At 40.9% G+C, this 144,179-nt stretch overlaps 1 protein-coding gene across 5 annotated transcripts; it reads right to left on the bottom strand.

The window, feature by feature from the left end:
* Window positions 1-68,163: 68,163 nt before the first annotated feature.
* SNAP25 (synaptosome associated protein 25) lies at window positions 68,164-143,490 on the bottom strand. 5 transcript variants are annotated; one of them, XM_069496057.1, is made up of 10 exons: window positions 143,343-143,490; window positions 135,058-135,163; window positions 134,418-134,569; window positions 96,091-96,225; window positions 94,094-94,135; window positions 87,139-87,187; window positions 82,118-82,235; window positions 78,345-78,470; window positions 76,028-76,172; window positions 68,164-69,447 (listed from the first exon to the last, which is right to left on the bottom strand). In XM_069496057.1, the coding sequence occupies exons 4-10, from the start codon at window positions 96,160-96,162 to the stop codon at window positions 69,379-69,381; spliced, it is 621 nt and encodes a 206-aa protein (XP_069352158.1). In that variant the 5' UTR covers window positions 96,163-96,225; window positions 134,418-134,569; window positions 135,058-135,163; window positions 143,343-143,490; the 3' UTR covers window positions 68,164-69,378. The 5 variants fall into 5 exon arrangements, with proteins under 5 accessions (XP_069352158.1, XP_069352159.1, XP_069352160.1 ...); XM_069496058.1 differs by lacking the exon at window positions 135,058-135,163; XM_069496059.1 differs by lacking the exon at window positions 135,058-135,163 and having other exon boundaries at window positions 134,418-134,514.
* Window positions 143,491-144,179: the final 689 nt, after the last annotated feature.

Raw genomic sequence — 144,179 nt, 5'->3', positions numbered from 1 at the left:
CTACTTTTACTTGATGATAAAGTATAATGGAAAATTTTATCTTAATATTCACAGCATATGAAACCAAGGTCTTTAAAACACAGATGAATTCAAGTTCTTGTTTAAATACTCTTTTTTGCTCTTAATTGAGCTTTATAAGAAATATCTTTGTCATTTTCTACTATAATTAATTCCTGATTGCCCTCATAGATGAATCTCCTCATACTTGAATCGTTTCTGGTTTCATTTTCATTGTAATGAATTCATTGATGTCAATATTAGGTCTCTGCTTTGGAAACAGTTTCAAAATATGAAATTAAATATAGGGAACTTGCAGTTCGTTTTTGGACCTGTGATTCTTACTTTCTTAGAACCAAATTAAGTTTCTCCTCATTCATTCAGTGAAGACCTATTGATTGCCTACGCTATGAAGTCATTGTGCATTTATTTTTCCTGTTCAGCTTCATTCTTCCATTCGTTTATTCAACATCTAGCCTGGCATCTTCCCCAAAACTTGCCTCTTTTTCTCTCACCGTGTGATCTCTCCACACTCCAGCTCTCCTTCCCCTTCCACTATGCGTGGAAACAGCCTGAGCCCCTCACCAGAACAAGATGCTGGTTCCATGCAGATCCATGAGCCAAATAAACCTCTTTTCTTGATAAATTACCCATCTTCAGGTATTCCTTTATAGCAACACAAATAGACTAAAACAGTGGTCTTGAATCAGTTCATTCACTGATTCATTAAATCAACATATGTTTATCACACTCCTACTATGTACTGGGCACTGATCTAGGTTCTGGAGATTCAGATAAATTTTAGAATCAGCTTGACAAAGTCCATGAAAATTCTTTAAGATTTTTAATTGGAATTGCATTATTTGTATAACTGACACTTGTATAATATTTAGGCTTTTCATCCTAAAAAAAATGGTATATAGCTCCACTTACTTGAGTTTTAGTTACTTCTTTAATACTTTTATAGTTTTTTGTTTATTTCATTATGTACCTTGCATGTTTCTTTTGTTGAATTTATTCCTAGATATTTTATAAGTTTCTTGTTATTATGAATGGAATCATTTTCTGATTGGATATAACTGACCTACAGAAAGGGTATTGATTTTTGCATGTTAAACTTTTATTCAAATTCCTTACTGAACTCTGTTACTAATTCAATAACTTAATTCAATCTCTTGGCCTTTGGAGATAAAAAACAGTCATATCATTGGCAAATAATGATACTTGTGTCCCTTCCTTTCTTTTTACACCTCATTGCAGTGGCTAAGACTGCCAATACAATTTGAATAGTAACAGGCCTGGATGGAACTTCTTTTATTTTGTGTGTAATTTTCTAAGTCTTACAAATTTATACTCCACTCTACTGGCTAAGAAACATATCTTTTGGGTTATAGCCAGTAATGTCCTCAATTGCTTGAATTTACAAGAAAGTGGGTAATATATTAAAAAAATTTAATTTGTAGGCTTTATTTCACTTTTATAAAATTTTAAAACATTAAATTTTATTGTTCAATTAGATTCTCTGAAAAAACTATTGATATAGCATGGACTTGCCAATTCCAAACAAGAAATATTTTTTTGGATTTTCCTGTTTGAGATTTACATCCTAAAATACATCAAGCAAATTTCAAAAATATCGGGAATAACCAAGCCAAATTGGGGTGTGTCTGAAAAGCTACAAAAATGCTAGTCTTGCATAGTTAATAATGACCCTGTAGCGTGTGCTACAAATAGCATTTTGCTTCTTGTTAATAACAGCTTGCCATCTAAATAGAATAATGTAAAGTTTAATGAGTACTACTCTTAAGATAAATATTACTTTTATTTTCAGTGAAGTGGAAACCACTGCCATTGTCTTGCTTTTATATCTCCAATCACTATGAAAATAAACCTGCCTAAAGGTACATCAAACAGCCATCGTGCAGTTCTAAATTCAAAGTACAGTTAACCAGACTGATCTCTGAAGAGCATATTATTAATCTTTAAAACATTTGGTTGGCTTCATATTATCAGACCTGCCCACAAAACTGCATAATTTTTATGAAATTTAATGTCAAAATGATAAAACTATAATGACTTTGGCATGCCCACTCTGTAGATAAGAACAAGTGATTTGCTTCTAAAATATATATATACTTTATAAAGAGGAAAAGTTTCATTTTGTTCAGTTATACTCTCCTGTTACCAAGACTTTTAGAACTCCTATGTAACTCTGAACAACCCTATATCACTTCACACATTTTAAACATATATAAATGATTGAAATATTTAGATGTGTATTTCAAATTATATTATTAATTTTCAGTTTTATTCCTAACTACAAAGAAAAAAATTACATAAAAATATTAATCATTATTTTCTCTGAGTAATGAAACTATGGGTGACTTTCAACATTTCTGTATTTTAAAATTATTTACAGTGAGCATGTATTACCTACATAATGAAAAAAAAACCTTGTATTTTTCAGAAGTTGGTTAAAGCCAATAGGAAGCATGTTTATTAGATTAAATCTTCCCAACGGTAGAAATTTTGCAGATTTTACTGAACTTGAAAAAAATCTTGTGCTCTTTCTCAGATCTGTGCCCTCCACCTGTCTTCCCTCCCTTTGGGGTGAAACTTGACCACCAGGACTCAAGAGAGAGGAGGGAACCAGCAGAATAATTCCCCGGGTACAATCTTTACCAGGAATTGCCAAAGTAGTTGTGCCACTTTATGCCTTGATGAGCAGTAAATTCGCATGCCTGTCTCCCAGGTCTTCACCCACAGTTGGTCTGGTTTGCTGCAATTATCAAACCTGCTGCCTCAGAGATAGGGACCTGAGTTTGTTCACCTCTCTCTGCACCCCCACCCCACCCAAATGCCTATGCACACTCCTTGCCCCTGTACTGTGGAGATTAGGCCAATTATGTGAATGTTGAAGCAAAGATTAGTTGCATTCATTCAAAAACCATTTAGTACCTACTGTGCGCTAGATATTGGGGGACAGATGATAAAGGGAAAACAAGACAGTGACAGCCCTCAAAAAGCTTCCATGCTGGTGTCTAAATAGACCGCAATTTATTCATCTCTCCATTTTCCTGTTGATGGACATTTGGGTTGTTTTCAGTTTGGGGCTATTGTGAATAGTGGTTCTAACTACATTTTCATACATATCCTTTGGTTGACATATATACATGTTTCTATTGGGTATGTAACTAGAAGTGGAATTGCTAGAACATGACTATATGCTTACAGTCACCCGAAGCAGATGTGGCCAAAGAGAAACTCAAACTACCAGTGTGTGAGAGTTCCAGTTGCTTTGAATCCTACCCAACCTTTGAAGTTTTCTGTCTTTTTTAACTTTAGCCATTCTGGTGGATTTTAATTTGTGTATGGTTTAAATTTGCATTCCACTCATGACATTGAGCACATTTTCAAGTGTTTATTGGCCATTTAGATATGCCTTTGAATTTATCTTTTGCAAGATATGGTTTGTTCAAATCTTTTGCCAATTTCTATTAGACTGCCCTGTCTTATTTTCTTGTTGATTTGTAGAAATTCTTTATACATTCTGTTTAAAAGTCTTTTGTTGGATATATGTATTGCAAATATTCGTTCTTTCTGTGGACTGTGTTTTAACTCCCTTTATGGTGTCTTTTGATGAATGGAAATTTGTAATTGTAATACAGTCCAATTTAATCAATTCTTTTCATTATGGCAAGCGCTTTTGTATTATTTCTAAAAACATTTTGCCTATCCAAGGTCATGACAACATTCTGTTCTATTTTTTTTTTTTTTACAAAAGCTCTATTATTTTACCTTTCATACTTAGATTCATTTCATACTTAGATTCATTTGGAATCGATTTTTGTGTAAGATGTGAAGGGGAGATATATGGCATATTGATAGCCATTTGGCCAAGAACCACTTATTGAAAACACTATTCTTTCTCCACTGTCCTGCAAAGCCACCTTTGCCTAGATCAGTTAACCATATGTATGTGCAATTAGAATTAATGTGGGATATATTTGATGGTGGAGGGGAAGAAGGGAAGGTGTTTATGCTCACATACTTCAAAGTGTTTTTAAAATATATACTTCCCAACTTCATCCCCTTACTCATATCCACAATCAGTACTCATAAACAAGATGATAGATGGATCCAAGAATTTTTATCCAGCTCCCAGTGTAAACTCCTCCTTTTCCTGCACTGGATGGAAAAACTGTTGAAACCATCCTACCATAGAAATACCATGTAAACAAACTTGAGTTAAAAACACCTGGCAACAACAAGCAAAGTTAAGCAAAAGCAAAAAAATACTTCTCATTTATGAGAGAAACGAAAGGAAACAAGTCCATATTATTTAACGATCAGCATAAATCACTTTGTGGACAATAAAACAAAAATTCTCTTGCCTCCTCCACCTGTCTTCATCATTTCTTCATTTCTCTTACTTTAAAATCTACCCAAAGGAATAGGAAGGACAAGAATCAGCCACCATCAGCACAAGTGAAAAGGATGCCGGGGAGCACTGGAGGGGCATAAGGAGCCCAAAGCACAGGAATTTATTTAGCTTCTTAACTTTGAAAGCCTTGGCTTAGAAATCAAAGGGTTTGGTTTAAATCATCCTCAGCCTCAGAAAGATAGAAGGAAAATCATCTGTGACAGGTAATTGTCCAAAGCAGAACATTTAAGAAAAGACCGACAACATTTTTTGCATGAAAAGTGCTTCCTGATCAGGTTTGAATATTTCAAACCCATTTGTTCCAATCTTAGCCTGTAGTAGAATTGCTGACAATTTTATTCTTTCTCCCTCAAAATGGATAATGAAGATTTATCACCCTGTGAGCTGAGCCTTTTCTTTTTTTCCTTTAACTGCAGTATGATATGTCAAATGAACCAATTTTTCATTGCTATCTGTTGTAAAAGTATAAACCATGGAAGTTTAACACCTAAGAAAGGAAAAACCAAGAAACTTGACTGGATAGGAACTTCCTTTAACAGATCAGCCTCATCCATTGACAAATGGGAAACCAGAGGCCAAAAAGATGGCAGGGCTTGTTCAAGGTCCTGCAGGGACAATGAGGAAGCTGGGGATGAAGGTCAGGCTTGCAATTCTCCAGCACATTCATTTTGTCGGGTGCATTCATCCAGCTTTTATTCCCAAGGCTGGCATCAGGTAGCAAAATTTCAGTCATGGGAGATCCCTGTGTATCTATTACCTGTTGCTGCAAAACCAACTGCCTTATACTTGGTGGCATAAATCAGCAACAACCGTTTGTACTGTTGTGTCTCTCGTGGTTTTGGAGGTTCACCGTGTTCGGGCGGGTAGTTCTCAGTCAGGAGTCCCTCATACAGTTGCAGTCAGATGGCGGCTGGGGCCAGAGTCCTCTTGATGTCTTCCTCACTCACATGTCTAATAATCGATGCTGCTGTCCTCTGCAACCTCAGCAGGCCCAGTCAGCCAGAATACCTACTAAATACGTATGGCTTTTCCACCTGGCCCGGGTTCATCAGGGTACGGGGTCTGGGTTTCAAGAGCAAGTGTTGGCTAGGTGCGGTGGCTCACGCCTGTAATCCTAGCACTCTGGGAAGCTGAGGCAGGAGGATGGCTCGAGGTCAGGAGTTCGAGACCAGCCTGAGCAAGAGCGAGACCCCATCTCTACTAAAAATAGAAAGAAATTAGCTGGACAGCTAAAACTATATAGAAAAAATTAGCTGAGCATGGTGGCGCATGCCTATAGTCCCAGCTACTCAGAAGGCTGAGGAAGGAGTGTAAGGCTGGTGGGGGGCACCCCTCCCCTCCCTAATGGAAAAAGAAGAAGCCCACGAGACCTGCCGAGAACAATGCCTGCAAGGCCCACCTAAGTTAAAAGATGACCACACCTGGATGGCTACCCTGATAAAAGTCATGGTTCCTGGAGTCCACACATACCACCAGCCCCTCCTATTTCTCAATACCCACCCTAAAACTGCAACAAAGAAATTCCCTACTCTTCGAGCCGAAGAAACCCCATCCCCCAACTCTAAAAACATATAAGCCCACTCAAAACTTCTGGGCAATGCGACTTCTCCGTCTGGTCTCTCTCTCTCCACACCCACCCCCCAGAACGTCACCCAGGCCCCTCTCTTGAGACCCATTACCCTCACCCAGGAGCGCTCCAATAAAGCCTCTTTACTTACCCCTTTCAACTCAGCTCACCTTTCTTTCTCTGGTGCCGGCCAATCCAAAAAACCTTACATTTGGTGCCAAAACCCGGGAGGGGTGTTTGGCTGCAGCTGCCCGTTCTGAGAACTCTCACATTCTGGACCAGGACCTCCGCTGACTGCCTTCCAGTCCCTGATTGACAACCTCGGCCTGGGTGAGTCACCCTGTGTTGTCCCAGCCGGGATCCCCCACCGGGAGCCTCTGTTCTCCGGGAAGCTGTTCCCTGTCCGTTAAACCATGGCCCACATCGGAGGCTTCCACATTCCAGGGGCTGAGGCTATTCCAGGATGCCTGAATTCATCTCACCCCTTTCCATACCAGCAAACTAGTCTTGGGTGGAGATGTCCCCCCAGATTTTTGCTGCCTCCCTAGTCAGGATACTGTTCTTGTCTGTTTACCCATCTGGGTTGAGACGACATGAGTAGCCAATCTTCTAAAATTCCCCACGAGATGCCCCTGGGGTGTCTGCTGGCCAATCTGAAGGCCCTGGATTTAGACATCCAGCCCAAGCGCCTCATTCTTTACTGCAATACTGCCTGGCCAATGTATAAATTGGACAATGGCTCCCAATGGCCTGAAAATGGGACTTTCGATTTCAATATTCTACAAGACCTTCATGATTTTTGTCACAGGAACGGCAAATGGTCGGAGATCCCATATGTCCAAGCCTTTTTCTGTTTGCGCTCCCGTCCTTATCTCTGTTTGACCTGCCACCCTGCACAGGTCCTCCTTGTGTGGGGGTCCCCCACCACCCTCCGCCTCTTCTCCCTCCAACTCTCCACCAGGCATCTCCTCAGACGCCCCTTCTGCTTCCTCCAATCCGCATGACTCAGCTCTCCCCCAACTCGACCTCCACCATACCCAGATGCGCCCCCTCACCCTCCCACACCACCCAGCCACTTGCCCCCAACGTCTCCCATCAGCCAGCACACTCGCTTCCACGCAAACCCCTCAGACCAGTCTCTCCTCTGTCTGTTACGGGAGGTGGCGGGCGCCGAGGGGTCATCTGGGTACATGTTCCTTTCTCCCTTTCTGACCTTTCCCAGATTGAAAAGTGCCTAGGTTCATTTTCTAATGACCCTGTAGCCTATGCCAAAGAGTTCCGCTACTTGACACAGGCATAGGACCTTACCTGGCATGATATTTTTGTTATACTATCCTCTACCCTTACTACTATTTTCACACCCTTCCCTATATTCTCTCATCAAAACTGTTTGCTTCGACTGTGACATTTGTGCCTCTGTTAACCCTAAAGGGGGTCTCAAACCCCCTGTGTCCACCCACCAGATGCTTGGTCACCTCCCCGGACAAGACTGGCAGGTCTATTTCACTCATATGCCACCACACAGGAGTTTCAAATATCTTTTAACACTGGTAGATACCTTCACGGGCTGGGTTGAAGCCTTCCCCACCGCCAGTGAAACTGCTGCTATTGTTGCCTCCACTCTCGCTACTGAAATTATCCCACACTTCGGCCTTCCTTCCTCCATTCAGTCTGGCAATGGCCTTGCTTTCATTTCTAAGGTTGTTCATCATGTCTGTGAAGGCTCTCGATAGCAAGTGGAAACTTCATGTTCCCTACAGGCCCCAGTCCTCAGGAAAGGTTGAAAGGGCTAACAGATTAATCAAAGACCACCTCACCAAACTCATTATTAGGACCTGCCAATCGTGGCTTGACCTTTTGCCCTTAGCTCTCGCCTGGATCAGGGCAGCCCCTCGGTGCCTACCCACCTTAGCCCTTTCCAACTCGTGTATGGCCGGCCTTTTCTCATTGACCATCATCTTCCAGCCCAGCCCACACCTTTGGCCTCCTATTTCCCACATCTTTCTCTCCTCAGGCAACTTCTCCATGCCCACATGGACTGATATCTGCCTCAGCTGCAGCTGCCAGAAACCGACTCTTATAACGACTCGGAGCAATGCTGTTACTACGTCAACAAATCTGGCCTGTTTCTCCAATGCCGCCTGCAGGAATTATCCAGAATGACAGTAAATCAGATGCTTCTTTGCCCCTACTCTCCCCTTCCAGTGACCCCTCCACCAGCCGACTCCGGCCCATAGCCCCCACTACGCCCCTCAAAAGCAGGAAGTAGCCAGAAAGACCGGGCGCCCTATTAACACTAAAAGGCATGAATGTAAGGTTGGTGGCGGGCACCCCTCCCCTCCCTAATGGTAAAAGAAGAAGCCCACGAGACCTGCCGAGAACAATGCCTGCAAGGCCCAGCTAAGTTAAAGAATGACCACACCTGGATGGTTACCCTGATAAGAGTCAGGGTTCCTGGAGTCCATACATACCTCCAGCCCCTCCTATTTCTCAATACCTGCCCTAAAAGTGCAACAAAGAAAGTCCACACTCTTCACACAGAAGAAACCCCATCCCTCAACTCTAAAAACATATAAGCCCACTCAAAACTTCTGGGCGATGTGACTTCTCCGTCCGGTCTCTCTCTCTCCACCCCCCGCCCACCCAGAACCTTGCCCAGACCCCTCTGTTGAGACCCGTTACCCTCACCCAGGAGCACTCCAATAAAGCCTCTTTACTTACCCCTTTCGACTCTGCTCATCTTTCTTTCTCTGGCACCGGCCAATCCAAAAAACCTTACAAGGAGGATTGCTTCACCCCAGGTGTTTGAGGTTGCTGTGATATAGGCTGACGCCACGGCACTCACTCTAGCCCAGGCAACGGAGCAAGACTCTGTCTCAAAAAAAAAAAAAAAAAAAAAAGAGCAAGTGTCCTAAGAGAAACCGGGCAGAATTTGCATCACCCTTTATGATCCAACTTCAGGAGTCACTTAGCATCACTGTCAGTATAGTCAAAGCACACCCAGATTTAAGCAGAAGGAACATAGACCTTATGTTTTACCAAAAACTCGGCACTTGTCCTCGAGGCCGCATCAGAAGAATGAAAACAAGTGTTTGGAGGGGACGAAAGAAAATTTTCCATTACTTTGCCAGCAAAGGAGGAAAAATGGCAGACTGTCTCATCTCAAAATCCAAATTTCCTGAACATAGGCAGAAATACAGAGCTTTTAAAGGGAGGGCCCCTCAGTTCTAGGCTATTGTGGTTAACTGTTCTAATCATCCCATCTTCTCCAAAAACAAAGCCTGTGAACTCTGCCAGCTGCCCACCGAAGGGAGCTGGTGCTGCCTGGGATAAGAAGGAAAGGGCTTCTCCCTGCTCCTCCCTACCACTGGCCTGAGGCAGGGATGAAGGTTTCAGTCCTCAAAAAGGCGGGGGAAGTTTCAAAGAGACAGAAAATGCTTTTGCAGGATTTTTTTGTTTGTTTGTTTGGTTTTTTCAAGCCATTCCCTGTTACAATGTCACCATGGGAAGAGTATAAGAAGAGCATGTGGGATGCAAGATAGTATTGTGGTCTTTGTGGAAAAGGCAATCTGCCAACACTATGGTATCATGAAGAATATATCTGGGCTTTGTCCCCAGTTTCTCACACAGGAGCCTTACAAACCCTTGGAATTTCCTGTGATAGGAGTGTCTTTGTTATGCTAACAAGGTGACTCACGGTAGGATCTTAGTGTCAGGGTGGGAGCTGGCTGCCAGAAAGACCAACCATGTGATTACAAGTTTGGAACTTTGGGCAGCTTTACCTCTGGGAAAAGGTGAGGGGCTGAAGATTGAGTTCAATCACATGCCAATGATTCAATCGATCATGACCAAGTAATGAAGTCCCAATAAGAACTATGGACACTGGGACCCAGGGGCGCTTTCCAGTTGTACACATCAATGCTCTGGGAGGGTGATGCATCCGGATTCCACAAGGCAAGAGCTTAGAAGCTCTGTGTCTCCTCCTCCTCCAGACCCTGCCCTGTGCATTGCTTCATTTGGCTACTTCTGATCATATCCCTTATAATACAACTGTAATCGTAAGTACAGCACTTTCCTCAGTTCTGGAAATCATTCTAGCAAATTATCAAACATGAGGGGGATCATGGGAACCCCTGAATTTATAACCAGCTATTCAGACGTTCAAGTATCCTGGGTCCCCTACTTGTAGCTATTGTATGAAGTGGGAGCAATTTTGTGGAGAAATAGCCCCTAACCTATGGGGTCTGCATTAACTCTGGTTAATTAGTGTTAGAATTGAATTGCAGGACACCCAGTTGGTGCCACAGGATTGGTGTCAGAACACTCAGGCTCTGGAACATTGGTTCTTCTTCAGTTACGAAGTTTTCTTTTTATATTCTTATTATTCTCACTTGTCTTAAAGGAGAATTTTAGCAGGGCGCAGTGGCTCACGCCTGTAATCATAGCACTCTGGGAGGCCGAGGCAGGTGGATCGCTCGAGGTCAGGAGTTCGAGATCAGCCTGAGCAAGAGCGAGACCCCCATCTCTACTAAAAATAGAAAGAAATTATCTGGCCAACTAAAATATATATAGAAAAAATTAGCCGGGCATGGTGGTGCATGCCTGTAGTCCCAGCTACTCGGGAGGCTGAGGCAGTAGGATCGCTTAAGCCCAGGGGTCTGAGGTTGCTGTGAGCTAGGCTGACACCACGGCACTCACTCTAGCCAGGGCAACAAAGCTACACTCTGTCTCAAAAAAAAAAAAAAAAGAATAAAGAGAATTTTATGCATGTGGTGCCCACTCCAGAAGCTGGAGACAGCTTACAGGTATTACAAAAAGCTCAGAGAGCATTCTATTTTTGTCTCCAAAGCTCTTTCTTTTCCATTTTCTCCCTATGCCAAAGATACCCAGTGAACATTTGTCATTTCCACTCCAGAGGATTTCCTATCCTGTCTTAAGCTTTAAGGATCATGAAGGCTCGGGCAGCACTTATTTCTGACAGGTCAGAGTGTTCTGTTCTGATAGAGATAATTACAGCAACATCTCCAGGACTCAGTCCTTCCATCTTTTCTCTTTTCTACCTCCCTTTTCTCCTTAGTTGGTTTCATCCTGTATCATGGATTTAAGTGCCAGCTGTCTACTCCCAGCTGGATGTCTCCTCTGAACTCCAGATTTTTATATTCAATTCACTTGCCCAGTCACATCTCCTCCTACATGTTTACTACTCATCTCAAACTTAACACGTACAAAACTAAGCTCATGGCCGGGCGCGGTGGCTCACGCCTGTAATCCTAGCACTCTGGGAGGCTGAGGTGGGCGGATCGTTTGAGCTCAGGAGTTCGAGACCAGCCTGAGCAAGAGCGAGACCCCACCTCTACTAAAAATAGAAAGAAATTATATGGACAGCTAAAAATATATATAGAAAAAATTAGCCGGGCATGGTGGCGCATGCCTGTAGTCCCAGCTACTCGGGAGGCTGAGACAGGAGGATCGCTTGAGCTCAGGAGTTTGAGGTTGCTGTGAGCTAGGCTGAAGCCACGGCACTCACTCTAGCCTGGGCAACAGAGTGAGACTCTGTCTCAAAAAAAAAAAAAACTAAGCTCATGTAGGTTTCCCCAAATCCTGTACCTCCCACAGTTTTCCCAGCCTCAGTCAGTGGTACCTTTATCCTTCTAGTTGCCCAGGTGTCATTCTTAATTCTCCTTCTTTCACATCCCAGGCATTATCCATCAGCAAATTTTAAAATATTCCGAATTCCAACTATTTCTCCTGACCCTCACTGCCACCACTGGGTCCAAGCCACCATTATTTGTTGACTAAACTATTGCAAAGTCCTCCTAATTGGTCTTCTTGCATCCACCCCTATCTCATCCCACAGTCTGTTCTCAACACAGAGGGCAAAGAGATTCTATTAAAAATAGTTAACAAAAAATAAATACGTTAGATCATGTCACTTCTCAGTGTAAACCCTCCGGTGGTACCCCATCCCCTTCAGAGTAGAAGACAAAGTTCTTAATAAAACCTACACAGCTGTGAGACCCAGCTCCATCACCACTCTAATTCCATTTTCCGAGTCACCCTGTTATTCACTACATTGCGATCACAGTCGTTGCCTTCCTGTTCCTCCAACAAACCTCACACACTCCCACCTCAAGGCTATTGTACTTGCTGTTCTCTTTGCTTAGAATTTCACGCCTCTTGGTAACCACACGACTCACCCCTTGCGTAATTCAGATCACTACTCAATATTCTGCTTTTCAGTAAGACTGTCACTGGTCACCTTATTTAAAACTTCAAACTCCTTCCTCTCAAGATGTTTATTTTTCTCTTTCCTGCTGAGTTTTTCTCCTTAGCTTGTATAACTCTCTAACGTACTATATATTTTACTCATTCAATACCCAATTAGGAACCAAATCAAATAACTTAAGCAATTTGGATGTTTGGGAAAGAGGGAGATTTATGGTAGCCAGGAAAGAGTGAAAACGGGTCATGGCTGACACTCCTGTAACAAAAGGACAGCAAGAGAAAAGCATAACAAATTTATTCAAAGTTTTACTTGACATGGAGCCTTCAGATATGAAGAAGCAAAGACCAAGGGAAAACTGTGTACTTTTATGCTAAGCGTAATGAAAGAGGTGGATTGCCAGGCACAGGGGTGCACATTGGTAATCCTAGCACTTTGGGAGGACGAGGTGGGAGAATCACTTGAGGTCAGGAGTTCAAGATCAGCCTGAACAACATAGCAAGACCCCATCTCTACCAAAAAATTTAAAAATTAGTTGGGCATGGTATCGCACACCTGTAGTCCCAGGCACTCAGGAGGTGGAAGCAGGAGAATCTCTTAAGCCCAGGAGTTCGACGCTGCAGGGGGCTATTATGACACCACTGCACTCTAGCCCTGGCGACAGAGGGAGACCCTGTGTCAAAAAAAAAGGATAGTTATGGGAAAACATGATTGCACAAAAAGAGTGTTGTCCAATGATAACCTGAAGTGGAGTCCAGCAAAATCTGTTTGTTCAGATTCTTCTTGTCTCTCTATGTAGCATTTCTTTCTCCAGTATAGTGCAGGACACCTGTCACATGAGGTTCTTATGACCCACTTCCAGGAAAGGTAGGTCAGAGAGTCGCTTTTTAGGTCTTATGGCTTGCTTTGGGGAATAAAAAAGGGCCAGAAACAGGATGACAAGGAGAAGGTCAGAGAAACCATCTTGCTTCTGAGGACTTCCTATCTCCTTCAGCTCAAAAATACTCCTCATGCCAGAGGATCACAGTGCTTTGGGGTATTGTGTTCTAAGCTCTGATAGGAGAAAGGAGAGTATTCTAGAAGAAAGAAGATGTATGCTATTTTCTAGACGTTTGTGGATGCAAAAAGTCTGATCTCAGGAAGTAGGGTATTGCAGTATTTTTTTATTTTATGGCACCTCCTTGAATGCAAGGAATTTTTTACTGTGTTCTCAAAGTTTATCTATCTGGCATAGAATAGAAATTCAATAAATGTTGGGCGGATTATAGAATGAATAAATGGACAGATGGAGGAATGGATGTATGGATGGTTGGATGGATGGATCAATGGATTAATGAATCAAAGGATGGATAAGCAGGCAGATGATACAAACTCATGGGTCCAGATGCTTCTTTTTAAATGACACTGGACTCTGATGTATAATAACCATAAAGATGATTCTTTACCCAGTGGATTGAAAGACTGAGATAATTTTGTCCTACACATGAAAGAACCTCTTTAAAAAGACTGTAAGAAATTTTCTTCCTTTACGCTACCATGACAGGAGCAGTCATTGGAAAACTTTCTACCATGGAAGCTAAAGCTCCCTATTGTGCAGTTCAAAACTAGATTCAGAAACACGAGCTGAGTATTAATTTCTTGATCTGATCTTTATGTGTATTCATTAGGGAAAATGATAATTATCTTCATTATATAAATGAGACAAGTCAAAATACCATATTTTATCAATTCTGAGACACCCATTTTCCCCTCACATTTTAATATCTCTGAAATGAAGATGTGACTTCACACATCACTGGTGTTTTAGTATTGTGTCATAGTTTAACTGACAATATTTTTTTCTCCTGGTGGCATTTTTTTTAATGGTGTATTTTATAAGTATCAGTATCCTAGAGCTATGAAATAAGATAAATGATTGTCTCAAAATCCCAAACCAGGTCCCTGGTTGAACTGGGACTGGGACAAAGGTTTCCTCAGTTTTAAACTAGTGTTTTAATGAGTAAGTGACATTTTCACTAACAATGGAGCCCTTCCAAAATTGCTTTTATACCATACCTTGTATATTTAAAGGAACTATCATTCTCCTCTATGTGTCTCCCATTTGAGGTTAGAACAGAAGAAATGTTGAGTTTCAGAGGCACTATCTTTTATATATATGCATATCAAATACATACATAATAGATATGTAAAATATACTATATATACATACATATACATATATATATATATATATATTTTTTTTTTAAGAAGGGTTAGTGCTCTGTTGCCCAGGCTGGAGTGCAGTGGCATGATCACAGCTCACTGTAGCTTTGAACTCCTGGCTTCAAAGGGCCCTCCCCTCCTCAGCCTCCTACGTAGCTGAGACTACAAGTCAGAGACAGTATCTTCTGACAAGTGTCTTGCACCTGGGACCTCATCTAATGTTGCCAGATATAGCAAATAATAATATAGGAATATTCCACATATCCCATGTGTTGGGGCTCAGAAGATGATACCCCAAAATTTGGCTCTTTCACATGCTGAGCTACAAGAAGCAGCCTCAAGTTCTCTCTGACCTCATCCCCCTCCTTTCTCTCAACTCTTTGTCTCTTAAAAAACACAAGATGAGGCTGTTCCCTGAAGTTCCCTTATCTACCTAAAACCTGGACCTACCAAAGAATAATACATTGCCTTTGATCCCTTCCCTGACATTTCATTAACCAGACAAGATTAAAACTCATATCACAGAGCAAGAGATTGAACATTAAACATCATGCCTAGAGCCCAAACTTTGTTCCAACCATTGTTTGTTCTCTGGTTCCATTGAATTTCCAAAGAGAATTATTCACACAATAATGTGTGCCATCCCATTCATCCCCCCCTAAAAATTATTTACTCCTATAGCTCATGACCTCTTCCCCTGTGAGGAAGGGCATATAAGCACCTGGACGTCATTGGGTTATTAGGGCAATCATCCTCCTGCAATTCTCCTGTGCTTGTGCTTGCTAAATAAATCGGTATGGGCTGGACACAGTGGCTCACACCTGTAATCCTAGCACTCTGGGAGGCTGAGGTGGGAGGATAGCTTGAGGCCAGGAGTTTGAGACCAGTTTGAACAAGAGCTGAGATCCCCGTCTCTACTAAAAATAGAAAAATTAGCCAGGCATCGTGGCACATGCCTGTAGTCCCAGCTACTTGGGAGGCTGAGGCAGGAGGATCTCTTGAGCCTAGGAGTTTGAGGTTGCAGTGAGCTATGATGATGCCATTGCACTCTACCCAGGGTGACAGAGTGAGACTCTGTCTCAAAAAAACAAAAAAAAAAAATCTGTATGCCTTTTTCTCCTATTTATCTGCCTATTGTCAGTCCATTTTCAGCCAGTCTTTAGCAGGTAGAGGGAAGCTTTCCCCTGATCCCTACATGTGGAACATATGCTAAAAAATAATTTATTGTTTATCTGAAATTCAAATTTAACCGGCCACCCTGTATTTAATCTGGAATGCTAACCTCACCAAATCCTCAGAAGAAAGAAAATCAACAGATTGGTTTTGACTTTGCACAAGATTCTCAGAGACCGGAGTGTCAGGCTAGGGAAGCTGGGCAGGGAAGTGTGAGCTGCTCCAGTTAACCAGTAGCGGAAAAGCATCGTATGGCCAGGACCTTGGGAGCCCCCTGATTCACTTGTTAAAGTTCATGTTGGGAGTGTACCAAGTACTCGTTTTGGCTGAATGCCAACTGGCCTAGTGTTACAATAAATACCAGACTGAAGCCAAATATCACCAACTTAGAATAAACTTCTGGGGTAGGTGGTTCTCTTTAAAAACTCATAGCCTAAATGGAATTTAATCACAAAATAAAAATAAATACAGTTTTTAAAGATTATTTTGTTTAATATCATAAATGATAATAACCTAATGATTCTGCAGACATTAAAAATATGTTGTACGTATAATCTCTTTTACTCTGCCTTCCATGCTTATGTAAAATTGTATAAACATTTGTTGGCTCAAAAAGGATAGAGTGTTCTTAAAGTTATCTAGCAGTGGCATTCTTAATATATTTCTCTTAGCTGCTGATCTTGCTTGACTTAACTATTTGAAAGTTTTTAATCTTTTATTTTGTACCTAAAATTCAGTTTTTGCAATCATTAGTCATAGTAGAACTTTAAACTCTTGAAGTAATAAATATATATCTATACTTCAACTTACTGATAGAAATTTTTTTTTTTTGAGACAGCCTGTTCCCCAGACTAGAGTTTTGCAGAGGTGTTATCACAGCACACTGCAACCTCAAACTCTTAGGCTCAAGCTATCCTCCTGCCTCAGCCTCCCAAGTAGCTGGGACTATAGGTGCAGACCACCAAGCCCAGCTAATTTTTTCTATTTTTAGAAAATAGTAGAGACGGTGTCTCGCTTTTGCTCAGGCTGGTTTCGAACTCCTGACCTAGAGCGATCCTCCAGCCTTGGTCTCCCAGAGTGCTAGAATTACAGGTGTGAGCCTCCATTGCGCCCGGCCTGATAGAATTTTGATATATATCTCACAAGGAGATTTTTCATTCCAGATGATATTGAAATGATCTAAATGCTTAACTCTATTTGAAAATGAATATTCAGATAACAATAAATCTGAAATATGTACAACTAGTAAATATCAATACAAAATAAAAAGAAAAAATGCATTTGAAAGAATGACATGCTTGTTTCATTTAATTCTTTTTTAGCACTCAAATTGTGCACCTACACCAGCAGGAGGAAGATGGGAGGAATATGCAGGCTCTCAGGCCCACTCCAGACCTACAGAATCACACCTGAGTGTGGGGCTGTTTTCACAAGCCCTGCAGGAGATCAGTGTATGCACCCTGAAGTTTGAAAATCTCTGGCTTTGCAAAAGAAACACTGAGCAGCCGGTTAGAAATGCAGGATCTGAGACCCCACCCAGCCTAGGGTATCAGAATCTGAATTGTAACAAGATGCCCAGGTGATTTGTTTGCACCTGGAAGTCTGAGATGCACTGTTCTAGAAAATACTAAACTGAATGTTGTGTTTTATCGTAACCGTCTCTAAATGGCTGATGCTGATGAACAACCAGGGACTTTAAGTGAGCCTTGCACCCAGACTGGGCCTAATTTAAGACTCTTTCCCGATCAATGACATATGGGGATTATTTCAACCAACCGTGGACGCGAGCACACACAAATCTGCTTCCATTCTCCCACTCTGTTCCCAGTGCTTTCTTTCAATCCTTAATTCGCATAACTACCACAAAAACCCTCCTGCCTCCTGTCTATCCCTTGCTGCTGCCTTTTCCTCCAGGAGAGCTACTCATTGAATTTCTTCACAGCTGTGTGTTCCCAAGCCCAGCAGGTTAATAACTTCACCATCACTTTTTAAAAAATTTTCTTTTTCTTTTTCATTCTAAAGCTCTGGTGATCTTTGTTTTATTCTTCAACAAAGGTCTAGTGGAGGCTTTTGTGAGACAGGAAAATTCAAGAACCGCGCCGTCCCCTGTCCTTTAGGACTTTGCAGGCTGCAGGCCAAGGACAGCAGATGTTGGGGTTGGGGTTGGGGCGGGAGAGCGCCTGAGGTGGTTCTGGTATCTCATTCCCCTCAAAAGATGGTGCTTAGAGTTTTCCTTCATTATGATCCTTTGCTTGGGGGAAAATGTGATGATGACACTGTCTCAGGACAGTTTATAAAGCTGTGGATCTCACAAGTTATGTAACTCATTTTATGTGTTGCCTTGTTCTTCGTTTATCAGGTTTCAGGACAGTTACAAAATTGTATTGTGTCTGGATGAGCAGATATTAGGTGAGGGCAAGTGATAATGTCAAAAAGTGTCTGCTGGGGGGGCGGTGAGGGGGAGCATGTCCACTGGGCCCCCCACCGATGATCAGGAACGACCAGCTTTCTTTACCTCAGGTGACCCCTGTGTCTGTTTTTTCTGATTTTTGTCTTAAAAAAAAAGAAGAATTTAGCATACTCATAGTTTCCCAGTGGGATCTAAAATAGTTCAATCTAATGGGGAACAATTTGCTAATAAATATCAAAATTCTTAGAAACTTACAGACAGTTTGACCCTGCGATTCCATTGCCAAGAAGCTATCCTAAGATAGTAATTGTCTAAAGGCCTTCAGATATAGGTACGTGGATGTTTTATCACAATGTCTGTGATATCTAAAAGTTGGAAATAACACTTCAGTCCAAGAAGGAAGAAATTATTTAAATAATTCTGCTATATCAATACAATGGAGCTTCCATTTAAGAATGATATAAAAACATCTTACACGGGCCAGGTGTGGTGGTGCCTGCCTGTAATCCCAGCTACACAGGAGGATAGCCTGAGCTCAGGAGTTTGAGGAGAGCCTGGGCAACACAGTGAGACTCCATCTCTAAAAAATAAAATAAAAAAATAATAAACTACACTTTTTCTGTCTGAGAATGAAGGCACACACAAAAAAGAAAAAGACCCATCTTACATGGAAAAATTCACATTCTGTTTTGAACTAAATAATAATGGTATGCATTAACATTTATTAAGCATTTACCATGTGATAAGCACTATGTTAAATTTTTCATGTGCATCAATTCATTTATTTCACAAAATACTATATGAATTAGGCCTAATTATTATTATTATTTTATAAATAAGGAAACAGACTCAGTGAAGATAAGTAACTTATCTAAGTTCAGAGGACTAATAACTGGTAGAGTCAGGATTTGTACCAGAATGTGTACTTTTGGGGTGTAATATTTTTTTTGGTAAAAAAATAACAAAATGAATATTCAAAAAAATCTGGAAAGATATGAACTATGTTAATCTTTGGCTGGGTAAAAACACATGTGATTTTACCTTTCTTTTTTGTGCTTATCATACTTTCTGATTTTTCTGAAATGAACAACTATTTTTTATGTAATATATTTTTTAAAAGTTCAGGGTTAACAGAAGCCAAAGGGGACATTTGCTGTGTAAGGCCCTTGCAATAAGCCAATAAGGGAAGCCACAACTCATTTGTTATAAGGGTATCATTAGCAAATTATAGATGCTTGAAAGGGACTTTGTGATATCATGTAGTCTCATTGTATCTTGGCAGATTATTACAAAAATGGCCCCAATACTCCTCCTCACCCTCATCCAAGCCCTTTTCAATGTGACATTTGTGAAAATAAATAAAGTTTAAAAGTTATTGGAACTCCCAAAACATTTTAAGCCTTGAGAGAGATGTAACTGCAATCTGAGTCACATAGCATATACTTGTAACTTCTGTTGTTTCTGAGATTATAGGTTAACTCTCTTCCTCATTGTTCTTGTTCTGTAAATAACTAGGAGAGACCAGAAACCATACCTCCCCCTTCCAATCACTGATCTTTGTTATAGATTAACTTCCTCATTTATTGTCCTGTACCTAACTCAGGCCATATGGTGCAGAAGACCCATGACTGTTACAATGTCAGTGTGGATTGTTAAATATAACTTTCCTGGAAGAAAAAGACCACCTCAACTAATCAGATCATTGTAACTATGCATTAAGTCTTACAGGGAAAGATGTTGAAATTCCGTTAAGCTTCCCTAAACTTTGTTCATATAAACAATCCCAAACTTCTATCCTTTGGAACAACTGACTCCCATCCTTTGGAATCTGTGTTTCCAGGCAGACACCCTCAAACTTTGCACTTGAATACATTCTTTAAACTGAATTCTGATCCTTTTGATTATTTTAGGCTAACACATTACAGCTGTTCCCATCAAAGAGTGAAGTCTATTTTCCTACACCTTGACTAGCTAGTCTTCAGCTGATTCGCCAGTTGACAGCAGCCAAAATCAGCTGATCCAGGCCAGATCTATGGAGTCAACCTTCTGACCTACAGAAACAAAAAATATATGGTGTTACTTTAAGTCACTGAGTTTTGAGTGTTTTGTTAAATAGCAATAGCTAACTGATGGCTAGGATGTCCCCTAGGATGGCTTCATCAAAGTTTTTGTAAAGTCTTACTTAAAAAGTATCTTGAGAGATGATACATAAAGGTCTTCAAATTTATTAAAAGCATTCTTCTAAAGCAGAATTGCTAGCCATCACTACCTATTAGAGTCACTTGGTAGCTTTAAAAATTCTGATATCCAAGGAAACCTCCAGAAAATTAAATCCAAATCTCTGAAGCTAGGACACAATTATCAGTCTTTTTCTAAAAGCTTCCCAGGGAATGATTCCTATATGCAGCCAAGGTAGAGAATTAATAACCTAAAATTTGGTTGAATTATCACAGCTTTTCTATGCAACATGGCCTATGTAGCTAAGCTCGAAGCTCACGGTCTTTAAAGTTCAAGCAAATGAAATAGGTAGGAAAGTCTAATAAGCTCTCTATTGTCTTTTAAGTGGGAGGCAGATATGCTTTATCAAGAGCCTCAGCTCTCAAAAACCCAGTCATTTATGAAACCCATACTAAATGCGTTCCTGGAATGGAGTTCTTATCACCTGCTTCAGACACACCAAAGTTGGCATGTCAAAGGTTTGCCATAATATTCTTATTTCTCTTCTTCCTGATCAGCTGACTCCCTCCCCCACCCCATTCACGTGTTGAGTCACATTCCCCATCTAGCCCCTTATCTTATCGGTGGAAAAAAGATCTGATATGTGAGGGTCAGAGTCCTATGGGCAGCTAGAAATTGACCTTTAAATTTGAATGCTAAGTTAAATAATGGTTCTAATCTTTCAACCTAACACAGGCTTTGGGAGAAAATATCCGTGTTTAACAACTCTTATGTCCATAAGACTATTGCTAAAATTTAACCCAAATCCCTCTAGCAGCTGAACAAGTTTACCTCTACTCTTGAAGAAGAATTCTTGGTTACAGCTCTATAATCCCAGATGGGCTTCAGAACTGTACATTTTTGGATTGTGGAAAGGTAATACGGCTCATATATTGCATATTGCATTACATCTCCAGGGGCATCTAAAGCAGCATCCTGTAATAAACACATTTAAAAATCTCTGCAATAAAACAGAACAATTCCCAGAAAGTGAGATAAACAGAGATTATAAACAGCCTCATGTGAGTTCCAGTTTTGCCATTCAAGTTAAGGGAAACTTTTAGTTTTCAGAGCTTTTTTATGTAGGCAGTATGGATAAGAAATTGTGGATTCAAACCAAGAGGTGCAAGTTGCTGTAAAAATTAAAGGGAATGAGCAACCACTGGGAAAAGCTGAAGGGAAACAAATGAACAGCAGCAGTGGTACACACTGAAAAAGCTCATTTAACAGGTTTCTTCCCACCAGCAAGCTGGGTTTAGAAGAAAATTGTCTGGCCCCTCAGGGGCCAGGCCCAGAGCCCCAACTAGGAAACCTCTCAATAAAAAAGAGATTGATTTGTATTGGGAGATGGAGTTTAGGGGAGAGAAAGGGAATGAAGGGAATAAAAAAGAGCTTTGGAAGCACCTAGAAATGGCACCTTATATGTGGGCTAATTATTTCCAAGGCTGATTCATTCCTAGAGCAGTTTACAGCTGGTTCCCTTTTATTTTCCCAGTTCTTTTAATTCATCTGCATCAATTCGGTGAGTGGTGGGTGGTTCAGGATGTCTCAGCCCACCCTCGGATAGACCTATTGTTTTTGTAGCCTTTTAGAAATCTCCAGGCCTCTCCTCTGATCTTTTAATTTTGCATCCCAAATCTTGGGGCCCTCTCTGCTCTTTGACTGTTTTCGTTTGCAGGGAGAAGGAAGGAATCTCTTGGGTCTCCTTTGATTGTGTAATTGGCCTTTGCTCAAGGATCGTAACAGGTTAGTGAAAAGAAGATGGAAACTGGAAGGCTGTGGCCCTCCCTTAAGAAACATGTGCAGCAACATATTCCTGAGGATTTTCCTCTTGGCAGCATCTTTTTCAAGAGTGAGTCTAAGCTGAGATGTGACAGATCGAAGGTAGGTTAAATATTCAAAAGCAAATCATTTCTTCCTCACAAATACTTTCCTGATAGAAAAACAAAGCACCTCGGAAGTCTAAGTCACTTTTAAGACACTCACAGGGTTTTCTGTAATGTAAATTTTATTGATGTGTGGAGTATATACAGAAGTGCACATATCCTAAATGGACAGATAGGTGACTGCAACAGAATAAGAAATGTATGGATGTTCCTAAGGCAAAGAGTATATAGGGTGAATGTGTAACTTACAGAAGACTTCATGTCAAGCTTCCTCTAATAATGTCCTCATTGTATGCGCAGGTGTATAATCTAGTAAAAATAGCACCAATTTATTAACTGCTGACTATGTCCTAGGCAGTGTGATCAAAACGTTAGACTCTTGCTACTCAAAGTGTGGTCTAGACATCAGCATAGGCATCAACTGGGAGCTAGTTAGAAATGCAGTCTCAAGCCCTACCCCAGATGTACTCACTCAGAACCTTCATGTTAAACAGATGCCCAGGGGATTCCAATACACATTAAGGTTTGACAAGTGCTGTTTTAGACACATGATTAGAATAAATCCTCATTATGACCATGTAAGGATGGGAGCAGGAATATCCCCATTTTAGAGATGAGGAAACAGACATAGAAAATCCTGGAAAATGCATAAAGAAAGACTGACAGCAGAGCACAGGCTTGTAACTGTTAGTCTATGAGACTTCCAACCTATTTCATAAGCATTTGGTTTACATGTAAAGTTTTAGGAGCTTACCTTGACATAAATAAATGCTGACCAACATCAGGAATCTGGTCTTTTTGCTGGTAAACCATTAGACAGGGTAGAATGTGACAATAGAGAATAGGTTTGGTTCTCAGGTAAGGTGGGCAGTTTGGTGTCTCCAGGGAAGCAGAGGAATAAATGAGTTGACAATGTTGAACTTTACCTGCGCCCTGTGCTCCCAAAACACGGCACAGTTAACACACCCTCCCAACGTTTTGTTCTCTGAAATCCACCTCACCACCCTTTTGTGTTCCAGGGAGGGACACATGGCAAAGAGCCACCCTCTCCGTAAGATTTAGGTAAGACTGGCTGTCCACTTTTTCTGATGACTCCTGTCACACTGTCATGGAGGACTCCCTGGTTTACCTGTGACAAAGCCAAACATAGACATTTCTTCTTTTGCTTGAACCCACTCGAAGGCCAGAGGCAGACCTCTACCTCCCTGTTCTTTGTCTCATGAATGATTATTTGAAATTAGAACTCAAATCTGTCCCCTTGAATCTAGCAGACAGAGAGATAGACATGTCCTATTCAGCTGACTGATGGAGACTTCCCCAGATTGCAAAATAATCCAACTCTAAATCATCCCACTTATGGCTTGTCTACTCCTCCCTATAAAAGTGTAAGGCAAACTACCCTGCCGAGATACTTTGGGTGTCCTCTCTATTTTAACAGTCTGAGTAAAATCGGTTTCCTTACTCACTGGGTTTTTGTCTTTGACAGAGCTCATGGTCTTGGTCTTTAATGATTTAAGGTTAGTAGTTAACCTGGCAATGATGAACCTTGCCTTATTACATCTGAGCTTTATAATGTCAAGGGTAAAAAATGACTATTCTTTTGAAACCTGTGAAAATACTTTCTCCCCAAATTACTGTCATCTTCCCCCAGGTTTGATAACTCTAATAAGCTACTATCTTCTCAAAGGCTCTCACCTGGGCTCCAGCATCAGCCTATTTTAAGTTTATCTTTAGCAGGCTCGGCAGCCCCTGAGTTTCTTGCTAAGGTGTTGAAAATGCTTGAAAAGCGTGAGAGTGTTTAAAGCAGGAGTCCTCTAAATGTCTAAGTGTGTAATGAGGTTGCAGAATTGATCTGACAAGCATTGAAAAGATTTGTGCTAAGATATATAATACATACTCTCTTTCAACATTTGTATTTCATTTAATAATATCATTTTGTTCCTCTCGAAGTCTGCTTAGCCTCTGAACACAAAAGGTGTTAGGGAAGAAATATGTATTTATTCAATTTCATTTGTCACAAGAGGAAAAAAGCCAACTCCTTTCCTATATTTCACTAAAAGACATGCCTTCTACAAAATAGGACTCTAGAAGTAGCAGAGGAAGGAGGTTTTCATTTGCTCTGTCTTCTGTTTTTGCTACTATAGAAACAATCCTAAGATTTATAAAAACCCATCTAAGCATCCCTTCTTTGCATTGCATCTGTGTTGTGGGCGAGGCATTAAATGATTAGGGAACAGAGAATAAATAAATAAATAGAGAAGTCGTGATTAACCAAATGGTTTTTGCCTTGAGTTTTTAAATCCTGACACTTGAATTGCTGTTTGGTGTTCTTTTCATACTAAGTATGAGTGTATTTAATGAATTCAAATTAGAAACTATTTTTAGGTTCCCTTAAAATCAGGTCTGAGACAGCGGCAGAAACTGAAATACCAAGATCCATTAATCACTGTTTCTGTAAAACTCTATAAAGCATAGAATTCTAATTAAGTTAGATTTCTTGTAACCAAAGGTGTCAACATATAAATGTTTATGACTCTAGACATTTATTCTGCATACAGACTTTGCAGAAAGAACGCCTACTTCTCAGTCATTTCCATTCCCCACCACCAACCTGTTGTCGCTGAAATCTCAAGCCTTATTTTCATATCTGTATTTTCTAGTCTGCCTCTAGAAAATAATTATGTAGAACCAATAATGCTGAAGGTAATTAAAAAGTTGCAATAGATTTCAGAAGTAGCAAGAAATAACATCAAGCAAAGTATAGACCTTTCTGTACTGTAGCAAGAGTGGCTGGATTTATTTTTATAGTATGAGTATACAGTTAGGTGATTGCAAAGTTATCTTAACATTTTTACAACATAATCTCCTTACTATGAATCAATACATAAGATCTCAAAACTATTGTTTATTATTTTTTTCTAAATTATTTATAGACTGAATTAATCCAAGGTCAAAACAGTAGCACCTTCTATTGAATGCAAATAATTCCATTTGTATAATCACTTTTAAAAAGTTGGATGAGGCCGGGCATTGTGGCTCACACCTGTAATCCCAGCACTTTGGTAGACTAAGACCAGACGATTGCTTGAAGGCGGGAGTTTGAGGCCAGCCTGGACAACATAGTGAGACCTTTTCTCTACAAAAAATAAAAAAAAATTAGCTGGGCATAGTGGTGTGCACCTGCAGTGCCAGCTACTCAGGAGGCAGAGGTGGGAGGATGGCCTGAGCCCAGGAGTTTGAGGTTGCAGTGAGCTATGATGACGCCATTACACTCTAGCCCAGGCACCAATGAGATCTTGCCTCCAAAAAATTAAAAAAATTTAAAAATTAAAATAAAAGGTTGGATGAGCTCATGGTCTACTTATGACAAGAAACCTACGAAGTGGATATTTGATTTAATTGAACATTGCTATGATTTATAAACTTAAAACAACTTATTTTGTACTAAATATTTAAAAAAAGAATATTTATTATGACATTTAAAGGTGTACAAGGTATAAAGAATAATATAGGAATAATATAACACATACCCACCATCCAGCTTAAGAAATACAATTTTGCCTTTACATTTGAAACTGTTGTACTCTCTTCCCCAATTACAACTGCCTCCCCTTTGGAGGAACCACTATCTTAAATTTGGTAGTTAATATTCCCATACATTTATCTTTTATACATGAATGTATCCCTAAGCAATACATAGTGTTTCGTGCATCTTTTAAAACTTTACCTAAAGGTTTGAAATCTGCAACTTGCTGCATTTAGTCAACATAATATCTGTGAGAGTCATCTGTTGATGCATGTAATTCTAGATCATTTCTTTTCTCTATCATATAGTATTCCATTTTAAGACTGTGCCATGACTTATTTATCCATTTAACATAATATATTGCCTAATTGTTTTCCAAAGTTGTTTCAATTTATATATAATTTACATACAGCAGCATATATAAGAGCTCCTATTGTTCCACATCCTTGCCAAAATTTGGTATGGCCAGACTTTTCCTTCTTTGCAAAGTGTATGAATATGCTAATTAAAATCCAACTTTTACATAAATTTAAATTTATTTAAATTTAAAATTGTTTAAATTTAAAACAACCAAATATATAATTTCGGGTTAAATTACAGCTCATATGTATATTAGCTACAGCAGGGATAAGCAAACATTTTCCTAAAAGGCCACATAGTACATACTGTGGGCTTTGTGGACCGTAAGGTCTCTGCCCCTGTATCGCAAAAGCAGCCATAGACAATACATAAACAAACAGGCATGGTAGTGCTGCCATAAAACTTTATTTACAAAATCAGAGGCCTACCTACAAGCCCTAGTTTGACAACGCTGAGTTAGAGTGTTAGCCAGGGTTCTCCAGAGAGACAGAATCCGTAGGATGTATAATGCATAGATGAGAGGGAATGAATGGGGAGATTGACTCCTGTGATTATGGAGGCTAAGAAGTCCCATGACAGGCCTTCTGGGATGCTGGTAGCATGGTTCACTCTAAGTCTGAAGGCCTCAGAACCAGGAAAGAGAATGGTGTAATTCTCAGTCCAAGGCCTAAGGCCTGAGAACACACCCAGGGTGCTGCTGGTCTAAGTCCTGGAGTGCAAAGGCCAGGGAGCCTGAAGTTTGTCCAAGGGCAGGAGAGAAAGTGTAACCAAGCTCCAGCAGATAGATTGACACGTTTACCTTTCCTGTTTTTGTTCTCTCCCAACCCCCAGCAGATTGGATGGTGCCCACCCACATTGAGAGCAGATCTTCCCCACCGGGTGCAATCAGACTCACAGGCCAATCTCCTCTGGAAACACCTCACAGACATACCCAACAATTATGCTTTACCAGGTTTCTAGGTATTCTTTAATCCAGTCACAGTGACACCTACAATTAACCAGCACACTTAACACTACAGCATGACACTAAATGCTGTAATAAATTTTCCCCAAATCTCAGTAGTTTAACTTGATGAAGATTTATTTCTCATCCAAGCAAAATCCAGTGTAGAATTTTCTGGTTATTTGCCCCCACCCCGGGAGGCTCTCCTTCAAACAGTGACCTGGGTTTTTCATGCTGTGTTCTGTAATGCTTGGGCTCCATGGTTGCCACAGAAGGGGAAAAGAAACGGTGCAGTTGGTTATATGGCCAATACATATCACTTCCATTCACATTCCATTGGTTACATCCCAGTCACATGGCCCAATGACAGGTCAAGGGAGGCTGGAAAATGAAGTTGTCACATGTGCCAGGAAAAAGAAACAAGATTGACAAGGATGGACCTCGTATTGTTTTGCTTTAATTTTCTTTTAGAGATGGGGTCTCACTCTAATACCCAGGCTGGAGTGCAGTGGCACGATCATAGCTCACTGCAGTCTGGAACTCCAGGGGCTCAAGTGATCCTCCTGCCTCAGAGTAGCTGGCACTGTAGGCGTGCGCCACCACACCCAGATAATTGTTAAAATATTTTTAGAGACAGGTCTTGTTATGTTGCCCAGGCTGGTCTCAAACTCCTGGCCTCAAGGGATGCTCCCACCTCAGCTTCCCAGGTAGTTGGGATGATGGGTGTGAGCCACCTCGCCTGGCCCATCATCAAGCCTGCCTTTGCCACAATGGATAGCATTAAATATATTAGTATTTCATGATATTTCACAAAAAACATCATGATTTTCAGATTGGCCACCTGAAGAATTTGAAAACCATTAAAGTAGGTTCTTCTTTACAAAATTGTCACTCCCATTGGGTTCTAGGAATGCTTTTTTCACCATTTTTAACCAAAAGATTGGTTTTTTTGACCAAAAAGACTAAGAAAATTAAATGACTAAGTGCCACAGATATAAACAAATGTCTTCATTCAGTGAATTCCTTCATTCTCATCTACATTCCCATTCAAGAATAGAATTTCTGGAACAAAAGTGAGACAAATATTTTTTCCTTCACTGCAAACTTATTGGCTAGGTTTCCTACTTTTCTTGTTAACTCTTCAACTCAAGAATCACACATGCCATCTAAATTACAGCAAATGCAAAATGATTGTAATCCAAGTGCCTGAGGCTTTATAGGTATTTATAAAATTTATTCTAAATGAAATGGCTAGGGTGGTCTCTCTAGTGACGACATGTATGTTGGAGTTAGGATTATCAGAGTACATTATCCTTCACCAAACCTAATTTGTACAAATTATTTGTTTTCCAAGCTTCTTTATACAGCTTCTATATATAGCTTGGAAAGTTGTAAATCATACAGCTCTATGATTTACTTCATGTTGAACACTTCTTTGTAAAGGGTAAACATAAAAGACCATATAAACTACATATAGGTTATATAAACCTTTATACTTCTGCTTTACAATGAAATGAATATCACTAAGGGTCCAAAGGCCTTTCCAACAAACTTTAAATAGCTAATTTTAGGCTGGGCGCGGTGGTTCACGCCTGTAATCCTAGCACTCTGGGAGGCCGAGGCGGGTGGATCGCTCAAGGTCAGGAGTTCGAGACCAGCCTGAGCAAGAGCGAGACCCCATCTCTACTAAAAATAGAAAGAAATTATATTGACAACTAAAATATATACATAGAAAAAATTAGTCGGGCATGGTGGCGCGTGCCTGTAGTCCCAGCTACTCGGGAGGCTGAGGCAGTAGGATCGCTTGAACCCAGGAGTTTGAGGTTGCTGTGAGCCAGGCTGACGCCATGGCACTCACTCTAGCCTGGGCAACAAAGTGAGACTCTGTCTCAAAAAAAAATAAATAAATAAAATAAATAAATAAATAGCTAATTTTAGTATTGTGAAATACATTTAAATGAATCAAATGGAAATTTCATGGAAATGATAGAAGAGGATCAAATAGGATGACTACTGTATTATTATCAAGATATAGGCTTATGTCTCTCTTTGTAAAGATATAATATCTCTTATTTTCTCTTTTTTTCCTAATCATTCCTGCTATTTATTATGAGATGCTCATTATGGTGCCGGCGGTCAGGGGATGGTAACTCAGTGGGGATTGTGATGTTATATTTGGTATAATTTAGCAACATCTCAAGGAGGTATAATTATCTTCATTTTATTGAAAATGAAATGAAGGTTTGGTGTCCCACCCATCATTACATGACTAGTAAGCATGAGAGAGGAGACTGAAATGCAAGTTTTTCATTTAAGTTGTTAGTAATCCTTTTATCTGTACCAATCTGCCTCCATTACAATGGCACTCAACTACAGAAGACTGTTTACAATTTATGGCAATAAGCCCTGTTTGGCTTCCCCCTTCCCCCACAGATTCCCAGAAGGTTATAAAATTCAATCCTTCACATAGCAATTTCATACTCTGTATCCCTCTGTAGAATCTCTACCCACAAAAACGGTTATTGTTGATTTAGGCTTTCCATTGTCTGGGAAGAAGAGTTGTGTTTTATTAAATTAGAAATGAGAAATGAACTATTGATCAAACAAAGCAAAATGAAATATTACCCGATGGAGTGAAAAATTTGTTGTTTTCTGAGAAACGATTTGAGCTTCTTTGCTCAAGTCCTAACATACCAAATACAGAAAATAGACTTAGCAAGTGTATTCTAAAAAATATTCATGAACCAGGTACAAAAAAAATGTTAATTTATGAAAAGCTCACAGCATTGTGTTTTGTGGTCAGAGCACCTATTAGCTTTATTTTTATTTATTTATTTATTTTTATTTCAACATATTATGGGGGTACAAAATTTAGGTTACATATATTGCCCTCCCCCCTCACCCCTTCCCACCCCCCACCGCCAAGTCAGAGCTTTAAGCATGTTCATCCCCTAGACAGTGCACATCGCACACATTATGTGTGTATACACTCATGCCCTCCCCCCCCAATCTGCCCGACACCCGATTAATGTTATTCCTAAATGTGCTCTTAGGTAATGATCAGTGAAACCAATTTGATGGTGAGTACATGTGGTGCTTATTTTTCCACTCTTGGGATACTTCCCTTAGTAGAATGGGTTCAAGCTCTATCCAGGAAAATACAAGAGGTGCTAAATCACCATTATTCCTTATAGCTGAGTAGTACTCCATGGTATACATATACCACATTTTATTAATCCACTCATGTATTGATGGGCACTTGGGTTGTTTCCACATCTTTGCAATTGTGAATTGTGCTGCTATAAACATTCGGGTGCAGATGTCTTTTTTATAGAATGTCTTTTGTTCTTTTGGGTAGATGCCCAATAATGGGTTTGCTGGATCAAACGGTAGGTCCACTTGTATCTGTTTAAGGTATCTCCATATTGCTTTCCACAGAGGTTGCACTAGTTTGCAGTCCCACCAGCAGTGTATGAGTGTTCCTGTCTCTCTGCATCCATGCCAACATTTATTGTTATAGGACTTTTTGATAAAGGCCATTCTCACTGGAGTTAAGTGGTATCTCATTGTGGTTTTGATTTACATTTCCCTGATGATTAGAGATGTTGAGCATGTTTTCATATGTTTGTTGGCCTTCCACCATCCTATGTATTTCTTCATCAGGCTATTCATTCGTATCCCTCATGAGAAAATGGTACTTGTAAGTATAGTGTTTTCCTGAGTTCTGTGAGTCATTCCAGCAAGTTATTGAATCTGAGGGAGTATGGGAAGCCCCAAATTTGTAGCGTGCTGGGCATAAGTGTAGGTAGCTTGGGGACACCTGGGACTTGCAGCTGGCAACCGAAGTGGGGCAATCATGTGGGACTGAGCCCCTCAAGCTGTAGGGTCTGTGCTAACTTCAAGCAGTTAGTGTCAGAATTGAATTGAATTGTGGGACATTCACCTGGCGCCAGAGCATACATGCCCAGGGATAAGCGCTTTCCATATATTCTCTCATTTCATCCTCACAGTAAACCCATGAGGCAAGTGTGGTTATCATTATCTTTTTATACAAGTTGGGAGGTTGCAGCATACAGAGGGTGAGCTCTCTCCATGGGCAGAGGCCTGATTGTTTGATGTTGAAGTCCAACAGTCTGACTCATGGTGATATACTGCTCCCACTCTGCAAAGTCTCATAAGTGAAGAATAATCCATTTGGCAGTGAGAAAGGGCGTGGAAATCCTGGTGGGGAAGGAAAAGTATCCTACTCAGCCTGCTACCACGGTGACCAGTGCAGGATATGCCTTGACCAGCTTTGGAGAGCTACATCTCACTCAGACTAGCCACGTCCCTTTTGTGGAATTACTCTTGGGAACCACTCAGCATCTACACATGTGTATCCCAGATGAGTGGAAGTGAGGACTCTTGATGAATGAGGGATAGAAGGCAACAGGTGGATAAATGTTTCCCTTTTTTGCCCCTGAAATATGTTTCATAAAACTTCAGAACATCTTACGGGGTCCTATACCAGTTCCAACACAGTGGTGGCTCACTTGGCCACGTATGCCTATTTCATTTCTCCCTTTTGCTCCAATCCCCCCCCCCATCCCACACTTCTGCTCCCTGGGATTATTTCCCAAATAAACTACCTACATTTTCTTAGGCTCTGCTTTGTGAAGAAACTAGGCTAAAACAAAATATGGTTAACCTCAGCCAGAGGGATGTTGATGTTAATGACAAAATGGTACAGGAATAAACGGGTTCCCACTGAATTTAATGCTCCTGCACAACTCTGATTTGTGGTGAAAGAAAATATGTTGAAACTAATTAAAATTGTTTCACATCATGGAGTTTTTCTGAGAGAAATGGACTTGAACTAATAACACCCGAAGAGAAGAATGGTAGGGCAATTGAAAAATTAACATCAATGAAGAGTGTGCATTAGAATTTATGGAAAAATTAATATGAAGAGATGCAGAGTAGGTAAGATATCCTTTTATGTCAGTTTAAAATGTAATTTAGTTTATTACTGAGGGATTTAGAGTGAAACCCTTCGGTAAGTTATCGTCTGGCTAAAGACGGCCAGTGGCCCCATCATACTGATGTCTGAATCTTGTGCCTGGCACATAATAGACACTTAACAAATGTGTGTTAAATGAATTTGGAATGCATAGAATCTTAAAATTGGTGGTTAGAGGTTGTAGTGGGTTGAATTGTGACCACCAAAAACATACGTCCAAGTTCCAATCCCAGGTACCTGTGAAGGTGACCTTATTTGAAAAAAGGATCTTTGTATAAATAATTAAGTGGAAGGATCTTAAGAGTAAATCATCCTGGATTAACCAGGTGGTCCCTAAATTCAACAACAAATATGCTTATAAGAAGAAGAGAAGAAACAGAGACAGGGGAAGGCCATATAGAGATGGGAGCAGAGATTGGACTTAAACTGCTACAAGGCAAGGGATGCCTAGAGCCATCAGAAACTTGAAGAGCCAAGAAGAAATTCACCCCTACAGCCTTTGGAGGGAGCGTGGCCCTGCTGACACCTTGACGTCAGACCTCTGGTCTCCAGAACTGTGAGAGAACAAATTTCTTTTGTTTTAACCCAACAAGTTTGTGGTAATTTGTTATGGTAGCTTCAGAGAACTAAAACAGAGGTGTAAAAATTAAAAAAAAAAAAATGACAAAAGCTGATAGAACATAAACAATGGTTTCAACCATAAAACCATTCAACAAATATTTATTGAGCCCCTACTATGTGCTCAATATATAGCATTCCAGGGAAACCTCAGTGAGCAAACACATACAGAAGTCCCTGCATTCATGGCACTTACATTCTAGCGATATTCTGGTCAGAGAAGCCAGTTCATACAATGCTCCTTTCCCCTTAACCAAGGTGTGCTTGTGTCTGTACCTATAACAGAGCTAATTGTTAAACATAGCTAGTCATAAAGACATCACTCAGAAAATAAAGGTTGCATAAAACTAGGGGAGCACTTACTCTCCATAGAGGAGACAGCTTTAAATTTCCAGATACGAGATGTTATTTTTTAACAAGGATAATGGAAGAAAAACATTTGGGATTTTATGACCTTCAGACTTCCATTCAGCTCATGGGGTAGATTGGAATTGTCCACTCGGTTGCAATGGAGTGTTGATCTTCTGTGAACAAGCACAAGGGGTTCTGATAAAATGTAGTGGTAATCCAGTTTGGAGAAAAAATAAATCAAGGAAATTTTTCCAAAATTTGTTTTTCCAGAATACTTTTTAAAATACTGTATTTTTTTAACTTTGCACAGGTGCCATTGATTATCTGCCAAGAGGACTGGCAGGCAACTAGACAAATGAGCACACAACAAACCGATATTAAGGGGTAGGTTTGGGCTGGGTGCACACCTGTAATCCCAGCACTTTGGGAGGCAGAAGTGGGAGGATTGCTTGAGCCCAGGAGTTCAAGACCAGCCTGAGCAACATAGCAAGATTCTGTCTCTACAAAAAACAAAACAAAAAAATTAGCCATGGATGGTGGCACATGCCTTTAGTCCCAGCTACTTGGGAGGTTGAGGTTGGGGGATCCCTTGAGCCCAGGAGTTTGAGGCAGCAGCAAGCTATGATTGAACTATCGCCCTACAGCCTGGGAAGCAGAGCAAGACCCTGTCTTGAAAAATAAAAAGGATAGGTTTGATTCAAAAGCATGTGTGTATGTGTGTTTGGATCTGTATACTTGTGGCTGCAATTTTCCATTGCCTTTCATGCTGTGTAAATGTAATTAAATTCAATAATCCTAACCAATATAGACTTAAAATAACCAAACAATTTTGTGTTAAAGTATTACATTATTTGTGTGATTGGAATACAACATGCCAATATTTTATTATGTTCTGCAAAAAGGGCTTTGGCTTCCAGGTTCTCTGATGTTAGAACATTTCTGAGCATCAGTCAGCAAGCAGAGCAAACCTCTGGCATGACAGACAAACAAAGCATAAGGTGAGAAATCAAATCCTATGGAATTAATAATTTGGTGCTTGCAGATGAATCAGAAATCTTCTTTACACTTTAACATGTCAGCATTGAGTCACAAACATATTTGATTTATGCAAATTGGACTTGGCAAAAATAAACAAGCAAATAAATAAATGAATTAACAACCTTTTAAATTGCACTTGCCAATCCACTAAGTGAGGGTGGGCCTTGTGGTCGTGTGAGGTGGGAATCTTTGTTTCCTCAGCATCCTCAGTCCCTGAAAGCCTCTTGTGCATGTGTGTCTATGTAGCTGAGTTGGATATAATGCTTGTGTTTAAAGTTGTGTCATTTTTCAGACAACATGTCCCCTGATTCCAGGCCAACTACTGTCATTAGCTTTTAACCAGATCTTTAACTGTGTTAAATTTCTTGAAATGCATACAATATTTTAGGAGTCATTTGAGGGTTTTTTTCAAAAGTAAATTGAGCCTAGAATTTCTGTCTCATATAGAATCTAAACGAGAGAGAGAGAGAGAGAGAAGAGAGAGAAAAAAACCATTGAACATTGTATGACACAGCCAAGAATATGAAAAACGATGCCTGTAGCCCCAGCAAACAGCTTGACTGTAATCTCATGAGAGACCCTGGGCCAGACCACGCAGCTAAGCTGCCTCTGGAGAAACCCTGAGAACATAAACGTTTGTTGTTTTAAGCAGATATATTTTAGAGTAATTTGTTGTGCAACAATAGATAGCTCATACAATTGGGTTGAAGAAAAAAATGTATAGTTCTTGCCTTTCTATGTTTTGAAATTGAGATGGAATAACAACCATAAGGCAACTATAAAACGATGTGAGAAATGTCATAATATGAACAAGAAATTAGGAAGACAAAATAATATTTAGGAGCAAAAACAGGACACTCCAGTCCTGATAACTAGAGGACTACATATATATACTCCATTAAACAAAGAATTATCTTCACCCAACAAAAAGTTTCCTACTTTTTGGGAAGTCCAAAAGGACTATTGCCAAGGGATGTCCAGGCAATAAAACGAAGAAAGGGAGGAAGGAAGGAAGCCCTGAGAAGCACAAAGGAGAGGCACCGACATTTATTGATGACTTATGTCCCATGTACTTTACATACATTATCTTATTCTGTCTGCACACCAGTTGTATGAGGTAGGTGTGATTTTCCTTATCTTACAGATGGGAACCTGAGACCAGTAAGTGGTGGAGCTAGGATTTGAACACGTGGGCTGTTGGTGCCCAAAGCTTACTTTTGTTCTACTGGAATAGATTGCTCTCCTTTGCCCCCCAGTGGAGTATCAAGGCATGAAAGTTTTTCTTTTTGTAATATTCTATAGCATTTGGCAAACCTGATCACTAAGACTGTGCTGAAAGTCAGACTTTCTGGTCTGTAGTAGACAATGACTTGAGCTTCATTACTAGTCAGCTGCCTTCAGACAGCTGTTACGATATCATAGGAGTTGGGCAGTATTTCAAGAAGGATCAGGAATTAAACAATGAATAAAAGTAATATAACCAAGAGATTCTTTTTTCCTCCTCAGTTCCCTAACTTTATAGACAAACAATACTTCCCCATCTTATTTAACTTTCCCGAAGTACTCTAAATGGAAATGTTCACCGTTATGTTTACCTCAGCAGTTATGATTATGCCCGAGTTTTTAAAACCCCTTGAATAATTAAAAATAAACACAAAACATTTCTTTTCCAAGAAAAAAATATTGATGGCTGAAACTTCTTCGAGAATTGCCACTTTACCATCACACTGATTGCTAATGATCTGTAATTCTGTAACATTAGACTTGTAAAACTGAGCTGAAATGAAAATGGCTATTACCAGATGAGAAATGGTTAGAATTTGTTTCAGATAATTGTATTGCTAAAGTAGAGAGCCACTTACTTCTTCTCTTAGTCTGTTTTGAGCTGCTGGGATGGAATAACCACAGACTGGGTAATTTATAATGAATAGACATATATTGGTTCTCAGTTCTAGAGGCTGGAAAGCCCAATACCAAGGTGCTGGCATCTGGCAAGGGCCTTGGTGGGGTGTCATAACATGGCAGAAGGCATTATCACGTGGTGGAAGTGCAAAGAGAGTGAGAGAGGGCTGAACTTGCCCTTTTATACCAGCACTAATCTCACCCAAGAGAGCAGAGCCTTCGTGGCCTAATCACCTTTTAAAGGTCTCACCCTTAACACTGTTAGAATGGCAATTAAATTTCAACATTAGTTTTACAGGGAACAAACATTCACGCCATAGCACTTCTGTACCTTGAAAGGTGCTGAAAAGGTTACCCCCAAATGATTCCTTTATTATTTTGTTAAAACACTTACAATTCCCATAATTAGAGTTACTTCTTTTGTATTTCTGCAAGGCTTCATCCTAAATGGGCATGGCAGAGGGCTACATGATCAGAAAACAAAACGATGACAACAAAAAGGGACTTCCAGGATGACTAAGTCTGGGTAAGTAAGCCTCTTTCTTTTTCTCTTCCTGAAAACTACACAAAGTCTTCAAGGAGGATGAAAAAACACCCCCACCCCCACCATAGATTCCATCTGCAGTGAAAGTCAGAGACAAGTATGATTCATAGACTGTTAAATGAAAAAGCAACAGAGAGGAGGAGCAGCTCAGAAAAAGAAAGAAAAATTTAAAAAGCAAAAGATCAGTGAAAGAACCCAGAGAAAAACACATTTCAGAAAGCACTGTAAGAATACACTTGCTGAAGGGGATGGACTCACCTTGAAATGAGTAGGAACAATACAAAAATTTTACAAGTAACACAAACTGGGTGAAGAATATGTAAATTAAAAATAGTTATGCTGATTTAAATGATATCATTAAAAGGTGACCAATCAAGTGATAGGCATATATACATTTTTAATAGTACAAATGTAATAGTAAGAAAGGTAATATTATTGATTTCAATTGGGTAGTGGGAAAGAGAGAAAGGAAATGGGGAAGAAGGAGAAAACACTACTTTTATTATTTTTCAAAGCAGGGGACTATTGTGCACTGACTGTATCAGAACTACAAACCTTCCTAAATCTCATAACTACATACAGAAAGCAAACCAAAGGAAACAGATCACACGGAGAAAGTCTATAAAATATATGAAAACAGAAAATGTGAAACAATATGACAGAACTGAGACCAGACTTATATGTCACCTCAATAAACATAAATGGATTTAACTTACATATTTAAAGAGGAATAATTTCCTTCCTTACATTTTTCCTTCTTTCCTTCCTTCTTTCCTTCCTCCCTCCCTCCCTCTTCCCTTCCTTCCCCTTCCTTTCCCTTTTCTTTACAGAAAGAAAAGAAAGTTTCACTCTGTTGCCCAGGCTGGAGTGAGTTGCATCATCACAGCTCACTGCAACCTCAAACTCCTGGCCTCAAGTGATCCTCCTGCCTCAGCTTCCTAAAGTTCTAGGATTACAGATGTGAGCCACCATGCCCGGACAAAAAGAATAATTTTAGATTAGATTGGAATTAAAGCAATTTTAAACCTTATGCTATCTATAAGGGACACATCTAACAAGATGACTCAGGGTGGCCAAAAATGGAAGGATGAACAAAACTCTACTGGGAAAGGGAAAAATTAAAAAAACTCAGGAATTATGATCATAATATCTGAAAAGGTATAATTCAGCCCAAAAAACAGTGGACACTTTATAATTTAGAAGTATGCAAAACATATAAAAATATATCAGTTGTGAATACCTATGTATCAAATAACACAAAAACAAAAATCATAAAGCTGAAAACTATAGAAGATACAGAGGGAAATAGAAGCACTCTGGTAATAGAGGACTTCAAATGAACTCATTTTATAATAGTTTGAGTAGATGGAAAATAAAGGATATGGAACATCTAAATAACAGCATTTTAGAGTAAAACTAATTGATATATATGTATCAAACACTATACTCTGAAAATAGAACATATGTATTCTTTCCAGCTGGCCACGAAATAATGACCACATAAAAAAAGAAATTAAGACACAATGAAAGAAAGTCTCAGTAAGTTCTAAAAAGTAGAAATACTTGAAAGGCTTGAATGAATGCATATTTGTTGAGTACCTGTTGTGTTTTATTTTGGGTTCTGCTAGAAAACAGATCCTGAGATAAAGATTTGAGCACAATTTGGAAGGCGAAGATTTTGAGAGTATTTAAAAGGTAAAGGAAAGATGAATTGAGCATTATATAAGACAGGGGAAGAGAAAGGAGCCAGTGATACAGGGTTTATCAAGCCAGCTACTGTTACAGATGGCTGCAGCTAGATTCTGCAGGGGATACTCCAAAAGCTCGTGTAGAATATCCTACCTGAGGGTCAAAGAAACTGGCGCAATTATACACCAAATGGCAGAGGGGGCTCTGGAGGACAGTGAAACCCCTTAGACAAGAAATGCAGTGGCTGGCTGACAAAAGTTGGGCTGATGGGTGTCGAACTGGTAAGAAGAATCACTGAACTGTTAAGAGGAGTGGGGGGACACAGGTGGGGCACCAGTAGCATCTGACCTTCAGTGTGTGCAAGTACAGCATTCAACAATTGCGGGTAACTAAAATCAAGATGGATTCTGGGCACCCAGGTTGCAGTAAGCAGAATTATGAAATCATGGGTTTTTTCCCAAAGGTCCCTTGTCTTGTTTTTCTGTTTTCTTTGTTCTTTCCCTACAGGCTTTCCCTCTGCGGGGCTTTCCTCGCCAGTTGGTATATAAATGCCTCCGTTCTTTCCCGTAGACTAGGCTGAACAGTTCTTCAACATTCAGTCTTTTCTCGATTATGCCTGGCACTCTTTGTTAGAGTAGTTTGCATAATCTCTTCTCATTCGCCTACGTAGCGTTAGATGCAGAGTTGAGATTGGTTCCCATTCTAGGCTTGTTCCTCCTGGCTTTCCTTGTATTTTACCCCTGCTGTTTTCAAAGAGTTTTGCATTGATTTTGTGATGTGGCTGGTGGGTGCTGGGAGGAACGTAACTGGAAAGGGACTGTGAACAATCTGGCAATGTGAAAAATGTAAAACCAGGGGTAAAATGTAAAATATTTAGCACACAACGCGGTGTGGGCACCAGGCAAATCTGTAAACCCTTGACTGGTTGTTGGCTTTCCACTCCGTGCTGGGGTTAACTCTTTGGTAGCTGGCTGATCCTGGGGGTCTGGAGGGAGAGGCTGGGATTCTGGGATAACCTGAGGATTATCCAAGTGGTTCAAAGCCATGGCTAGTTACCAAGTGCTTAAATATTGTAATATTTTAACAAGCTATGAATACTGGCTGAATCTCAGCCCTGCACATAACCTAGGTAAACCCTTGTCAAAATTTGCTGCTTTGAATTGGGTTCAAGATGGCATTTTGCCTAACCCTTCTGTTGCAGATGGGGACTAAGGAGTCTATAAAATCTCCCATATGCCTGTAATCCACATTGGTCATGTCTAGTGACTGTAGAAGATAGAACCTCTGAAGAGGTAACGTGGACTGGCTTAGTCTAGACCAATATTTTAGAACTCTTGCTCCAATACCATTTATAAACATTAATCAGTTGTATAAGCTTATTTATTTACTTTTGCACATAAAGTTCTCAAGGTAAAATCACAAACTAGTTTTTCTTGGAAGTGTGATCACCTGGTGGCCTGTCACATATAGCAAGCTCATGGAGGAAAATACCAGAATACAGGTGAGCTGAATATGAAAATATGGGTTGATTTTTTTTTTTAATTAAAGGGAAGTGAGGAATGTGGAGTGCTGAGTTAAAATAGGTTATGAACTTTCTTATTACAAATAAAGAATTGAGTATTTCTCTGCTTTCAGTATGTATTAGCGATTCTGAAGCAGATTCTGAGAATCTATGATGCTGCCAAACTGATTTCATTGTACTATGTGGCTGCAATGTATGTAATTTTTAGTCCCATATGCATGGTATTTAAGTTACTTCTGATGTGCCTTTTCCCTGAAGACATTTTTCTAATTTTATGTGTTTGTACTAATGTTGTTGAAAAAAAAAAATTACCTAAAACTTGGAAGTAAGGCAAAAAAAAAAAAAAAAAACATGGAACCTTTGTTTCCATTGTTAGACAATGCTGTTTCCAAACCAAAAGTTGGCAAGTTTTGGTTTTTTTTTTTTCCTGTGAAAGCCAGATAGTAAATATTTTAGAGTGTGCAGGCCATCTAATCTTTGTCATAGCTTTTCAACTCTGCAGCAAAAGCAGCCATCTACAACACATAAACACATGTGGCTGGGTTCCAATAAAACTTTATTTATAAAACAGGTGGTGAGCTAGCTTTGTCACAGAGGCTAAGCAAGGCTGTAATGTGTTGCCTTCTGCCCTAAAGTCACATAGTATACGAGTTTGTTTGATCTGCTATTTACTGTTTATTAGGACTCAGACAATTTACAACTCTGTAAAGTTGAATGTTCCTTTACTAGAAACTGATAAGATGAAAATGGGTTTTGCCCAATATTATGCAAATAATTTTTGTCCAGGAACAACGGGAATTATTTTTGCCTCATAGTGATGTAAATTATTTTTCGTAGGTAGAAAAGATAACCTCAAGGGGCATGGTATTATTGCTGGTAGGACAATACCAGTTTTGCATCTAACAAAAGCGACTAGATGCAGAATGTATTATGGACTCTTCCTTCATTGACTATAGCATCGTCAATTCCTTATATCCTTTTTTTGAACCAATGTGAATGTAATAAACCTTTGACTTCCATTCATTATGAATTTATTTGAGAATTATAATTTTAAACATTTTGAAAGTTGTACTTTGAGTATTGTCTGTTAAGATTTTTAACTAGATTAGGTACCCAGGCTCTTGTGCTTCTGTTTTATGAACAGGGAGTGAAAGGGAAAAGTATTTCCTTTGATTTTAAAAACCAACTCAAGACCCTTAAATAATCTAACCAAGGGTTGAGGACAAGTAAAAAACGATCTGAATGTGATAAGGAAGCCATGGGTGCCTTGGACAGAGCAAATACTTAACCTAAATGCCAGGATGTGGCTTCAAGTTCGGCAATAGTAGAAAACATGTGGTATGTGTGTCTAACTCTGACAGGGTAAACCTAGAGCATGTTTTTTGTTTTCTGGCAACAATCTGTCTCAAGATGGGAGGTGTTTGTCTTACTGGAAGTTGTCAGCACACTTCTCTGACGTTACCTTAACTTTTTTTTCCTATTTTTTATAAAAAATTTTCTTTTTTTTAAACCAAAGACATCAAGAAAAAGACAATACCTTCACTTTTATATGTGAAAATGAAACCGAAGTAAAGTAACTGTTCAGTATAAGCTAATTCCACGCATTACCTATACTAATACTTCCCCCCCAAAAAACAACTCTCAGGCAAATTAGCGAACTGCAACTCCTCTCTCCCCCTTTGGCTCACAGCAATTTCTGTACCTGCTTTTAGGAGAGGCTGAACCTTTGGAGGACAGCTGAGTTCATGCCATTCAGCAGGCAGTGGCAAACTGAAGTGGATTTTCTTTTACATTAGACTAGATGGTGGAGTGCCAAGCTGAAAAATATTATTCCGTTTCATTTTGGATTCATGGTTTTTTTTTTCTACTGTGTGATACTTGAAAGTCAAACTGAATGTCAGAGATAAAAATGTCATGCAGATCATAACTAGGTTCCCCTGGGTTTGTTGGAGATGTACGCAGTTGAGACTCCGGACTGCGGGTATGGGGAGGTCAGTTCAGCTCTGCTGTTCCCCAGCCACCTCCTGCTATTCCTCACTTCAAAAGACTAATTCACTTTACTGCATCCAGTCGAAGCTCAGGTAAGACCAATATTCTGCTGAGCTCCTGGAAGCTTAAAGACAGTCAGTTTATGGAAGTATTAAAGGATAATTTTTTTAAAGAAAAGATAAATTCTTAATTCTTATATGAATATAACATGGACACGTGTCAAAAATTTTATTTAACTCATTAATGAGGGAACCAGTAAGATGTTACAACCAGTTCAAAGGACAATCCAAAGAGAAGACATACATGTAGGCTGTCAGGAATGTTGACACGAATTTGAATTTGCTTAATTGGTGCCAAAATGACTTCTTGGGAGGTGGGTGGGAGATCAATTTATCCTCCACCAAATTTATTTGCATATTAGTGGACAAGAATCATTTGCATTTACTTTTTTTTCCTAGTAGCATTATTCATAATAGTCAAAATGTGGAAGCAACCCAAATGTCCATCAACTGATAAATGGGCAAACAGAATGTGGTCTACCCACACAATGGAACACCACTCAGCCATAAAAAGGGATGAGTACTCATTCATGCTACAATGTGGGTGAATCTACATCAATAGAGCCAGACACAAAAGGCCATACATTGCATGATTCCATTTATATGAATTGTCCAGAATAGGCAAATTCATAGAGCAGAAGGTCGACCAGTGGTTGACAAAGGCTGAGAGGAAGGTGGAAATGAGAACGACTATTAATGGCTATGAGGCTTCTTCTGCAGTGATGAAAATGTTCTGGAATTAAATAGTGATGATTGCACAATTTTGAATCATTTCTATTTCTTTCTGTTCTTTACAACTTACAGAATTGTAAACAGCCCAAATAAAATGAAAGGTATAAAGACCCGTAGATTCAGCTAACCTGGAAGGATGTGTTAGACAATGCCTAGGTTTTCCATTGAAAACATCCAGTAATTTCTTTTGTTATATTTCAGTGCTTTGCAATTTTTCTTTACAAAAGAAAACCTGACTAAAATTGTGTTTGTATCTCTAGGGTTATATAAAACAGAAAAGGCAATAGTGTTCTCCTCCTGCATCTGTTTGCCAAAAACAATCAAAATAGAACAACAGATGGACTAAGTAGAAGACACTTGAAAGCTGGAGAAATCAAATGGAAAGAAAATAAACTTCAAAATACCCTTTGCTTAATCACTGTCCTTACAGCATATTACTTTGCATTCCACATTGTGGAAAATTTTAGAGAAAAATACTAAATAGATTGAGCTGTCTTAAGCTCCTTGTTTTCATTTTACAACCTTTTCAACATTTTGGAATGTCAGAAAAAGCACCATAAATCAAAAGCCTTGGAGAATAATGTGAAAGTCTGGTGATAATTTTTCATGGAAGGAGGAGGAGACACCACACTATATTCCACTCCAAATGCCTTCCTAATAACCTTCATTATATATCGCTCCCCCAAAATTCTACCCCCAATAGCTGTTCCTAAATCCCTTCTCTTGTGCTTACTCTCCAAAAGTTTCCAGTTGTACTAGCTCTTCTTCCTATTTCTCCTATTTTTTTCTCTTTTGTTCTCATGAAGATTAATTTTGTCTTTTCAACTTCTTCAGGGCTCCTCTCCTTCCACTGAGAGTCTCAGCATGAGAGTGCCCAGGTAAGCAAACCAAGCAAATAGTATTTCCTTTATCCTCAGGAGAGAATGAACAAGGTTGCAAAATGGTATTCTCCTCTATGCCACACTTTTTAATTTTAAACCTAAAGATTAAGTATCTTTGCTATATATTTTAGAATATAAATAGCTACCACACCATAATTTTAAATAAGTATATCATAAATGATAATGATTTTATTAAACCTTTGTAAAAAAGGATTCTTATGTTTTTTTCTAAATGTCAGCTGTGTTCTTCCCAATATTTGTAAAATTCAGGTAGGCAAAGGACTCTATTAGTTTTCTAGGGCTGCCATGACAAAGTACCATTGACTGAGTGGGTTTAAGCAATAGGAATTTATTTTCTTACAATTCTGGAGGAGGCTAGAAGTCTGAGATCAAGGTGTTGGCAGGGTTGGTTTCTGTACTGCACCACTCAGCCTCTTCATCCCCATTTTTATGTAGGTAAAACATACTTAGTGTATGGAAATTAAAGAACACAGATAAAGAAAAAGAAAATAAAAATCACCTGTAATCCCATTTCTCAGAGTTAACCACCTAATATAATCATTTTGAAATATACTCTTACAGTTGTTTTCCTATTCATATGTATCAAGTGGATGTCTTAGTCCATTTGGGCTGCTATAACAAAAATACCATAGACTGGGTGGCTTAAAGAACAAATATTTCTTACAGTTCTGGAGCCTGGGAAATCCAAGATCAAGGCACCAGCAGACTCCATGTCTAGTGAAAGTCCATATCCTGGTTCATAGATAGCCTTCTTCTCTCTGTGTTCTCACATGGCAAAAAGAAATATGTGAGAGCTCTCTGGGGTCACATTTCTAAGGCCACTAATCCTGTTCATGAGGGCTCCACTCTCATGACCTATTTACCTCCCAAAGTCCTCACCTCCAAATACTACCCCATTGGGGGTTAGGACTTCAACATATAAGTTAGGGGGTGGGGGTGACACAAACATTCAGTCCATGCAGGGTATGACTTCATAAATATAAACTCAGTTGTACGAGAAATGTCACACTTTTAAATTTTCTTCAAATAAAATGAAATCTATCTCTGGCCTCCATTCTACCAGGTTGTCAGGGGATTATGTCCTTGTAAGTATTAGGGCTCCTGAACTTCCTTAGGGTCAAAGAGAGAAATGTGAGACTTATTCATTGCTAGGAAAGTAGAGGAAAGTCTTTGATCTTCAACCTAGTGTGGCAAACCTCATCACTGTCTAAATGTTCAGTGGTTCTGAAGGGCAAGGACTCTGCAGCTTCAGGGCCCAGAAGAGCACAGAGAATTTTATCCCTGATGGGAGGTTCAGTGCTTAGTTTGAGCTTTTCGCTGAGGTCTTGTACCACCTAAGGGTGCTGGGAGGCATGGGGCTTGGGTCTTTCAGCTCACTGTGTACTGTCCTCTGGTCTGGGTGGGTCTCTCCCCTTTATCTACCTGTCACTCTTCCTCTCCTCTGATTCCTTCTCACATAGTATAATGTTTTGCTCAAGTTTAGAAAAACAAGAGCTATGAAGGGAAATACTTACAGTTTTGAAAACCAGGAGAATAAAGGACTTAGTTATTGAAAAAAATTTCTATTTATTTATTATAATTATTTCCAAAATTATGATCATGTTCTACCTGCTGTTCTTATCCAATCTGACAATCTTTATATTTTTCAATGGGATTTTTTCTTATTGTTGAGTTTTAAGAATTCTTTGTAATATCTTGATTATGACTCCTTTGTCAGATATGTGTTTTGCAATTATTTTCTCCCATTCTGTCTTTCATTTTCTTAATAGTGTCTTTTGCAGGGCAGAAGATTTTAATTTTAGCAAAGTCCAACATACCATTTTCTCCTTTCATAGATTGTGCCTTTGACATTACATCTGAAAACTCATCTCCCAACCCAAGGTCATATAGATTTTCTCCCATGTTTTCTTGCAGAAGTTTTATAGTCTTGCATTTTACATTTAGTCTATGATCCATTTTGAGTTAATTTTTGTGAAAGGTATAAGGTCTCTGTCTAGGTCCCAGCACCATTCATTGAAAAAAACTATCCTTTTACCATTGAATTGTCTTTGAGACTTTTTCAAAGATAAATTGACTCTATTTGTGCAGGTGTATTTCTGGATGAGGTCTAATCAATGTAGACAGAAAACTTACAGTTAGATAATGTACCTACCTTGGGCATTCAAATTTATTCTTTAATTTAAAAGGTAGAAAGCAAGTGCCCCTCAAGTCTGCTCCTTCTTCAGAGAGGGGAAAAAAAGGATAAAAATGAAATGCATTTAATTTCAATAAGCATGCATGTACATGAAAATCTACCTCAAAATAGCTAAAATGATAAAAGATGTGTTGCTATTTTAAAGTCAGAAGATCTGGATTTGTCCCAGGCAGCTTTAAGCTTCCAGGGTATTATGGCTCACTAGCTTCAGGTTAGAAAATTAGAAATGCAAAGGCAGGCTGTGGTTTTAGTATCTGCCATTCTTTCATAATTTTGTAGTACAAGGGTTTCCAGGCAGGGAGCTGAGGGAGAGGGTGGAAAGTTAGAGAGGAAGAAATGAAAGGTAGCAGAGAACTGGTCCAACTATCTGTCTTTATTTTTAACAGCCTTCAAAGCAAGTCATGCATGCTGAGCACTGCAAAAGCACCAGGCATATGTTGAGGGAAAGAAAATCCTCTGGGAATGCACCCCTTGAGGAGAGAAAATGGCTTCATAAAGAAATGATGCAAACACCATACTTTGCCCTGCCAGCAACTTCTCTCTTTATTTGCAACTGCAGAATGAAATATCCACCACACCAAAGCCTCCATCAGCTGCACAAACAATGTGCTGTAATCTGATATTTATTTTTGCTGAAATGGATCTGTGGTCCTGCCATTTCGGATTCTGCAGCCTTGCAAAGCACCCAGAGAACCTTCGCTGCCCTTGGGGGAGTGCAGACAGCTAATGAAACATCCTTGCTTTTGCAATATAATTTTTCTGCAAGAACCCAAGCCAGAGCTGGATGAGTTTCCATCCAGCTTTTGGAGGGAAAAGCAAAAATGAATTAATTAAGCTTATCAGACAGCCTCTACAAGTGTTCAGCACTTCATTATGATATAATATCAGCCAAAACTTGCTTCACTTTCCCTGGGAGATACTTGTTTGGAGCTGCTGATGGTGGAGGAAGTGCTTTGCTGTCCCAGCCCACACACTTGAGCGATTTAAATCTAGTCTCCAGAGAGACCTGACATCCTAAAGGGAAATTGTGGTCAAGTTTTCTAATCTATGAAAACATTACCTCAACGCTGCTAAACTCAGTCACTACCACCGTTTCTCTCCTTGCAGGCATCACCAAATTTCAAGGAAGAGAAATCATTGCTCCACTACTTCACCACCTAATATTTCCTTAACTCTAAGACCTGCTGTCATGGGACACTTGAATGATGCTGTTCTTTTGAAGGTGACTAGGGACTTCACATTCTCCAATCCAATAAGTATTTTTCAGTCCCAACAGACTGCACCATTAGACACCAAGCTTAGTGTTTGCCTTTTGTGCACATGATGCTGGAGGTTTCCTCGCTGTCTCTTTCCTGGGCATCTTCTAGGCCCTTCGTTTTCATTACCCAAGGTTCTTTCTTTCAGCCTTTTATTCTTTATATTCCTTCTCTCACCCATTCCATATTCTCAGCCATCACCTTCCCAATGGCTGGTGCTGCAGCAGCCATCTTGAATAACGAAGTACCCTTGAGATGGGATTCATCAGTGGAAGATGCTGAAGCAGGACATTAGAAGGAACGTGGCTCCCTGTTGACTTCATGGAGACACCGTATCTATTCTGCCTTGCCTACCTCCTGATTTCTTCTATGTATTAGAATGAACCCTGTGTTTAAGCCATTCTTATTTTGGACTTTTTATTACATGCAATAGAATCTAATTTAACTAATAAAAATAGGTATAATAATGCCTTGCTCATAAAGTTGGTGTAAGGTTAACATGACAGAATATAGGTCTTGTCTCTGGCTCAGAGCCAGGTAAGGCCTATATGGTCAAATTTTGTAGATATTATTATCAAACTCTATGCCTGTATCCACAGAGGTGGCATGTACCATACGCACTATGTCCAAAACAAATCACACCGAACCAACTCCTCCTAATCTCCTTGCTCTCTAGTTTGTGCTATGACTAATATCTTGTTGATTCCTCCTAGTCTTTCCCTCTTAATACTTAATTAGTTGCTAAATCCTATTGATTTAGTTCTTCAAAACTTACCCAATGAATTCCCTCATTTTTATATTTCCCCTGCAAACTCCCTGATTCGAACTCCCTGATTCATTATCATCTACCCAAATTATTGCAATTATCAACTCAGTTGTTTCCCCACTTCCTGTGCATCTTCCTCTATTCCAGGTTATCCTAGGGAAATCTTGAGGTGCATCTTCTAAGAGCACTGCTCTAATCTTGTTGCTCCTCTGATTAGAGACCTGAGTGGCATGTCATCGTCCACCAAGCTAGACAACACACTCCTCAGCCTGGTGCTTGAGACCTTAACCTACTTGCTGACTTTGATCTCTGTCTTCTTCCATGCTAGTCAATCTAGACTTTTCAATTTGCCTTCTGCTGTCTTAATTCTGTGGCTCTCATATTTCAGCTATCCAGAATGTTCCTACACTCTATCCACTTCCTACATTTCAGTATCTTAGCATATTTTCAAAGCTTCATGGAAATACTGTCACTCCGGGAAGTTCTCCTTTCAAAATGGATGCTATTGTATTTTCCTTTTATTCTAAGCACTTTGTATCTCTCTTCTGGTATTTGTGCTCTATTGCTTTATGGCAGTGATTCTGAAATTTTAGAGATCATCAGAATCACTTGGAAGAATTGTGAAAACACAGATTGCTGTGTTCCAATCCCAGAGTTCTTTATTCAGAGTGTCTGGAGCGAAGCCTGAGGATCTGTATTTCTCATAGTATCCGGGGTGATACTGACGCTGCTGGTCTGGGAATGATACATTGAGAACTGCTTTATAGTTATTTAGATCTCATTCTCCCTCTACATTGTAAATTTCTTGAGATCAGACAATATGGTTTATTTTCATCTTTTATTCCCTGTAGCAACCAGCACACCAAAGATACTCGATAAGTATTTATTAAAACCAAATAGAACAGGAGGCCGCAGTTTTACTTTTGAACTTGGCAATTCCCTTTGGAATTATGCTCAGTTGTTGGTTTCCCTCAGCCATAAAGAACACATCTAAGGGCTTTTGCTGAGGGCATAGTCAAATTCTTCCTAGTTTTTGCTGTTGTTTTGGTCCAGGGATGTGAGCTCATGGCATGCACTCAGAGGAATGTTAAGTATTGAAGGCAATGCCATGACATCAATTCAGGGAAAGCAGTAGTTGAAGGACTCCCCCAAAGGAACAGAATGACAAAAGTTCAACATTTGTGAAATTAAGTATGAAGGTTGCCATGGTAAGGCAACAACAGATTTCAAATCTATAATTGTACCTGGAGAGAAGCATGTTATAGACCACCCCCCCCACCGTGTATTTTTGTTCTCTCTTATGCTTTTAATGCTTCAGAAGCAAGTCACTGTGAATTCAAGTTGTGCTTATAATTACTCTTATTATTATTCTCAGAATGTCCTTTAGAATTAACATGGGTTTTTAGAAAAGAAAATTAATTGCAGCGTTTCTTGGTTTAGAAATGTGGGCAACTGGATATTTTGGCAAATTCACGTCTTGTCTTCCTCCTGTGCATACATAACAGATTTCTCCTTCTACCTGTCTGTCTACTTTTCCAGTAGGGTGTTTTTCTGAGGGGGATGAGATGAAATTCTGCATATTGAAATTGTTTTTGAAATCACAAGAAAATCAAGAAGAAGGTAGCCAGAGAAATAAAAAACAACCCAGCCGTTCCCCCAAAACCTTTGTTTTTAGTTTTTAATATTTCATGTCATACTTCTTGTGAATTCTATAAAAACAACAAAGGATATGTGGAGATCACTGCAATAAAGGATATATATCAAATTTGGATATTTTTTATTTTAGGGAGGCAATTTAATTATACCCAGATGGAACATTTAAAAAGTCACATCTATGCATCATCATTTTTCAGCAGTAGCACAGATGGTACCTTTTCATTCGCACCACGTGCCAACATAGTCAATGTGTCCAGCTGTCTGCCCCACCCCCATCACAATTCCAAATTTATATTTAAGAGAACATGTCAGTTGAATTAAATCAGAGACCCCTGGGAAACCGCATTATCTGGGGCCCTGACATTGCCATTTTATAATGTTTCCTTCTTGAAGGAAGCAGATGGGATTGCTAAACCTGGACTTTTATCTCCTTTTCTTGAGTAAGGCACCCCAAGGCTTCCTGCCCCTTCCCAGAGACAGGCCACAGATCTGAGAGAACCACGTAACATCTGCAGACTGTCTGTTAAAAGCCCTTGTTTATTTAAACATTCTGTCTCCTTGCTATTTATGTCACTAGAAATTAGGGAGATGCTTATCCTTTTTTTATCCCAAATAAGGTTAAAATTTATGATTGATGTCATCAAGTGCCCGCAGTCTATGTCATGTGTAAAAAACAAAACAACACCAATTCCAAAAAAACAAATAGAGTGGAAACACACAACCACAAGCACCTCCCCCCACCCCCACCTGACTGTTGGAATGGTTTGCATGGAGATAGGAGCAGAAATTCTACTTCTTTAGGGAAATTCCTATGGTCTTCTGAGGGCAACATACCAGCCTGGGGCCCAGAAGAATCTCACCCAGGGAAGGACACCAAGTAGCTATTAAATAATTCCTGGGACGCACTTATAATTGCATTGGAGGGGAACTAAAGGAAGAATGAAATCGTTTGCCAGTCTATCTTATGCTGTTCTGTGATTTCTGTTTTATTGTGATAAAACAAAATTGTCCAGGGAGCCTAGAATCCCTAATTTCGGCATATCCTAGGGCCCCAAGGCATTTCACGGTTTAATTCTTGGCTTCCTAAACTGACGGGTTTCACTGACCGTGATCAGCGCTCATCATCGTCAATGTCCCACAGCTATGTTATCCTCTGTTGTCTTCTGTCCCTGGCTGTTAATGTTGAGCTACTAGTCCTTTGAAAAGCACTGTCTTCCCATTCTGCCACCCTTCCTGTACCCTTACCTTTTGTCGTGTGTCTCGGCAGTTACCCCCGTCAGGATCCGGAGCCCATTTCCCTGCCCTTTGATTCTGATTTCATCCATGTGATTTGCTTTGGCCAACGAGTCGTTAGCAGAGCCTGGAGAAGGAGCTTGTCCATTTCCATCGTGGCCTGCGCCTCTGCTGTCACCACGAGCAGGTGCCCAGGCCACCCTGCTGGAAAATGACAGAGACGTGGAGTAGCGCTGAGTTGTTCCCTCTGAACCAGGTAAGGACAGTCTAGGTCAACTAACAGCCAACTGAACAATACTTTACCTTCCAAGCCATTGTCAAATTCTGGTTTCACCTCCCATGTGTGACCAAATGTCAAGTTGAAAGAGCCAGTCCTTCAAGATGGATCCAAAGTGGCTAAGCGGACCTACATTTTATTAGAACCAAGAGCCCATTTGCTGACTCGAAGTCACACATGGATTCTGAGTTCCCTGAAAACCCACACCTGTTCAACTTTGGGACTTCCAGAGAGTTCACCCGAACCAACCAACCAACCACAGATCAGTTGTATCAACCAATCAGAGCTCAGATGTATCAACCAATCAGGACTCAGCTGCATAGACCAATCAGAGCTAAACCATTTGAATCCTTTATTTGCATAAACAAACCCGGTTGGGAACTTAGGCAGGAACTTTTGGTATAAAACCCTAACCTTCCCTTTGTTCTCTGGAAGGTACTTTCTTTTTACACTAAAGGCTGTGTGTCCTGGGTTTGCAAACTGTTGCTGGAATAAAGTCTTTCCTCCAAATTCCTTTTCAGAGAACTTTTGCTCACACATGTAACTCTCAGGTTTGTCCACTTCTGTCTACCTCCATCATCACCACCGTGGCACCTGTACCATATTTCACCTGGATTTCTGTAATGGCCTCTTCCATGGGGCTTCTGCTTTCTCTCACACTTCCCTGCATGCCCTTCCCTGTTCAGCAAACCTGGCGGGGACGGGAGTGTCTTTCAAAAACATGAACCAGATGGTGTCAATCCCCTAGAAAAACTCTTTGCTGGGTTGTCCTTGCTCTTAGAATAAAATCCAGTACTTCACAGTTCTCAAGGCTTTCAGGTTGTGCTCCCTCACCTGAATTCATGACTCCACCCCACTCTTTTCCTAGGCCCCTGTTCCACTGGCCTGATTTTTTTTTTCCTCCAACAAGAGAAATTCCTTTCCATTTTTGAGCCTTTGCCTGTGCTGTTCCCTTTGCTTGGAACACCCTTTTCCCAGCACTGCTAGTCCCTGCGGGATTTTTCTCCTTTAGGAGCATCATCTCTGGGGTGATGTGGCTCCCATTGGCATGGGTGCCTTCATGAGAACCTTGTAGGCCAAGGGGCCCGTCCACTGTGTCACTAGATTCCTGACTTTCCCTCATTAATCATCCCATCTCTGCCAAAGACAAATCCTGTGACCTCCGCCAGCCCACATGGCACCACCTGTGATGGCTGAGTCCTTTTAAGAAAGGACTTAACCTGCCTCAGGGATGCAGGTGGGGCTGCAGTTCCCAAAAAGAGTAGGGTAGCTTTTAAAGAGACAGAAAATATTTTTGCCTTTTTTTTCTTTCTCAGGCCATTCCCTGTTACATATTCCCCACTCTCAATTTTACGCTTTCATGTCCATGGGAGGAGGGGCGACTACTCTGTTGTAGTTGGAACGGTATGGTCACAAGGCAAGAAATGCTGGCAGCCACCAGAAGTTGGAAGAGACAACAAATGGATTCTCCTCTGGAGCCTCCTGAGAAAGCATGGCTCTGTCAACACCTTAATTTCAGACTTCTGGATTCTAGAATAGTGAGAGGCTACCCAGTTTGTGGTAATTTGTTATAGCAGCCATAGGAAACTAATATAATTGTGATAGTACCTCTTCCTGGAATCATCCAGGGCCTGTACTCTCCCCCACAACACATTCCTTATGAGAATAAGTGCTATCTCTGCAGCTCATATGCTACCTCCTCCAGGCAGCCTCCCCCCCCCCCCCCATTTCTCCTCCCACCACCTCCAGGCTTCTGTCTGGGTAGACAGCCATCCTGTGTCTCCCACAATTCCTTGAGCAATCCTTTATCGTTTCTTTTGTCCCATTCTTTTGTATATGACTCTTTCTAGGTCAATCTCTCTGTGAAATTGTAAATCCCCAAGGGCTTTATTCATTTTTTTCATCCCTTGGGCTTGGCACAGTGATGGGCAAAAGTGGCTTTTTGGTGAGGATTTGTCTCCTGCCATGAAGACAAGGTGGATGCTGTTGTCCAGTGGCTAAAGGAGGGACTCAGGGACCCACAAGGTCTCTCATCACTGGCCAAAAATCAGCATATATGGGTGGGTGGCAGCTCCCTTGGCCAAGCCAGCCGTGCACAGGCTTTTCCCTGGCTGGCAAGCCCTGCAGCTCAGCCTGCTCTGGAGCATTCTGGGCCCTGAGGTCTGGGGTGCTCCCTGCAGCTTCATGTCTGCAGAGCCGGTGTTTATTTTCTGCTCAGCTCTTTTTATATTCTCCTTCTCTCTCCACTCTCCTTCTCCCACCTCCCAAACTACAGTGACTCACAAGCTCAAAGGCTGCTCCCTTTCCTCATTATTTTTAGGAGCCGCATGATTGCCCTCATTATCGCCTTGGGGCTAGACTGGGAGCTGGCCCACGGTGTTTTATTTCTCGGGGCCAAGCTGCAGAGCACAAACCTAGTGACATTTCAATAAGCTGGGGGTCATGTTAGTGTTCTAGTAATCTAGCTGCTCTGATGAGGTAGCAGCTGAACAATGGAATTTGAAAATTAGGGATTGAGCTTCAGTCAAAGGGATGATGTTGAGTCTTTTCAATTCTTCCTTTATAGATTAGCTTCTTGACTCAGAATTCTTGGCCAACATTTGCAGTCAAATCTGACATTCGTTCCCTCCTAAAACCTGACAGTTTCCTATTAGCCTCAAATGAAGGTAGATAATTGGGGTTTTTTTTTTTTTTTTTTAACACTAGGTAGAGAGATCCCAAGGCAGGGGCGGTGGTGGTATATTTTCTGCCCTTTGTGCTGTTAAGAAGCTACTGTTATGTTGTAATTATGAAATCTGGGCTTTGTGGGGAGAATTTAATAACTTCTTCACAAAGCGCCTAAATTAGTTATCTAGTGTTACATAACAAATTATCCCAAAACTTAGCAGCTAAAAACAATAAACATTTATAATCTTACAAAGTTTCTGAGAATCAGGGTTCAGGAGCAGCATAGCTGGGCGGTTCTGGCTCAAGGTCTCTGATACAGTCAAGATACTGCAGTCAAGATACTGGTTTGGGCTACAGTCTTCAGAAGGGCCTAGAGGACCTGCTTCCTAGAAGGCTTATTCACATGGCTGTTGGCTGGAGGCCTCGGTTCCTCGTCACACAGACCTTGCTATAGGGTGCTTGAGTGTTCATATGACATGGCAGCTGGCTTCTCCCAGTGCAAGTGGTCCAGCAGAAAGAAAGAAGGAAGCCAAAGGCCTTTGATAACCCAGTTTCAGAAATTACACATTGTCACTTCTGCCTTGTTCCGGTCCATAGAAGTGAGTCACTAAGCCACACTTAAAGGGAAGAGAATTAGGCTTCACCTTTTGAAGGGAGTGTCAAAGAATTTGTGGACATATTTTAAACACCAGCATGGCTTTCCTTCAAATAGCACCAGAGAAGGCAAACAAGTCATTTTTACCCTGTAGATAAAATATCACCTGGCATTTGAATGTTCTGCTGGGAGGCTGCAAGAAATATGAAAGTCTTACGACACACTCATTGAAATAGTAAAAAATAATACTTATGAAGACAGGTGAGAGGATAGTCTGTTCTATTAGGTATGGAAGGAGGAAGAATTTGGAAAATGTAGGAAATACAATTGGCTAATACTAGAAGTATTTTCTGTGTAATATATGCAAAGTTAACTAGCTATCTCACTGTGTTCTTTGATTCAACAATTCAATACCAGATACTACAATGAATGAGACAAAAACTCTGCCTTCAAGAATGAGAGACAAAAGAAGAGCTAACTCAGCTTATCTGCCCAAACCCAGCCCAGCCTAGACAGAACCTCAGCTGACCTACAGATGAATAAGTGATTCCAGCAAAGACCAACAGAACTGCTCAGCTGAGTCTAGCTCAGCTCTATTGAACCCTGCAGAAATGTGAGACATTAATATTTATCATTGTAGGCCTGTGACTGAATGATTACTTGTTATGCAGCAATAGTAATGATACAAGTTTACAGTGTCATGAAACAGACAAACATAAAGGCAAATTTTGCAAAGCAATATGATAAATACCACATTTGAGGATTGTATAGGGTGCTCTGAGAAGAGTGAGATGGGAGTGTTTAAATCTGCTTTGGGGTGATCAGGGAAATTGAAGACTTCAGTTGGTGCCTGAATGAAGTCCTAAGGATGAACAGGTGTTTGCCATGGTTGGGTGGGAGGAACACAGTGTTTTCAGATAACTGCAAGTATCCTAGTAATCTAGAGAGCAATAGTAATGGATGGGTCCTAATTGTTGGCAGCCATTAGATCGTGAATAACTTCACATTATGCTAGAGTTTGCACTTCATCTTAAAGGTGGCTATTGAATGACTGAAGAGGTGTAACATGATCAGATTGATGGTTTTTTAACCTTGCTCTGGGAGTGGTATAATGGAGGGTAAGGCCACCCAGGCAGGAATTGAAAAGGTTCATCCTCAGTCTGTGCTCTTCCAGATATGGCCATAGGAAAGGAGGGGGCAGAGGAAAGAGATACTCGGAGGTGGTGTAGACAAGACTTGGTGACTGATTTAATGAGGGGGTGGTACCTGGCTTCAGTCCCAAGGCAGAGAAGTTTAGAAGGGGGTGGTGGTGAACATTTCATTGTGCCTCATGATAAGTTTGAAGTGCCTGTGGGTGAGCTGGAAGGAGGTGTTTAGTAGGCAGGCAGAAATGTGGTTTGGGGCCGCAGAAGAGGAGCCTGCAGCAGGCATCTGGTTTGGGGCCTCATCTGCATGGAGATTGTACCTGAAGCTATTATAGGCAGGATTGGGTTTGTATGCTTTGAGAAACAAACCCAATTTAGTATCTTAGGAAAACGCTGACACATAAAAGATGGGCAGAGGAAGAGAAACAGAAGGAGATTGAGAAAGAGCAGCCAGAGAAGGCCCAGGGGAAAGTGGTTTTGCAAAAAACAAGGAAGTAGTTTTTAAGTTGGAGGTTAACAATATCAAATGTCCCAGAGAGGCAAGAGTAGCTGAGGATTGAAAGATTGTTTGGTTGTTTTGTCTCAAGAAACTATGATGAGTTTCATGGTGACCTAAGCAAGGGTTTCATCAAAGGTCAGGTGGGATGAGAGATATATTGCAGACAATAAACAAGAGAATGAAGGGTCAAGAAGTAAAAACAACAGTGATTCTCAACTACTGCTTGATAGTAAAACTATCCATTGTCTCTTGGCTTTAGCTCTGACTTCAGCCATGGATGGGTAGACAGTTCTATGCAGGCCCTGATTCACTTTGAGTAGGCAGCATCTTGCCTCTAGTATGCACCCTGGGTTTTCCTTTCTGTCTCTGATGCCATGGGCACCAATAAGAGCTGCTCAGCCCATTGCATTGAAGTGTGGAAGTGCAGAGGAATTAATACCTCTAGGAGCAATGCTTCACCCATAGGGATGAGAGTTGATGAATATCTTTTGGGTGGGCAACTTTTTCTGGGAGGGGTGGGCAGTTCTGAGAGGCATTCTGTAAACATCTTCATGGTCCCATGAAACTGAGCCCCATTGCCCTGAGTGGTGACCTAGACAACAATGCTTATATTGACTTATATTGGCCTGTCTTTTCTACTAGATCCCTCACTCCTGCTTCTTGGAATCACCCCCCAAATAAGCTACCTGAATCCAAGTCCGTATCTCAGGCTCTGTTTTAGGAGCATCTAAACTAAAAGGAGATGTTTTAGACACTAGAGATTTCAGATGATTATATAGATATCAATGGATACTGTCTTACTGCTCGCTCTCTCTCAACTACAGCTTCTGTGGCTTAGGTGGCCATGTTTTGTGTCACATGACCTAATGCCCTATCAGTAGCTCATTGGACCAAAGGAGAGCACGTGATTGAGCTCAGCCAATGCACACATGGCTTCTCAGCAACCTGTGATGTTGCCTGTTATGAACAGAAGGGAGGAGCTAATACGATTCTTTTTTTTGTGGGAATTTGAGTAGGAAATATCTAGAGAATGAGGGAGTAAGCAATGAAATGAGAGGCTGAAAGGTTGAGATGAAAAGGGGGATTGGTGAAAACATGACTGGTTCCCTTTAGCAAACATTATGAGGGAGCAAAAGCAGAGAATAGAAAGACAGCCAGACAGAAGTGGAGCTACCATGTAGCCCATAAGCAAAAAGAAGGGAAGAGTCTTAGTTTCTATGACTCTCTAATTTCAGTTCTTCTCTGTGACTCTACTGTAAGCTCCCTTTTGCCTGAGGTACCTTTAGTGAGACTGTTTTCTGCAGTTACAACAGCCTCAGTACAGTGTGGCCAGAGGAAGATGCCTGTGGAGAGAAAGTAGGTTAGATGTCATCGCTCACTCCTCCAAACCTCCTCTACCCTTCTTCACCCTGTTCTGGGTCCTGGAAGTACCAACTTGTGTGGACTTCATCACTGACTCCTTCCCCTGGCTTGTTTTGGAGTTCGACACATTGGAGTCATCAGAAAGGTAAGAAATGAGGTGGTGGGTGGGGTGGGAGACTATGGCATTTATTCCCAGCTTTCTCCCTGCCAGGCTGCTGTGGGTTGGCTCCATCTCTCCACCAAGGGCCATAGCTCCAGCCAGATGGTGTCCTCTTCATGTAATATAACTACCTTTTCTAGATTCAGGGAAACTGTTCCCTTCCCTTGCCTCTTTGGGCCCAGGGACCGGAAGGGTTCATACTATTGCTAGTCCCAGGGGACTGCACTTTGCTTCTTGGTGTCCTTAAACCTGCCCATGCCTTTATAAATAGTCTCTGTTATTAAATTCTCCTTATATTACCCAGTTTCTCTTGGAGCCTGACTGATGTAGGACAGCAGTACAACACAGATGGGTAGGGACATTTTGAAACTGGTGGGATAGGAAATGGAAGTGGTTTGTGCTTGATAATTGCAGACTGTGGTGTTGTACTACTACAGGAAGCATTTTTCACATTGGGATGGAATTGTGTCACTTACATACCTGTTGATAACTTCCGTTTTTTTTCCTTCAAATACAAAGTAAAGTCATGCTAAGAAAGAAGAAAAGAAAAGGGTAGGGTAGGAGGGGTTCCTTTGTATTTGGAAGGCCCCTGTAATTGAAGGGAGAGCCAGTCGAAGCTGGGGACTTTGTTGTCATTTTTGTAACTATTTAAAAGTTCCTTGTTGGAGTATAACATGTATACAGAAAAGCACACACATACTGGTGAATTTTTGCTGACTGAACCCAGCCATGTAACCAACACCTATATCAAGAAGTAGGATATTACCAGCACCCCAGAAGTTTTTCTTCTGTCTTCAGTCACTAACCATTCACCCCCAAGGGTTACCACTACTCTAACTTCTAATACTATGGGTTCACTTATCCTGTTCTTGAATTCTATATACATGGAATCAAACAATATGTTCTCTTTGGTATTTGGCTTCTTCCATTCTACACTGAACTAATAAGATTTATGTATGTTGCTTCAGTATGTAGTTGTAGTTTGTTCATTCTCATTATTGCAAGTATTCTGTGTTTAAACAACCATAATTAATTTCTCTATTCTATTGTTGATGGACATGTGGGTAATTTTCAGTTTGGGATATGAACATTCTAGTACATGTCTTTTGAACAAGAGTATACACAATTGGCCCTTGAACAACACAGGTTTAAACTACAAGGATCCACTTATACGTGGATTGTTTTCAACCAAACAGGGATTGAAAATACAGTTTTTGTGTGATTTGAAACCTAAGTATAAGGAGGGCTGACTTTTGTACATGCAGGGTTGGCCATGGGACTTGGGTATGCAAAGATCTTGGTATAAGTGGAGGTCCTGGAACGAATCTCCTGCTGCATATACTGAGGGACAACTTTATTTCTGTTGGGTAGATCCTTAGGACTGAAATTGCTAAGTCACAGCATATGGGTGAGTTCAGATTTAGTAATAATGCCAAATAATTTTCTAAAATGGTTATACCAATTTATACTGGGCATGAGAGCTTCAATGGGACCACACATTTTTAATGGCACCAGTCCAGGATTTTCCTTTGTTCCCAAGGACCCCAGGCATAAAGAGGGATCAGATAAAGAGCATGGTATTGAGCCAGAGTTTGGGGTTTGTAGTCCTGGAATGATGAGCAGAAAATTGAAGTTGCTGACAGAAGAGTGGAGAGTGTCATACTCTGGGGCTCTTGGTGGAATTGGGAAGATGGACTCATTGAGAGAAAACTTAGAAGAAGGTACTAGAAATTTAGGTGCATTTGAAGGGTAAAGGTAGAGATGCAAGAACATAAGAAAGGGGAGGTGTGAATATTTTGGTCAGAGAATGGCATATGTGGAGTTTAAGATCTCTGGACTTTGGAGAAGTGTTAGGTGAGTTGATATTACTGAAAGTTCTGTTCTAGTCCTCAAGGCTGAATGAAGAATGAGCACAGGTGGTTTAAGGAAAAGGAAGGAGAAGTTTATTAATTTGCTGGCAAATGAGGAGGATTGCATACTCTTGTCTTAGAGAACCATCATCCCCCCTTTAAGCAGAAATACAGGGTTTCCAAAGGGGGTTTTCAGCTTTAGGCTACTGCTATTTAATGATAGCATCTCTGATGAAGACAACCTCTGTCGCATAATTCTGTTGAGCCATCTCCTATGGTTTAAGATACTAGAAAACAAAGAACAAAGAACAAAGAACATTTTTCTGTCCCTTTGATTACTGGCCTTGGGCAAGAATGTAGATTTTAATTCCCAAAAAGTGTGAGGAGTTCTAAAGAGAAAACATGTAAAACATTTGGCTCTTTTTCAGGCCTTTACCTCTGTTACATTGAGACCTAGAATGAGAGCAGCTCTATGGTGTAGGAGAATGTATTCAAGGTCACCGTGGTGATGGCTGTGAGAATAAAGGAAGAGAGGGGGACCAAGGAAGAAGTTATTTTAGGAAGATGAACTGGATATAGCCTGGAAGTGGCAGCTGCAAACTGAGTCCATAACCAACCCCTGTCCTCCAATCCTTCACGAGCTATTATTTAAGTTTCTTTTTATGTTTTTCTCTTGTTCCTTTTTAACTAATTTTGTCAGTTCCCCCCATTCTCTCCTGTGTCATTAATTCTGCCCTGGAGTTTTTCTGGGCAGAATTGCTTAATCCTGTTTTCTTTGTCTTAACTCTTTTCCTTGTCTTCTTCCTCATGCTAAACTTTCTGGTACATCCCCTCTGGGTCTTCAGGATTCAAAAACACAAAAACAAAAACAAACCAAAAAACACCTTTTCTATTACTTTTCTATGTCATCCAAAACCTTCAATCCACTATCAATATTTAGAACTTTATTTTTCCCATCTTAAGTTTGTCCTATTTGTCTTCCAAATTATTCTAGAACAATGGCTTTTAAATGTTTCTTTCTAGTCTATTCTATTCTTTTCTTCTTCTTTTTCTTTTCTTTTTTTTTTTTTTTTTTTTCATTTTCTTTTTTAGCAGCGGAAGCACTTTCCAAGAAAATCTCAGTTGAAATCCTATATATGGAACAGACAAACGTGGTGTGAATGGTGCCCCCTATGGTTGAGCCATTTGCAACTTGAACAAACTGGATGCAGTGTTCTGGGCAGGGGCCAGCAGATGCTTCTTACACACACCTTCAAATTTTCTTGTCTCTGTCTCTTATTCTACCCACAGCAGTGGCAACCAGTTTCAGGCAGACTTCAGTCTTATGGAAGTATGAGCTGACCATGCCCACCTCAGCCCCACCTCTCTGTTCTGCCCTGGAGTTTCTCTGATCCTCAGGCATAGGACATCCTTGCAAAGAACCCTGTGGCATTGATGTACACAATCCCTAAGAACAGGGAAGTTAATACCCTGCCCTGAGGCAGTCCCTGACCAGAGGGAGATGTGAGCTGAGTGGTAAAAGGCAGATGGTCCTAATATGCATTTCATAGGCTTAGCTATCCCCTGGGATCAAACACCCAGATGCCTGTAGCATTGGCTAACTCCATAATGCATGCTCGCATTGGCTTTCCAATGAGTTGTTTTTACTGTTTCACTCTCTCATCCCTCATGCCTCTCCCTGGAATCACACTCTCAGATAAGCTGCTTAGACTTATGCCTTTATCTCAGGCTTCGTTTTCTGAGGAACCAGCCTGTAACATCCCCTAACTCAGGAAGAGTGCTTCCAACGTACTCCAAAGCTGCTTCTTGGTTGGAAATCATCGCCCTGGAATAAAATTATATTGAGATAGTTGGAAGGGATATCTTGACTAAAGAACTGGTAATTATCCTCAGTGCTGAGCAGGCTATTTGCATAAGGTGCATAAATGAAAGTTCTAAGGGTAGAAATTCAAACTGGGCATTGTTATGTTCAAGTCAATAGGCGTGGAAAACAAAGTGGGTTTTTAGCAGAGTGGTATAAAAGCTGTATCCCCCTGGAGAATCTATTTGGCCAGTTTTGGAGATTTGCCTTTAAAAACAAATGAGAGTACAGATTTAGGTCTCTAGGGCTTTCTATCTCCACAATCTGAAAGTTTAAAAACACTCACCATCAGCACTTGCCTCATCTTTCCTAAACTGGCGGTTGTCACAGTTCCTTTAAAGAAGTAAGACGGCACCTCAGAAGACAGCAGCCACCTCCCACACCCCCACACCCCCAGACACCCAGGATATATCTTGTGTATACTTAAGCTGTCTCTGACACACAATTTCTTTTTCATCCCTGAGGAATCAGTCTTTTTTGTGCCCTTAGTAAAAAGAACACTATATTTTTGTACAGAAAAGACTAGGAGGAAAGGAAAAGTAAAAGAAAGCCTCCTCCTCTTCCCCCAAATTTCAGTGTAAATTCCCACGAAATAGCAACAAATAAAAGATGGGAGGGGGAAAAAAACCCACAAACATTTCTAGAATAAGGGCATTTGTCCAGTGCTAGTTGAGAGTTCAGTTCTATTTGTATATTTTAAAATGTTTTCTTTCCGGTTCTGGGCGTTTAGGGGTTAAAGATGGTGGCTGAAATGCTATTGCTCTGAATAGGAGGGACTAGTTTCCTTATTTCAGGATTAAGGTCAGTCTTATCAACAGGCTGCCAGATCCTGTCATCAGCAAGCCCCAGCTCTGCAATCACTCTGCCATGGTTCCAAATCCTCCCTTGGGCTGCTGGCCCCCTGAGCCCTGCGATTTTCATTTTGATATTACTAAAGGGTAAGAAATATTAGGGTGTGCCCACTTTAGGGCACAATATGTGCCCCATATTAGGACAACACACAGAGTTCCCCCTAACTCTTCATAAGACTCTAGAGACAGAGAGGAGGGAAGAATTCCATCTGCCTCTTTAAGGTTTGGTGGGTTGACTGAGAAGACAACCCTTTTATTCACCACTCTCCATATGCATGCCCTTTGTGATATGACTTTGAAGAATTTCCCAACAAGGAGTGGAATGTATTTCCCTATCTCTTGGCTCTGCGCTGGGCTTGTGACCTGTTTTGGCCAATAGGATGTGGCAGAGGTGAGGAGCCTAAGCCACAGGAGGACTTGTGAGCTTCCCAACCCTTTCTTGGACTCCTGACTTTGCCATGAGAACATGCCCTGGTGCCCTGCTCAAAAACAAGAGAGCATATGGAGAAGAGCTGAGAGGCCTCAGCCAATAGCTGCCAACTTCCAGAAGCTGAGCTACCCAGGGGGTCCCTGTCGTTGACTGCAGTCACACGAGAAGCCCAGCCAAGACCAGAATACTGCCATCCCAGCTGAGCCCCAAATGCCAAACTGCAGAGTCAAGAGCTAAATATTTGTTGTTTTAAAACATTGTGTTTTGGGGCAGTTTGTTAAACAGCAATAGCTAACTGTTAACAGAGGTTCATGGCCTCCTCCATATTCCTGGGGTCTTTGCCTGTTTTCCCTTATTACCATTAATAGTATTGGCAAAAGTAACAACAATAGATAATGTTAGGATACGACTGTGGAGTGTACAATTCATTTGGTCTCACAATAACATCTAGGGAATTATTCCTATTTTTTGGACGTGAACTATGGGGAAAGCAATATTAATGCCCTTAACTATTACAACTTTTGGGTAAAGGTCAGAGAGACTAACTGAGTTTTAATAATGAAAAATTTAGCACACCAACTGCCACAATTAGAAGCATGGAGATACTTGGACAGTTTATTGGTAGATCTGACAAAGGTGCGAAACATCTCTGATGTGAAAATTAATTTACTTAAACCTAAGACGAAGGCCAATGTTGACACTATATGCACATACATGTGATGAGTGACTTTTCTAACTAAAAGCAGTGAGGGAGGCCTGTCTCTATGCCTGACATGTTGATTCTGTTTACGTTCACTTTAATTGTCATCTTAGTGGCATGAAAGATTTATAAGGCATTGTAAGGAACATTAATCCTAGTTGATTTTCCCAACCATCCTATGAAACAGCTAGGGCAAACATCATTATATACATTTTGCTTATTTGTTTTTTATTTTGTTTTGTTTTCTGAGACAGGGTTTCACTCTGTCACCCTAGACTGGAGTGCAGTGGTATCATCATAACTCACTGTAGCCTTGAACTCCTGGGCTCAAGTGACCTTCCCACTTCAGCCTCCGGAGTAGCTGGAACTACAGGCGTGCACTATCATGCCTGACTAGCTTTTAATTTTTTTTCTTTTTAGAGATGGGGTCTTGCTATGTTGCCCAGGCTGGTATCAAACTCCTGCCTTAGGCAATCCTTCCACCTTGGCCTCCCAAAGTGCTGGGATTACAGGCATGAGCCACCATGTTTGACCCCATTTTGCTTATTCATATATGCACTAAGGCTCAGGGAAATCTTAAGACTCCTCATTGAATTCTCTTTCTATAGCACCTGCATGCTGCCCTTTAGTTTATAACTTTGTGGGCAGCAGCACATTGCGTTTTACTATAAACTTTCATTTCTTCAACCCTTATTCGGGGAGGGTGTAATGGTGCTTGAGGGCATAGGCTAAATTTCACAAATTAAGGACAATTGTTGATATTACTTTGCATGCAGCTTCTTGCTCACCATTGAGAAATGCTGGTTTTTAGACACAGGCACTAGGCATTAAGGGGCATTTAATTGGAGAAGGATGGATCCAGAGAATGCTGGGAGGTAGGCGGAAGGCAGCCCATTTCCCTACAGCGGTGTTTTGGGGCCAAGTGCAGGAGCTGGTGTGAATCTCCTGAAGATGCTGTCTTAGGTAGGGCTCCCCAAGAAGCAGACTCTGAGACAAGGATTTGAGGGCAAGTAGTTTATTTGAGATGAGATTCCAGGAAACACAAGCAGCAAGATGGGAAAGAGAGAAGAGAAGGTAGCCAATAAGGCGAGTGATAATCATCAGGCAAGTTATATGAGCAACTGGAGATTCATTCAGCTGGGGAGATCTGGGGGGCCATGTTGAACACACACCAGAGTTATCCCAGCCTAGGGCCAAGGAAGCCAGGGTATCCACTCACCCATCAGCATCTGTTCGTGGTTGACAACTATTTGTCAACCAAGGGGCATTAAAACTTCAGCACTTCCTGCTCTCCTGGTCTCACGGCAGAGAATTGCAGAGTTCTTCACTGCAAACGGTTTTTTGTGAGTAGAGGTGAGTACTCAGAGGGTGTGGGCAAGGCATCAGCAGCATCTGCTAGGAGGATTATGTGCCAAATTTTTCTCATTTCTATGTGGAAAGAGGAGCATACACTCAAGGCAATAAACTCCCTGAACAGAATGATCTTGAATCTGTGTTATGGCAAGAGGCTCGAGGAACTGAGGATTGTGTAATGGTGGGTGGTGAACAGCACCTGGTGGCACCGTGGCTGGGACTGGTACTCTAGAACAGTCTGATACCTGGGATGCATTGATAACTCGTCCAGAAGATAGCTGTAGGCACTACAGTTAAATGCCTTGCTAATGGTCCAATTTTCCTTAGTTTCACTGATAGATTTTGAGTTTCCAAAGCATAAATGGAGAAACTGAGGTACATGACTAACCTGTTTGAAGGTGAATTTGTAAGATGATGATTGTATGAGGACTTAAATCTTGGACCATCTCAACCAATCTCAACACCTTCTACTCTTGTAAGAAAATTTGACTTGATCTTCATTCCCTGCACACTGTTTATTTCATTCTCTGAACTTGCCTCCTTGCCCACTGGGCCAAGAATTTTGCAAGTTTCTCCTGGAATATGTAGGAAATACTTAAAGCCAGTATTGAGTGGCAGCCCTGAGTTTATCACTTCCAGCTCCTGCTTCCCAAATCACTCTGAACATTTCATTTTAGTTATTCTAGATCTTGAAGAATTTCCTGATTAAACCTCACTTTGTTGGTGAAGTCTTCCCCAATTGTTCTATTTCAAAGTAACACCCTGCTATGGTTTGAATGTGTCCTTTCCAAAATTCATGTGTTGAAACTTAAATCCCATTGTGGTGGTACTAAGAGGTGGGGCCTTTTGGGAAGTAAGTCATGAAGGCTTAACCTTATCAAAGGGCTGGAAAGAACTGGCTTGGGCCCTTTTGTCTTTCCCCTGTCCCCCATATCAAGACACTTTCCCCTCCAGAAGATGCAGCAACAAGCCACCATCTTTGAAGCAGAGAGAACAGCTTTCACCAGACACCAAACTGGCTGGGGCCTTGACCTTGGAATTTCCAGCTTCCAGAACTGTGAGAAATAAATTTCCATTCATTTATAAATTGCCGGTTCTATGGTATTTTGTTATAGGAGCACAAGTGGACTAAGACACACCCTCTCTCCCACCTCTTAATTCTCTCTATTCTCCTCACTGTTTTCCATTTCTCTATGACACTTACCATCTGATATACTTTATATTTTACTTGCTTTTCTATCTCTTCCTCAGCTTGAGTGTAAACTCAATTAATGTAGGGAATTTTCCCTGCTTTTTTTTTGTTTGTTTGCTTTTTGTTTCTCCTCATGCTGTATTTCTAATGTTCAGAACAGGGCCTGGCATATAATAGAAGCTCAATAAATATTTCTTGAATGAGTGAGTGAATGAAAGGTGGGTCCACCAAGACCTTCTGCTATGACATCTAGTGCATCTATCGTTGTTGCTCCGTAAGGAGCCAAATGTCTCCTGGAGTTTCCTGGCTGGCTGAATTGAGAGAGGTGCATTCCTGGAATGTACCTTCTAGGCCTCTCTAATTTTGGAGTCACACGTATCTTGTTTAAGTGACACCTATGTCAGTTATTAGCTGAGCGAGCTTGTTCATATAAACTATCAATTTCTTTATCTGCAAAATGGGGCTAATAATGCCAGTTTTGCCAATTTTGCTGAGTGTTTAAGAGATTTTAATGAGTCAATATAAACAAAGCAGTCATAGTGCCTAGCATGTACTAGATGACCACGAAATATGGATTTTCTTTCCTTTCTCTTCATTTCCAGTGCAAGCATCAATTTGCTGATGAATGAGTGGCACAGAGATTGGGGAAAGTTGGTCAGAGCAGAGGTCGGGGGAGGATGTGAAAGAAGGATCATAGAAACTAGAATTGAGAGTCAGACAAGAGGAAAGGATTCTGTTATCAGGATCTGGGACCACCCTTCATCCTCTGGTCTTTTATAGAAGGGTCTTCTGCCCGTGCCATGTATGAGGGAGGTAGAAGTTTCAGCCTTCCCCGCGTCCTAGATTGCCCTTGATCATCACATTTCTGATGTACTTCCTGAGTTGGCGCATTACACAGAGCTGACTCATCCCTGGAGAATATGCTCCCTTTAGCCTGAAGGAGCTGACTACGTAAGAGCTGAGGCTGGACAAACTGGATTATCAAAGGAAATGTGCTTCAGAAAGAATTACATGACAAGCCTTAATGCAGAGTGCCTGTATCTTACTTTTCATGTATCCAATGTGAGGTTTTAATTACTCAGGCAGTGTGGAAACACACTCACTCATCTGGCTGAGAACAGATGGAGTTTGGAAGAGAATTTTCAAACATGGCCCATATGTTGACCCCTTGGCAGCTCTGACATAGGCAGTGTACTTATTCACTTTTCCTGTCTTCTTGCTTCCTTTCTAGTCCCTTAATTTTAAGGAATAAATGTGTTGTTACTGTTGTTCTTTAGAATAACTTCCCTGAGCATCTGGGTACCTACAGAACCTGTTTTCAGGCTTGGGAAGAGGTGAAAGAATTGCAGACATTTATCGAAAATGATGAGTTTGTCATCACTGTTCTTGCTTCTTAACTGCTCTTACCAAACTTCCAAGGGTGCTTTCATGGGTGAAATTATCTGACAGCCAATCAAGGCAACTAGGAAAATTTATCTGCATTGCTACTCTGGGGTTGTAGAGAGAGGTAGAGGAGGTGGTAGAAGTGATGAACATGATGGTAGTGCTGGTGGAGAGGGTGGAGCAGATGCTGGGGGGGCAATGGTGTTACAGGCAGTGGGGCTGATGGTAGCAGAGGCCGTGGTGCTGGTGATGGAGGTGCTGATGGTGACTGAAAGGGTGATGGTAATAAAAGTGGAGGGGTGGAAGTGCTACATAAGAAGGCGTAGTGGTAGAGGCAGGGGAAAAGGGGAAGTGCTGGCTGTTGAGGCAGTGGTGTTGGTGGCAGAAGTAGGAGTATTAAGGCGATGGTGGTGGTGATGGTGGAAGTGATGGGGAGGGTGTTGTTGGCGGTTGTGGTGGTAGAAGCCATGACAGTGGGAAAACTGTGTTGGGAAGAGAATAGAACACATATGTCAACACAAGAACTTGTATATGAGTGTTCATAGCAGCATTATTCATAATAGTCAAGAAGTAGAAACCGTCCCAAATATTGATAAACTGATGAATGGATAAAACAAAATATGGTATATACATACAATGGAATATAATGTGGCCATAAAAGGAAAGAAATATTGATACATACTATAATACGGATGAACCTTGAAAATTTTATGCTAAGTGGAAGAAGCCAGTAACAAAGGAACCACACATTGTATGCCTCCAATTATACGAAATGTTCAGAATAGGTAAATCTATAGATACAACTAGTCAACCAGTAAATTATAAGAGTTGGTGCCTAGGGCTGGGAGAAGTGAGATGGGAGTGACTGCTAATAGGTATGGCATTTCTTTTTGGGGTGATAAAGATGTTCTAAAATTAGATTGCATATATTAAACTCTTTGCATATATTAAAAAAACATTGAATCATATGTTTAAATGGGTGAATTTTATGGTGAGCCAATAAAGCTGTTAAAAGAATGTGAGGGCAGTGGTGGCGGTGGTAGAGGAGGGCTCAGATTTGGTTGGTGGGGATTTTGGGGAGAGGAAGGGAGATGAGAGTTGACTGATACCATATATACCTGAATCTAAGTAGGGCCAAGTCTGAGTACCAGAGATTTTGTTTCCTGTGGATTTTTTTTCTATGTCTGCTAGAAAACTACATTCTCTCCCCCAGCCAACACTGCATTTACACATAAGTATTTCTAGAACAGATTATGAAAACCAAGCCAAGTTGTCAGTTGCCATTGGAATTATGTTTAAAAGGGATATCTTTGGTTTTTCTACACGCTGTTCTCAGTGCACAGAACTGGTTTCTTAGGAGCAACAGGACAGAGTAGCCCAGGCTTCTTCTGGTGTGAGTGCAAAATCAGACGGGTCCATGAAGAAATTAAAGCAGATATCTGGGGTCTATCATTTTTAATAATTTTAAACTAGCTACAAAATGTCAATCACTTCACAAACCGACAGAGGAGACAGGAGGAATTTAATATTACATGCTATAATGATATTTATCTCACAGTTTATCTATATTTCATTCATTTATATTATTTTTAAAAGGTTTCTTTATCAGCTACTAAACATCTCAGCAATTTGGTGTGCATAGCTCTAGATTAAGCAACAAAGAATTGTACTGATAACAAACCACACGGGAAATGGTGATTGATAAGAATCAGCCTTATAAAATTTACATCTCCACAGTTTCACAGCAAGATTGCTTTCTCCAAAACATAGCCTTCAAAAGCAGCAAACAAACCCTATATTACATCCATTTGACATAGTTTTCAGCTAAACATATATTTTGCTGGAAATGATTAAATGGTGAGTGTGTCAAATCCATCTTTTTTTAAAATTCTTTTTTTAAAAAAGGATGATTATGATTTATAAGTCTATATATGGACAGAAAGAAAGTGACACTACTGCAGTTTTGCTGGTATAACTTAATAATCTTGACAGTGTCTCAATACTGAGCATGCTTTGTTGTTGTTGCTGTTGTTGTGTGTGTGTTTTCTCATCAGTATGCTACTGTCGTGGAAAGTTTTTGTTTAAGTAGGAATCTAAAAAATCTATTTAGTTCTCATGCATAAATGCATAAATCACATCACTTTTAGTGCATTGCCTGTTATGTAATTCCACATTGTCTAATCATGAAATCATAAAGACAGATAACAGCCATGAGGAACCAAAGACAGCACATTTTGAGAGATTCAGAGCCTGACACTCAAAGAAAGAACCGTGGCAGTAGCTCTGTGGAATGTCACAGTTTTACAAGAACAATACTGTGTATTGAAAGAATCAACAGCACATTGAGCATTCCTAAACTGTCATTCAGCAAATGCCACTGAGGAGAGAAAAGGAAAAATGAAACTCAAGCCATCTTACGTAGGGAGTTAGAGCCACCAAATGACCACTATATACAACCTTTGGAAAGAAAGAGATCAAAAGAGAACAAAAGACACATAGTATCGTCAGGAAGCTGACAGACGACACAGGACAACATTCCCGATGGGGTTGGACTGATGTGTTTGTGTGTGCAGACCTACTAGGTAATACAATGAGAAAAGCGTGAAGGAGCTATCTTGCCCGACAGCATTTGGGAGAGAACACAGCTGAGTACACTTAACCACTTCCCAGCATCTTTGTTGCACGTTGGTTGGCCTCATCAATTCTGGTTTTGTTGGAATCAGCCTAGAAAAAGGAGAAAGAAAATAGAACTCAGGTTATCCCTTAAGGATCCATTCATCCTTCTGGATCCAGGTCAAATGGTTCCTCTTGAGTGAAACCACTTGAAATTTCCCCAGTCAGAACTGACCCTTTCTTTTGTGTTTCCAGAACTATTGCTACGCCTGCACTTGGACAAGACCACAGAAGCTTGATTTTAGTTTTTACCTGTTGTCCCCACCAATGAGCATCCTTTTGAGGATAGGTTCATATCATTTATCTTCCTACCCTAGAATGACACTCAATGACTCTATGGTAGGCATTTACATCTGTTGGACTGAGTTGAATTACTCCCACTTATACAGTTGGATTCAAATCATGGATAACTTATTAGCAGAGTCACTTTGAGCAAATTACTTCTTGGGGCCCCAGCTTTCTTGTCTATTACCTGGGGATAATAAAGAATATTTCTAATGAGCATGAGCGTCTACAGTTGACCCTTGAACAATATGAGTTTGAACTGCATGGGTCCACTTGTACATGGATATTTTTCAGTAAATATATTGAAAGTTTTTTGGAGATTTATGACAATTTGAAAGAAATTGCAGATGAATGCATAGCCTATAAATATTGGAAAAATTATGAAAAAGGTGTGTCATGAATGCATAAAATATATGTAAATACTAGTCTAGTCCATCATTTGCTACCATGAAATACACATAGATGTATTACAAATGTATATAAATCTATCATACAAAGATGGGGGGTCATGGGCAATATATATAACCTGAACTTTTGTACCCCCATAATGAGCTGAAATTTAAAAAAAAGTGTACTTTGTGCATTACAAGCTCCTTAAAGGCACTAACTGTCCTGTATTAGCCACCACTCAAAAAAAAAAACCAAACAAACAAACAAAAAAACTTACATATACAAACACAGATCATTCAAGGCACTACTCTCAATCAAGAGAAATGTAAAGAAATGTAAAGATGCAGATTTAAATTATATCAGCATAAAACTGTAGTCCATACTGTACTCCTGTAATAATTTCATATCCTGTTGCTATTGTGGTGAACTGAAGTGTTATGAGTTGCGTGATGCTCATCATCCTCCCATGAGCACTTTGTCTCTCTAGTAAATTGCATATCACAGTAAAATGTGATCTTTCTCTGTCCTCATATATTTTTCATTGTGTTTAGTGCAATACTGTAAACCTTGAATAACACCATGCGTCCAAAATGAATTGCCACCAGTGGTGCTGGAAGTTCTCCCAAGAAGCAGAAAAATGTCATGACATTGCAAGAAAAAGCTGAATTGCTTGATATGTACCCTAGACTGATGTGTATCATAGACTGAGGTTGCCTGCCATTTCAGACAGAGGATTCATCTTGTAAACAGGTGACATGAACTTATAATATTGATATGGTACAGTATTGTAAATGTATTTTCTCTTCCTTATTTTCTTAATAACATTTTCTTTTCTCTAGCTTACTTTGTTGTAACAATACAGTATATAATACATAAAATACACAAAATATGCATTCATCGACTGTTTATGTTATTGGTAAGGTCAATAGTAGTTAAGTTTTAGGGGAGTCAACGTTATATGCAATCTTCAACCACATGGAGATTGGCCCCCCTAACCCTCATGTTGTGCAAAGGCCAACTATACTGTGTTTCACTCCTTCAACTTTGACAAGATCAAGACTGACAACTATGAAGACGGTATTATTGGCCCCGTTTTTCAAGGAAAACCAGGCAGAGAGGATTTGGGAAATTTGTCTAAAGTCTTTTTTTTTTTTTTTTTTTTTGAGACAGAGTCTCACTCTGTTGCCCAGGCTAGAGTGAGTGCCGTGGCGTCAGCCTAGCTCACAGCAACCTCAAACTCCTGGGCTCAAGCGATCCTTCTGCCTCAGCCTCCCGAGTAGCTGGGACTACAGGCATGCGCCACCATGCCCGGCTAATTTTTTGTATATATATATTTTAGTTGTCCATATAATTTCTTTCTATTTTTAGTAGAGACGGGGTCTCGCTCTTGCTCAGGCTGGTCTCGAACTCCTGACCTCCACCCGCCTCGGCCTCCCAGAGTGCTAGGATTACAGGCGTGAGCCACCGCGCCCGGCCTGTCTAAAGTCTTAATACAAATAAATGGGGAAGCCAGAGTCCAAATGCTAACAGCCTGGAGTGAGAGTCCATCCTGGTAATCACCCTACTACTTAGTTTTGCTGTGAAGATTAAACGAATGTATACATATAATGTGTTTAAAATGATACTTTGCAAAAATTAAGTGCTCAACATATCTTATCTTGTGATTATCATGGTGTGAAAACGTGGCTTGCTTTTGCGATACTTAATAATTTTTAAGTCGGATTTCTGAAGACTCACTTCTATGAGTTTGATAACTGGTTTGTCTTTAATAGGGCCACATTTACCATGATTTTGTACCTTGCTCGCTTTAGTTTCTTGGTTGATTTCTTTACTGCTCGGGTTACATTTTGCTGTATATGCAGCATGAAACCCAGGGCTGCTATGGGGATAGACCTTTAAACCCCAGAAAATTAATGATTCTGATCAGCACTGAGAAATGAATTAGCAAGGACAGGTGAAGACAACAATTCTTCACCTGTGAAGCTATACTTCTGTCCTATCCTGACTGGTAACATTGTCCATCCTTCTATAGCATGAGAAGAGAGAAGGAAACTGCCAGGCAGTGTAGGGAAACACAACTGGTTTTCTATCAACCAGTATCACTCCATGATTACTGATTTTGCACCTATTACAATGCTTGGTGCTTTACAATCTCTACCAAGTTGGGTCATCTTAATTCAGTTCACATGGTGGATTTCCAGGACATTAGAGTTATCCATATTCAAATAGAAATTTGCAAAGTTAAAAGAAACATACTTCTAGATTATTTGTAACTCTAAATTATCTGGCAATGGTTCTCTGCCATCTGTTTGGATAATTGAGAGTTGTCTTTCAAAACAAGTATTTATATCATAAGATAGAGCATTGATTTTCTTTGATTTTGTTTTGAACTATAGACTCATAATTTTGACCTTAAGTTTTTTTATTTGGAAAATGAATAAGCTCTCCAATTTGACTTGGCTCCTAAAGCCTCCCTTTCCAACTACAAATCATATCAGAAATAATGACACTTTAGGGCAAAGGAAAATTACAGGCTCAGAGCAATGGGAAATGTTCCTGTCGATTGAATTATGCTATGTTTCCAGACTGAACTCTTGGAAAAACTTAAATGAGAAAAATAATCCAATTAAAAATAGATGGCATTTCTGAAGGCAAACATTCTAAGATCTCTTGTACAAGAATGCACTGATGAACCTTCACATTGGTGTCACGAGGAAATATGTAAACTAGAGCATGAGGTTATTCTTTGGATTTCCTCAGAGGATCTGGAAAGAGCTAGAACAGACTTGTGTTCAGTGAGCATCTGTGATTTCCACCTAAATTCTTTCTGGAGCACATGAGAATTCTAGCCCATACCATATCTGATACAAAGCATACTGCATCTTTATTATATTATATAAAAGAAGTAATGCCTTTTATAAAAAAAAAATCCTGAATCTCTTTTTAGATGTCTTCCTGGTATTTGGAGAATGCCTCGGTGTTTACACTATTTATATGCTCTAGGACTTTATTTTTGAAGTCTATTCTGTTCCAGTTTTCATATTTCTATTTAGAGAATCCTAGATTCGTTGGCACACCCAACATATGCTCTATGTTTGCCCTTGAGTAGAAGCCAGGATGACCACTGGAGAGCCAGGAATAGGTTAGAAGTTGCTGCTGAGCCTTCTGAACACTCTGGGAATCTCAATTTCAGATCATGGCAGGCAACTTTTAGGCCCCAGCTCAGACTTCCAGCCTGTTCTGATACCAGTTTTGAACTGTTCTCTTACCATCTTTCAGGTGAAGCAACCAGGTCACAAGAGCTAGTGAACGGCAAAACCCTGTTAGAATCTACGGCCTTAGTTCTCAAATATTGTGTTTCCTCATTGGTAGAAGAATTTGAGAACTGCTAAGGGTCAGCCTCACTGTATTTCAATGTGTGCCTGACATCTACCACTGACCAGTTTAAAGCAAAGTTTGAACATCACTAAGTTATTTCCTTAGCAACAGTTCCCATAAACCATCTGATATAAACTTGCCTCCAGTGTAGTAGTTTCCTGAAATAATTGTATGTTTTTCACCTTAGAAAATTGTATATGTAAACACCCTTAAGCAGAAGTCAGGTTTTTAAATAGACAAAGTAATTTCTCGACAGTTCATGGGGATGTATTGAAAATCTCATTGTTTTGGACTTCCAAAACTTCACCATCAATCCAAGTGTTGAGAAAAGATCATGACTGATGGAGCCGGGTGAAGGTTGCTGTTGGGGTCATGAAAGAATATGGGAGAAACATCACAGACGCTCCTTACCCCTACAGTGTGATTGTAATTACATCTTAGATAGGCAGGAGATTTCGCACACTGTTTCCTGTTATCAGAAATGATAACTCCCATGAGAAGGTGGAAGTTGATTAATAATTGTGCAGTTCATGTAACATGATCATTTGGGGAAAATGCTCAGTTGAACTAGGCTCTATCTAAATCATGTGCAGATTATGATTTTAAAAAAAGGGCTAAAGTGTTAACTGGAATAAACTAACTATTCAAAAGCAACAAGACCCCTCCCTCACTTCTTAAATGATTTAGCACTGAAGGAATGATACAACCTGGAAAAGCTATTTCCCATCCACTTGCCTGGCTGTGATTAAACTTTGTAGCTGCATACGTCTTTGTCTTTGTAGTATATTGGGCCTAAAGATGAGAACTAGAAATTGCGCAAAGTGGCAGAGTCAAGATGCCACTTGCCTTTCCAGGAACACTTTTTTTTTTTTTTTTTTTTGCTTAAAGCCCAACTCTATCAATAAGAGTTTGACCCCTCTATTAGCAAAACCTCTCCTTCTGGAAGGAGAAGCTCTCCTCCTTCCTAATTGGCTTTGATGCATTATCTACCTGCATCTTCCAGTAAATTGGTTCCATTAATAGAAAATGAATACTTCCTGTTTTCTCAAATCATTTTCCTGTTGGAAGGCAGTTCAGAAATTATTTCTTAGTTCATTTTTATGGGCCATAATGGGTTAGGTCAGCTTGTGTTGGCTCCAGTGCTTTTTGAATCTCTGAGTATTATTTTAAAATCTATTGACTTACACAGCTTTAAAAGCTTTATCATATCAAAGGCTTCTTAACAATGATGAGCATGTTGTAACTTGCAAAAGAAAAGCAAAACACAAGCATTTGGCCAACCAACACTGACATTTGTGTAACTCAATACTGACCAGGCAAAATATTACAAAATCAGATATTTTTAACATGGAGCACATACATCAAAATAGGGCAAACTGTTTCCCTTATGTCTACTCAATCCTTCTTCAAGTCATTGGAGACTGTCTGGGTACCAAAAAATTACTATTTAGCCTTATGATTCAAGAAATCTCAGAAGTATCCTCCTATGCTCACCAAAGTAAAATGAATTAGAAATTCAAGATCTCAGACTAAGAACTTCAGTATCTCCCCGGGAATAAACATACAACATAAGATTAGCCAAATAGAGTAGATTATAGATATACAATTATCATTAAACCTATAATGTGTCTATTTCTCCTTTTTGGCAATCAATATTCAAGACTCTACTGATTGTGGAAAGGGGAATACAAGGAAAAATTATGTCGGATTTCTATGGTGTAGAACGTCAGATTTTGGTGTCCTAAATCTCTTTGTAGGAACTTTCCAGTGTTTCTTTCTGTTCTCATCTAATTTTAAGTCCCCAAACCCACCTCTTTCCATCTGCTCTCCTCAGTCTTCCTATGACCCTTGGAGCCAAGTCTGGTGTCCTTGTATGAACCCAATTTCATCAGATGTGAGTTTCCTATTTTGAGATCTGGGGATGTGAACTGTCACCAACGGAAATGGAGCTGGGTCTTTTTGAGCTATCATTACAGCTTTGGCATTATAAAAACAAAGCTCATATTCATCTTCCAGCTAAACTGACTATTCATTCCCCCATTTTCTGATTCCATTCCTTCACCATCTTCACTTGACAAACCATGGAACATCCTCCAAGATTCAACTAAAATTCAACTTTTTCTGAGATTTTCCCAAGCCCCGCCCCTTGAAATTTTTCTTATTTAAATAAACATTTTTTCCCCTGTGGATCTCTTAGTGAATTATATTTTTGTGTGACAGTACATTCATTTGCCTCCCATAGGCTGTGAACTTCTTGGCAGTAGGAATGGTGCCTTTCTCATTTGTGTATATCCCACAGTGCCTACCTAGCACAATGCCTGGCATAGAGGAGCCTTCCTTTGAGAAATATCTGCTAGATTAAATCCCACCCCCTTTTCTTCACTCCAGTTCTGTTGCTGCATGCTGCGTTTTTTTGTCTTGGAAACTTACGGGCAACATTTCCAGCTATCAGTGTGCCTGAATCCAAGGCTGCATTTTGAGGAATCTTATTATGCCTTTCACGCTTCCTGGTGGCCACCTGATGCTCATTTCAGAAGAACTGAGGAGCAGTGCAACTTGCTGACTGCCATGTGCTTACCTTCTCCATGATCCTGTCAATCTGGCGGTTCTGTGTATCGATCTCATTGCCCATATCCAGGGCCATGTGACGGAGGTTCCCAATGATGCCGCTCACCTGCTCCAGGTTTTCATCCATTTCATTTTCTCGGGCATCATTTGTTACCCTGGGAGCCAAAGAGCAATTTTTAGAAGACAGAAGGTGGGGAAAAAACTTGAATACCAAGGACCCAAAGCGTAGAGGAAATCTGTAGTCTTCTAGGTATCAATTTTTATCTGTCTTTAACCTCCATCTAATACAAGAACACATTTTAGCTTTTGTATATTAGAAAGTAATTTTTTAAGTTGCATTTTGAACCCTTGAATTTCTATTTTTAAGGAGGGTATAGCAAATAGATTATCTACTTTTCTCACTTCTACCAGCACATCATTTTCCTCTTTGTATGTTTATCCCAATTTTTTATCTTTTAAGGATGAAGTCATTTTAGTTGGCAGGACTCTAGGTCAAAGAATGAAGATGGAACTACATGGAAACTGTATTTTTCTTTCTGAAATACCAACCACAATCTCCAAGACTCGAGAATTAAAGGAAAACTTCTTGTGCTAAGTCAGAGTCTCTCTGTTCAACTCTTTTCCCATTTGGGACCAACAGCAGCGGGAAGAGTCATGGTGAGTACAGTTTACCCCTCAATGCTGCTTGCTTCCAAGAACTCCAAAGGGAGCTACTTGTTCAAGATGATTTTTATTTGCTCATACCTTAATGCCATGGGTTTTTCAGGGCATTGCGAGTGAGTGATTTCAGAGTAGAAACTGGGATAAAAGATTATTGTTTCAGTTTGAGTAGGGAAGGAGTGAGGAGGAAAAAGTTGGCTGACAAAGCACCTTACCAACTTGCCATTTTTGCACAGTCCAACTTGAAAGTGAAGGATGTACTTTATTGCAAACAGCAGGTACTTATTCCAGAATTTTCCCAGTACATATGATGATGGGCTAAAAAATGTTCAGAAGGGTTAAAAATCCTTCCCCCATGATAACCCCCAATGTAGACTGGCCCATTACATTTTTTTTTTAAGCAGCCCAGGCCAGACAAAATTTAAAAATTAAAGGAGAACTTCCTAGCTTTGTCATGTAGGGAAGATTATTTAAATGAGCATCAACAGCTAAGATGTATTTCTAGTTCGATGGTTCTCGGCCCTGATTGCATATCAGAATCACCTGAGGAGCTTTAATGGGATACAGATGCTTATGTCCCACGTCAAGGGATTCCGATTCAATTGGTGTGGATTGGGCCCAAGCATTGGTATTGGAAAAAAGTAAATCTCCCCAGGTGATTTTAATGTGCAGCTGAGCTTGAGAACTCTTAGTTTCCCTGGGAGCAGATAGAGAGCTGAGTTCTGAATTGGCTGATCGTGTAATTTAAGATTTTTAAAATAGATATTTAAGTTGTTTTTTGCTTCTAGATCTCAAAAGAAAGGATTAATAAGAAGCTTATTCTTCCCTATTTTCACTTTAATTCTATTCATATCTGACTGTCTTTGCTCTGTGCTCTGAGAGGCTAATCTCCAAGACTTTATCACCCGGCTTCTCTTACCCTCGGGCTTTGAAGACGCTTTGGCTAATGGTGAATGAAATTGAAGGTCAGGAGGAGTAAGGGGTTAGGGCATGTATTTCCATTGTTCACTCCCTGCTAGCTTTGGTGGTGGCTACATTTCTCTACCCACAGCCCCTGTCTACAGCCATAACTATTGCTGGGTCCCTCTCTGGTCTCTTCCTGACTATGTGATAACAGCTTCCCGCTATAGCTAGTCCAAAAGTGCTTCACCATAACTTGTTTTTTACCCTGCTCACACCTCTGTAAACAGTCTCTTTAATAAGCTCTGTTCACTTAAACTCATGGAACAAGATGCCTGTTTACCACCACATTAAATCTGAATGTGGTCATGTAACTTGCTTTGTCTAATGAAACTTTGGCAAACATGATACAAGCAAAGGTTTGATAAGTGCTTGTGCATTGCGTCTTGTCCCCTTGGAATGCTGCTACCACCAGGTAAGAAGCCTGGGCTCTCCTGCTGGAGAGGCCACATGGATGAGAATGGGGTGCCCCACAGACAGCCCCAGCCAACTACCAGATAAGTGAGTGAGGCCATCTTGGATCTTCTGGTCTCCAGATGTGTGTAGTCCCATGGGTTAGCTCAGGCAAGGCTCTTGGAAGAATTGCCCAGCCAACTTGTAGATTCAAGAGCAATAAAATGGTGATTGTTTTAAGAACCACTCAGATGTGGGGTGTTTTGTTAGTCTACAATAGAAAACTGCTACAGTGCGTACTACATGAGGCTCACCTGCGGATGAAACCGCCACTGATGGCCATCTGCTCCCGTTCATCCACTACACGAGCAGGCTGGCTGGCTACCACGCCGTCCTGATTATTGCCCCAGGCTTTTTTGTAAGCATCACTTGATTTAAGCCTATGCAAAAAAGAGGGTGAGTGACGAGGCACAAGGGGTGGAGCAACAAGCTCACAACAATCATCATTTCTTCAAGCGAAGAATCTAACCAAGCGAATGAGATTTAAGTTGAGGCATTAGAAAATACCGATATATCATAATCCAGACCCAAACAGTTGGCCACCACCATGCCTCAGCTACTCAACATTTTCATTTCCAGTTGAGTCGATTGCAATTGTCAAGACTGCAATCTTTGCCTACAAGGTTGTTCTTGTTTTAGTTTGTTCTGTGATTTCATTTGGATTTAAGACGAGGATTAAGGTAGCTGGAGGACATTCAGTTCTATTTCAGTGACGTGGTTGTATTTTGAGACACAAAACACACACACAGAAAAACATACTGGCAGACAGACACAAAACAAGACTGCCAAGTAGAGTGTGTACATCACACCACAGTAACACACTGTCATTAAGAAAAACATAGTCAACCAAGTTTTTACACACCGCCATGCAAAGATCCCTGTTTAATATTTTTTTTCCAACACATGTATGAAACTAACATTTACAACTCTATATGAAGGACATAAAGGATTGGTGGTTGGCCAAGAGTGGTGGTCTTTCAGTTGCCTCTACAGTGATTTGAATTAGATAATATATCGGTACTTCCAAATAGTCACCATACATCCAGAGTTGATGTACAAACCTTTGTCCACAGAGACAAAAAGTAAAAGAAGCATAGTGAAATGAATGCAGGAAAATAGAAGAGAGAACAAGCCATCTAGCACCAAAAAGGGAAACCCCTCTATATCTTCTTCATGCACCAGCTACAGGCATGAGTAGAAAGTGAAGCATTCTCATTTAAGCCAAACTACTCCAGAAGTTGACCATTCTCGAAAAAGGCACTAGCAGGACAGTAATAGCCTTCATGAGGATTTGAAACGCAGGTTCAGTAGCTTCTTTGTTGGGCTGAGGGTAGGGTGGAGAGTGCTTACGAAATCCTACTTCAAACTATCCTGGGGTTGTGACAGGGGGAGAGTGGTTTGGAACTGGTGTAGTCTCCATGGGCTGTAATTCACTGAGCTGCCTTGGAGTAAAACTTAAAATCCAGGCATACCTATTGTGCCCAATAGAAACATGTGCAGCATATTTTGGTGGGTGTTGTAATTAAAGGCAATCAAAGATGTTTTTAGGTTCTTTGCATAGTAGAAACCACATGCTTTTTAGTCCAAAAACAAGAGACATCCTTTGGTCCCATTTTCACATTTTCTATTACAAGATACCAGAATTTAACTTTTTTTTTCTTTCAACAGAGGATCACAGCCATCTATTAAAACTGGCTCTAATAATTGCAAATTGGGGACCAAGCAACCCTGGAGACAATTTGGAAAATTGTACCAATGGAATTTCAGCACCTCCCACAATCTAGCGCACAATGCCACAGGCCTTAGAGCAGTCAGAATTTACTGCACCAAAGGGCCATGGGCCCATTCAATGAGACAAGATCCCCAAACTAATTTTAACAGAGTTTAGAGTCTGGCTTTGTTTTTTTCCAACTCCCCATCCCCTCCCTTCTGGGATTAAAAGAAGTTATATGGACTTTGTGATGTTTTCTGCTATGTAAAATGTCTGGTATTCCATCTTTGGCAAAGTCAAAGGACTGGGAAATATGCGTTTCTGAAAGAAGGCAAACCACTGCACCCACAATGCTGCACATAGACTCACATCACTGCTGTACATCTACCATAATCCTTGGAAACATGCCGAGATAGTCCAGGGCACCACCAGCCACTGCGTTGTGACACATGGTTTTCAAAGCATTATTTACACAAAATAGGGAACACACTTCGGTCAAGCTTTGAAGCTCTGTTAAGGGTCTCATGTGCATTAAGGATTTAGTGACCACTGATATGTGGAATTCATAGGGGCCATCATTTCATCAGAACGTTAGAATCCATCCCAGGGGCCCCTGCCTCCCCCATTTCTTGACACACGGTTGACGAAGGGGGGAAAATGTATCTGTTGGAATTCATCCCGAAACGGATGGAAATCTCGCCTGTGGTCAAGTTGCCACTGGAAAAGATATACAGTCAAATCTTGACTAACTGGAATGCTCAGCAGTAATTTTTTTTTTTTGGTGCATTATATGACTTTCTTAATGAACATGGACCATGGGGGGAAATTTTGTTTCAAGGGTGATTGGTGAATACTTCATTAGACTCTAGGGCTACTTTCCTGCCTGAGTGACTTAGGGTAATGGACATAATTGAATCTTTCCTTGGTTATGGTTTGTACTTATGTGTCTGATGGCCTTTCCTCTGAAGAGCAATTCTTATTGTTTGATCCTCATAGATGTGGAAGTTGTAGGAGAATGAAGTCTGAGTGAGATAATGCAAACTACCTAGATTGCCCTGTTAGAAAAAATATTTTAACTCTCCAATGTGATTATTTTCCCCTTTGTTTTCATTTTGCTTTGTTTTGTTTGTTTGTTTCTTCTTGCTAAAAGTGGGAGGGAGCAAAAGTATACAGTTCTCATTGGCTAGATTCCAGTTAATCAGGCTTTACTGTAGATCATTCTTTAAAAAACAAAAGATTTTAATTTATTTGTAAATTGAGCCCCTCCCCCTCCTAAACAGGAAGTAGGATATTTTAAATCAGCCTCAAAGTTTAAAGGATGTGAATGGTCATATAATCTGCTAAAAATGACATCAATTTCTATTCTAAAAGCTAGGATCAGGAGAGCTTTTAGGAAAAAGGCTTCTTTTAAAAAGGGAAGTGGGAGGGGTGAGGGAGATCGGGTGATGAGTTTAATTTTCCAAATGCATGTTGGACAATCCACTCATGCATTTTTTTTTTCACTGCTAGTCAAATAAGACTGTCTTCCAGAACCCTCAGTTTTAGGTTCCTTCTGTTGCAAACCTTTATAACCACATGTCACATTTCTGCTACATTCCAAAAGAAGCGTTGCAGAACCTTTAGAACAGTTAAATGTTTTGTGATGTCGTGCATGCAAAATCTACACATTTCAACATTTCAGCCAGTGTACGGGTAGCTCTTCCAAGGAGAAGAATTGGAGGGGGATGGGTACAATTTGGGTAAAGTTTGAGCACTTCTCGCCGGAAGAGCTCATCACCTCTGTGTTGGGTGCAGCAGCAGCACCTTGTGACCCAGTTTGGCAACTGGCAAGCAGTAGAGAGGGAGAATCTCTGTCATACTCTCTAACTTACAGAATGCTTGCTTGGGCCAAATTACCTGTCTCCTTCACTTCTGAAAAATCAAACCTTGCTATATGTGTCTCTCCTCTTCCAAACTTACCCGCAGCCTTTTTCTAAATCTGCAATTTTGGTTGGGGAAAATAAAGTTCCCTGGGGTGCCTCTTTCTTGAGACTAGTCTCTGTCTCAAGGTACACTTTCTGGAAAATGTTGAAACGTTCATCAATATAAAAATTGCTGACAGTGAAGCTTTCACTGTAGTATGCCTGATTTTTAATGCATCAACAGTAACTTCCACTAGTATCATCTATGCTATGAGATGAATGCATTGGAGACGGTATTGATCTGTTCTGCATGCCACATGCTCATCCTGTCTCTGAGCCTGGCAGGAATGAGCTTGTCAAGGCTTGGAGATGGGCCTTGGGAAACCAAAGCTTCAGGCAGGCAGGCAGCACCTACTTGTTACAGGGACACACACAAAGCCCGCAGAATTTTCCTAGGTCCGTCAAATTCTTTTCTGCTTCTTTCATGTCCTTATTGATTTGGTCCATCCCTTCCTCAATGCGTTCCAGTTGTTCTGATTAAACACAAGTATTTTATCCCCACAGAATGAAGCAGATGGAAAAGGACAAAGAAAAAAAAAGACAAAACTTGAGACATTCACTTTGACATTAAAAAAGAAAAAAAAAAAAAAAAAAAAGAAGAAGAAATAAAACTGGACGCCACAGATTAGAGCTGGTACCCAGTACCTACTTGTTACAAGGACATATGAAAAGGCCACAGCATTTCCCTAAATCTTTTAAATTTTTCTCGGCCTCCTTCATGTCTTGGTTGATATGGTTCATGCCTTCTTCGACACGATCGAGTTGTTCTGGTTAGGACAAAGGGATGACAGTGTGGAATGAATTTTTTGGGGGTTTCCAACAGAACGTGAGAAATGACTATGTGAAACAGAATTTGAGAGAGAAAGAGAGATACTACAATGCATTGTCCAAGAGGATGCATTGTCGTAGACTGCTGCTGCTGCCCTAGCAGGCATGGGTGGAAGGAAATGAACAAAAACGATGCTCAAAAATAGTTTGTAATTCAAACATGATGGGATGGGGTCGGGAGGCCTGTTTGATTCTCGGTGTCCAGGAAAACAGCACAGCATTTTCACTTACTCAGACACCAGTGAAACCCAAGAGAAAGAAAAACAGGGTGTTAGTTTATGTTTTAGGCATACCAATTTAATGCCACTGGAGAAAGTATCTGTTTCGATTTTAAAATATCTACATCTTTTGGTTTTTTTTAAGCATCCTCAACTAGATAAAGGTAGACAATAGAATCCATTTCTTCTCTGGGGACAACAACAACAGCAGTGATCATTAGCAATGGGTACAGATCTTTTTTCTTCCCCTGGCAGTGGCTGTCTAACCAGAGGTGGCTCATGGTCTGTTTTTGGTTTTGTCTATTTAATTCATAGAAACTGTAAGAAAAAAAAAGTAACATCAGCGCAGCAACATGATAAGTACTGGAACAATTCAATTCCTGTCTCTTCCTATGACTTACTTGCTATGAAAGCTTTGGAAGACATTTCAATTCTCTGTCTCCTGATATAGTCTCCACCATGGAGAGCATGCTAAATACCAGGCCCAGGCAGAGAGAGCAGGGAGAATAAATGTCTCTTTGGAGGAGGGTTGATGGGTTGGAACATAGACCAGTACTGAGTCATTCATTGCTGGTAGCAAAGCTGACATTATTGTATCTAAGACATAGATCGATACTCGTAAAAATGAATCAGACTTCTAGGTTGCTAGGGTTACATACACCAACTTGATTAATTTTTTAAAGGTTGTGTCACCAAACTGAGGTAGCTATAAGTTCAATGAAGGGATTTTTAAAACAGCTTTTAAGACCATTAAAGGAAAGCAGTAATGGATGTCTTGGCTGTCTAATTACAAAACCTAATTACATTTCCATTCCTTGTTTTCATGCCTATGCCTCTGGGAATAAAGGCATGCTTAGAATAAAACTGATAAGTACATTTCCAGCCTAAGGATGTAAATAATCATGTAAAAACAATTTCACATTAAGTTGTACCATGAAATTGTTATTGAAAAAACTAAGATAGGTTTGCTAGTGACTCAACCTGGGGAGACGAAATTTGGAAAATGAAACCCTATTGTGTTCTCTGTTGTGGGATTAAAGAACAGAATTCAGCTTATTAGGAATTTTCCTATTTCTGCTATGCTTTTCAAATGACTGGTGAAAACAAAATTTCAGTGTTTATCCATCCATCATTGGATACCTGGAGGAAATAACTGTGTAGTGCTAGAGGACTTGTGCTGAATAAATACAGGTACAGTGATGTCTTCAAAAAAATCCTTAAAAGGGTTAATGACTTTCTTTTGTCATTATGTTTGGATGACTAGTTATTTGTGATAGAGCCACCAATGGCAGGATGCTCAAGGATCTAAGTTCACACATATTTTCTACTAATCTCACCTAAGTAAGGCAACATGGGGCCCTTAGAATCCTCAACCTGGTAGAAAACAGTAGAAGAATAGCAAGAATCAATGCTATTGACCTAGTGTGCAATATCCAGTTACAAGATGCTGCCTATAAGATTTTCATTTTCCTTACCATTAATAAACATATAGAGATTCATTTAAATAACTTTAAATAGCCAAATGTGACTAGTAGCTACCATATTGGATAGTGCAGCCTTAGTCATTCATAAAAGGTATTGGTGAGTGAACTTTAGCAAGAGGGATATTTTCTCAAATGCTGCCTCATAGGGCCATGAACCTTTTAAGATAGTCATAGTAAGATGATAGGATAGCCATCTGGCCCTCTGGATGGGGCTTTTCTTTGGATTTCTTCTGCCAGACAGTGGTCAGAGATAGTTTGTAGTTGATCCCAGGGGATTTCCCCCAAAACCACATCTTCAGCATCAAAACAAACATATAAACCAGCGAAGACCAACAAAAGAAACAAGAGATATGAAGGTGAAAGCCCACATTAGTGCCAAGGTCATTTCAGGGGATTTGTCTCGGAGACAAGTTTTCTAGAGAAATGAAAGTCCCAGGGCTCAGGATATTTCCCGGGCTGTCTCTCATGCTCAGTGCTCCTTGGTGTCTCCTGATACCTGGGTATAAAACAAGAATCCCATAAGGAATTTCCCAGTGCAACCATTAAGCTGGACAACCTGGAATGGTCTGGCCTGACCCCAACAGTAGTTGTAACGGTTCTTTAGAAGGATGGCTGTTTCTTGAGGCTCCTGTGCAGCTGTGGGGTAGAAATAGTCAACACTTTTGGTGCTCAGGCACAGACAAAATTAGTAGAGCATAACTGAAGAGAAAGTTTAAAGTAGTTACAGAGCTGAATAGCTAAACATGGCACATACAGAATTAAAATGCATTTAAGATGGCAGTGAAGATAGTTGTTGACTTATGCTCATGTGTCATTTTAAAAGGTCCTAAGCTTCTATTATAGTATAAATGGAATGTGTCCCACTTAAGACCAGGCAGAAACCGCCCACTTTTGGGACGCTTTACAGTTGCATGTTTCTTAGCAGTATCAATCTATTCACCTCACCTCTGGTAAAACCTCAGCTATCCTTGCTCAACTGAGGAATTCCACATTTACTGTGGTATGGCCACAGTTGAAATGTTTTAACCAAGAACATTAACGATCTCATGGGGAAATCTGTCAAACAGACATTCTATTCTGTTTTGTTTCACAGAGAATAATATATAGATGATCCTGGGAATCATCTGTGCTAAAGGTTGACATATTTTTGCATTTGTATGAGGATTTCAGCAAATCATATCTTTAGATTTTCTTCATCCAAGTACAATAAAATTTGCAACTCAAGTAAGCAAGTTATTTACTTTCTCTCTTTTTGTTTTCAGGTTTGTCTATATTATTTTCCATGTTTTTATGTCAATGCTTTCTAGTTGGGGAGAAAAGGCTCTATCCTGAATCTTTCCCAAATCTTCCTCCTGTTACAATGTCCCTTCCGCCTTGACATTACAAATTATTAACTGAAAAAGTTAATAAGGCAGAACTGCTAATTATTTGAGTGTATGTGTTTCAATTTTGCTCTGGAAATGAGGTGCCACTCTTCTCTACAGGCACCTACTGTTTAATTTTTTTTTTTTTAAGCTACAACTTGCTGCATCCTGAGTTTCAAAGGTTATGTCATTGTTATGCAGATGGAGCCAGCAAATCTTGTAATTATAGCAAACTCATTTGGGGACTTCTGAAGACTGCCACTGCTATGGTAATACCTTCAACACAGACCTCCATTGGACTTTGTCATTTGTGTATAAACTTTGACAATTTGTACTTTGAAAATTGGAGGGAAAGCACTGGGGTTGATGTTCAATTGTTTTTTCAAAACTTTTTTTCTAGATTTTTTTTGACTGATTGTATATTTATTGAAAAAGTTCAGTACAAATAAATAATGTAAAACCGAAAGTCTTTAAATGACAGCCCTGTGGGTGTGCCCCCTCTGAGCAGGAAAAGTGCCTTATGTCTGTTATCTGTAAGGCAAATTTCTCCCAGTTTGAGCTTTGTGCTTAGAGTTTATTTATGGTGGCCTATGCTGTGAATACATTTTACATTTTTATCTTTTCCATTAAAAAAAAACTCAGGCGATCCAAAAGATTGTCTAATGCTCTCACAAAATATGAATAAAGAGAAAAACTTCTAAAAAATCTGCTGATTATGATAAAATTCAAAATGCAATCAAGTAGCTAACTTGTGGCTAATATTATGTATAATATCACCATATAGCTAGATATATTGAGAGAAAGAAGAATTAGGGTATTACCCTCCTGTGTTGTACTTTAGGGTACAGAGATGCTATACTAAAATGCTGGCTGTCTGATTTTCATTGCTTCTAGCATTTCTATAATCATTTTAAAAACAGGCCAAATATTTCAACTGGTTCAATTTTCTATTTTCCAGATAATTCTCCTCTGCTTGTGTCCTGTTAAAAATAGCTTCCAGTTATTTAAGGAATTCCCATAGTGACTTTGGAAATCAAAACTGCCAGATACTGAATTAGAATGGTCAAGAAAGTGGACAACATGACATACTATACCATCATTCTATCTAAGTACTAGTAGAAGGAAACCAACTTTATTGGGAAAGTTTGGGGGTACAGAGAATAAGAGAATCCTCACACTGTCCAAAATACTATCATTAAAAAAATACAAGCAAATGGCTTTTGCCTTCAAAATTCTGTTACCCCAATATATATAAGAGAGAGTAGTACCATTCATTCAGTCATGAAGAAGGCCTCGACATTTTCATACATTTACTAATCTTTTCAACAGAGAAAGAAAAAAGCAAGATGAAAATTCTAGAACCCTCACATTCACGTACGTGCGTAACACAAGTCAAAATGACCACCTGCATATGCACAAATAATTTAAAAATGCACATTATTCAGACGAGGAATTGTTCTTACTGAAGAAATCTGAACTTACCTCCTTGTTCATCCAACATAACCAAAGTCCTGATACCAGCATCTTTACTCTACATTCCAATAATGGTAGCAAAGTTGAAAAGGAGTTAGAGAGAGAAAAGAGAGAAAGAGACATCAGTAAGGGGACAATTAGCCCTAGAAGTGGAAAATGAAGAAGGACCAAAGGAAAACAGGGAGGAAGTATGGTGAGAGCCTTGAGGCGTGGGGAGGGACGTGCAGGAAGGGGGAACCTGCAGACTTGCTCTGTCAGTGATGCCCTGGGGCAGAAGAAGGGGATATAGCACAATCTCTAGGGAGGAGGGGTGGGGATGGGGCTTGGGATGGAATTGAAATATACATACTTAATATCATACTGTAATTTTATATTTAGAAAACAAAAATGCTTATGGTTTCCATAACACCAACCATAGAAAACAAATCTTTCAAAATCTTCTGGACTGAATTTTCTTCTCTGGCATAATCAGAAAGTGTCCCTCAGTGAACTGGGGAGGGATGCTCCCCTGGGAAGATGTGCAAGAATCTTGCGGGGTATGGAGAGATTTTTAGGTTTATCGGAAGAGAGCATGGCTTCACGAAGGTGGGGAAACACAGCTCAAAAGGAATCTCGCCCTCCTATTTTCTCTCTGTGGAGAGAAGTTCTGTGATATTTAGAAAAGGGATTGAGGTGAGAAATAAGGGCTCTTTATTCTGAAATCTAAAATTCTGCACAATGATATAGTGTGAGAAAGTAATTCCTCTCCAAGCTTTACTGCAGTTCTTTTATGCAGGCGAAGTCTTTAAAAGGCAGTCCTCATCTTACTCTTTATTGTTCAAACAAACTAACCGAACATCGTCTGAACCGAGGGCAGGAGGAGAGTGGGAGTTGGTGGGCAGGAGAAAAGGGACAAAGATACTCTCATCACTGCTACTAGGAATCATCATTTCTAGGAATGCTAACCAGTTTATACCGCCCATTTTACAGAGTAACTGTTAATGAGTATAAAATGGCATTGCTTGCAGTTCAGATTAATTGGTTTTTCAAGGAAAGCTCGTGGTAGCTCCCAGAATAAATTCTAAAAGAAGACCTCTCTCATAGCCTCATTTATTTTCCACTGACTTACTCTGAACTAAGAAAGAAAGGGAGAGATGTTAGTGGAAGCCAAAAGAGGGTTTGTAAAAATATAGATAGTATTTTAGCAATTAAATTCCAATAGTGCCTTTAAAAAAATAAAACACTGAATGTGATTTCTGTAAGCTTTGATAAACTCCTCATTTTTGGAGGCTGTATGCAGCTGACTTTCAAGGACACAAAAGCCCACCTCACCTCTGAGCACACTTTGGTAGACTTTAGTGGTAAAGCCAGGGTGTAGTTTGGAAAGTGACCGCACAGGGTGACCCCAAGCGTCAAGGACAGCACAGATTCTGGAGCCAGACCCTGGGCTGGAATCCTGGCGGTTTCGTTTCCTAGCTGTGGGACCTCAGGCAAGTGTCCTAACTGCTCTGTGCCCCTTTGTAATCCAACAATAATAGTACCTCCTTGAGTTTTTATGTGAATTAAATGAATTAGTATGTGGAATGTGCTAGAATGGAGCCCGGCCTACAGTTAGCATTACATCAGTGTTTCTAAAATAAATAGATTCCAAAAGTGCATCTACAGCAGGATATCTAGGCAAACTAAAAATATCAGCATTACCAAATATCATCGGAAGCTTCTAGACCACTAATTCTTTAATGGACATATGAATCCCCTGCAGATGGGTCACCTTATAAGATTCTGAGTCAGTGGCACTGGGATAGAGCCTGAGATTTTTTTTTATCTCTAACAAGCTCCCCGATACATGCAGCTGGTTCAGGAACACACACTGAGTAGCAAGATTCTAGACCACAAAAGACATCTCAAAATTTTTTCCTTACATGTGTTGGAAACGGCCTTTTGTCTATATTAGCCTGTATTTTAATGATTTATTTGCCCTTTGCTGCATATTTTATCCATTTCCTGGGAGAGGAAATTATAAAGAGCAGATGGCTGTTCAGGCATATATGACATGACAATGCAAGTTCTGGTGAGGACAGAGGCATCTTGGAGAGCACCTTCTCCTTGAGGACCCAATCAAAGCCACACATGAGATCCCTGCTCCATTCTACCGGGGACAGCGGATGGGAAAAAAGCTAGTGATTTTAGTTTGGTCAGTCCAGCTGTCATCTGTCTACACTTTCTTGATATTCTGTTATATCCATTTATTTTTATAAGAAGCCCTGCAAGTATAATTTCATATTTGTCCAATTTGGTGCTGCATGTTTCCGCATTAGAATGATTCACAGAACTAGAGGGAGCCAGAGTTTTTTAGGTTGCCCCAATCTGGGAGAACAGCAGCAGAGAGCACTGAGCCGGAAGTCAGGAAAGCTGGGCTGTGCCATTAGCTCAAGCACCAACTAGTCATGAGACTAGGGAAGAATCATCTGACCTTTCAGGATCTTCCCCCACATTTACATAGGAGGAGAGATGCCAAATAAGATCGTGTGGCTGAGAGGTCGGTTCACTCACTCACTGGCTCACTTGCTCCATTCATTCATTCAATAAATGTTTATCAAGCTTTTGCTCTGCCCCAGGTACTAAGGGTACGGGGTAGACAAATGCTTGGTTTCTCAACTGTGCTGCTCAGAGAGACAATTTAATCAGGTGGGCAGAACTGCGATCTGGGAGTCAATAATGCTGAATTCTAGACCTATCTTTATAGTCATGGTTCTCTAAAGTAACCTGTTTTGTGTCTCAGCTTCCTCAGCTATCAAACGGGGACAGTCACCTCTCCTTCCCACAGAAAAGCTACAGAATGTAAAGCCCTCTGAAAGTTCTCCTCCAGGGGAGGCTATGCTAGGTTCAGAAGGAAATACACAGGGATGCAGGATTTAATTTCAGTAGAATCTCCATCAGTTTAGAATGAGCTGCTTTGTTTTCATAAACCATTTTGCTTTTTGTGGAATTCTCAAAGAAAAATAATTATGGTAGGAGTTGCTGGTGGAAGGGAAGTTAAGTGCTGTGCATAAGAATTTCCGCTCTAGAATTTAGGTAGACCCAGGCTTTCATTTCGTCTCTGCCACTTCCAGCTGAGTGTCTCAAGCAAGCTACTTAACCACTGTATACCTCAAACTCCTCCACAGTAAAACAGAGATCAAAGTAGTTGTAAAAGGCAGCTACAAAGATTAAATTAGATAATAGAGGTTTGATGATAATGATGATGACCTCTCCGAGCACAATACCTGGCACATAGTAGGTGCTCAATAAATGTTAGAACTTACATTTAGTGCCGATGCTTTGCTGATAGTTTCTATCAAAATAACTGGACTGTTCTTTAGGGGAGTTGGAAGCTCAAGGAGAAGGGCAGGGATGGGGACAAGATTTCAGGGGAGGCAGAATATTACGTTTTCTTATTCCTTAAATAGCATTATGTTTTAGTAGCTAGGAAGCGAGAGGAGGTGGTTCTATTTTTATCTTAGCACAGTTCTTGGTTTCTGTTTGAGATTGCTAGAAAAACAGCATACCTAAAAACAGGGGAGTTGGAGCTATGAGGAATGTTTTTTTCTTTATCATTTCTTTCTTTTTATTTATTTCTCTATTTTAATTTTTAAAATTTTTACTTTTTTGCATATGAACTAAGATGATATTTATAGAACATTTCTAATCTTTCTTTTGTCATTCTGAGCTGCTTTCCCTGAAGTCTGATGCATTTGAGCTAAAACAGAACACTCCAGGTTCTCTCTCATCTGCTCGAGTTCCAAAGGACCCCACATCTGCATATCTGAAAAGAACTGTCCAACCTGTATTTTTTCATTTTTAACAGAAAGTCTGGCATACCACAAACAGCGTTAGAATGCTTGTTCTCTTCCCATGGCCAAAGTGTCTTGAAAGATAAGGTGGAATAAAAAAGGAAAGATGCTATAACATTCATGAAATGTTAGTGGTTCAACAACCACTCCATGAAAGCTGTGTTGTGCGTTTGAACTGGCCTGCCCTGACACAGTGTGGCTTTTCCTGGGCTTAGTTTTCATAGCTCAAGGCATTAATGTATAGAATTCATTTCCTGGGATCCAATACTCCTTCCTTGAAGACACCTTCATGATTCTCTCACCAGACACAGTTGTTCCCTCTTCTATGCTCCTGAGGCAAATATATGACCTTGAACTTGGAGAGCTATTTACATATATGTTTCCCTGCAAGATATCAATTGACATCTCCCTTCGTATCCTCAGAGTTAAGCATTCCATAAATATTTGTTCAAATGCATCCACCCGAAAGAGAGTTCTCAACTCCCGGTGGGGAAGCAAGTGCTATGAGATTTCTAACCTTGTTACCTACCTATGGTATTCAGCTTTTCTGAACTTTCCCCACTGTCCTCTGTGTAACTTTACATTATCCTTGAAATGTTGGTGATGGTATCTATTAAAAACCTAGTTCCTACCCCAGCCATACTGTTTGTTACACCCTGGAGTCTATCAGGGATGGTGCAGAGTTGTATATTCTACTGGAAGTGGGATTGTTTGCCTTAGGGAGATTTCACAAGTTGAATAACCTTTCCTGTTTTGGGGACTGAATTTTTATATGGATTCAGCTCAATTCAAATTATACAGCACTGATGAACCTTGGGATCATGGGCAAGATCCTGGTATTTCAGTGCTCAGATTTTCCAAATGATTTCTGCCCTTGATGAATATTTAATGCTGACTCTCTTTAAAGAGAATTTCCTTTTTGATTGAAATACAGAATATCATCTGAGTAGCCAATGTCCTAGACGTCAGGGTGTCGAGTCATAAATATAAAATAACCCAGGAGGAAGTAAGAGCAAATCAATCTCCTCTGATAATACATTGCTCATAGTTTCCTAAGGATGGAAAGTCTAACCAGCCTCCTCTCATTTATTAGAGGTAAGAGATAGCTTCCACCTGTTTTGCTTCTTGTTCTAAGATGCAGCTTCATGCTTGATTGAGAAACACTTCAGGAGAAACAAAAACATATGATTTGAGAATCCTACTTCAATCAATAGAGCTTTTGAGATTTTTTCCCCTCTAGAATAAATTAGAGCACACATTCATTTTTCAAGGCTGGTCGACACTGCTTGCAATTTAAGAAGACACATGAAAAAGAAGCGTCATGTCCCAAAGACTCTGACGGGCGAGGGGCCAGCTCAAGGTGGTGTGTTCTTATTCATTTGTTTCACTACTTCCCACAGTCTAGTCAGCCTTTCGACACTGCACAGGTGGGCGAACTGGTGACAGTTCTGGTATGTTAGAAATTTGCATTGCATGTGCACACACGTAAACAAAAATGAAATGTTAGCTTGGAGGCTATGGTTGAAGGTCATAAAGATGTATTATGATAACAACATAATAATATACAATAAAATAATTATGTCGGTTGACTTCCGGGCTTCCTTCAGGTTAACATCAGAGTTCCTGCAGGAATGTTGCTAACATTCGCTCCTTTCGTTTTTTTCTGATGACAAATTGGGAGAGAAGAAGTCTAGGCTGAAAGCCTTCGCCAGCACTCCTAGATTTAGAATATCTGCCTCCTTCTTGGTCCTCCTATTTTTACATGAGCAGTGTTCCCAGGACAGAGCAAAGAAAACATCTCTCTTTATTTAGAGAGGGAAGGCTGCTTTTTACTGGGCTGAGGGCCTCCTCGCGGGGTCTGCCTTCCTGTGTGACCCAATTTGTGCTACACTGCAGGCTTGAACTGTCATTTTTTTTGTGATAAGAGATTTTGCTATGTGCACCCTACCCCACCTCCTCCAATTTCCCCAGCTTCCTGGGGCGCTGATGCTTGCTTCCCACTGCCCCGGTGGCAGTTCACATGCAGCCAAGGTGAACTGAAGCTCATTCCCAGGTGACGAACTGAAGCTACAGAAATAAGGGAAGATGTTGGCTCCCGTAGTGTGAGAAGCAGCTGCTTTTCCTTTTAAGCCCTTGCAAAATTTATCTTTGTTTTCCCCTTCATGTCACTGCATAAGCAATTTACAGTAGCATGAGGTGAGTCAGTTCATTTAATCATTCTGCTGGAGGAACCTCAAGATCTCAGAAAGTGATAATGACACATGAATTTATACATTGATAAGCAGTTTCAAAGCATCGCTAAAACAGCATCTCACTGAATAAAAACTATTAGGCTTGTTTTATTAGGTTAAGATAAATATAGTCCAACCCATTCTTTTTCCACTTCATCTCTCCCAATGGACAAGTTCAATTAATCCATTTATTCTTCCTGGTTGACTGTTGCTCTACCAAATTGGAATCAATGAGGTTTATTGCAAATGCCCTTTTGATTCCGTTATTGCTATCTGCCCTATTTTACCCATTTAAAAATAGTTTGGGATTTATTAACCATGCCTCGCAAATGGATGTTCAATCCAGAATCAGGAATGTAAAAGAGCTTCCGTCTTTATATTATTGGATTTGATATTTCCTTTTGTTAAAGATTTTTTCTATTTGTCCATAAATTTTAGGGCCTGATTCTAAATATAGCAATTTCTAAAAATGATACACTTATATGGATACATAGTTTTAAAAGTCCTCTATATGACTAAAGTCAGATCAGAATGTCAAGGTTAGATGTGATTTAGAAGCATCAAAGTAACTACAAATGAAGCTCTTATGTAGATAATGCTTTTGCATATCAAAAATTATTCTGATTTTCTTCAAGTGATCCCATCTTTTATAATTTCTTGGGAGCATTGATTGGGAAATATGATCCTTCTCTGCTCCCCAGACTATAAAGGTGGACTGGGTTGGGAGGGACGGTGAATATGCTTTCATGGATACCTGGCAACTTAGATACATCATCTCCCTCATCACGTGGCTTCCTGATAGGCTACATTACAACTGAACTCAATGGGATCATGGCTGAGGGCAAGGCAGTAGGGTCTAGGAAAACAGGATGTCAGCATAAGGGATTAGTTTGTTCATCTTAAAATATGGTCACTCCTTACCTCTTCAACCAGTTGCAGCATACGGCGGGTGCTTTCCAGCGACTAAGATAAAAAAAAACCATAAACATTATGAGTGCAAGATCCAGAGGCCTTGGAAAGTCAGAAATACTTTCTTCACTTGAGAAACACAAAGAATCCTCATCACATATTCTTTTAAGTTTGCAAGTAAAACACAAAAAATGTCATTCCGTTTTCAATGTCTTTCCTATCAGACTTTCTACAAGATCAGATTCCCTAAAGCAATTATATTCAAGATTATCTTCATAAAATCAAAACCATACGAAGCTGATCTTGATATCAAAGACAAAGTAATCTAGAAAAGATAATTTTGCATGCTCAGAATGCATGAAAAATTATCTCAAACACTCAGAGGACTCATTGGGTCTCCCTGGGCCAGGAATATTGAATTTTAAACACTGACATAATTTTTCATGAATTGAGATCAAGTTAACATCAAGTTTCTTATAAAGCTCGTAGAAACACAATTGGAAGTTCTTATCAATACAAATTAAGCTGTTGCCTTAGGGTGAAAAAAAATCAAGCATGTTTGAAATAACTAGCCTATAAGAGACAGATATAATAATTATCTGCATCCTTAGATTAAAAAAAAATGAGAAGGAAAGTCTGAGCTCGGCGATGGTCCCTCGGGCACAGTGTTGTCACTTTTTTCTCAGTTCCTTTGAAACTACTAGAATCCAACAACCAGTGTGGTTTCTCCAAGCTGTGCTTTTAAGTGACAAACTTATTTTGAACAAGATTCTACAGGAACTTGAAGGATTTTAACATTCCCGAAAGAGCTGTCAGCAGGCTGCTTTTTGAAATAGAATGGCTATTCGCAATGGTGTGCTGGCAGATGTTTAAGTTAAAAAAAAAAAAAAAAAAGAATACATAAATGTATTCAAGTTTATTTGATTAATATAAAGGATGAATAAAATTTACAAATAATAAGAAAATATATAATACTCTTTATTATAAATTCCCTCTTGAGAATTGATTCTCACAGAAAGCTTTTGTTGGTTTTATGCTGAACTCTTGTGTCCATAGCTAACCACGTGATGAACAAGCGTAGTTCTGACATGAATGTTGGTTGGATATTTTCATTTATGTTAATGAGTAAGAAGAAAATGAAACAATGAAGTCCTGTTGGAACGTTTCTCATTTGTCAATGACAAAAGTGATTTCTTTGCTTTAGAGAATCACAGTTGTCAAATACTGGAAGATTTCCCCATTGTTTTTGTGTGTTATTCATAGTGTAATGACTGAAGACATGCACATTTTAAAGTTTAATCTGCATTATTAATATTTTCTCCACTTTCTTAAGTCTATACAGTCAACAAAACAATAAATCAAGCCCTGATTTGTAGTGTTTGCAGGTTCCCATGATATAAATACTCTTACCCTGTCTGATTTTTAACTATAACAGAATGTCACTGAATGTGAAGTTGGGAAAATATGCAGAAACACACCATTATATGGTATTCCCACCCTACAGATATAATGGCTATATCTCAAGAGCATAGATAGTAGTAAATTGATGGTAAAATAATTAGGAAGTGATGAGTTTTGAGTATTTATTAGTTTTGATTTTAATAATCTAATTGCCAGCTTATATAATCCAATTTTAATAATGGCTGTGTCTAGCAACCAGCTTGCAAAGTTCCCCAAAATGTTAACAATCAGCTCTTGGAATTGAGGCGTCTCCAGCACACCACTGAATGTAAGACACCCACAGACAATTGCTTTTCTTAGAGGACCTTGACTTCTCAAGATTTCTAGAAATCGGGAGGTAGAGCCAAGACGTTAAGCTGTATATAGGTTTTATTATCAACCCATTCTGGTCTGCAGAGGCCTTAGTGGTATAGGAAATCAAAATCATATCCTTCCCTTTCTTTTTTAATTGAGACATTAGAAGAAGCCCTTTTCCCACCTGAACCTGAATGAAACAAACCACTCAGGGCCCCATCTTTTGCCTCCCTTCCCAGGTCTCCATCCCTCACCTCATCGGCCAACTGGTCAGCCCTTCGCTGCATCTCCTCCAGCTCATTGCGCATGTCTGCGTCTTCGGCCATGGTAACGGTGGGGGGTGGCTGGGCGCCTGGGCGGGGGGGTCAGTGATGTATTTGGCCCCGAACCTGGAAAGAAGCAGATTTGAAAGTCTGAGCTTAAACCTGTGCGTGTAGGTGTGTGCAAAGAGTGGAAGATCTGAATGACCCACACTCTGTCATGACCCACGGCTCTGTCATCTTCTGAACTTGAAGCCACACCCCGACAAGAGTCAATAGAATCATGCTATTTCTCCAGAAGGTTCCATGAATACACACTTGCCAACGTTACCATGGAGATAGATACCTGTCTACCTATGAAGTATTTTTAAAGACACAAACGACTCAAGGGTTGGGAATGATGGGATGGAGGAATGCGGTTTTGGGTTTGTACACTTTTAATGTCACATTTATTTATTTCATTTTTTCTTTGTTTAAAACAGCTTTACTGTGGTATAACTGACGCACAGTCAACCCCACATATTTGGATTGTACAATTTGAGAAGCTTTCTACATCCAGAAAACCATGACCACAATAAAGAAAATGAATGTATCCATCACTCCCAAAAGTTTTCTTATGCTCTTAATATTCCTACCCATCCACTGCTTCCCTCCCTATCCCATCCCACCTCCATGCCCAGAAAACTGCTGATCTACTTTCCATCACTAGAAATTATTTTCCATTTCCTAGAATTTTATATAATTGAAATCATATAGTATATATTTTGTCTGCCTTCTTTCACTTAGCACAATTATCTTGAGATTTATCCATGTTGTAGCATGTATTCACAGTTCATTCCTTTTTGTTGTTGAGTAGTATTCCTTTGTATTTAGAGGTGTTTAAAAGCAAAAGGCAGAAAACCTGTCATCTCCTTCAATTGTCATCAGAGATTGCTAACTGGGCTTGTGCAGAGGTGAGCCACTATCACTCCAAAGAGGGATGAGTGCTTGGCCCTGAAATGTGACCAGCCTATTTCTTGGCTACTCTCTTGCAATCTCATATGGTGCAAATTACAGGTAGCAAGACTGAGGTCCCTCCAGAGCAAACTCGTCCCTCCCTCCCTCCTTTCTCACATCCTTCCTTCCTTCTCAAATATTTGTTGAGCACCTGTAGTATGCCAGAACAGTGTTAGGCACTAGGAACATAGTGACAAGTAAGACAGGAAGTTCACTGCCTTTACAGAACTACAGTGTGATTGGGAAGATGGATGTGAAAGAAAGAAATTAGATGATTCAGTGTGACAGTAAGTACAGCAGGGGACATACCTGGTGTCACGGATGCCGATGGTTTTGCAGCAGGCCTCCTTAAGGAAACCATGCCCCCAGGAATATCCAGCCATTAGAGGGAAGGGGTGAGGGGCCTACAGAAGGGTTTCAGATGATAAGTATTTGATGTGGTGAAGACTTCTCTGTGAGTAGGACATTTGTGGAAGGTGTGGGCTCTTGTCTTGTGGCTGAGATGGCCAACTGTGCACTGAAATTTATCCTTGTCTTGCATGGTGGAGTATGGTCTCTGGGAAATAGCTGTCCAGCCAGGAATAATATTTCCAATCCCTATTTCAAGGAGGTGGTGCCATGTGTCTAGAGATGGTCTGTGAATTGTAGCAGAATGATGTGTGTCCCTATTAGACTAAGGCAGTTCAGAAATAGGTATTCTATTCCCTCTCTTTCCCCCTTTGCCAGAAAAACAGGCCCCTAGAGGATGGCTGAGCCATGAGACAGCAGCAGATTGGGTCCTCTGCATCCCTGCATGGAGGGAAGTTGACTGTTGGCCAGAAACACCTGAACTCTTAGATGAGCAAACAATATACTTCCATTGTGCTACACTACTGAAAACACAAGGGGTTAGTTTTGTTATAGCAGCTGGTATTATACCCACTAATAAAGGCCTGAAGAAACTTAAAACGGGATAGAAACACTGCATATAAGCATGATTTTCTAACTGAAAACATATTTGTATTTGTGCTTTTATTGAAAACTGAAGCTGAGAGAGGAAATTAGATTTAGGCTCTTGGGGCAATACCATGTTTGTATTATTATTTGTATGAGAATTACTTTTTGCAAAAATAAAAGTGAATATTCTTTATCAAAAAAATCAGGAACATATTTATTGGGAGACAAGGACACAAAAGTTCACAAAAGGGCCCTTACACTGAGCCTGGGGGAGGGAGCTCTGAGTTCTCATCTCCCAGGTCCACGTTTATGCTGCTTTCTCAACACTAAGGCTGAATTCCTATGAGATTTTAATTTAGCACGTATTATTAGGACCTTTCATATGCATCACTCTCGTTAAAGAAGTCATACTATTGAAGAGTTCTTAGGAGGAATCCTAAATTGAAACTTCTTTGGAGATAATAGACTTCATTGTTCTTTTCTACCCGTTGATTCTTGGGCAAAGCATCAAATATGAAATCAGGGTAAAAAAGGAAGTAAAAAAGCTTCAGGGCTGCATTCTACCACTGGCATTAAAAAATAAGGTAATATGCTTATGTTAGGTTAGTTTTATGGACAGTCATTTAAAAAATTGACAGAGCATTTTACTATGTGCCTGCTAATTTTCCAAACATCTGCTCTGGCCACCAGAATATGTGTTCACGATATAATGTAGAGCTGTAAACACTTCATGTTTTACTTAAATACAGGTCTCCACTGTAAAAATTAGGGATCTAGAAAACAGAAACTGGGAGGGATTTATACCACATCACTCAAGATGAGCAGGAACAAAATTCCAACGTTCCTCAGAGACAGGAAATCTGTCCTCCACAATAAAATGGTAGACCCTTGGGGAAGCTGAGTAGACTCTGGGTCGTAGCTTAGTGGAGTGGATAAAAGCTTTGCTGTCTGAAAGACCTGGTTTGGACTGTTGGCTCTGGCACGCAGAAGCTGGGTGGCTCTGGGCAAGTTCATCACCATCTCTGAGCCTTTGTTTTCTCAACAGGACAAACAGTGCCAACCTCACGGGGTTGTCGAGGAGAATAAATTCTAGAAAGTTCTGACCAACCTTGTTTGTAAGGATGTGGCGGCTTAATATTCAGAAAGCCTGGCTCGTTCCGGGTAGGTGTGTACCCTTTGCTAAGAGTGAAACAAATCCAGTGCTTGTTAATTAGCTTTCCTTTCCTAACAGCCGGGCGCGAGGCATGTTGCTGTGGCGCTGAGCACCCATGGAAGCCTGAAACCAGGGAAACCAGCAGAGTGCACGAGCCTGCAGGCTTTAAGCAGCATCCCTCGTAGGATTACCACCAGGAGACAAACACCAACGCCTTCTGGCCCTGTTCTCTGTTTTGATATTTTGCTGCTGGGTTCCTTGGGGGAACATCTTCCTTCAGTCTAAGCAAGCAACTGACCTTTCAACAGGCCAGTTTATTCAAAGGCAGGGATCCGTGGGCTTTCAGACCTGTGGTACTACTGCTATTTCCCACTCCTCTAGGTCTATTTGCTGGCAGATGTTTGTGTGCTCTCTCTGTCTCTCTCTCTTTCACACACACACACACACACACACACACTCAAGTCTTATGTGTTTCCTTGGCAATCTCCCCTTGAAGTTGCTATTCTCAGCATGTGAAGAACAGCTGTAGGGCCCCTAGCTCTGAGATGACAGCAACCTATCTGGGTCTGGCTGATGGGCATGTGGCGAGATGGCAGAGAAGCCATGTATGTGGCAGATACCCTTGATTGCATCACTTTCATGGTTCCCCCAGGAGCTCTCACACCTTTGTCCTGCTCTAAAATGTTGGGATATGTCTGTAATTTAGGAGGAGGGCTGACAGATCTGAAATACACAGCATTGCAAAGCTGAAAAAGCAATGTCCTCTCTGCTACTAAGATCTGGGGAGTGGTCACTGTGTGCACCTCCAGATCTACTGTTGGGATGTTTATTGCTAGTGTTCGATAAATTGTTCCCATAAACCCCGAACCCATGCATGTTAGCATCCTAACACACAGCAACTGAAGAGGCATAACAACATTGATTAACAGTAATTTTAGTAGCTGAAGGGATGTTAATAGTAAAATGATATTTATTTTCAAGGCGGCCTATAACACATCACTCACATTAGCACATTAAACCACTATCCTATGTGTTGCCCGAGCTGGCAGTGTGGCCTCAACCAGCAAAACCTACTTAGTAAGGGAAGAAACTAAGAAGTAGAGCCACTCAAAACTATTCTCTGAGTCTCTGATGGAAGACCATCAATCTCCCAGTCCATGAAGGCCCCAAGAATATCTTATCAATTATCCGAAATCAGTGCTTACTAAAGGCTCTGGCCACTCATAAGTGTTCGATTCATGTCAATTGACTTGTTGAATGAATGACTAAATGAACTGTTCTGACATCCCCGGGGAGCATTTAATATTTCCAAATCAACACATTTCAAGGTGTGGTCTAGGACAGTGCTTCTTAAATTTCCAGGGGAGTCAGAATAACCAGAGACCTTATTAGAACAGATGGCCAGGCCCCAGGGATTCTGATTCAGTTGGTCTGAGATGGGGTCCTAGAGTTTGCATTTCTAACAAGCCCGCAGATGATGCTGACATTGCTGGTCCACAGAGCACATGTCAGGTAGCTCCAATCTACAGAACGCCGTCTCCTGGGATATTAATAATTGTCACCAAGTGGGGTTGTGGGGAGGGGCTATAGTTATATACGAGTGGAGAAACAGCGGGCTAAATTAACCAGATGCCTCAGGGGAATTAGGACCCATGGGCCAAATCCAGCTTGCTGCCTATTTTTGTATTGGCCTTGAGCTGAGGATGATTTATTTTTTCTTTCTTTCTTTCTTTCTTTCTTTCTTTCTTTCGTTCGTTCGTTTCTTGTTTTAGAAATAGGATCTCACTTTGTTATAGGTTGGAGTGCAAGGGTGCAATCATAGCTCACTGTAACCTTGAACTCTTGGGCTCAAGCCTCCTGAGTAGCTGGGACTACTAGTAGTAAGTGCTACCATGCCTGGCCAATTTTTTTTAGTTTTTGTAGAGACAGAGTCTTGCCATGTTGCCCAGGCTGGTCTTAAACTCTTGGCCTGAAGCGATCCTCCCTCCTCAGCCTCCCAGAGTGCTAGGATTACAGGTGTGAGCCACCGCACCCAGCCCAAGAACTATTATTTTCAATGGATGAAATTTCTCCTTGAAGTTAATGCAACTGTGAGATGCAAAGTGCCCATTCTAAGGCAATAGTTAAGACAGTGATTGCTGCTGAGACAACTCGCTAGTTGTCAAAACATTATTCATAATAATAGCTATTTATGAAGAACTTGCCATGTGATAGGAATCAAACCAGGAACTTTTTGTAAAACTATGGGGTTTATATAGAAACCCCAAACTTTTGCTACTCCGAACGTGGTCCCCAGGCCAGCATCAGCCTCACCTGTGAGTTTGTTAGAAATGTACAACCTTAGGCTCCACCCCAGACCTGCCGGTTCAGATCACTTTCTGAACAAGATACCAAGCATTAAAAATTCTAGAAATACTGCCCCAAACCATATTATCTCCATATTAAGCATGAAAAAAATGAAGTACAAATTGACTTGATAACCAACCGAGACCTCAGAGCTGGTAAGTGGAAGAGGCTGAGAATGACTCTATTTTTGTGTTTCCACTCTTGATGGTGCATTGTTATTTTAAACCCCCCAGTTCACATGTTCTGCAGACTTCTAGCATCCTTTGCTTCCCAAGTGACTAGAAGCTCTGGGGGACTATAGGTTCTAAGTGTGTCCCAACAGTGCCCTGCCTGCGACAGTGGACAGCCTGGCTGATTTCCACAAGATAAAGTCTTTTATTCAGAAAACAAAAGGAAGAGGGTTATGAGAAAAAGCACACCGGAGACTTTCCATTTTCCCCAAATAACAGAATCTCTGAAAGCTAAGACTTGTTTAAGATAATCAGAGGAAGAAAACACTGAGGATTCTGAATATTGGATGGTCCTGATATAAATTATTCTTCTTCCTCTGAAAATGATAATTAAAATTCATGTCTTACTGCTAAACTAAGGACCAGAGCAAAGAATACTTTTAGCAGATAACATGTAGCAAGCTTCTGTTTACACTTCTATTATTAATAATGGTCATTTCTTAAATCTTCCATATCCGTGGTTGTAAATTTTTAAAAGTGTAGAGTGGACTTGGCTCCCTGTGATTGTATTTTGAATATTCTTGCACATGAAATTCAATCTCCCTTTCGGTTCATAGTGGGTGCTACTGGGTTTAATCAATTTCCTAGTTAAATCAAAAGATTATATTTCAAATATGATAAATATATGGTTCATGAGTGAATTGATTTGCCATCTGGCATCCATTTTACTCCCATTATCTGGTTAATGGATTAGGTCACAACTGCTCACAACAGGACTTCTTAGTAGCCTGGTCTCCTTGCATCAAAACCTTTTTTAGTTGCTTGTTAAAACTGCAGATTCTCAGTTGCATCACCTATGGAAATAGATCTATGGAGATTGGGCTAGAATTTGCATTTTTAACAACCGCCATAGGTCCTTCTTATGCCTCCCAGCATGGGAGGATCAATGTGTAGCATTACTCAGGGCTGAAGGTCTTTGTAAGTATCCAATGGGATATTCTGATAACCCTAAGATAAAATCATCCAGAAACACAAGTACATAGTTCCTCAGCATTTAAGGAGGCCGTCTTAATTTGAGGTGGTGGCTTCTTGTTCTCCCCACCATGTTCTTTTCAATATTTGATGACATTGGATGCGCTAGGTTAAATACCATGAATACATTTCTTACAGGAAGGGTTGGCTGAAGAACCATCTCAAGTGACGAGTACTTCAACCAGCTCACAGAAGTGTCACCCTCTCCCTCCGTGTCTCTGAGGGAAGGCACAGAGCACCATTGGAAGCCCAGTTTCTTTCAAGTATAGCTTATTTATTTTCTAGACCATTCCATTCCACACCATTCCTAAATAGGACTCTATATCTATATATCTGAGTATAAATAGAAACAGTCCTGATCTGGTTTCCTCTGAGAAGGGAAATCTGGCTTCCCCAATGAGCCCCTTCCCTGGGCTATTCCAGGATTAACGACAACATCGCTGATGGGCAGCTTTGGCTTGTGTATTGTTTTTTAGGGTGCTGGGTCTCGGGAGGCCTGGCATTTAAATGCACCCAGCATTGGCATTTCTTAATTGCAACGGGGCAGCCAGCCACAACCAACACTGATTATGCCTAAATCTCTCTTTTTCAAAAATGCCAATGTTTCTTTTGTCTGTTCTGCAAATGGGCTAAATGGGTATTTAGCCCTGTGGTTTGTGTTATGCAACAGTTCCTGATTGTTTACTTGGGAGCCAAAGCACAGCGAACTCACTGACCAGGAGAGAGGGAAGGGCAGAACCCAACATTGTCTCATTTACCCTGATCTTAGTCAAGGCAAACCACAATAACTGGTTCACCCATTTGACCAACACGTACTGGAGTGAAAGGACTGCCCCTAAGGGGTGGTTCTAGGAGCTCTAGCAGGAAGCCTTTGCTTTCAGTTCTCTTCCACCTTGCCCATGGCAGAACTGATGAAAATACTGTCTGTATTCCGAGGTACACAGCCTGGTTCTTGGGAGATGAGCAGTATCCTGTAGCACTAACATTTGGCTGCAATAAAAAACAAGTTGTCTTAGATGCTAAATAAAATGATTTCTCTTAGGGAGTGCATGAGCAGACGGGATCCAAGACCAAACAGAAGGACCCCCCACATTCTCATTAAAACCAAATGATTTCTGTGCGCCTACGACCAAATCAACAGTTAGAAGGAAGCTGCTGTACACGCAGGTTCAGCAACAGTCTTGCCCTCAGTAGTGGATGCTGTTGGTGCTCTGCTCAGCTCTCTAACTGGATCTTGGTGGGCATTCCCCGTTTTGTACCTGGGATCCTCTTTGTAAGACCACCCTGGGACTGCTTCCCCTGATCCACTGAGAGCAGCAAGTATCTGGGAGCTTATGTGCACCCCCCCGCGCCCCCCCCCCCCCCCCCGGCCTCCCTGGGCAGGCCCATAGCTAATAACTGACTGGCACAGGAGTACAAAAGCCCAGCTCTTTTGCCTTAAGGTGAGGCAAACCACCAGGTGTAATGAACCCTCCAAAGATGCTCTCAGGACCTCACCAAAGCTGGGACGCCGTCTGCAATGGCTCCTTTGCTTGGTTTCCTGCCATCTGTGCCACTCTTCTTTTCCCACTCCCTTCCTGATTTCTCCTGAAAGCACTTCCTTAATAAATCACATGTACATAAATCCACGTCTAAGGGGCTGCTTCTGAGAAACCCAACCTAAGACAACTTCCATTTGTTTATGAGCTGTATTTATTACATATGGATGACTGAATGTCAGGTATCAACAAATCACTGCGTGAGGAATAGAGGGGAAAAAAGAACAAAAATTCCTCATATTCCCAGCCACAGCAAAGAATATCTACATTCAGAATATCACAGAATGGCTAGAATTTGAGGGTTACTGGAGCGTCATTTGTCACAGGAGAAAGGGAAGCTTCGAGAGGTGGAGTAATCTGAGACTATAGAGTCACCTGGAGCCTGAGGCTTTTAACTGCCAATCTAGGGCTCATCTTAAGGTATCCTTGAAATAGCAAACATCAAAAAACTTGGAGGAAGGGACTTGTCTATGCTCATCGAGGATGCTTTTAGAATATATAGAAATAACATGACTAAGGCCAATGTGGCCTGTACTTTTTTTTTTACTGTTAATTTGAGATGTTCACTATTTTTATATTCCCTGATATTACCCTAGCAAAACTAAAATTCTAGTTTCTTCTGAGGTGGATACTGCTCTTGGTACAGAATGCTTTCTCTCCTGAATTAAAAGGAGGCATATGAACTATATGGTATTTATGAAAGAATCAATGGTGGTTGTGTTGCTAAACTCACTGAGTTTTGGCATTTTCCATTATTGTCTACTTTCTTCCGGAGACAAGATGAACAGATTGGTAGGTAAATGATGCTAATCAACAAGATCTGTGTTTTCCTAGAAAAAGTATTTAGGGTGAAGAAGACACCTATGGCCAGGACCCCCATATCCTGAACCCATTATCTTTGTGAATAGTTTTTCCAAAACCCTGGGCTGCTTGTGCCTTCTTCATAATTTAGGCATAAATGTACATCACATTATTAATTTATTTAATCTTCCAAAAAATTGATTTTAATGGACTGACCTTTCAAACTCAGCATTGTTCTAAATAATATCTACAAAATCAAAAGTTTTGTGGCTATGTTTTCTTAATATACATCAAAATAGACAAAACAATTATTAAAATTTTAAAAACAGACATCTTCTATCATCCTCTTGAGCTCATTTGGCCAGACATGGAGGATGCATGTGTTATCTGGGAGTTCACTGCTACAGATGTGGGGTGGAGTCCCATGCTTTTCATTCTTGCCTACATTTCTACGTCTGACCCGTGTAGAGAGTACACAGATAGGCAATCGAAGCTTGACAAACAGGGACTCTGCGTTTGAGCAAAATCTAGGATCTGGTGGCCCACGGGCACAGAAGTGAACATTTGGGGTGCATGTAAGTACTTTATCTTGGGATCAGGGCACCCACAGAACAAGTGATTTCCATCATTGTTCATATTCATTAATTTATGGTTACCTTAAAGCTGGGAGGAGAACAGGGTGGTCAAGGGCTTTGAAATTACATCCTACGAAGGACGGTTGAAGGTATGAGGACATTTATCTGGGAGAAACGAAGGCAGAGACAACTCAATGGTTACCACAAGGAGCAGATATTAGATTTGTTCTATGTTAACTATTAAATTATGTGTGATTTTACTTAAAATTCTTTGGCATGGATATGCGTTTGTTGTAATTTGTACCCTAGAGGGGGTTGGTAAACACTGTAGGTACCCTAATTAAGGATACACACTTTTAGGATGGGTAGTTAGCATTTGAAAGGTTTTTATGAGGAGCACACATTCCTGTGTGCTCTCCACTACAGAAAGCTACTGTAAGTGCTTCTACTCCCTTTGTCTATGATCAACTGGAAGGTTGGCCAATTAACATAACGGATGTTAGGAATGATTTTTTTTTATTAGTGAAATAAGTGTTCAAAATATATGAATTGGCTAAAAATACTGGGCAGATACTAAAATACCACATAATATAAACAGGGGGTGTGTGTGTGTGTGTAGTTTACATATATATAGTGAGTCTGGAGTTATGCCATTAACCTAAGTTTAAATTTGCTCCTTCATTATTTCATGGTTAAGGGGATTCTCTTGACCACTGGTTCTTACCTGTAGGGCTTGTTAAAACCCAGATTGCTGATATAGTAAGTGATTCTGGGGTCGGACCCGATAATGTGCACATCTAAGATTGTCATTATCTTCTGCTGCTGCAGCTGCTGCTCATTCAGGGAACACCCTTTGAGAACCACTCCTTTTATCTGATCTGACTACAAGGTCACCTGAATCCTGCCATTAGAATATTACGTGCTTATTGGAATGCCCAAAAGAACAGAAAGCTGGTACTCATTATTCTTATAGAACAAGTGGCCCAATTAGCATTGTGTCTGCTTGCTAATAAATCTTTGAATGAGGGAAGAATGAATCCTTATAACAAAATACCTAGTTTCAAGGTCATAAGGGAGGAGACCTACAAACTTCAGCTACTCTAACTACATCTGCTAAAATAATTACCGAGAATTACCAAATTGGCAGAGGACAATTTGCAACAGACTCCAAAAAACAAAACCACCAAGCACAGAGAGGAAGTTATAGAACTTTCTAAGAAATCTGCCCAAAGCCTGAGTTGGGAGACTTGGAAGAAGTGAGTTCCCTGTTCCTGGAAGTATTCAAAGAAAGGCTGGCCTACCAGTTGGTGGCCTTCGATGGATGTGATTCATTTATAAGATGGGACACTGGGTCAGGTGATGTATAAATTCCCTTCCTAACCTGGGGTGTCTGGCTCTATGAAGAAAGACAAGGTGTACATAAAGTGTTGATGCCACAGCCCAGGTCTCCTCATAAGAATGGATTCTTTGTTGCAATGAAAATTGGGATTTGTGGATTAGCTGGGGCAAATCCTTTAATATAGTTCCTCAGTATCTATTATACTTCTTTTACAAGACCGTCACAGACATCAGAATTTTTATGGACCTAATTCTTTCTACCCTCTCATTCTTCTTGGGAAAGGTCTACCACGAGGGAAGAAACACTGTCTGTTCCTCAGTATTAAAGTATATACACTGTGAACACAAGGAAGTCATTTCCCAAGCCAGCACACTCCCAAGAAAGAGCTGACTCACTTGCAAATTCTGCTCCCATGAACATGACAGAAACAAAAGTGTCAACCTAATTGTTATTTCTCAGATTAATCCGATAATCTCATGGCAAACATGGGCACTCGCCCAGACTTTATCATTTTCACCTTTGATGGAGATAATTTTTTTTTTTTGTCTTAGATAACAGTTCTGCTATGTCTCTTCTTGAAGAAACCAGGACTCTGAACAAATCCACTGCATACCAACCTACTAAGCAGTTAGGCTAAGAGACTGGCTGGAAAATTATTTGCTCTAGAAATGAATTCACTGCAGGGTTTCTTTAAATAGCAAAGCTACGCGCTTACATTCTAGCATTTTACAGATCATTAAGTACTTGACACAGAGAGTGGGAACAAAAAATAAAAAAGTCCCGGCCAAAGTGTCGGGAGTCCCAGCTGATGGCAGAAGATGATGATAGAGTGTCTCTGAAGTGATTGGGTAAGTCAATGGGGACAGAAGACTGATTTGCTAAATTAGATTTACCCAAATCTCCAGTTGCTTGAGTCACTAATGTGACTGTAACTACCTCGGTGTGCAAATTTGACTTCTCCAGTTACTCAATTTGGCATTGACTACCATTAACATGGAATGGATTTAAAAAGCACTTTGGATTAGAGTTTGCAGGCAAAGAGCCTGGGGATTTTTGTAAACCCAAATCCATCTTTGTACAGAGAGAGCATGTACTGAGAACATCAGGGCGAAGGAAGCATTCTGTGGCCCATTGCTAAGATGTTTATGTTGGATCAATCTCCACTCAGTGTGAGTTTTCTATGTTCAGTTCTATCACTGAATCCATGTTTGATTGCGGATAGTGTCAAGGCACCATTTCAAAAAGGTCAGGCCAGGCGCGGTGGCTCACGCCTGTAATCCTAGCACTCTGGGAGGCCGAGGTGGGCGGATCGTTTGAGCTCAGGAGTTCGAGACCAGCCTGAGCAAGAGTGAGACTCCGTCTCTACTAAAAATAGAAAGAAATTTTCTGGCCAACTAAAAATATATATAGAAAAAATTATCCGGGCATGGTGGCACATGCCTGTAGTCCCAGCTATTCAGGAGGCTGAGGCAAGAGGATTACTTGAGCCCAGGAGTTTGAGGTTGCTGTGAGCTAGGCTGACGCCACGGCACTCACTCTAGCCTGGGCAACAAAGCGAGACTCTGTCTCAAAAAAAAAAAAAAAAAAAATCAAAAAGTTCAAAATACGACTTGCATAAACATATAGAATGAATGTGTGTTGAAGATTTATTAACTCATTAATGAGAGAACCAATAAGATGGTAAAAACTGGTTTAAAGATAATTCATACATAATATTGGAATAAGATCGCACACTTAAATACAAAGCTGGTTAATATCTTACAGGGCAATAAAACTGTAACCTTTGTAATTATCTTTTCCACCAAACAGAAATCATTTAAATTTTTATCACACAAAAATCTCCAAATTAACAAACATATAACTTCACAGTGTCTGGACCCTGATCAAAAGCTAATAGAAGCCGGGCGCGGTGGCTCCTGCCTGTAATCCTAGCACTCTGGGAGGCCGAGGCAGGCGGATCGTTTGAGCTCAGGAGTTCAAGACCAGCCTGAGCTAGAGCGAGACCCTGTCTCTACTAAAAAAAATAGAAAGAAATTAGCTGGACAGCTAAAAATATATATACAAAAAATTAGCCAGGCATGGTGGCGCATGCCTGTAGTCCCAGCTACTCGGGAGACTGAGGCAGTAGGATCACTTGAGCCCAGGAGTTTGAGGTTGCTGTGAGCTAGGCTGATGCCACAGCACTCTAGCCTGGGCAACGGAGTAAGAGTCTGTCTCAAAAAAAAAAAAAGTTAACAGAAAGTCAAAGAAAGAGAATTAGATAATCCTAGAGTGGGTCCATTGGACAATGCACCAGTATGTCAAGTGAAAAGACACGCATCCACCATTTTGTCTTACTTCCAAGTTTTGGATAATATTCTTAATAATACAAAGAGGTAAAATTTGGTAGCACATACCAGGTGAACTTCTTTTGTTTTGGAAGGCTGAATGAATATTTATTCTTTCTCCTAGTGTTCTTAGTGAAGAAGAATTAAAAAAAAAAAAACAACTTACGCTCACATTTCTCAAATCCCAAGTGGCACATTAAAATCTCCTGGAAAGCTTTAAAACAATGCCTAGTTGACACCACAGACCAATTTAATCAGAATCTCTTAGAATGGACCCCAGGAAGCAATATATTTTAAAGCTTCCCAGGTGACTTTAATGTACAGCCAAGATTGAGGACCACTGTACTATTTAGAATCGATATACATCTGTGTGTATGTATGTGTATTTATTTTGAAAATTAAAATTTATTTTGAAATTAAAATCAAAGTTATATATGTTTTATCCAATTTTTACTTTTAATTGCCTTATGAAAATTTCCACTAATCATTAAATATGGCTCAAATGCCATTTTTAAAGACTACATTGTGGTCCATCATATAATGTATTATGATTTATTTGGCTACTCCCCTATTACTGTATGTTTAGTGTTGTTTCCCTTCCCTTCCCCTGTCTTTTCTTTCTTTGTGCCATTATAAGGTAGACTGCTATGAATGTCGCAAAAGTTTTATCTACAGCTTGGATTATTTCCTTATAATGGATTCTTGGGAGTGGATTTACAGGTTAAAAAGAGTGAATATTTTAACGACCTCTGAGATCTATTACCATAAATGCTTTGTACAAAGGCTTACCAATGTATACTTTTTAACTTGTGATTTCCTCATTTTTTAATTTATAAAATATCCCAGAGAGTTTAAAGTTTATTTTTTTCTAGTTTCCTCAGTGGTCATTTTTAATTTAACTTTTTAATTCAGCCAAAATTTATTTTAGTGTACATATGGATAGAGTTAAAGTTCTCATTTGATATTTTTTCCAAAACAGTCCCCTTTTCAACATCATTTGTCAAATAATTCATTCTTTCTCCATTAGTTTATGATTCAAAGAAGTTTATAATAAAATGTGTAGGTTAATGAACTGTATTTTGTAATAGTGGATAGACTCAAGAGATGTACATGAAGAAGGTTTAAACTACTAACAAACTAGTTTGAACATATTCTTGTCTAAGTCTTAACCATTATTATTTCTTAGAGACACCTAGTTCTGGTTTTAACTCTCACTCACTTATAGAACACTTAGGTGTTGAAAAACAACCCAGAGCTCATCCTCTCTAAGATGGTTTTAATCTGTCTGCAAGCAGCTTGTAGCTTTGCCAATAACAGGTCTGCCTAAATCCATCTGTTCTACTTTACATATTCTCCCTCTGTAATATTGTCTATACCCTTGCATTAGCTATGAAGAAAAGTTTTTTTACATAATATCCCAGAATGATTTGTTACCAATTCTGAATTTAGTGGGATCTATTTTTTTGTTATCTATTTATTTATATTTAAAAAAATTTTTTAATCCCTATAGTCTCACTATTCTTGCTTAATAACCCTACTTAAAATCAGTACATGAAGCCCAAAGTTATCAAAGCCGCGTGACACAAAGGCAAAGGAAGCTAGAATTTTTAATCATGTTTAAGAAAACAGAAACATTTTTACTAAATGGAAGACACAAATCTTCTCATTCCTAACCCACATGATTGATTCCTGTGTTAAATCGTAGAAAAGGTAGCCTTGCCTACTAATTTTTTTAATGAGTCGTACTTCATTAGTAACTAGTGCTCGGCTCCTAATTAGCTTTGTTGAGTAGAGAAGGCTTTATTATGCATCTCCTATTGCCAGGCATTGTATAGATCACTAGTGATTAAGTGTTACAAAGAGGAACAGGCCTCAGTGAATTCCCACCCCATAACCCTGTGCTTGTAAAAGAAATAAGATACCTGTGTGTATGTGTGTGTTACTATTCCAGAAACTGGTAAGAGCTTGCTCTGACCCATGTACCCTTCTCACACCCAGTCTCTGTACTGATCAAAAAGTTATTTGCTCATTTGAAGGACAAGTGGTGGCCAGGGGAGCAGGCATTGCTTGATGGCCCTTTAAGCAATCAGTTTGAAGTACTTTGCCGCACCAGTGAGTCTGGGTGGTACCATCCAAACTTTTGGAAACCGGCAGGTTGGCGGTCATGGTCATTACACTCACCTGCTTGGACACTGTGGTTTGACAAACTCCAACAGGCAAATGTTCTCTTACCCAAAGGCTAGGCTTTGGGCTGCCCTGAGCCTTGGGGGTGGGGGAAGAGAATCCTCCATATCAAGTACACTTGGCTAGCACATGGCTGGGCTCAGGAGTCACACTGGGTCTCATCAACATTTCCGTTTAGATAAAGAAACAGTCTGAAGCCTCCTGAGGTCAATGAGGTAAAGAGCAGGTCGGATCTGTTTTAGAAGTTCCTCAGGCTCTGGGACTGCCCAGTGCATTAAAAAAAAAAATCCTCCAGACCTGAAGCACTTTGCCTTGGGGAACCATTTTTTTTTTTTGTTGTTGGCAGATTCTGAATTACTGCATTCTCCATCCACTGCAAGGCCTAAATCTTCCTATTCTGCTGCCCCTCCTGCCCCCAAAGTGTTTACAAAGCAAGTAGTTCAGGGTGGGGCAAGCTGCTCAAACAAAGCTTCACATTTCTAGGAACTTCAAAGCAGGTCTCTCCTCTTTTGGGATTTCACAAGCTATCTGCAGAGAAGAGCTTTTGTACTGGAGGTAGGAGTGAAAGGAAAAGGAGGTGGTCTTGGGTTGGCTTCTCCCAGGAGCAAACTCTGAGTCAAGAGTCTATATGCAAGGGGTTTATTGAGGGGATGTTCTTAGGGGAGACCAGGGAGAGGAGGAAGCAGGTCGAGAAAGGGAAGAAGGTAAGCAAGGATGGTTCTCAGCATCAGCCTCATTCTCCAGGGGGAATGTGGAGTCTGAAATGCACCACAGAGTGTACCCCATCTCCAGGCCAGAGAGCTGGGTGTCTGTACTCCTACATCAGCCAGTCATTGGCTAATGCCACTTATGGAGTTCAAAAAATCCCAGGCATTTCTGGTCTCTGTGTGGATGAAGCAACTCTCTCTATGGGTAAAGTCACATGTTGCTTTTGTAGCAAAACATGCAGAAGCCATGCAATGGGCTGGTAGAGGCATCCAGGGGGATCTCGGTGCCTGAGAGAGGAACCCCCTGGGGATGGAAATTTCAGCTCAGGCTGAGCAGTACCCCACAACTAAGGAGGAGCCATCTTCCCCGAGGCAGGTGGTAAGCCATCTGTGGGCTCTGTGGGACAGGAGGGCACATCATGATCAGGGAACCCTGCCAGTCAGCAGGGAGGAAGGCCTGGCCAGGTCATCCTGAAAACTGCCTGGCTACCCCCTTTGAGGGTGTCAACACCCTTTCTCCAGTCCCAGGGTGTGTGTGACATGTAGATAAAAGAGTGTTTTTATGACATTAAACTGTATACACAGCTGTCAGACAATTTGTATTAGCACTCCAAATGCAGCTTTGGAGGTATTGCCGAGAGACACCCCAGAGGGAGCTGTCCTCCACATAAAAACCGCATTTTCCACTCTGGGAAGTCCATCAGCACTCCTAGTCCTGCTACATGTTCAGGAGGACTGTGAATGATGCTCAGCTGCTCATTCACAGCCCTAGTAATAGAGGGGTGATCATTGAGCACCCAGTGTCTGCCAAGCACTACGTAGACCCTTGCATGCGATAACTCCTTGCATGTGATAACTCCGTGACATAGTCACAACAACTCTATGTGAGGTGGGTGCCTTTATCATCTTCATGTTATAGAGAGGAAACCAAAACAGAGGGGTTAAGTAAATGGCCCAGGGTCACCTAGCGAGTAAGTGGCAGAGCCAGGATTTGAACCCAGAGAGTCTGAATCCAGAGTCCTCACCATTGACCACTGAGCTACAATACCCTGGACAGACAGCCCTATGAGCTTATGCATAGATTCTGGATGTGCAGAAGCTAAGGTTCTAGCAGAATTCAGTTCAAGGCCTGGTAAGTGAATCCTACTCTAAAAGTTATAACCTGCATTGGTTCCCTCCTACTCTTCTCACAGTGTATAAATTGAGGAATCAGACATACGGTCAAGACTGTAGTTCTTAGCGTTCTTAGAGTCTGGTTATGGTCTTCCTTATCTCACTGTCTCCTTCAGGTAGCTCCTCAGTTATGTTCTTCCTTAGAAACAATATTTAAGAACAGTTAGCATTTACTAGGTCCTTAATATGTACCAGGTGCTATGCTCAGCACCCCACATGCATTATTTTATTAATTCCTGGTAATATGCTTATGACATAGGAGTCTACTGTTATCTCTATTTTTTTTTTTCAGATGGAGAATCTGAACCTTAGGGAGGTTTAAATATTTTGCCTGAGGTTACACAATTAGTAAGTGGCCCAAACATAAATCTCTTTGACTCTAGAACAATTACTTAATGTCAAGAAAAATTATCCAAAACTTGGAAGTAAAGAAAAAAAATATGATAGAATTTCTTTATATCATACTGGAACATTTTCTAATATACTTGCCCAAGGATTATCTAATTTTCTAGGGGAATGTTCCTTAGTTTGGCTTATTATTTTTCTCTCTTCTTTAACAGCTTTATTGAAGTATAAATAACATGCAACTAATGCACATATCTAATGTACAATCTAATAAATTTTGACATATGCATTTTGCCATGAAACCATCACCACAGTGAAGGTAATGAACATACCTAACACCCCCAAAAGTTTTTGCTATTTACTCTTGATTAGAGACCAGACTGTCAAATTACATATTACTTTATAAAAGACTGGGCACATGACTTTTGTCCAGCAGAGATGCCAGTGATATCTCTCTAGTAGAAAAGATAATTCCAAGGGTTATAGAATTGTTGCCTGATAGGGCATTAATCAGTTTTGAACCCAATTTAACAAATTTATTTTAACCTTCCTTTCCTGACTGACTATATAGATCTTTGTTCCTCAGATACTCTGTGAACCAGCTTACTGGTTCTCCCACTGATGAAGTAGTAAATAAATCGTTGACATATACTCACTGTATATTCTTATGAGAGTCATGTTCTAATTCTTTGGAAATTATATTTTGCCACTACTGAGTTTTCACGCGTGTCTCAGTATGTGCAGATGTATAAAATGTCCCAGGAGCAAATCATAGCACATAATGTACTGTCTACCTGAGGATGGTAGAGTTCTAGATGGTTCTAGAAGATCATGGCAGCCACATAAGAAAGCAAGCTTATGAGTCAAACTCAACCTTGTTTGGCATGTCCTGGTGCAGTGACCTATCAAACACAAGTGTGCAGAAAATTTATGCCTTAAGTCTCTCTAGCTTCCTATTCTTTCCATTTCCCCAGATTTGAGATTTCCTCTCCTGTAGCTGCACAAATATCCAAAATTTCCATAAATTCACTTTCTAGGAGGAATCGTTATAGGCAAACAGGCTTTTCTGGGCTTGTAGTTCATTCATCTGGAACCTCGAGGGGATACGATGAGAACAGAAGATCTCATAAATAACAAAATGAAACGACAAAAGCCACCCAGGAAAGGTTAGCCTGCTTTAATCACAAGTGCAAACATGGTTCCCTTCAAATAGATGTATGTGTTCCTTTTTGGAGGTAGCAGCAGGTTTGCTTAACATTTTCCAAGGGATCAGATCTCATGCTTATTAACCATTGCTCCCTCAGGAGCAAACCTGATGAAAGTGCATACCTACTTAATGTTAACTGTAATCCTTCAAATGTTTGCTATTTCTTTTGCCACAATATCCTCCCTCTTCATCTAGCCAGCTTCCATCCAACCTTCAAAATTCAGCACAAATGGCTTCTCCTGGAGCAGGCTGGCGGCCTGGACCAAGGGCCCCTCTGGACTCTCGTGTGGCTCTCAGATATCCTGTCCTAGTACTTCTTGCTTCATGCTACGTTGGCCTCTTTATGTCATCTGTATCCCCCGCTACACTGTGAGAGGTTCTCAAATTCTCCTTGAGGCACAAATCCTCTGTACGTTTGTGTTTTGACAGGTCACTCTGCCAGTACCCTTTTAATCTGAGTGCCTTTCACACAGAAAGCAGCAGGTAAATGGTTGTAAGGACAAGGATCATTCGTATCTCATGCTTCTTTATAACTTTCTTTGACATGATGCTGTGCTCTCAAATTTGAGTATACAGTTATGTATCGCTTAACAATGTGGATATGTTTTGAGAAATTTGTTGTTTAGGGCGATTTAGTCATTGTGTGAACATCATAGAGTATACTTACACAAACCTGGATAGTATAGCCTACTACATACCTAGGCTGTATAGCCTATTGCTCCTAGGACTACAAACCCGCACTGAATATTGTAGGCAATTATAACACAATGGTAAATATTTGTGCATCTAAATATAGAAAAGGTACAGTAAAAATATGGTATTAAAATCTTACGGGACCACCATTGCACATATAGTCTGTTGTTGACAACTGAACCATTGTTATTAGATCCATGACTGTCATGTTTTCTAATTTTTTTACAAAGCTTTTTGGTAACAATCTTCCTTTGACCATTTAAGGCAATATATTTTCAATCAATTTGAGCATGTTAAAATTTATTGGAGAGTCCAATAAGTAATTTAAGAAATTATGCACACACATTTACCCATGAAGCCTTGGTATCCTAGAAGCTAAAGGTGCTGAGGGTTTAAGAACACAGGTAAGTGTTGGGACAACTCTGAGGTTTCTTCTCCAGAGGACTTGGAGACCACTCTTGGCCATGTGGGCATCACTTTCTGAGGGCTTGACTAATGTACCCAGAAAAGCTAGCCTCATGCAATGTTTATCAGGGGACTCTGGTTCTAAGCAGATGGAAGGTGATCAAAGCCTCTGGAACAGGAAACCATGAAGCCATACATACCATCCCTCTTCCACTTATTTAGACTGAACAGGCTCTTTGAGAAATGCCCTGGACAACCAGAACCAGCTCTATTTCCAGATGGTTCTTGGACTTTGGTTGAAAGATAAGTTCTAAAAGTAAGCAATTTTCTGAAGCAAGTGAGTTCCCTAATTAAGAAAATATAATTTCTAAATGGGATTGTAGAATTAGATATCTTGAAAAAGTCTGAAACTTAAAGTCTGTTTTTTTTTTTCTCTTTAAGAAGGGACATTGCTAAAGGAGTGCTAGTCTCCTAGAAGTGTAACCCAGGACAGGCAGCGGCAGCATATGCAGGGAACTTGTTAGAAATGTAAATTCGTGAGCATCACCCTAGATCTGATGCAATGCAATCTCTGAGGGTGCGGCCCAGGAATTTTTTAACAAACTCTCCAGGTGATCCTGATGGTCACTAAAATTTGAAATGAGCAGAACTAAAACTTTCTGGAGGGTCAGCTGTTCTTTTTGGGAAGCAAAATAATTAGTTCTTCAGGGTTCTAGGTAGACCAAGACTTCTAAAAACTTAGTTGTATAAAAATCACCTGGAGAGCTTGTTAAAACCCAGATTTCTGAGGTCCAACTCTAGAGATTCTAGTCTCCTCAGTTAGGGAAGGGGTGTATGAATTAGCATTTCTATCAAGCTGCACAGTGATGCTATTGGTCCATGGACCACACTTTGAGTACCAACGACAGTCATCCAGAAAGCTCCAAGCTAGACCTACATGATTACAAAAGCTTCAGACCATCTAGATAAAACATCACGAAGGCTTTTTAACACTTATAAAATTGATTAGTGATGAAGGAGGGAAAATATTAACAACTGAATTAGATGCTGTGTTGGGGTTGGCTATGGAATACTTTATGGGTCCTCAGGGGTCTTCCCTGCACCCCATGCCCTTATCTTTAAAGCCAAGTGTAACTTTTATTGGCTTCTGTGCATACATGTGCTTAATCCCCATACAATTTAGTCAGGAAGAACAATTTCTCGGGTCTCATTACCCCATGAGTATGGGCTCAAGATGATTAGATTGAAGGTGTTCTCCTTCCCTCTTTGTATCCATGCAACCACTAGATGGACAAACCCAGGCTAGCCTAGTGGATCATCAGATATACCCTGTGGAACAGAGAGAAGTCATCTTAGCTAAGGCCACTCTAGACCAACCAGCCACCAGTCGATCCAGCAACTGACTACAGCATGAGTCCAGATGAACTCACGACAAATTGCTAACTTACAGAATCATGAGCTAAATAAATGGATGTAGTTTGAAGCCACTGAGTTTTAAGTTGAAAGTCAATTTGTTACATGTAACTGACATACTGAGTGTATCTGAAAAGCGTGCTCTCGTGCCATCATCCACTCTCCCTGCTCTGCCCTCTATACCCAGCAGTCAAATTTCATTCTTTTATGTTAGGAGGTTTAGAGAGAGTTGAACTATCAGTGTGAGTAAGTAGCAGGCAGCAAGTAGAGCAGAAATGAAGCAGGCTTGGAAGGCACATCGGTAATGGAAGGTGCTGTCTTCACATCCTTTACTAAAAGAAAATAGGCCAAGAGGAAAAAAGGAAGCCTGACTTAATCTAAATTTTTCATATGGCATCTCAGGAACAACCAGTGACTCTATTCTTAGCTTCTTTCTCTATTGAAGCTGAAATTTATTTCCAATTTAATGCCTATCTTGGTCTAAAAGGGAATACTGAAGTTGTGGGCTAGGACAGGAAGAACGTTGTTGGCAAAATAAAATTTTGTCATCTCATTTCATTTCAGGAGCCTGAAAAAGATCACTGTAGGGCTAGCCCCAGATGTCACCACTGATGGGCACAGGTGATTGTTGGTGGCACCTCTTAACCACTCTGCTGATAGTCATTCATTAGTGAAAGCTCAGGGGCAGTCTGGGCAGAACTAGGGTGTTCTCTGCAGCTTCAATCTTTAGGGGATAAAAGAGATCCTTGCCTTTGCCATTGAGAAATTGTCTGTTCTTTTTAAACCTTTGGATCATTTGGGTCTTAATCAGATGCATGAGGCATCAGATGCTTGAGTGCGTAGAAACACCAACCACAGTTGACATTTGTGAAGCACTCACTTTGTGCCAAGCAATGTCTACCTCTTTACGTGTGCTAACACTCACAGCAACCATTTATCATCACCCCCACTTTACATGTGAAGAAACTAACTGAGGAACAGGAAGGTTAAACAACCTCCCCTTTAGTTAAGAGCACCTGCCCTTAACCCTTATGTGAAATTGTCACCAGATGCGGGGCTGTGCCTGGACAAGATAGATGCTCAATAAATATTGTGCCTGACTATGTGAGCTGAGCCCTAACAGGGACTTTGTACCCTGGAGGCTGGTGAACACATCTATAGAATGAACGGGCATTTATTTATTCTCCTCTTCTGTCACTATCTCTCCACTTAAAGGGCCGCTCTTGGCACATCTATTCTTCCTGGATTTCAAGGGCGCCATGAAATTAAAAGGCGATTTTGTAGGAAGTTTAGGAGACTTGTCTGGAAAGTGAGTTTTCTCAGTGAGCATGTTTTCACTCAGATTGTGTGTGCATTGTGGATGAAGGCTGGGGTATTGAGGGATACTCTGAGTATGGTGGGCAGCAAAAAGACCCACCCACCTGCCACTGTCAGGGTGGCTTGCCTCTTTTTCTCTTCTCTATAAGATGTTTTTGCAAAATATCAAATTTTCCTAGGCTCAGCCAATCATTCTGTCTTGACTGACAGGGAGAACCTTGTCACAAGCGCAATTTGCTGTCTCTCTCAATAAATAGGTCAACCCCTTTTATCTCTATCTTCTACCCCCACTCCACACACACGTACAGATATGCCCAGAACACACACACACACACACACACACACACACACACACCCCACCTTCTCTTTTACTCTAAACCAAGAAAATTCAATATGAGACCCTGTCTTTAAAACATAATGGCTCAGAAATAGCTCAGAATCAGCGCAGAATCAATACGTCCTCAGTGAAACCACTGGAATACTAAGTTTTCCCAGCAGGCTTCAGACAGAAGCAGAGCCAACATATTCAGGCATAAAATGAATTTCAATGAGCTCTGTTAAATGCCGAAGCTTGAGGACACTCGTTAGTTACCTAGGCTGAAGGGCATGCAGTTTTGAAGTCTCAGACTCGGTAAAGGAATGTTTAAAATTTCAGTCATGAAGTGAATTAAGATACTTTCATTCCTTGCCAATTTTGGAAGCAGAAAGATGATTCTGCATGGGGACAAATGGGACAAAAGAAAGGACAATGCTTATGATTTACATAAGCTCTTGGGGTTTCAAATATGGATGCAGTGGTAAATAAGCAAGTCACGGCACTTTATCATGAGTCTATTTAATTATACATTCATTTAAGACACATTTGAGGCCTGGTGCAGTGGCTCAAGCCTGTGATCCTAGTGCTTTGAAAGACCAAAGTGGAAGGATTGCTTGAGGCCAGGAGTTTGAGACCAGCCTGGACAACTAGTGAGACCCTTGTCTCTACAAAAAAAATTAGCCAGTCATGGTGGCACACATCTGTAGTCCCAGCTACTTGGAAGGCTGAGGCAGGATTACTTGAGCCCAGGAGTTTGAGGTTGCAGGCGGCTGGGCTCATACCACTGAACTCCAGCCTGGGTGACAGATCAGACCTTGTGTCAAAAAACGGCACATTTGAGCACCTACTGTATGGAAATTATCAGTGCGTGTGTGAAAGGTGAAGAAGGTAGCATTCTTGTGACCCAGAGTTTATAGTTAAATTCAGGTCAAGACTTTGGGTCTAGGGACATATGCAGGGCGAGGCTCTAAATACAATACTTTGAAACCCACACTATCCCAGAAACAGTATTTTTTTTCAGACCCCCAGATTCAAATGAATACTCATTCTCCCCAAACATAATTTGACCGATAATCTAAATTCTCACAGTCAGAAATTTTCTTTGTCTTACCAATCTCCTCACCTAAAAATTGAGGAGGGTCGATTGGTTGTCTTAAGCATAAAGACAAAGCATGAGGATGAGATTTGAATAGCCCGGATTCTTTCATGATGCCATCAGTTCTAGTCACGGAAAGAGATGTCCTACCCACTCCAATCTTCCTAAAATCAAAGACCTACTGAATTCTCAAGTGCATATTCAGAAACTGAAAGAGGGAGAGAGAGTGCGAGAAAGGAGGAGACTTTCTGCGGAAAGGATACTGGCTTTTGGGAAGGATGCTGCAAATGACCACGAGGCTTGTTAATAACCTTTCCAAACAACCCACTCTTCTCCCCCTGCCCCGCCCTTCTCACTTGATGGATATTTGCTCACCTAAGATTTAGCAGATGTTTTTCCTGACTGGGCTCCCCTCCGCTGACCAGGCCAAGCCACCTTTCACGCAGTCTCTCAACGCTTTACACTTCTTGTTTATACCGTAGAGCATAGTGTGGGGGTTACAAGCAGGGACTCCGAAGTCAAATGGCCTCAGTTCCAATCCTGGTTCTGCCACTCACTGGCTATGTGACTTTAAGCATGCTTCTTAACTTATTGGGAAAATATGATACATTGATCAACTGTCACTATGCTTTACCTCTTTTAAAATTTTATGTAAATGAGTCACACAGTGTGTTGTCTCACAGGGCTGGGTTCATTCACTTACCACCAATTTTTGAGATTCAGCCATGTTTTTGCACGTGCCAACAGTGGTTCATTTTTATCCCTGAGTAACACTCCATGGTGTGGATATACCAGAATTTGCGCACTTACCAGTTAGTGGATATGTCCATAGTTTCCAGTTTGGGGCAATTATGAATGTAACCCCACTATGAACAGACATATTTTATTGGGAAAATAGGAATAATAATAGTTCCTGCCTTATAGTCTTTTTATGAAGACTGAATGAGTTAATATTTATAAAAATGATTAGAACAGTGCCTGGCATATAGTAAGTGCTAAATAAGTATTCCTTTAATAAATTAACATTGTGGATTCAGTTTTATGTCTCTCTTTCTCAAATGTTAGTTCCAATGTATTGTTTTATGTTACTGAGGTGCATTATTGTGACACTAGATATCTGATACACGAGGTCAGAGTGATGAAGGCTATTATTACTACTACTACATTGTCACTACTATTGGTAGCTAACATTTGTTGAATGATTGCACTGTAGTCAAAATTTGATAGGCATTATGTAATTTAATCTTTGCAATAACTCTTAGAAATAGACCATCAATACCCATTTCTCAGATGAGGAAACTGAGGCTCAGAAAACACTAAATAAACTGCCCTAGAAGGAACATAGCCAGGAAGAGCTGGTTTAGTCCCAGGGGATCTGAGGAATATGCCAATCTGGATCATTTGAGGATGCACATTTGAGTTTGCACAATAGTGATTGGGAACTAAGGCAAAGAGATGGGGACAGTGTGGTGGCTAGGAAGATGTGCCTCATAGAGTTCTGACTGATGACCAACCCCCTCAACACACACTACACTGTGAGGGTGGGCTAGACTCAGTCAAAGAGTAGAATAGGGAACGGGAAAAATACGAACTTCACAGCGGAGGGATCTGGAAAACATTACCATCTCCAAATAATGAAAGATAATATCACCACTGATGTCATATAGATTTGCTGTGCCCCCTGACATGATGTGACAAGAAAGGCTCTTTACTTTTGCTGTATTCTTTCCCAAAACCCATCACCCCAGTGTAACAATTCTAGTCTTGTCCAGGTGCAAGAGCAACAGCAGATGAACCCAAATTGGGGGACATTCTACACAATGCCTGGCCAATGTTCCTCAAGACTATCAAGGTCATGAACAACAAAGAAAAACTGAGAAACTGTCACGGATTCAAGGAGACAAGAGAAACTTGACAACTGCATGCAATGTAAAACCCTAGATTGGTCCTGAAATGGAAAGAGGACATTAATGGAAAAGCTGACTGAATTCAAATTAAATCTTGAGTTTGATTAATAGTAATATATTAATGTTGATTTCTTGGTTGTGACAACTGTACCATGGTAATGTAAGGTGTTAACAATCGGGGAAATTGGGTGGGGGGTATACTATCTTTGCAAAACATTCCAAAATAAAAAGTTTATTTAAAAAAATATGCCCCTTACCCCAAGATTCTAATTTGATTGGTTTAGGATATTGCTTGGGCTTTGGAATTTCTATAAGATCTCAGGGTATCCATAAGGTGCCAGGGTATTCTGATGTGCAGACAAGGTTTGGAAACCACTGATCTACATTCTAAAGAGCTATGCAGTTGAGTGTTAAAGCCAGTGTCATTAAGTAAAGCGGTGGCTGTCACAGGAGCAGCTGTGTTAGGCGGTCCTACTTCTCTAATTTCTTCTCTGCAGTCACAGGGCGGTGGTTCTTTCAGGAACAGCACTCCTTGCTAATAGACTGCATTTATTCTCAGATTTATTCTCAGAAAGAGAGGATCTGATCTCTTTGGTGGAAGACTCTAATGTACTGGTCAGATGCCCCTAATCCTGACCTCGTTTTATGCTGGCTAAATGGATATTCAGATATAACCTTCCAGCCTACAATGAATTTATTCCTGAGAAGCTAGGTGAATGGAATGCTTATAAATCAATTCTTATTTTAAGTACATAGTGGAAGCCAATTATTTAAAGGCATTTTGAAGAGAATCTGTGGGCAATGAGAGGTTCCTCCTATAATAGGCCTCCTATGTTAACTCATTTATTTTTAGAAATTCGGGCCCTATGCCTTCTTGCAGCAGGGCACTTTAATAGTCTAGGCATCTTTCCTCTTCCTTCTCAGTAGAGCTGTAGCTATTATAATAGGTGCTGGAGGTACCCTGCACAGCTTCCTGCTATGCCTTCCTGGCAGGTACACCTGCTCCCCAAGTGTGCTTACTATGGCTCACAGTTCACACCTGTGACTTCCCTGAGCCCCGCCTTTGACCAACAGGAGCCACCCCCCCTACAGATGTTTGGGAGTTTACATGCCCCTCCACTCCATGCCGGGTGGGGCCGATGACTGACTAATGTCTGACTTCCAAAGCCGGGCCCTGTGTCTCAAGGCAGGAGTAACCATGATGTGTCCACACTCCAGAGCTTCTCTGGGATCAGACTGAGGCTAGTCTCCAGCTGCGACCACATCCTCCTATCCCGCCTTGTCCTCCTTGCTTTCTTATAGGTTTCCCCTAAGAATCTTCCCTCACCGAATCACTTGCACACACTCTGCTGCATTTAGGGGGAAAGTGAAGTGTCAGCAAGGAGCCAGACCAGTGGGGGGCCTGAGAACCTGGTGAGGGGTCTGGCTTTTGTCCAAAGAGCATTTCTGAGCCCTGGAACCCACTACTTCCCTTTGGCAGCATTGGCCTACTGCTGTGTCTTGACCACACCAGCCTTGCCACTGCCTCCGGCTCCGCACACCTGCCTGCAACACTCTTCCCCATCATCACGGGTGCCCTCTTGTTGTGGGGCCTGTTCTTAAGCATCTTCTCCTCGGAGAGGAGAGGCCTTCCCTCACCGTGTCTCTCATGGCTAGCTCACCCCATTGTAATCTCCTTTTTAGTCCCCATCCCCATCTGATGTTTTTCTTGTCCATTTCTTGTTTGATGTCTGCCTCTTCCCATTAAAATGTTATTGCCATGAAAGGAGATCTTGCCTGACATGTTTGTCCCTATTTCCCCAGGGCCTGGAGCAGCATGCAATAGATGCTCAGTAAGTACGTGGTTACGTGGCGAATGACAGAAAGAGGGAGAGGAATCAGTGGATGCCATGGACCCAGTGCTGCATGGCTGAGGAGCTGCGGTGCTGAGCCCAGTGCAGCCCTCTGAGGCTCAGGAGACACTGCCAGGTTTCCTGTGCATCACAGAACAAAGATGCTGCTCTTGCCCCAACCTCACCCGCTCTGCCAGCCTGCCCCTGGAGGCCTGTCCCGATCCCCACCTTCCCGGCTGGCCCAGGCCTCTGCTGCTCTTTTTGGCTCAAGGCAGCCCAGCTTTGGCAGGAAAGCCCACCTTGGCCCTGCACTTCCCACTGGGCCTCTCCAGAGCAGGGCAGCAGCCCTGAACGCTTACCCGGCTCCTTGGAAGCCCAGCGAGGCTGCAGGGTGTTTCCATGACCCCAGCAGCTGCTTCACGGAGGCGTTTCTGCAGCTCATGTCAGGGACCCCCAAGGCCTGCTGTGACTGCTGGCTCCACTGAGCGAGTGACGCCTTTCGCATCACTCCGCAGGTCGCTAATGGCAAACACTGAAAGCCGCACGCTCCAAAGCCCCCTGCCAGCACTTGTAGAGCTCTGCAGGCCGCCCCTGCCTGGCCTGTCTGGCCTGATGATTGCGGACCGAGGCAATCAAGGCTTGCGGGGCCCCAACTCAGGCAGGCAGCCGGGTCTGCAAACATCAAAATGACCCAGTTCAGAATGAGGCCTGGCAGCTGAGAATTGTTAACTGGGAGGCCGCCGGCTTGCGTGACGTGGCCAAGGCGCTCTCCCGGGTAGGAGCATGCGCAGTCGGACGGAGGCGCCGAGGGAGGCTGAAGGAAGCCGGATGGCGTCTTCCCAGCAACGACGGTGGAGTGCTGAAGTGGCCCCCGCCATTTGCACCCCTTGGTGCTCAAGTTCGAATCCTCTCCCTCCCTGGAGTGTGGGTGGCACCTGTGAACATGACAGGATGTCACCCGTGATTCGGCTACGGTACGTGGAAAAGGTAAAAGGACTCTGCACGTATAATCAAGGCCCCCAATCCATTGATAATCAAAAAGGAGATTATCTGGGGTGGGTCAGACGTAACCAGATGAAACCTTTAAGGGAGGTACGGGCCTTTCCTGAAGAGAAAGATCCTCTGGCTGGGCTTGAAGAAGTTAGCTGTCCTGCGGTGAGTCGCCTCCGAGAGATAAGGGACTGAGAGTGGCCCTCGGCTGACAGCCAGCCGGGGAACAGGGACCGCGGGCCTACAGTGCGAGGCACCGGATTCTGCCCCAGCCTGAATGAGCTTGGAAGTGGACGGAGCTCAGGCTCCGGCTGAAAACGCAGCCCCGGCTGGCCCTGGACGGCAGCCTTGCGAGGCCCTGAGCAAAGCCCTGCCAGCTGGGCCCCGCTTGTGACGCTGGACCCTGTGGGATAGGAACGGGTGTTGCTTTAAGCCACTAAGTTTGCGGTAATACTGTTCCACAGCAACAGCTAATGAATATACCCGGGTTCCAAGAAGGCTTCTGTGGGTTTCCAGTGCTGTCTCCTCAAGATCAGGGGCCTCTACCCGCTCTTGTCCTCCTTTGTGACTCTACTGGGGGCGGGCTTGTGGGACATTGTGGGGTTGCACGAGGGCTTTGGCCCAAGGTCATGCAGGTGCCAGGGATGTTACCCGACTGATTAGCATGGGACTCTGGGCATATTCCTTACGACCTCTTGAAGCCTCAGTTTCCCCATCTGCAAGTGGAAATGTTGCAACTGCCCACTGCATTTTGGCCATGGTTTGTAGTAAATGACTTCATACATCTAGAACACTCGGCTTAGTGTCTGGTAGCATGTGAAATTTGCAACGCCTTAAAATAATTCTCTCCTGCTTGTACCCCTGCCCACAGCCACCAAATTAAGTCTAGTTTGTACTTTAAAAAGACCTACAGGCTGGGCCTAGGAAAAATTCAATTGTCCTCCAAAGCCAAAATACTTACGTGAGTGCCCTCTCTGTTTAAATATAGGGTCCCCATCATTCTCTCTATTCTTTCTCCCTTATTTTTCTTCACGCCATTTATATTACCTGAAATATCACCCATGATATGTGTTTGTGAAGTTTATATATATATATATACATGTCTAAAGCTGCAGAGGTGTCACCACATGCCGAGTGGTTCAAAAATACCTGGAGTTGGGACCCAACATGGGATTTTAAAAACTAGGTTTGAATGAGTCAAGGCCCCCAACTCTTCCTTCTCCATAAAACACTTTGGATTTTGAAATTTAAATGGCCCACTTGGACCCATGGTGTAAAATTTATACTCCCTGATCTATATCAGGGTATTTTCCATCAAAGACCTCTGTCACATTCTTTCAGTTCTAACTTTACTTTCTGGTTTTGTTGCCTGTGAGGGGTGGAGAGAATCTGTCACTTGCTGAAACTGGCTTCTGAGCCACACCACCAGAGATGGTGTCAGCATGGATGCCTTATTGATATTGTTTTTGGAAATAACAGTCTGATTCTCATAAAGTTGGATATATTGGCTCTAACATGGAGCCGTGCAGCATCCTTTTGCACCCTGCCCACTCTCCTTATATTTTTTGCCACCTGGAAACTACAGTTCTGTGTTTATTGCTCTGGTATCCTCCCTGAGACTGTGGGAGCTGCCGCCTCCCTCCCACTCCCTTGCTGGCAGGTTGGAATTAGTTATTTTGTCTCTCTTGGTCCTTGCCCTATGCCATCTTATTTTTAAAATGTTAACAACAGTAAATCAGAGCTTATGTTTTGGCCTGATGCTTAACAACAAATCATTTGGTTCAATTTGCTTGGGGTCCACGGGTGAAATCAGCCCTAAACCCACAAGGTGTCACAAAGGGATGGTTCTCTGATTGCTTCCATCCTAGGATGCCAGAAGGAGCAGGGTCTGCCAAAGCCCCTGGCACATGCTGGTGGGAGGAGCACAGATTGTGGGTGGGTGCGAGTTGGAAGATGTTTAAGGACTCGGAGATTCAAAGATGTTGTGAGCTTGGAGACAGTGGTCACAGTGCCCAGGATAAGGAGGTCTGAGGGATGAGAGGGACAGCTCACTGCCCTAAGAGAGGGTTTGGAACACCAGATGGATGGTAGTTAATTCCACAGAGCCAACTTGAGAACAAGAGATAAAGAAACAAGAGAGACAAAGAAGGGAGAGGGGAAGGACTCAGGAGAAATGGAGGTATGGGGGCTGGGCACAGCTGGGCCTTGTGAAAGACTCTCTACCTAATTGGGGTGTGGCTGACTGTGGATGGAACTTGAGCTTGAAGATGGATCTGGATGGGAGTCTCATTGTTAAGGTGAGGGACTTTAGGTAATTTACTTAACCTCACTGCATCTGGGTTTTCTCAGCTGTAAAACCAAACTAATAATAACTTGCAGTTTGTCATAAGAATCTAACGAGATGATATATGCAAAATCTCAGTACCTGGCACACAGATGTTAAATAAATAGTACACAGTAGAAGATCAGAGAATATGTGTTGAATAAATGAAGGGTTGAGATATCAATGTGTTAAAGCTGGAGACACACTTGGGGTTGTAGCATTTGGGGTGTCTGGAGATGACAGTTTGCAAAATTGTAGTAGCCAGTTGGTGCCCACTTTATGTCCCCTTGGCACTCACCTTTTCTGTATATTCTGAATGCCTCTATGGATAGGGCGTCTACTTCTGGTGAGGCAAAACTCACCATCTTGAGGCTTTCTCCAGTCTCAGGTGTAGACTTGGCCTCCTATAGGGCTGGGTGCAAGTTCACAGCCCTGGGAACAGCCCTTAGCCACTGAAGGGTGGAGCTGGTGCATAGTACCCTGGCTTCCTTGTCTTTCAGGTGGGGCAATTCAGGCACGTTATACACCTCCTGGGCTGAGCCCCGGCAGGTGGCAGCCTGCTCATTAGTGTCCCCTGCATTGGCTTTCTTCCAAGCCCTCTCTAGCTTCTCCACTCACCTACCAGCACTTCCTGGGGTCACCTCCCAAATAAAATATGTGCACTCACATCCTTTTCTCAGGGTCTGCTTCTGGGAGGACTCAACATAAAAGATAGCATTCCAACTAAAGAATTTAGAAGCCTTTAAATTTAATTTTTACTTTTTTGCTTTGAGGGCCCAGTAATCTGAAGCTGGTGCAGGATCTGAAAGAGCAGACAGTTCTTCTGCCCAGGGCCTGATCTTCAGGGCTCTGCCATCTGATATCTGGAGTTGAGAAAATGTACAGCCAGGTATGATAATGCTTTTTGGAAGTACCTGACTAGGCAGCTGGGTGAGTCAGCTGTGCCCTGCTAACCTATGGACTAACCAAGGGGAAGGCTCTGCTGGGGCCTGCCGCCAGGCTTCCTGCAGTTGCTTGGCTTGTTTTCCATGACGCAGCAACACAGTTGAAAAGCCTTCAGGGTTTTTTCCATTGCCTCCTCCCCTGGGTTCCCATTTCCAGAGTGCTCATTGGACAGAGGGCTGGCTGAAAATTGTTTCTATCGTTATGGGTAGCTCTTGTCATTAGAGGAGAGAGCAGGGATTGCTTAAACAGGGGGGCTTCTATCTAGAGAGATAGAGAAAAAACTTAAAATACAATTGTCATTACCAAGATAGGCCCAAGTGAAATTTCAGATAAAGAAACATTACCACAAAACAATAAGAAGTGGATTTTTTTTCCAGCTTGAATACAGAAAAAAGCTTACTCATCCTCAATGTTCAGAGGAGAAAATTTTCCTCTGAATTTTTCAGATACCCAGGTCTGTGATTGCTTAGCTACCTTTGAAAAACAGAACTAGATGTTTCAGGTGTTCTCTTGACCCAAGGATATCCCAAACTTAAACCTGAGGGCTCCAAGTTTGGCTAGGGAAGGAACAGGAAGGCCTGTGGTAGCAGAGTACCAACAAGTCAGGTCTCAGTTCCCTTGTTTGTGGAACTTAGTAGAAGATGTGTAGCTCCAGGACGGACAGGCAGCACACAGTGCCCAGCCTGTGGCAGACGGGGGTGGTGGTGGGGTGGTTTCCTCTGATTTATGTTCCTAAGATTGGTGGGGGTTGTTGTAGATTTTTTGTAAAAATAGCTGTCATTTCCCTCCCAGTGTCCATAATTCTCCCTTCCACACTGACTCTGTGCTTGTCTACGTGACTTACTTTGGTCAGTAGGACAATAGCAAATGTGGCCTAAATGGAGACTTGGAAAGTGCTTGCACATTAGGGCTCGCTTTCCCTGGCTGTTTTGGGGACTCTGTAACTCCTGCCATGTTCATGTGCCAACAGTTGAGCTAGCCTGTTGGATGATGAGAGATATGTGGTCCAGTCACCCCTGATGCCTCAGCCAAGAGCCAGCACTAACCATCAGACATGGGCGTGAACACACTGTAGACCAACAGGGCCCCAGCCAATCTACCAGCTGCCTGAAGCACTAACTAGTTTACTCACAGACTCATGAGCAATAAGTAATGGTTTCTGTTTAAAGCCACAAAGTTTTGGGGTGGTTTGTTACACAACCAAAATAACTGCTTCAGGGCCTCCCAGCCATCCCTGGTGCCTGGGTGACATGTGGACCCACTCCTCCCTCCACTCGACTGGCTTCCTCCCACCCCACCACCCACAGTGATGCAGGAGAGCTCCAACTCTGATGTGTCACCAGTAGAAATATCTCATATGTCTTTACGTTACCTTCCAGTTGTTGAACATAGGATATAGAAAAAAAATGGCAGTTCCTTTTTCATAGTGAATATACAGGAATTACAAATTGAGTGTCTGTGTTTCTGGTATGTGGAGGAAGGAAGTAGTTTTTTGACAAGAGAAAGGGAAGTCCATGTACAGAAATAATCAGGGATGAGGGGCTGAGAGAGAGAGTGAGAGAGCGCACTTCAGTAGTGTTTGCACACTGGGGCTTGAGTTGTTCCTGAATTTCAACTACTTCTCTACCTTTCCCACAGTTTGACTGCTCAACATTTGCTTAGATTGATTAACCCAGTAAATCTCGATTTTTGACAAAACCACTTCTATTTGGGATTCTGTTATAGGCAAAACCCAAATAGATATAAGTAATACAGGTTGAGTATCCGTTACACAAAATTCTTGGGACCAGAAGTATTTTTAATTTTGAAATTTTTTTTGATTTTGGAATCTTTGCATTATACCTGCCACTTGAGCATCCCAAATTCAAAAATCCAAAATCCGAAATGCTGTAATGAACATATCCTTTGAGTGTCACGTTGGTGCTAAAAAAGTTTCAGATTTTAGAGAATTTCACATTTCAGATTTTCAGATTTGGGATGTTCAACCTGCATATTTAACTTTTTCAGGAAAGTTCTTCCTGGCAGTTCAGAGTCTTGGAAACGTTTCTACCCTGCTTTGTAGAGGTTGGGTCACCATTTGAGGCCAAAGACCTCTGAGGGCAACAACAAACTGAGAGATTTCCCAATTGGAGAGTCAACCTGCACAGGACAGAAAATTTGAAGAAATGGAGGCAGAAGTGGCAAGGCAGTACAGCGTGGAGAAAGAGCACTGAGGCTTGAGTCAGGAGCCCTGGCTACAGAGCTCTGCCTGTGACCTTGGTAAGCAATTTATCTCTGGGCTTACTCATTTGTCATTTTTTAAAAATGCAATTTTTAAGGAAGGTGCTAGCAGACCTATGATTTGAAGTGAGAGGAAGACAGAAAAGAAAGGCAATGTGAGGCATCAGGATCCTTGTCTCAAGTGCAGTTGGTGCTCTGATCCAGGGAAGAAAACAAGAAATTGTAGGGGATAAGTGGAAAAGGTCAGGCCAACTCTTTGCACCTGTGGCAGTTTATTGCTGGGGGCAGACACTAGTGATGGAAACTAAATTGTTTTATCATCTGCACTGTGGGCACTTTTTTTTTTTTTTTTTTTTTTTTGGTATTCTTCAGAGGTTATGAGTTGGGGCTGCAGACGGAGGAAAGGGACTGCCTTGTCATTTGGTGAGATTTTAAGCTTTGCAGGGGAAAGATTCTGGGAGCTGGAGATTGAGCTGCTGTTGCAGGAAACCAAGCATAACAAAAGAGCCACCCCACACCCTTGTCCTCACTCTGTGGACACTCACCTTCCTCATCCTTCAAACTCATTCTGATGAACAATAGCATCTTTAGTGCTAAGTCAAAAGGGTGAGTACAGACTTCTCATTCAATGGCCCAGGACAGCTCTTCTGTCTCTACCCAGTCTCAGTTTTGTAAAGTAGAGAATAGTGGAAACTCCCTCATCCTCATCAGGTTCAGTTTGAGAGAGATGTGAATGCCTGAAGGAACAACTAAGATCTCTAGGACAGTGGTTCTCCAACTTGAGCATGCATCACAGTCACCTGGAGGGGATTAACACGCATTATTGGGTCTCACCATAGAGTTTCAGATGTAGTAAGTCTGGGGTGGGGCCTGAGAACACCATTTCTAACAGACTCCTCAGGTAATGCTGAGGCTGCTGTTCCAAAATCCATAGTTTGAGAACCAATGGCCTAGAGTAATGAATCATTGATTGTGGAAGGTCAATGGCATCACACTTGGGATCTTAAATTCAAACTTAAGGTCTCTTCTTTACTAGCTGTATAGAAGAAGGAAGAACCATTTTCTCCTTTCAAAGACTCATCAATCTCTACTTTGTCCCATAAAATGGGAATCTCCACTCTTTGGGTAAAACCAGTATTGGGAAGATAGCTTTCACTATTCCCTTCACCTCTTCCTTTATTTGCCCCTCCCACCCCAATTTAAGTGCTCAGTGATATGGGAAATAGGCAGTGAGCAAGCACAACTCAGTCCCCCAGTTGGCTTTTTCTCTGGGATCTGCCTGCCCATAATAAGCTTGCATTTTCTGCTTCTCCAAACTGCAAGCCTCCTGAGTGAGGCAGGTTCTGCCACTTGGAAGGAATGGGTTGGGGAGTGAGGGTAGGGCCTATGGTTTTCTAGTTGTCCTATCTGACTACACATATTTCTACAGCCCTTTCTCTTTTTTGGGTCCCAATGTCTATCCTTGGAGTAGAATTAAAAAGAAGTAAGTTAGAAAGTCTTATGGTCTGACTCTGGCTGCTAAATTGTGTTTCAATCCAGCTTTAATAAAATACCTGATATTTTAACCACTAACCCCTCTCTATGTATCAATTGGTTCATGGGGAGAGGGGTGGTAATTAGCACGTTAGAATCCTTGGTAGGACCTTGGTCAAACAGTATTCTTTCTTAGTCAAGAGTGAAAAATAACACCTACCACTCAAGAGGTTGCTGTAGAAATTAAATATAAAAGAAGCTACAACAGACTAATATAATAACTAGTACATAGTAGGTGCTCAAACGATACTGTGGGTTTCAAAAACTTTACTCAGCAAGCTCTCTTATCCTGGGTCCTATAGGCCTAGGTTTGTAGGAATCCTCCCAAAAGCAGAATTTGAGGTCATTGATGCATATAGGGTTTCTTTGGAAGCCTTTTCCAACTCTGAAAGGGAATCATTCTGTGAATTCAGCTTAAGAACATACATTCTGCTGTTCATATAACTTGCCTATGCAGGTTTCATATTTGTTGGTTTATGAATAAAGCTAAAGGTTTCAACAACGAGGTGATACATATATTAACAGGAATCTTATACACAAGGCTGGCTCCAAGAAAGAGTCTGGGTTTGTGCCTCTATGCTTGTATATTGTGGGTACATTAAAAAAACCCACGTATACACACAAAATATTTAATGAGAAGCCTACCCCCCAACAAAAACCTTAACGCAAAGCTGAATACAAAATGAAGCCAACAGACGTAGCTTCAGCAATGGTTCACTAAATAGCTTACAGCTTATGAAATTTCTTTTTCATAAGCTAAAGAATAGCAGGAAATTTTGCATATCATCCCTTTTAACTCCTCAAGGGCCTTTAAAATCCAAGTTACTAAGCAAGGGGGGACCAGTGTTTAGTTAAACGACAACTAAGCCTCTTTGGATATCCAGGCATTATCCTGAGAATCACGAGGCCATTCCCAAAGCAGAGATGCTAATCAAAGGCATTTTTTAATCCTCCCCCCCAAAAAAATCAAAGTCCATTGACATATTTTCCCATTTAATCATGTATGCTGCTCAAGCTAAAAAATAATGTGTTACCAAGACCTGTCGTTTCTTTAAGCAAAAGACATAATAAAGAGGAAAAGAAGCATATGGACTTCATGTCACCTGCGATGGAGAACATTGGAAGTCTGGCGTAGCAGATAGTGGATAACTGAACATAACAACAGTCCCTGTGTCTCTCTCAAAGTGGTGGAGGTAACAGTACTTCACAAATATTAGCTTCTGTAGGTCTCATGACAACCACTTGACATATGCATGGCAGGGCTTGCTTTTATAGATATACAAAGTGAGGCTCTGTTCAGATTAGTTAAGTTGTAGAAGCAGAGCTGGTACACAGCCATCTGACTCTCCTCTTGTGCCCAAGGTACTTGCCTGGACACTTAGCTTCCTTGGTCACTCATACCACCATCTCTCACCTGATTTTTCAGCTCAGAGGACTGAGTTCGTTGTATTTTTGCTGATTCACGTTCTACGTATCAGGAACAGGCTTTCTCTTAGGGGATCTCAATGGATTGTATGCAACTCATGGGAAAATTCATGGGATAGTAGGGAAAAACATGAACTTTGTAGTCAGAGACAAGAGTTCCAAACTCTTTTAAGGTTACCATAGAAACTAAATGAGATGACATAGGCCAAGTGTCTAGTGCAGCACATCATAGGCATTCAGTAAGCTCGTTATTTTTTCTTTTTGGTCATTATGTGGTAGTATCTTCACTCTCCCCTGGAGAAAGCAGGGTGCAGAGTAACTGACCAGTGGTTTTAGACTTGTTTCATGAGAAGAATGGGAGAAAAAGAAATGCAAAATTCCAGGCTCAGTTGGCAATAGCTTTTTCCTAAAGATAAATGGGACTGATTTACCACATCAAGCCCAGGTTTATGATTCTCTCCGAGGCAAAAGAAACCTGTCTGAAAGGAGGAGTTAGAGATTGGTGTCTTTAGAGGACACTTTCCAGGAAGCCAAATCAACATGAAAAACTTGTGTTGTGTATACCATGCCAATGCTAACAGAACAGCAGCAAATATGTGATCTTGAAGACAAGAGTTGGCCGAAGCCACAAATCTATTCCCCTGGGTGACTATAATGTATGTCTCAATGGATGTATGAACAATGGCATCAAAAATATCCTTTACATCCTAGTGAACAGTAAAGGATTTTAACTCTATATTTTACATATGCTAAACAGTTTGGCCTTACATCTGAAACTGATTTAAATCACTCTTTGTCAATGGCTTTTAGTCTCTGAATATAAATCTACTTTTAGCAATGTTTTTCTTGAGAATCCTCTAATCCTTCATTAGCATTTTAACCCCTGACAAATAGGTGATAAAACAGGTCAGAATAATAAATTATTTGTCATAGTTTGGCAGCTAGTTGGGGAAACCAAAGTACTTGCTTGAGATACAATTTTATTCCAACATTTAGAGTGAATCTTCATGCAGGGCTACACAATTCCTGAGTGGTTCTGATCATCACATTTGATCTGTAAAAGAGAGAATTACTTACAGTGGTAGAATTCTCTTCTCTGCAAAGGGGTAGCTGGCATCCCAATTCATTCATTCATTTCCTGCATACCTGGGTGTGACCGGCACTGTTTTAGGTACTGAGGATTCAAAGGTGGCTAGGATATTACCCTTGCTCTCAAGGACTCCCACAGTCTATTAAGGAAGAGAAATGTGTAAGTAGGTAATTACAAAGCAATGTGATAAATCTCACAGGGGAGCTAGGAGCATTGCTCACGGATAAGAAGAGGCAAATTTCTAAAAGTAGTGGTTGAAGGACTAAGACATACTTCTACTTGATCCTGAATCACTCAACCTTGTTTAATGATAGGAAGTTTTCAGAGGAGGGAAGTGGATTGGCTTGGGAGGTGCCGTCATCCAAAACACCCTGTATTTTCTCTCCTAGTCAATCTGTTTTTGCATTGCACCATGAGTTTTAGATTTGGGAATCGGTTTTTGGTCTAGGAGGTACCATGTTTCTTGAAGCTTCACCTCTTTTCCCCATGAGTGGTAGGAAATGGTCTATATAGGGAGACGTCCTAATAGACTGGGACACTGGTATGTAGACATGTATTTAAGGGATATTTTAGTGACATTCTAGTTTACTGCAATGCAAATAGAAGCAAATTTACACAAAGGCATACCTTAGGTATTTAACTTAGTTCTTTGATGGCCAAGACTGGTTCTTTATATATATATTCCTTTATGATGTAGCCATCTGTCTGTAGATACTGACCACTCAGTAGAAACCTTCCACCAATTGTATATTTTGGATAGAGAACCAAGTTCTTTTCTAAGTTGAGTTAATGTCTCAGATTCTAAAAGGCATCCTATTTAAAATATGTCTTCTAAAATAATAATACCCCAAAAGGGGATGCCTAGCTTAATGCGTTGAGGGCAGAAACATGCCTTTTTTATTTACTGCTATATCTTCAGTAACCAGTATAATGTTTTCCTGGTACACGGCAGATGCTCAATAAATATTTGTTCAATGAATTAATAATGATGAATGCCATAATAACAGCTGGTTTATGATGGAGGAATACATGAACAGTCATCTTGAATTTGGAAATAGTAGATACATTCAGCAATTTCTCAGGCATAAATCAGGCACACTATTTTAATTTCCAGTGAAGTTTTCTAGTGAAGTGAAGTTATAATGGACTTTCCCATTAAAATAAAAAATGTACTCAACGGGGCTACTGCATATTGAAATAGTTTGTCAGTGTTCTTCCCAGCAGGCTTTCTGGCATTTATTTCCCTCTACTTTCTGTTTATTGATAGAGAAGTCCCAGTGTGATTTATCTACAGCTAGCTGCCAGCCCAACCTGGACAACTGCAGGGAAATTTAAGAAATTTGCTGTTTTACAATTTGCCAGTCATTATTTTTTGAAACTGTACAAAAGATGAATATAAATAAAGGAGATCAACAACTTGGTCTGAGACTTCATGGAAAGAGAACTCTGTCCAACTTGCAGGATTCCAGGAGCTCAAGTGGGAAAGTTCTCTAAACTAGGAATCAGGCAGGAATGCAAGGCTGAACTCTGGCCTCAGGGGGGCACCTAAGAGGCTTTCATTTTTTTTTTTTTTTTATGTGCTGTTATCAGTAAAGGACAGAAACCTCTGATTCAAGGCTGCAGGCATAGAAAGTCATCTCCCAAGTTCAAAATCTGTGACTAGTGTCATTTGAATAAAGGAAGTGATTGGGAAGCTGGGGCCAGATGGTCATTTTGTAGGACCTGCCACTTTGGAGAAAAACAACCTTGCTCTTTAAGTATAAAAATGTACCACGTTGGAAAGACAGGAAGTGGTGAGTCAGCAGAAAGTGAAAACAGTCTAAGTTTAAGAAATGAGAATTAGTCATCTTTGGGTAATATGAACCAAATCAGATCAACAACAACAACAAAGAAGAGGATGAGATATATTTTTCCATGACCAAAGACAGTGAGCCATAAACCTAGTACAGCTGTCATTCAGCATCAATCTAGAGCAGGCATCATTTGATTGAATTTCTCGAGAGTGATTGTTAAGCATTTAAAAGGAAATGCTAATCCTTACACAGGATTTGTTTCCTCCAGCTCTTTGTAGGAATACAGATTTGTTCTTACCAATCAGTTAGTCACTGCTACAGTTAACCTCTGTGAGTCAGCAAGAAGAAAATCAGTTAGGAGTTCCTCATGCTTTACCTTGGTGGAAAGATGCTGAAATCTGCAGCAGGTGTGAGAACAAGGAGAACATTTCTTTTCTGGGACATATGAATTTAACCGACATGTGACTGTGAATTTAATTAATCAATATTGTACTATGAGCTGCTGACCTCTGAACTTTACGTCATATGGGCTTTAAAGCTTCCTCCTCTTCTCATCCCACGTCCTTAAAGCTTTTCTACAGTGTCATTTTATCCTTCATTCTCCCAATGTGATTACTTTCTGAGCTGGGTGCCAGTATCATGAGATTCAGGTCACATAGGAATGTTACATTTAAAGTCCTTGGCCGGGCGCGGTGGCTCACGCCTGTAATCCTAGCACTCTGGGAGGCCGAGGTGGGCGGATCGTTTGAGCTCAGGAGTTCGAGACCAGCCTGAGCAAGAGCGAGACCCCACCTCTACTAAAAATAGAAAGAAATTATATGGACAGCTAAAAATATATATAGAAAAAATTAGCCGGGCATGGTGGCGCATGCCTGTAGTCCCAGCTACTCGGGAGGCTGAGACAGGAGGATCGCTTGAGCTCAGGAGTTTGAGGTTGCTGTGAGCTAGGCTGACGCCACGGCACTCACTCTAGCCTGGGCAACAGAGTGAGACTCTGTCTCAAAAAAAAAAATAAATAAATAAAAAATAAAGTCCTTTATAGCTCACAGATTCTATAAAAGCTCCTGTTTTCTCAGTGGCAGAGGAAGAAAGGAGGAAAGAGAAAATAGCAGCTAATAAATTGCTAAGGCAGACACAGAAGATAAAAAAGGGTCTAGAAAGAAATTTAAAAAACAGTTAATTAAGTTGAAAAAAGAGTTATAAAAAGTTTAGGCAGGTTGTAGGGGATAGTATGTACCAGACAGCTATAAATCCAATTGAGAAGATGGGAGATACCCAAAGTAGTGATGACTCAGAATAGGGCTTTGAGGAAAAAGCCAGGATTTCTTAAGTCAGATGGGGAAGGCTTCAGAAAGATGATGTCAAAACAATTTTGAGGGAATAAAAAGGATCGGGGACGAGGGAAGCGGTGGATGTAATTACAGCTGGGGGCCAGGTCAGTTATTGAAGCATTATTAAGGCTATGCCAGCTGAGACTATCCGTCAGTCACTCGACCTGAACCCACTGCTCGGGGTTTTCCACACTGATTTCATTGATTTCTGAATGGTAGAGATATTGCACATTAGTCTGCTTCTATCATTCTGCCCATGAAGACACTGAGTTTAACAGTGGCTGAGTGACTTATTTAAACACAATATGATTCCAAACAGGAAGTTACAAGCAGTTGTTTCAGGGCTAAAACTGAGTCTCCTGGTTCCCAACCAGCATTCTTACCATCATGCCTTGCTGCCCAAATGATGAGGAAAAGACATTGCAAAAAAAATCATGTACATTCTCTATGCCTCATTTGGCCAATATGAAAAATGTGGATGATGCAGGAGGTAGAATAAAATATAGTTAATAGCTTAATCTCTGGAGTCAGGCTCATTGCATTTATTTCCTGGCTCTATTCTGTGGCAAGTTACTTAGCCTTGATCTGCCTCAGTTATCTCATCTGTAAAATGGAAATAATAATGGTAACCTGACTTCAAGGTTGTTACAAGGATTCAGTGAGCTAGAACAGGTAAATAATTGTAGAATGAGTGGCTCATTCTTCTCCCCCATAGGTCTTTTCTGATTAATCACTGCATTGGGGACCTTTGCCCTTCTGAATCAGATTTATGGCTTACTCAATGTGAACTAATATCATAGCCGAACACATACGACTATGGTTTGCATTATTCATTTAGAAATCAGAAACTGCATGGACTTTTATGTGGGGTGAAGTGCTTAAGATCCTTGTGAAGAAAATTATGTTGAAAGAGTAGGTATTACTGTTATGGAAATAATAGCAATTCTGAAGAGTTCATAGTGCTGTGAGGATTCTCTGGAAATTTCTCTAAAGCCTCTTTCGTCTTTTAAGACTAATTTATTTTAAACTTTTCCTACATTCAACAAATCTTACTTCCTCAATGCTATGTTGTATCTCCTCTCTTTGCCTTACCTGATGCTTGGAAGGCCCTCTGGACTCAGTTTAATAACAGCCAGCCTGATCTCCTCCTAAAACATCAAATGTCATTACCTCCAGGTAGTCAGCTTGGAAATCAACATGCTATGCTATGCTACAGATGTCTCTACAGCCAGTGTTTTGGTGAAGAACAGGTGAGGATAGTTTCCTGACACTTCAGAGCCAGAAATGAAATAGCAACAAAATCTACGTCTGCAATTGCCATTTCTTCCTCTACACAAAGCCATCGACTATTTTGGCTCAGCAGTTCTGTCAGCATCTGGAATTTTGAAGCTCTGCTCTAAGAGTAGTAACCACAGGTTAAGAAGGAAATGGGTACAGTTCAGACCTCGATCTAGCCCTGGAGTGAAGGTAATTAGCACGAGTCAGCAAGGTGGGTAGGGCAGGAAATTTGATACACTGCCCACCTCACCTCAGCCCAGTTTTTCAAAATACTATCATAGCATCTTTTTACCCCCCCCATTTTTAGTCATTTGGGGCTGGTTCTATTTGTCATGCTGCTCGAAACATGCTCTTGAAACTGGCATCTTTTTTCATTCATCTAGTCAGTGTATTTGATGATGCAGAATGCTACGAGGGGGCAAGAGAGTGTTCTGCATCGCGTTTATTATTCCAATGTCCCTCCTGGGACCTTCCATTACCAGATTCCTCACCTGCTTTTGCATCTCCCTGGCAGGTGCTCATCTTGAATAATTTCCTTTAGTCAATAATGGGAAATTGAAACTTACAATGAACTTCTGAACAGGACTTATATGTCCATATAGATTTATGTATCCTGAAAAGTGATCTTAAAAGATGCTTCAAGGAGGACTGATTTTTTTTTTTCATTAATCATCCCTTATGATACCAAGTTGCTTCCATCTATTTCTAGAAGAATACAAATTAACTCCACTCTGTCAATAGCAATCCCTGGATATTAAAAAGGACCTAGTTACTTTGTTATATCAGCTTCTGTTCAGAAATCAACTTTAGAAGATAAAGTATCAAAGTCTCAGTTTGACAATCAAAGCCTTCCACAATAGGCTCCAATTCTCCATTCTAGTATGTCCTCCCACCCCCACTCACACAAGCTTCCTACTGTCCCCAAATGGATGAGCATTTCCAGGGTTTGCTGACCATAGCGTGGGCTTGCCTACTGTGAAGTTTTGCTTAGGCTGTGATTTTTACTTAGCAGACCTCCCTCACCTCTCTGCAACCTCCAAAACTCAGATCAAGTCCTGTTTCTTCTCTCAGATCATTCTCGTCCACTGTGATACTGGCGCCCACCAAATTTACCTTCCTTATTGTAGGTCACATTCACCTGGCAATTAATTATATGTGCCCTCATACCTTTTCTTCTAGCATTTTATTGCATTTTCATTCTGGTATTATTTATTAACTTTTATTGTTTTTTGTTTTTTATTAAAATTATTAAAATTTCTAAATGCTAAATTTATTGAGATCAAAGACCATATAATCAGGAGACTTTATATCCCCCATGGGGTTCATTTATGTATCTGGTGCTTACGGATTAATCAATATCTTCCTATCAGGTTGGTTCCTGCTGACAAGGGATGACATTGCAAAATTGTATCCAATGCCGAGGCTGAAAACATGAATTTTCCTACCTTTATAGAATTTTCAGGCTGTCCTATAATGTGAGAAACATTGTTTATTCATAGTGCATCAGCTAAAAAGCAGATTTATCTATTTTTTCTTCTTCATATCTCCTCTCTTAAGCTCTTTCTCAAATTATTTCTCTCATTTCTACTAATTGTCAAAGCCTACATGTTCTGCTGTAGGCCAAGGCTATGCAGCTGCTAGGTGCCACTGGCAGAAACATCAATTTTCAGTGGATAACCCTTACTCTGGGGTTAACATTTAGAGCTTAGGAATATCTTTAGACAAATTAAGGAGCAGTTTGTATTGTGTTTGCGTCTGTGTGGTTGTGCATGCTTAACAAAATAAAAATAAAATTGTGAATTCTTGGGAGATTTTTACCATGGAGAGGTTAAGAGGATTATAAATAGTTTTACAATTTGAATGCCAAGGTGACAATGTAGAAAAATGCCAATGAACAAACAAGCAGGTACCATCAGAGGGTCGATGTTAAATGATTCCTGGCTCATCCTTATTACATCTGTTTCTGCCTCTTCTTACCGCATTGCCCTGGATTTTTAAAATTCCAACTTAAAACGGGAAACCTGATTTTTTTCCCTGAAGCTTCTAAATGATGGACATGTTAAATTCATGCTTCAATTATGTTTTTCTTTAATTTCTCATATGTTATTCTAGAATGACCTCTATAATTGTGCACACTGCCTCTTCTTCTCAGCTCTGCACCCATTGCCAGCTTCACTGCAGTGCTCTACCTCCCTCCTCCCCGCCAGTCTTCCACTAGCAAACAAACCCAGGAGTAATTACTAATGTCCAAGCACGTAATTCCAGCAGCGTTCGGCTTTTCATTTGACACAACTACGCAGAGAGCTGTCTGGACACGCAGCGTGAAGTTAAAGCATTTTTTAAGACTCCTACTCACATTTTCTCCCCTCCTCCCATCACAAAAACACAGTTGTTTATTTCTTCTATAGATCACGGAGTTATAAACTTCTTTCATGCATTTACATGCTCTTTTATAAATTTCCACCCAAATAATTTTACATGCACGTACAAAAACAGATCAACATATACATGCCTGGAAATACAGCGTTATCCATAAAAAAGAAAAACATTAGGAAATACTTAAATAGCTGGGAAATAAAATACCTTCTATATGTGGCCAAGAAATTTTAGTATCTCTAGTACACAGATGATTGGAGTTATGACTAAACACAATCCAAGATTTTATTCTGGGTCTTTTAAGGGGATCACAATAGTGTTTCTGTAATGCATTTTATATATTCTTACAGATGACGCTGTTTCTCTCCTTTACCAACTACTGAAATGGCACAATTTTGATCCTAATCATTTTATGCCAATTTTATCCATATCAAACAGAGGGAAATATCCCTGTGAGGATTTTTGCTCACTTAGATGCTCCGAGCCTTAGAGTAGAAAATGGTTAAAGTACTTATCACTGCCTCAGCAAAATCCCGCAGTGCCATAATAGAAATTGCAGTAGATCTTTAAGTCAGAGTCCAGTTCCAGTCTAACACCATGGTTCTCTTACCTGAATTACCCCAAAGGACACAGTTAGATTCTCCTGAGGAAAACCAGTCTTAATATTGTCAAAATCAAAAGCTGTCAGCCTGCAATAAGCAACATCTATAGGAAATATTTCTACTAACTCTGAAACCATGGCCAAAAAGGTTAAATTCATACACTACAGAACCTGTAATATTTCCCAGAGATGTATTTTTGTGGATGTGTGCTTGTGTTCATGCCTAAATACAAGGGTGGGGGGAGAAGGAAGGGGAAGTGGGGTTCATTATTGAAGTTGATTCTGCTTAGTTCAGCTAATCTCAAATTTTGATCAAATAGGAATATATAGAGAGATATAGCACCCTTGTAAACAGACAGCACTGGCATCTTCATGTATACCCTACACATGTCTCCAGACGTGATCTACTCCATGTTAAAATCAAAAACAAACAAACAAAAAAACTCTTGATATACTGGAAGACAAATGCATATCTTTAAAAATATATTTATTCTCTACCTAAAAGAAGGGGCAGAGAGTAACACAGAAGATGTCCACGAGTAGACTATTATTTTGTTGAAGCTGTGCAGGAAGTGAGGAGGGGAGCAGGCAATGGTCTGCAAAGCAGTCCCCGTGGGCAGGTTTTATTTTTTTCTCTCTCTTGTTTTCTTTTAGCCTTCTGTGCCTACTCTATTAAGGGTCTCTGTAAGACCGAGGTCTGAGAGAGACTATTTGGCCTACAGCCCTGTCACATCTAGCCCTGGCCAGGCATTTCTGCCGCAGGTAGCTGCGGCGCGGCGGCCGGACCGCTGTCCCCGGTGCTGAAAGGTCGCGGCTGTGCGAGCCCTTGGTATTGCTATCCAGGGTGCTGAGTGCGGGCCGCCGCAGTCCCCGAGGTGAGCCCACCCGCGCCAGCCCTCCGCAGAGCCCTCCCACCCAGCACGACCCGCCCGCCTCCCGCCAGCCTGCAGTTGACGTGGAGCAGGCGGCATAAATCAAGTCCGTGGGGCATGGAGGCTGCTGTCGCTGCCGCAGCTCAGCTTGCTCGGGGCGGGAACTCTCCCTTTCTCCTTTCGCCTCCCCAGCGCCCACACCCTGCCTTCCTCTTAATTCGTCCCTAGATAATAGCGCCCTAACAACAGCAGTCATAATAATAGGGTTAGAACGACAGGATTATTTTTTTATCTACAGGAAGAAAAAATAATACCAACAGCCTAAACATCTCTGAAAACTGCACCGCAAAATGGAAGAGAGAAGGGGTCCCACTACTATTTCAAAAGAGTAAGTTATTATTCGGTTCGTATCCTTGCTCTTTCTCTCCATCGCTCCATCTGCAGTGTCCCCATTCATCTCTCCCCCAAGCAGCTCACCTCAAAAATACTTTATAAAAGCCCCAGGCGGGAGTCTAGCCAGACGTGCACACACGGAATACCGCACCCTAAGTGCACAAACACTTGTTTTTGCCCAAGCTCACTTGGTCTGCCCAGCTGTGGTCCGTTGTGGGTATACAGCCATCCAGAGCCAGAACCACGATCCGGGCAGGGGGCTCCTTACCTTGCCTTCTCCAGAGGGTGGTGTTCGCCGGGGCCCTGCAGGTTGCAAGTGTGGAGCAGCCGCCGAGCAGGGAGGGAAGGAAAGACAGCGCCTGACCTCCCCGAGCTTTCCTCTTCACTGCAACGTGAGCTCTGCCCTCATCAAAGATGGCCGTCCCTTTTGACGTCAGCAGCTTTTAATAGCCGACTCCTCGAGGGGCGGGGAGGAAGTGGGGGGGGGGGGTCGGGGAGGGCGCAGGCGGGGGCGGGAGGGGCGGAGCCCGGAGGTGCGGAGGGCTTGACTCAGCTCCCCGTGCGCTTTGCTGCAAACCTTCCTATTTTAATCTTTCATAGGCACCCGAACGGAGTGATTGTTAGGACTCCATTTTAACACGGGGTCCTGGGCAAACACATTTATCTTGCGACCGCTTTCTTGACGTTCTTTGTTGTGTGTGTATATACGTATGTGTGTATATATGTGTGTGCGTATCTTTTTTCTCCCCACCCCTCGCTCAGTTGAGTCTTTGGTTGAGTCACCTAAGGGCAGGGAGGCAGAGGAGGAGTAGAAGCTGGCGGGGGGCGGGGGGAGGAGATTTCAGCGGCGATTTGTTTTCCCCAAAGAAGAGGGTCCGAAGGGGCATCCCTGGCCACCCTCCCCAGCTCCATATATGGCCTGGCTACGTGGGTTGCTATTTTTACGAGTGATTTCTTCATTTTATCAAAACAGCGGCGAGGGCTCGGAGTTCTCATTAGCGTGGTCGGTCGGGGGGAGAGACTGGCGCACGGTGTTTTAAAGTACGTCAGAGCGGTTACCGCGGCGATACGTGGGACGGGCTGGGGACCGGGAGCGCAGCGGCTG

Source organism: Eulemur rufifrons, chromosome 20, assembly GCF_041146395.1.
Source record: "Eulemur rufifrons isolate Redbay chromosome 20, OSU_ERuf_1, whole genome shotgun sequence".
NCBI lineage: Eukaryota > Metazoa > Chordata > Mammalia > Primates > Lemuridae > Eulemur > Eulemur rufifrons.
This window is presented reverse-complemented; position numbering and strand designations above follow the sequence as displayed.

What these genes read in the sequence shown, in the direction of transcription:
- SNAP25 (XM_069496057.1), bottom strand. Translation starts at nt 96,162, where the DNA reads ATGGCCGAAGACGCAGACATGCGCAATGAGCTGGAGGAGATGCAGCGA. An exon ending in TGCTGCAACTGGTTGAAGAG is followed by an intron (nt 87,188 to 94,093) that starts GTAAGGAGTGAC and finishes ATTGGAATGTAG; the next exon opens with AGTAAAGATGCTGGTATCAG. An exon ending in AGTGGCGGTTTCATCCGCAG is followed by an intron (nt 76,173 to 78,344) that starts GTGAGCCTCATG and finishes TTTGGCTCCCAG; the next exon opens with GGTAACAAATGATGCCCGAG.